Source organism: Rhineura floridana, chromosome 10 (assembly GCF_030035675.1).
Source record: "Rhineura floridana isolate rRhiFlo1 chromosome 10, rRhiFlo1.hap2, whole genome shotgun sequence".
Classification (NCBI taxonomy): Eukaryota; Metazoa; Chordata; class Lepidosauria; order Squamata; family Rhineuridae; genus Rhineura; species Rhineura floridana.
Genome location: NC_084489.1, coordinates 18,202,344 through 18,316,078, shown reverse-complemented (window position 1 = coordinate 18,316,078; position 113,735 = coordinate 18,202,344). Strand labels below are relative to the sequence as shown.

The 113,735-nt window shown below is 39.7% G+C and overlaps 3 protein-coding genes across 11 annotated transcripts; 2 read left to right on the top strand and 1 right to left on the bottom strand.

Moving 5' to 3' along the window:
- Positions 1 to 2,378: 2,378 nt before the first annotated feature.
- On the top strand, positions 2,379 to 9,047 carry CCR4 (C-C motif chemokine receptor 4). 2 transcript variants are annotated; one of them, XM_061586201.1, is made up of 2 exons: positions 2,379 to 2,425; positions 7,184 to 9,047. In XM_061586201.1, the coding sequence occupies exon 2, from the start codon at positions 7,198 to 7,200 to the stop codon at positions 8,254 to 8,256; it is 1,059 nt and encodes a 352-aa protein (XP_061442185.1). In that variant the 5' UTR covers positions 2,379 to 2,425; positions 7,184 to 7,197; the 3' UTR covers positions 8,257 to 9,047. The 2 variants fall into 2 exon arrangements, with proteins under 2 accessions (XP_061442185.1, XP_061442187.1); XM_061586203.1 differs by lacking the exon at positions 2,379 to 2,425 and adding an exon at positions 5,146 to 5,210.
- A 7,197-nt stretch (positions 9,048 to 16,244) lies between these two features.
- Positions 16,245 to 79,033, bottom strand: GLB1 (galactosidase beta 1). Of its 8 annotated transcripts, none has more exons than XM_061585950.1 (18): positions 78,428 to 78,496; positions 61,621 to 61,790; positions 58,062 to 58,212; positions 56,897 to 56,957; positions 55,297 to 55,391; positions 53,342 to 53,522; positions 50,575 to 50,633; positions 47,478 to 47,599; positions 47,355 to 47,395; positions 46,663 to 46,833; positions 46,217 to 46,329; positions 44,853 to 44,927; positions 43,794 to 43,883; positions 41,536 to 41,649; positions 34,443 to 34,574; positions 22,894 to 23,118; positions 22,108 to 22,271; positions 20,389 to 20,503 (listed from the first exon to the last, which is right to left on the bottom strand). In XM_061585950.1, the coding sequence occupies exons 1-18, from the start codon at positions 78,479 to 78,481 to the stop codon at positions 20,473 to 20,475; spliced, it is 2,049 nt and encodes a 682-aa protein (XP_061441934.1). In that variant the 5' UTR covers positions 78,482 to 78,496; the 3' UTR covers positions 20,389 to 20,472. The 8 variants fall into 8 exon arrangements, with proteins under 8 accessions (XP_061441937.1, XP_061441931.1, XP_061441933.1 ...); XM_061585951.1 differs by having other exon boundaries at positions 22,175 to 22,271; XM_061585953.1 differs by lacking the exons at positions 22,108 to 22,271; positions 78,428 to 78,496 and adding an exon at positions 78,887 to 79,033 and having other exon boundaries at positions 16,245 to 20,503.
- Positions 79,034 to 88,150: 9,117 nt separating this feature from the next.
- On the top strand, positions 88,151 to 102,221 carry CRTAP (cartilage associated protein). The gene is made up of 7 exons (XM_061586704.1): positions 88,151 to 88,991; positions 90,583 to 90,732; positions 92,557 to 92,728; positions 94,170 to 94,298; positions 95,161 to 95,306; positions 95,908 to 95,991; positions 101,565 to 102,221. Exons 1-7 carry the CDS (start codon positions 88,506 to 88,508, stop codon positions 101,616 to 101,618), a joined length of 1,221 nt encoding a protein of 406 aa, XP_061442688.1. The 5' UTR covers positions 88,151 to 88,505; the 3' UTR covers positions 101,619 to 102,221.
- Positions 102,222 to 113,735: the final 11,514 nt, after the last annotated feature.

Genomic DNA, 113,735 nt, shown 5'->3' with positions numbered 1-113,735 from the left:
GAAGGATAGATGAAATTGACTTAGAGGAGGGTCAGGGAGGGGTAGGGAGGAAGGGGAAGGGGGTAAGAAGGGGAGCGGATGAGATTGGGTAGATGGGCACTGGACAGAGGGAAAGCCCCTTTCCTTTGCAATTGTTTTTCATTGTTTTTCAGGGTTTCCCCCACCTTTTTATTCTACAGCAGGCACATGTAGTCTCCCATCCAAATTTAAAACACAGCTGTCACTGGCCACATCCACACCAGACTTTTATTTCACTTTAGACAGTCATGGCTTCCCCCAAAGAATCCTGGGAAGTGTAGTTTGTGAAGGGTACTGAGAGTTGCTAGGTGAGGTCCCTTTCCCGTCATAGAGCTAAAATCCCCAGAAGGGGGGATTCTGACTGTTAAACCACTCTGGCCACTGGAGCTCTGTCAGGGGAATAAGAGTCTACTACCAACTCTCAGCACGCCTGCACTAACTACACTTCCCAAGATTCTTTGGGGGAACCCATGCCTGTCTAAAGGTCTGTTGTGGGTGTGGCCACCTGATTAGCCAAGCCAAACACTGATGGTTCTTACTGAGCATGCCCAACACTACAATAGAATTCGATGTTAAATTTCTTAAATTAATTAAAAATCAGCCAGGCATTTTTTTTAACTTTGAAACTGCGGAAGATGAAGGACAGAGTATTGGGCAAGGTCAGTGATAGGATTACAGGTACTCTGTGAACATGGCTGATTTTTAATTAATATCAACAAATTATGAGACCACTAACAGAAAAACATCCAACAGGGATCTGGATTTTTTTCTCTTGTTTTACACTTCGAACTCTGGATTCTCTCTGACTGTTTTGTGTATCACCATGAAAATGTAGAGCGTTGTTAAGTAAGCTTTCTGAGTTCAGGACTATATGTTTTGTAAGATTTTGTTTTGAAATGAGCTTATGGGAAGCAGCAGAATGGCATGGAGGAGGTACATTCAATTTAACATTGCGGAATGAGAAAAATCCATGCTGGCTATAGTATACAGCCACCCTTGTGGCTGTATAATCCAGACTGCTTTTACATTAAATTCATATAATATCTGTCTCAGTTTCTACTGCTGTGAAATGTCATGTGGACGGGTTATATTTCATTTGCAGCTCTATTTCTCCTTTTCATCCTCTTCAGGTGAGGCTGTCAATGTGCTGAACCAGTGCCTGGCTGCGTCAATGGACTGGATGAGGGCTAATAAACTGAGGCTCAATCCAGACAAGACTGAGATGCTGCTAGTGGCTGGTTCTTCTGACCAGATGGTGGATGTCCAACCTGTCCTGGATGGGGTTGCACTCCCCCTGAAAGAGCAGGTTCATAGCTTGGGGGTTCTCCTAGAACCATCTCTGTCACTTGAGGCTCAGGTAGCTTCTACCAACTTTGGTTGGTGGCCCAGCTATGCCCCTATCTGGACAGAGATAACCTGGCTTCAGTTGTCCATGCTCTGGTAACCTCCAAGTTAGATTTCTGCAATGAGCTCTACATGGGGCTGCCTTTGAAGACGGTTTGGAAACTGCAGCTTGTGCAAAATGCAGCGGCCAGATTGGTAAAAGGGACCAGACGGTCCGAACATATAAAACTGATTCTGGCCCGCTTGCACTGGCTGCCTGTATGTTTCCGAGCTTGATTCAAGGTGCTGGTTTTGACCTATAAAGCCTTACACGGCTTGGGACCACAATACCTGATGGAACGTCTCTCCCGATACAAACCCACCTGTACACTACGTTCAAGATCAAAGGCCCTCCTCCAGGTGCCTACTCCAAGGGAAGCTCGGAAGATGGCAACAAGGGAGAGGGCCTTCTCAGTGGTGGCCCCCAAATTATGGAATGATGTCTGTGACAAGGTGCGCCTGGCGCCAACACTTATCTTTTCAGCACCAGGTCAAGACTTTCCTCTTCTCCCAGGCATTTTAGCATGTGTTTTATACTGTTTAAATTTTTAAATTGTGTTTTAAATTGTTTTTATAAGATCTGTTTTAAATTGTATTTGTTTTAATGTTTTTAGTTACTGTAAACCTCCCATAGAGCTTCGGCTATGGGGCCGTATACAAGTATAATAAAATAAAATAAATAATAAATAAATAAATTTGGATCTTTACTGTACATCTAATAACTATATGTGATGCATTACAGCATTGATAAAAAGTTTTGAAAACCAAAACAAGAAAAGAAAAGCAGCTCAAAAGTGGGTGATTTTGCTTACTAGTACAACTCATTTTAGAAGGTCAAATTATAAACTTAACTTTCATAAGAACCTGAAATTATTATGCGTATCATTCCATCAAAGGAAAATTTGGTACCTCACTTCCTCAGTGTACTTCTAGTTATTTCACTTAGTACACCACTTCCTTTGAGAATAGAAGATCCATCAGCCTCAGGCAAGACACTTCTGCTTATCATCATAAAGGCAAAAAGGTATGTTTAAAGGATACCTAATATATTATGTGTACTTTGAGCATTAATACATTTAAGCTGATTGTATGTTTTTTCAAAGAGACTGAAATTTAGATACATTATTGCATCTAAGCAGAGCTGTGAGCCAGTGTGGCGTAGTGGTTAAGGTGTTGGACTACGACCTGGGAGACCAGGGTTCGAATTCTCACACAGCTATGAAACTCACTGGGTGACCCTGGGCCAGTCACTGCTTCTCAGCCTCATGAGAACCCTATTCACAGGGTCGCCATAAGTCAGAATCGACTTGAAGGCAGTACAAGCAGAGCTGCAAAGTTAAAGTTGATGTAAATGGTATGATGGCTCAAAGGAAGCTTCTTCACAGAATCTTGCAAATGTACAAATAAGGGATATTTAAGCTATCATTGTATAAAAGATGTATGTAAATAGATCTTTATTTTCTGCTGCTTCAACATTTGCAGTCCTATCCATGTTCATTCGGAAACAAGTTCTGCAGAGCTCATTCGGGGTTTTGATGCAATCCTATGCATGTCAACTAAGTCTATTTTAAAAATATTGTATTTTAAATTGTTGTGATCTGCCCTGGGACCTTAAGGTGAAGACCAGGTAATAAATTTATTATTGTTGTTGCTGTTGATGGTGTTGATGTTGTTAATAATAATAATAATAATAATAATATAATGCAAGTTATTCTTAGGTAGGCATGTATAGGATTGCAGCAGTATTCCTATGTAAGTGTGCACAGGGTGGCAAATATATATGTACATACACACACACACACACATATGTACATGCATACACACACGCACACACATAGGACAGAAGAACAAAATCTAGAAATTACATACATTTCAGATATGCAGATCAACAAAGCAGAGCTTCTTTACACAGCTACTTCCACAAAATTAACAACTACTTAATTTTTATATGCTTTGGCTTGGGCCTCCTTTGGTCATATAATAAAAGAGTGCATGCAAGGAAAAGAGAGGTAATAATGAGCAAATGACACTGACTAATATTAGGGTCCCCTATCTATTTTAAGGCGCTCTCTCATATGCAGAGCACAGCCTGATCCTTTCCATCTTTACTCAAAAGTGAGCCCTGTTAATGCGCCTTCCAAGTAAGTGTGCATAAGATTGCAGCCTTACAGTTTTATGGAGAAGGTCATGCCTATCTAAGCCAGTTGCAATGGACACTCTCTCGGCATACATAACTCTGCATAGAATTGGGCTATTAATACCTTCCCCAACTCACCTTCACAGCAAGTAGTCACCTGACGATAACAATGAACAAAGCAGAGTAACTGGAATAACAGCATGGGTAAAACAAATGCAAGATGCAAATGCAGTTGATCTGGGATAACAATCACAACTCCACAACCTGTCCCCAGAACATCCATATTGTTGAATTACAGAAATAGCCTACATGGCTTACTGTGGTTTGGAAGGAGTGGGGTGCTATTAAAGTACAGCACTGAGTATTTATTTATTAATTAAAATGGAACTTTAAAAATGCTTTTATATCTAGTGTCCAGCTAACGCTCTGCTGGTTTACATTGCAATCCTATGCATGATTACTCAAAAGTAAGTCCCACTCTGCTGAGTGGAGCTTCTTACATAATGTGCATAAGATTGCAGCCTCAGTCCACTTGCCTTTTCAGAGGGAAACTATAATGTTCAAACCACCTCATATTTAAGTCGATTGGGAACATGATAACTGTGTGCTTTGTAAGTAACCACAAGAAAAGCACTTAGAAAAATCTGCACATAGTAACCCTAACCTCTGGCAAACCAGTTGCATGCACTTGGTCATGTGTCTCCACCACCATGCTTGGGAGTTGATGTTTAGCTTCTGAAAAATAGCATTTCCCAAACACCTGCCGAAAGCTAAATCTTTCACATGGTGATGGATGCACATGACCTCCCCTCCACAAACTGGGGATTATCACAAACAGGTTTTCTCCATGCAGTGGGGTTGCCAACTTTGCTTCTAGTTTCTGGCCTGCATCTTTAGTAGCAGGTTAATGTGCCCATATTATTAGCATATGATAATTTTGATCTCTGTACCATTAAAAGTTTTAATCTGTAGATGCCTGCATATTGACTTGTTACTATTATTTTACTATTATATTATTTTAAACTGACTTTGAATTATTTTAACTGTATGTATGAATGGTTTTAATACTGTAAATAGTTTAATTCGATTTTAATCTAGACTTTTGTATGTTTTTAATTATATGTGTGCTTTTATCTGGAAGCAGCTGTGAGTTCCAGTTTTGGAAAAAGGGCGGGGTAATAATAATAATAATAATAATAATAATAATAATAATAATAATAATAATAATAAAGAATCAGGACAGGAGAAATCCAGGCCAATTCTTTTTCTGGCCTAGTTGACAACGCTACCACAGCGCTTATAGCTCACTGCTGGGAATATGCCGTACCGGTTTTATGGGGTATTCTTATCTGTCATCAGCCTTGCAAAGCTAATAATCTGACAGTCACAAAGAAACTAGGTGATTTATTTTATGGGACTAGAGCAGCATCCCTAAGGACCAGACTATATGACAGAGATCGGTGATCTTCTGCCTCTTTAAATCATTTGGAAAGAACTGTAACTTTCCCTGAATGGGCCAAACAATAGCTTTGTATGGGTGAATTTTCATCTGTAAAACTGGGTGTGGCTGATTTGAATTCCTTCTCCTCCTCCCCACACCCTCCTGGGTCTACTTTGGCCCTTAGTAAACGTCAATATATGCATTTGAAGGGTTACGGCTGGTTCTGACAAGGTTTGTGTGGCATTAATCCTGCATGACAGGCAAAGAAAAAAATGAAAGGGGGAGGCTCCTCCCCCCCCCCCGGGTTAAGTCTCTCCTTTCTGCACAAATTGCATTTTGGGCAGGTGTGCATCTGTTAAAGGCATTAACAGCCTTCTGAGGTTCTAAAAGAATATTCCCATGAATAGTGTGTGAGAAAATCAGCCAAACAACAGTCTGTGAAAATTACATTAAAGGCTGAATGCATAAATGTGTGTAAAAGCAGTATATGTATTTTATTAAACTAACTAACTAATTAATTAATTAATATAGCACTTAATGCCAATATGGTGACCATTCATAAAGGAGTGTTGATGATGATGGAAACATCTTGGCATTGCCAAGCTAATTAATACCTGTATTAGGATATAAAAACTAGAGTCACCAGAGGATAAAGAAGACCAGACTCCTGCATCTTTAATAGTTGTGTAGGAGAGGGAATTTCAGTTTGCATAGATGAACTACACCTGCTGCTAGTCTCTCTCATGAGAACATAAAAAGAGCCTGCTGGATCAGGCCAGTGGCCCATCTGCTACAGTATCCTGTTCTCACAGTAGCCACCCAGATGTCCATGGGAGGCCTGCAAGCAGGACTTCTACACAATTGTTAAAAGGTGCAGAAGCCCTGTGCTCTTTTGCATCTACCCCTCTCCCACCCAATAAAAACACACTATGTCCTCTTGGTCAAATATGCTTGCTCTGCTAAAGCCACAATGATAGGGGAAGTGTGGGTGTGGGGGAAGGCCCCCAAAGATCCTAAAACAATTTCATTCAGAACAAGCAAGGGATCCAATCACAGCCACAAGAGAGAATGAGGCATGGTAGCACCAGCCAGTTGAGATTTGGGGATCAGTGCCCCATGTGGAGGAATATTTTGTAGCTCCTGGTGTTACAGGGCAGGATTTTTTGTTTCTTTTTCTGATCAGTCCCAATCTCACCACCCTAGAAAGCGGCACATAGCTGTGGAAACTGAGTATCTGAATTTTTAATATACAGCCTATGGTGCTAGCATCTATTGATTCAATTGCCTGCCAGCGTTTGAATTACACGGAACTCTTAATCAGAGTGGAAAGGTGCCCAGTTTTTAACTGTGAATCAGTGAATTAATTAATAATGAAGAGGAATTAATGACAGACATCAGAGTGTTTCTCTGTCCAATAGAAACCTCTAAAACAACATTCTATGCTGGATTCCTGGGCTCCCCTGGGGCACGTTGCTAGCTCCATGAAGCAGTTTGAAGCAGTCTGTGTGGGTTAGCCCTTTCATGTGCCCTACCTCTTAGCAAGGTTCAGCACTCATAATATTTATCCTACAGATATCTGTGCTACCAAAAGAGGTGAAACAGTATTTAAAATCACTACTAACCCTATAAAATAATGAGCATATTAATCACAAGATTAGGAAACACAGTCAGCCGAAACATTCTAAACTCCCTCCATTCAAAGACTAATCAAATACTCACCCTAGGACCTACTGGTGAAGGGCAGGTAGTACATTTAATAACAATAACAATAAAAGCACAAAAAGACATTTATCTATTGCCAGGTTATTTTATTGAACAAAAATATAAAATGCAAATCCTGTTTTTGAAATCCTTAAGAATTAATTGGCATCAGGTCTGTGCGGTCTCTCTGTGGAGCTGTAGACTTCTCGTCCCTGCACTCTCATTCCATTTTTTAAATCTTTGGTCACACAGTCATCATGAACAATGCAATCCTAAACAAGTTTATTCTGAAGTAAACCCCACTGAGTTCAATAGGATTACCTCTCAGGTAGGTATGTGTAGGACTGTAGCCTATGGCTATGCAATCCTAACCCCACTTATCTAGCAGTAAGCCCCATGGAATTCAATAGGACTTACTTCTGAACAGACGTGGTTAGGACTGTGCTGTAAATTACCCTGGGTAAAAAAATAATAATTTTCCATTTTGATCCACTTCTGTTTAGGTTTCACAAAGAAAATGACCTCTACTGAGGAACCATTGTGGAATTCCTCCTCATACGATAGCTATGACAATGAACCTGAGCCATGCAGCAAAGATGGAGTGAGGAATTTTGGGTCTTGGTTCCTTCCCACGTTTTTTTCCCTAGTGTTCCTGCTTGGCTTGGCAGGGAATACCCTTGTTGTCTTGGTACTGTTCAAGTACAAGAGGCTGCGAGGCATGATGGATATCTATCTGCTCAATCTTGCTATCTCTGACATGCTATTTGTCTTTGCTCTTCCTTTCTGGTCTTATTTTGTGGCTGACGAGTGGGTGTTTGGAGATGGCTGGTGTAAATTTATCTCTTGGGTCTACCAGATTGGATTCTTCAGCGGGATTTTTTTTATCATGCTCATGAGCGTAGATCGGTATCTTGCCATTGTTCACGTTGTGTTCGCATTGAAAGCAAGAACCGTCAGCTACGGCAGTCTTGCCAGTCTTGTTGTATGGCTAGTGGCTATCACAGCTTCTATTCCAGAGCTGGTATTTAGCAAATCAGTTAGCTACTATAATCATACCTCGTGCAAGCCAGCATATTCTAAGGACGACTTAACATGGAAACTTTTTACCTCTTTGGAAATCAATATTTTAGGACTTCTGATACCATTTGTTGTCATGTTCTTTTGCTACGGAAAGATAGTTAAGACCTTGCTGCACTGCAGAAATGAAAAGAAGAAAAAGGCTGTGAAGATGATATTTGCTGTTATGATTATGTTTTTTGTGTTCTGGACCCCTTATAACACTGTACTATTCCTACAATTTTTGGATGCAGTGGGCATTTTTGGAGGATGCCTGTCGAGCAACAACCTGGACTATGCATCTCAGGTGACTCAAACTCTAGCATTTTTTCATTGCTGCCTCAATCCAGTTATCTACTTCTTTATGGGACAAAAATTCAAGAAATACATCAAACTGTTCTTTAGGAACTGTGTTTTTTCAAAAATATTTTGCAAACCTTGTGGACTCTCTGACACTTTATCCTCTGAGTCATCAGGTTCACTCTACACTCAATCCACAAGTGATAAAGAGGCCCTTTGAAGAGGCTGCCATTGTCTCATGTGAGATCAGGCCAAAGTGTGATATCTTATACATCCAAACAATATGTCTGCGTTGTTGGAAACCGGAGGCTATATACTGACAAGCACATCCCATACTTAAAGCTTTAGACATGGAAAAGTAAAAGGGAACAACAGGAGCCAACTTTGGAAAAACATTAAAATATATTTTGCATTGAGTACTGCAGTTACGTAGAGTTCCAAGTTTACCATTTTACCCCATGTCAGCTCTGTGGCAGCTTAAAAACGTGCTAATATTTTTATCATTTTATAAGTTTCTATTCTGATCACCACATGAGATCTGCTTGTTGTCCTTTCTTGTGATTTTTCTTCCTCTTTCAGAGACAGGACACCTCTTCAGAGATATACTATACTATATGGTTTTTAGTTATATTACTATATTAGTTATGTTATTTCTAAATGTTATCTGAACTGGTCTGTATCTCAAGTCTGACTGCATAGTTTAAAGTTATTTCATTTTCCCAAGTTGTATCTGTAAACTGTTGGCTTATTCATACCTCTCAACTGCCCAAAATTTGGGCTGCATTCTTTTGCATGGGTATATGATTACATGGAAGCTTGGTTGAAATAAAAAAAAAGTTCTATACACACATACAATCAAGCAGGATTCCAACCTGGGACTTCATACAAATAGGGCCATAGTTCACAAGGTAGGGCTGCCATGTTTCCAGGTTAGGCTTCAAAGCGATTAATTTAGAATTGGCAGAAGACCCTTTCTCCATAGGCATAGTTTGACTCTGTACATGAGAACTGTCTTGCCAATATAGTTGATCTTTCTCTTACACACACAGAGATTATTTTGTGTTATTTTGTAAAAAAAATTAAAAATAAAATTGCTATTAATAAACAGTTAAAAATCATTTGTGATTTTCTCATAACAAACAGCAAGTTCTATGTTCTTTCACCAAGCACAAGTGTTTGTGTATTTTAGCATATGAACTGATAGCATAAGGAATATGTAAGTTGAATAAGAACATTTGCTAACTATTATGGTTTTATCTATGTCTAATTTACTTGTTTCTGAAACACCTCAAAATGGTTAGATTTATGGACAGGTTTGTGCAAGCTTTGTGCAAGAGTAATGGGGAATTATTTACAAATCTCAACTAAATGACTGGTATAAGTTTTGTTTCATAAGATTGAAGGGCATTGGATACAGTGACTGGACTGACTGAGAGCAACTGATGCTGCTGAAACTAAGGAGGTATGAATCTAGCCAGCCCATTGCAGGAAAATCCACTGGGAGCGCCATGTAAGAGGAAGATACAAATTAAAAAAATTAAAAAATAGAAACAGAGGGTGTGGTTTCAATTTACTTCTGCTAGAAATACAGATCTGTTTCTTTATGCACTGCAACTTGTCATACACACACACATACTTTATATTTAGTTCCTTTGCTTTCTCTAAACACTGATGATATCACTCATTGATGTGTATAACATTCAATGGTTATATTTATCTCATTGGAAAAAACAGAATGGTGTCAAACTAACTGCACACCATCTCCTAACCTTTAGCCTCCATTGATGAAGCATCACTGACCATTCTGGACTATTAATAAACATTCTGTTAACAAAGGAATGTTGGACCAATATCAGATGTTAGGAATCACAAGAGGAGAGAGTGCTTGTAACATGTGTGGGCTCCACTGGGCATCTGGTTGCACAGGATGTTGGACTAGGGGTAGAGACACCCTTACTGTTCTGCCAGTTCCAGTGCATCTCCATCTCACCTTTCGGAAAACGGGGGCACATGACACTAGTCAAACTCCACCCTTTTTACCTTAAAACCTGGTGGGATCAACTTGAATGCATTTTTTAAAAATTCACCTTCAATAGGATTTCACAACGGATTGGTAGATCAACCTGTTCCCCCTCCAGGTGTGGCCAATGGAGAGACTTTGCTGTAGGTGACTAGTGTGTTTACAGCCTAGATGTGACTAGTGTGTTCACAGCCTTTAACCTGATCCAGCTGGCTCTTCTTATGTTGTTATGACTTGCAGCCCTTACAGTATGGGTAGAAACACACTGTTCTGCTGGTTCCAGTGCATCTCCACCGCTCTTCTGAAAATGAGAGCACACGATGCTAGTCAAACCCTGTCCCTTTTTACTGTAAAACTTGGTGGGAGCAGTTGTGGCTAATGGAAACACTTTGTTCTGATGACTACTGTGTTTCCTAGCCTATGTTTGTGTGAGTGTTGGAAGGGCTGTGTGTGTGGTATTTTCATCCTTAAATAATCCCCCAAAATATCCCTTTTGTACCACTATGACCATATGACTGCAAGTCAATAGAATTACCTAGGTGGGGAGGAGCATCCTCTGCCTGCCTGCATGAATTGTTTTAATAAAATAGAAAAAAACTAGCTATAATGTTAGTGAGATACCATTGATGGTATTCATTCCTATTGGGAGTGTATAACTTATCAAGCTTTGGGCCATGTTTTGACTATAGTCATAGTCAACTAGTCATGCACAAGCAGCATACCTGGATGTACCCATTTGCATCAAAAGACCTATCCCACACACTTCATCAGGGCTCAGATATGCATCTGAGTCTCTCTTCCTGGATCAGGTTGATGGTTATTACTGGTAGCTATACGTACCGTGTGATGCAAAGGAAAATCCTATTAAGGCAATAAATAAGAAGGACTCTAGTAGTTGTACTTTACCATGTACTAAAATTTGTAAACAAGAGCATCCCCAACCAACACTGATAATCATTGCTGGTCATCTTACCATTATAAGAAAGGCAGTTAGTCAAGTAACCATGATCAGAGAAACACATCAGCCAAGTTTTACCAACCATGACAAACACTACCAGTGGCATTTATTAATGTTCTTCGAGAGCGTGCAGCACATTGCTGTGGTGAAAGATGTGTTTTGAGTCAGATAAACAGTAGTTGTCATTTACTGTAAAGCCTGGTTGTCTGACTAATTCAGGGTGATTAGAGAACAGTTTAGAAAGAAGGGGAGAGTGTCTGGTTTGTATCTAGCGGAAGGGAGCTGGAATGACTTCTGTGGGTAACATCACAGTAGCCTTTCCTTTTCGGATAGGCTTTCAAACTGCTGGAATTTTGGATTTATAATCAGAGTGCTTTATATGTTATGCATTCTGGAGTTTATTTTCATTATTTAAAATGTGAGCTATTTAGATATAGGTAGGATAGAAAATTAAATTAAAATAATGTCCTTTCAGGTGGCATGAATCAAGAAGTACTGATATTCAGCAGAACTAGATTGTAATGACGTATTTCTAATGAATCATACAGAGGATTGGGGAAAGCTAATGAACATAAACAATATTCAGAGCTCTCTGTGCTCTAGGTTAAATTACTGCAATGCATTACACACGGGGCTGCCTTTGAAGACGGTTTGGACCTTGCAACTGGTGCACAATTCAGTAGCCGGATTGCTGACCAAAGCAAGATAGTCTGAGCATATAACACCAATCTTGGCATGACTGCACTGGCTACCAATTAGTATCAGGACTCCATTCAAAGTGTTGGTTTTGACCTATAAAACCTTATGCGGCTCAGAACCCCAATACTGCAAGGCCCACCTCTCCACACATGAACCAAGCTAAACCCTGCCTTTGTTATCTGAGGCCCTTCTCCATGTGCCCCCCGAAGACAGGTGACATGAGAACAGGCATTCTTAGTGGTGGCTCTTTGTGGAATGCTGTTCCAGAGAGGCACACCTGCTGTCATCATCATCTGTTTTTAAACACCAGGCAAAACCATTTTTATCCATCCAGGCCTTTAGATCTTAATTTGGAGGGTACTTAAGTATGTTTGTGGCCTCCTTTTGTGCTCATGTTTTTAGTGGGTTAGGTTTATGGAGGAGCATTCTAGGTTCTTATGTCATTCTTATTTTTATACTTTGTGTTAATGTTTTGTTTTCACATTGTAAGTCACTTGAGACACTTGTGAAAAAGTAACAAAATAAATAATTGGGGGGAAAAGAAATAACCATCAAGCAGACAGATTTCTTAAAAGATTTGTCAAGATTCCTTGCTCTACTGTCTGTAGTACCACAGTGACTAAATTCCAGCCTCGGGTTGTGGAATGTGATATCCATGTTATGGATTTAATTATTTTATTTATTTAACAAAAATTATATACTGCTTGATTGTAAACAGAACCTTCACACAGTTTACAAAAATAAAAACAAACATTAAAATTGTCAAGACAATGTTAAAACAGGTATTCAAAAAAATTAAGCATATATTAAAAATACCAAGAGTTAAACTAAACACACATCAGCTTCTACATGTCTAGATAGGCTTGCTTGAACAAAAGTGTTTTTAACAGGCGCCAAACAGAATACGGCGAAGGTGCCGGCCTGATGTCAATAGCCAGGGAGTTCCAAATATAGGTGCTGCGACACTTATTTCTTACAAGTGCAGAATGACTATCATGTGGCACCTGTAACAAAGCCAGTTCCACAGACTGAATGGGCATACATGGGATAAAGCAGTGGTTCCCAAACTTTTTTCCCTACAGACCACTTGAAAATTGCTGAGGGTCTTGGCAGACCAGGGTCTGGAAACCCCTAGGATAAGGCAAACTGGTATCAAGCTGTTAATAGGCTTTATACACTAACACCTTGAACTTGACCTGGCAACAAACTGGCAACCAGTGCAAGATCTCTGAGCAGAGGTGTTACATGCTGACAGGCTCTCACTCCTGTCAGCAATTGTGCTACAGTATTCTGCACTAGCTGCAGTTTCTACAGTCTGTAAAAGGCAGCTCTTTTTTCAAAGTTCAACGAGAAGTAACAAGTACTGTGACAGCCAGCAGCCAACCACTCTGGGTTCCTGGCCACCTGGTGGAGATCCAGCCACAGCAGAGTGCATTCCTCTGCTCAGCCCCCCTTCCCCCCTTTAAGCTTGCTACCACCAAATATGTGGGGGTATTTGATTAAAAGGCTGCCCCTTCTATCATCATCATCATCAACAGCCTTCATTGGGTCTCCCTGAAGCTTCTCAACATAGTGCTTGATTTGGCTTCAGACATGGGTGACGAAAATAAGGAGACACCACACCAGGTTTATAAAACAAAGTTTACTAAAACAGAAAACAGATATGAGACTTGAGGAAAGCTATGCAATACAGAAAAAAAATACAGGAAATCAGTATATTTTCCTTTGGAGCAAATTAACAACAAAAATTGATTAATACACCATCCTCTATCCCTTGTCTATTAATACTCTCTCACTCACCAGACTCTCAGGAGTTTCCTACACTTAATCAGCAGTGCTTTGATTGCCTATTTCCCAGGCACCTCCTCTCCACACTGAAATATATACCTTGGTTTAAAGGCATTGTTATCTCAAGAGTTCTACCTTGCATTAAAAGACTCCAGGATGGCTACTCCTCGATACTCGACTTTCTCAACTTCCCTCATCAATCATATGCCCCACCCCCAGTAGGTCACAAGAAGTCATGAATGCCCCAGACTGAGATGCGACTTTCCACACATATGCAATGGTGGTTACACTGACTTCATAGTTGTGCCCCTAGGCCGGGCCATGTGATCAACCAGACCAAATCATTGAGCAAGTTAGCCCTATAATCCCTCATGAACAAACAAGTAAAGATATACATGGCCATGCAAGATGGAGCAAAACATACAAGTGAGATATACATTTCCATAATATACACAAACAGTCCTGGACAAGTTAAAAGTCCATTTCCTGCACAAGTATCTTGGAAGTGTGGGACAGAGAGATTACTCTCCTTAATATTTGCTCCTTAATTAGTTTAAGCAAAAGCACACAGGAAAAGGAATGAGCAATGTGACTTGTGTGAACAGACTAACAGAGATATGAATAATAAATTGCAGAGGGTTAGCTGTATTAATCTGTTGCAACAAGAATATCAGAGTCTTGTGACATCTTAAAGACTAACAATTTTATTGTCATAAGATTTCATGGATTAGAAACTATTTCATGAGATGCATGAAGTGATATCCTGTATTAAAGATACACATATATATTGAGTTATATACATGGTTGCGGAGGGGAGGGATTGTAAGCACTGAGGCAGAGGAAAATTAAATAAAGTGGCAATAATCATATTATTAACAGCGTGTGGATATTCACAAAACAGTTGCTGGAAATAAGAGACATCCTGTCATTGGTAAGCTAATGAACACATGCAGTGTGACAAAAAAACCCTTTGTTCAAGCCAAAAGTGATAGCACTGAACCTCTTGGTGAACTGTAATTCAGCAGCTTCACATTGCATTGCCCCTTGAAGTTCTTTTCCTCAAGGATGGCTACACTTACAAGAGCATCCTGAGAGGCTGAAATGTTCTCCCATTGGTTTCTGGATTGCCAGATCTGATGTCAGATATGAGTTTTTTGACAGAGACCAATTTATAATACTAAAGTTACTCATCTCCCTCTTTCAGACTGATCTCTTCTTTTTTTGCAGTTCTGTAACAGGTTAATGGTGCAACAGAGAACAGTTCTGCATGAAACCCCTTACAGACAGGCTCAAAAAACCACATGGATTAGCGACCTCCCTCTAGTCCACTGCTGAAGTCTAATTTAATGCTCACCAAGAGAACAAATTACTAGCTCTGTATAGCAAATGTGCCTTCAGACAGATAGGGTCATTGTGGATCCACCCAACTACAATGTAAACAAAACTTCCTGGGTATTCAAATAACAGGCGTAGGGATGTATGCATGAGTTGGCAGCATCACAAGCTGTCAACAGCTGCCAATCTCACTGAAGAAACCTGATGAGGGCCATTGCCAGAAAGCATAGAGATTGTGGAGCAGGCAGGGCTCCAGCAGAATGCCAGGCCCCTTACCTGAACATTCAACTTTTGATTAAAACAGTAACAGTATAACCCTGTGCATGTCTATGTGGAAATAAATCCAACCAAGCGGAATGGGGTTTACTCCTAGGGAAGTGGGGTCTGCAATCCTAACCCCACTTACCTAGGAACAAGCTCCACTGAATTCAGTAAGACTTGCTTCTGAGTAAATATGGTTAGGTTTACACTGTTAGTCCCTAATCTAGCACTTTTACCTATGGAGCAGGAATAATCTGCTCAGCTGCTCAGAAAGTGTTTCTGCCTGTTAGTACTGTGGATACAGAATGACAATAAAAGAAAGCAATGATTTTATTTATTTAAAACTATTTATATACAACTTAGTATTTCAAGAATCTCTAAGCAGTGGTCCAGTTTTCTTCCATTGTGTATTTCACATCATACATTTATTCCACTTTGAATAGTTATGGGTTCCCTCAAAGAATTCTGGTAAGTGTAGTTTGTGAAGGGTGCTGAGAGTTTAGGCGACCCCTATTCCCCACATGGAGCTACAGTTTCCAGAGTGGTTTAACAGTCAGTCCCTCTTCCCACAAACCTCTGGAAACTGTAGCTCTGTGAGGGGAATAGGGGTCACCTAACAACTCTCTGCAGGCTACACTTCCCAGGATTCTTTGGGGGAAGCCATGACTGTTTATAGTGGAAGAATATTAGAATAAATGAATGTGATGTCAGTGAAGGGGGAGGGAAAAAAGACTTCTGCACTTCCCTCCTTTGTCAATTATAGTAGACAACTATCGCTGGTAACATCTTCCTAGCTTGTGGAGAAATAGTGGACTTAAGGATGCACATAAATTTTTAGCTGATTAGGCAGCTGCTTTTGTGGGGCTTGGTAATTTCAATTTTGTTATTGGAAATAACCACAGCATAGTAGGGAATCACAGAAATAGCTTTTGGCATGTGAAAGACACATGAGGACATTCCCTGAGTCCTCACTTTATGCAGCCTGATTCTCGCTTATATATAGTTTTTGAAGAAAGTATTGGCATGTTCAATGCGCACAGGATTTCCCACCTCATAGCATTAATTGCTACTAAGGGGAAAGATCACTCTGTTAAAAGCCACAACATTTATTGTTGCTATTGTTTTGGATAAATTCAAGACCAGAAACTCCTATGAAAATATTTTAATACCACAGTGTTGAGCATTAATTCTTATTTTAAGACTTCTCTTACATGGTTTACTGGCTCTTTTGCAAAAGCTAACAGTTTGACAGCAGCTGTTAAAGTAAATAAATAATACAGTTTGCAAAAGAAAAGCAGCTTCAATGATTGGAAACAATAAAAATTCCTGTAGTAGTGATGGTCAGGCACTTTGATACTAACTGGACAGAAATAGAGGTTGCTTCCATCCACACTAGGGCCCTTTAGTACGTAAGGCACTGTTTCAGCAGAATTAAAATGCTGGTTCTGCAAAATGGATGTATTATCTGGCAAGCCTGTCTTCATGACCAAGATCCTTCTATAATGCTTAATGTGATTTGTACAGCAAAAGTCCCCAGCAACTTTACGTGGATGCTTCCATCTTGCAGCTTCTGCCTTTAATTGTTTGCTGTTCAAGCTACAGTACCAGAGGTTTAATGAGTAGTATGGGGCTGTTTGAAAGCCCTTTTGCAAGCAGCCCATTGCTCCTCGTTGAGCTTCCAGGGGATGCTTACAAGAGGGTTTTCAAACAGCCCCGCGTTGCACTTTGAAGTCCCAATTACTGAAGCCTCAAAGTGACATCAGGTGACTGACAGGTAAGCGGTCCCACCCATCAAATTTGGCTCAGCAGGGATGGGAAGATAATCACCTGGGCCACCAGTCATAAAAGGTTCCCCACCCCTGGTGTACAGGCTCACAATCTAATAGACATGTCTAAAAAATAAACGGGATGGGGAGGAATGAGGAAAGCAAGCAAATTCAGGCACCAATTCCTAAAGTTACATAAAGCTCAGTAGTATCATCTGACCCAAACAGGTGGGTCTCCCTGCTTGCTTAAGTATACATACATACATAGTATGACTAAAGAATGGCAATTTCTGACTAACAGCTAATGTGGAAGCAACTAATGAATGAATGAAAAAAGTAGAGGTAATAAAGGGTTCTGTTAAAAATCTCTAAAATCCATGGCAAGAAAGTTCTCAATAAATCTCTTCAGGTAGGAGAGTCTACCTCTTTACTTTATCTATGTTTAATGTCAAACTCTTCTTTACACTTTATCTCTGTTTAATGCTATTTCTGACCATTATTAAGTCAAATTGTTTAAAACTGTAAAAATAGAGGAAATGCTAATCTTCAAGTATATGATTTTAGAAATAGCGCATACAATAGAATCAATCCATCAGGCTATGTCTAGACTAGAGCAAAGGGTTTGCAAACTCTGTCATGATGACACACCTCCATCAGGCATACATGTATGCTTTTCACTTGACTGCAAGTGTTCACACGTGTGAAATAGCCATTACATATCAAATACCAAATACAGTACTTTCATACTAAAACACAATACTTCTAAGTTACACAGAGAATTCACAGATACCAAGTCAGACCATTGGTTCATCTAGCTGAAGTTCATCTATACTGATTGGCAGCAGCTCTCCAGGATTTCAGACAGGACTCTTTCTCAGCCCTAGCTGGAAATGGTAGGAGTTGAGACTTTTTGCATGCAAGACATGTTCTAGCACTGAGCTATGGCCCTTCCCTAATATAGCACGGTTGTCTGGCCATGAAACTTGAACCAGGATAGGAATCTGAGTTCACATCTGCACTTAGAGCCATCTCATACTTTATACAGCACTGCAGATATATTAGTAGACATGCAAAAAGAAGCTGTGGGCAACTGTATCTCCCTGTTGTGTCCCTCTCCATATTTGAGAATACATACAACCCTTCAGATTGTGTGTCAGCATGGCAAACACTGGTGGAACAGTGTGTCTGGACTGCTGTGCAAAGTGTGAAAAGATTCTAAGCCATGGCAGTCCCCAAGTTACTTTAGACAACTCTTCATCCCAAGATAACCTATATCACAGAGTTGTTGTGAAGCTAAAATGGGTTAATTCCACTTATGTTACCCTGAACTCCTTGAAAAAAGAGTAAGACACAAATGTGTGAGTCAAAGAGCAATAAATTCATCAAATAAGCAATAAAGTCATCAAACAATGTACATGTAGGTGTGAATCAGCCCTGGGGAAAGTTATATATGATGGAAGTCCAGCGAAGACTTAACTAAGACACAAAAGAGAGACAGAGGGGAAAGAGAGAGATTTCATAGAAGTAGTCATTCTTGTGCAACACATAAGAGTAAGCAGGAAGAAGAGGGTGACACAGTCACAGTGTACATAATATGCTTTAAGATTCCTTAAAACATTAGCAAAAATGGAGTTATCTCTACTGTCTATCAAGTAGCAGCGCATATGGTCTCCTGAAATATACAGATAGGAAAGAAAGGGAATTGTCCCCTGTCCCCTGAAATGAACTGGAAAAGGTGTCATGGAGGAATTTGCAGCTATCATAGCAACTGTTTCCCTAAGAATCAGACTGTGTAGTTATACAAACATTATTTTGGCCATGCAAGACTTGTTTGCTAAGGCCATGGTTCATGTTATAACTTTAAGAGAGTGTGCTATGACAAGACCTCTCATGATCAAAGAAAATGTGCAAAGGTGTTGTCTGAATTGTAAGAGGCACACAATCAGCTTCAAGACAACATCCAAGATCTGGAACCTACACTGGAGTTGGTTCCATCTGGTTATTTGGAGATCTATACCTGTTGGAAGGACACAGAGAAGCACCGCAGTGTGGAATAGTAACAATTTCCTTAACTTCAACATGTATTAGATCAGGGAAGAGGTACCTTTTTGGCTCCAGGGACCGTATCTTTTTCTGGCCCCACCCCAAAGCCAACCTTGACAGGTGACACATGGACCATCTATAAACGCCACTCCCAACTTCTTGAAAGATTCCACCAACGCTGCCTCCGGAAAATTCTGCAAATTACTTGGGAAGATAGGTGGACTAATGTTAGCGTATTGGAAGAAGCAAAGACCACCAGTGTTGAAACAATGATCCTCCAACATCAACTTCGCTGGACTGGCCATGTTGTTCGAATGCCTGATCACCGTCTTCCAAAGCAGCTACTTTACTCCCAACTTAAGGGTGGAAAATGGAATATCAGTGGACAGCAAAAGAGGTTTAAAGATGTTCTCAAAGCTAATCTAAAAAAATGTAACATGAGCATCGAGAACTGGGAAGCCTTGGCCCATGAGCGTCCCAATTGGAGGTTGGCCATTATCAAAGGTGCTATGGACTTTGAAGAAGCACGAGTACAGGGCAAAAGGGACAAACAAGCTAAGTGGAAGGCACGTCCACCAAATCCTCATCGTGACCATCTTCCATCTGGAAACCTATGTCCTCACTGTGGGAGGCTGTGTGGATCCAGAATTGGCCTCCACAGTCACTTATGGACCCACTGTTAAAGACCTTACCCTGGAAGACAATCTTACTCGGCCACGAGTGTCGCCAATGATGGATATATATACATACGGACATACATACATAGATGTATGCAGAAGGCAAAAAGAGATGCTGACATATGTGTGATAAAACCAGATTTTGCCCAAATGTTGAAGGCTCACCACCCACAGCACAATTGCTATTTAAATGTCAATGAGTTTTTTATGATGCATATTATATCAAAATGTGGAAAAAATTCTCAAAAAACCAAAATGATGTTTGTAAGAGCCCTTACATTTTGTAGTTCATTTTCATGTAGTAATCTACTCAGGCTTTAGCACCATCCATCAAGCTAAGAACCCAAACATTACAGGTCTGGCTACAATAAGTAAAAGGGCAACACCTGAAAATGCACAAGAAAAGAGATCCGATTCGGATATGTGTTCAATAGGTGATTAAATAAACTGATAGCCTGTTTATTTCTTTGTTTACCATTTGGCATCTATAGAATCAATTCTTTTCCTGCTGAAAACAAAGGCAAGATTTTCACTTTTAAAAGAACGAATATTTCCCACTGGATTTTTAAAACACTGATTTCCATCCCCTCACAACTGATCAAGTAGGAAATGGAGGGTCTGCTGAATAAACGAAGATGTAAAGAGGCATTCTAGCATAATCAGATATGATTCAACCATAAGTCTCTAGTGAACAGTTTCTCAGTATTGGTTTCATAGTGAAGAGTTGCATTGAGAATGGGTTTGTCTACAAACTCTACCAAACATTTCTGAATGCCACAAGGAGACTTCTCCAGCTCCAGAACTGTAATATTGTTTGGAGAGGATGAAACAAGGATGTTGCTTGGAACAAACAGTGTTAGTTGAGGTCCACGGGCTGGCCAGTAGCGTCCTAAGTTAAAGCCATTGATCCAGACTTGTCCCTACAAAGAAACAAACCATTAGAAGGAAATATACTTTTGGCCAGTGGCTGACTCTGGATGTTACTTGAAATCAACTGGCAAACATGACATTCTTATTGAGAATTTAGTAGCCTCTTTAAAAAGATCTTGCATTAGACTGATACAAGTGTGGCATTTAAAAAGCCTTTGTTATAAGAAATGTTAACAGAATAGCTCTGTCCATTCCATCTCCTGGCATCAGCACACAAGCCTATGTGCCACCATCCATCTCAGGCCAAAAAGAGAACTACAGGGAACAAGCTTTGTCAGACAAGGAAGTTTCCTTGTCCAATAGGCCAGAGCAGATTGGGGACATTTTCTGAGCCTTGTGACAGCATATTAAGTCAAGCTTGCTCGCTGGCCTATGCAACAAAGAGACCTATTGCTGTCTGCAGAATTGCCTTTACCTTACCTGCTCCCATAGTCTGCCTTAGCTTGCTCCGCTCTCTTCCACAAAGGAGCCAGATCGGACACTGTCTTTGTCAACTCCTCAGGAGTTCATTTTGTTTTGTTTTAAAAGAGGGACTTCAATACAAATAATGCAGCAACAGATAAGAACATGCGCCACACCCCACCTTCCCTTCAAAGTTGGGGGTGTGGGGAAACTACAGAATACAACTACTCTACCTCTCCCAATTCTCTGTCAAAGCATGAATTCTGTGAGCCAAATGCAAAGATCTGAAACTGGTTGAATAAGTGGCACAATCTAGAGAAAGTATGATACTCAAGTCCCATTAAATTACATAAATAAGCACATTATTTATTACAGTTATATCCTGTCCTTCCTCCCAGAAGGAGCCCAAAGCAACGTTCACATAAATGTGAATCTCAGATTGGATTACTGTCATGCACTCTATACGGAGCTGTCTTTGAAGACTATTCAGAAACTCCATCTGGTCCACAATCCAGCAGCCAGATTTTTGACAGGAACGGTATTAAAACTCCTAGAAATGTTCAGGTAAAATGGGGAGAAAATATGCAGGCATGCTTGACATGGCTTAAAAATGAAGTTCACTCATGAAATTAAGCTATACATCTACCTCTGCAAAACATACTTAATTTTTTCCAAAACTGCTGTCAAAACTTTGCATTTGCACATTTTAAGAGTCAGTTTAGTTGTTATGTGTGTAACTCTGGGCTGAGATAATTATCTCACTTTCCACAGGGTGTTAATACATTTCAGCCTCAGAAACATTGTTATCAAGATAATCTCCTGCTGTGGCTTACTCTGGCAAAACCTAAAAGTGAATTATTTTAGTACTCTCTCTTTTGCAGGAAGCCAAGGAAAACCTTTAGCAGCAACAGTTTTACTCTGGCTACTGTTATAGTTATTGCTGTATTGAAGGTTGAAATATACTGCATTCTTTGCCATAAATACAGCATACAAAACCACCAAAAAACAAAAATGAAGAGCATATACTTCACAATAAAATCACAACTACTCAAGTAATAAAAACAGCCGGGTTAAAAAAGAAAAGATTGTTTAGCAATGCAGCCATTTAAAAGCCAATCAGGCTACAGGAAAAACATGCTTAAAAAGTCAGGTTTTTACAAAATCAGCAGTGAGGGAACCTGATGCACCTTACCAGGCCTGCATTTTATAGTGTTGGTACAGAATTTTATACTGTGGTCCCAAACTCTTGCAGTCCTCACCATTGTAAAGGAACAGTTGCAATGCAGGCCTCTCCCACAGGTCTATGGGACCAGGGGAGGTACATTTAGGAGGAAGCTTTGCTGTGGAGGTGGTTTGCTGTAATGGCAACAAGATTGAGATATGATAGGTGCCCACCATCTGTACTTTCCATTAACAATTGAAGACATTTTTGTTTCAATAAGCCTTTTAAGCTGGATGAAAAGGTCTCTGCCTTAGTGTTCATTTTGTTTTTGAACATATCTTCAGTTTTTTTGGTACTGTTTTTAAAATTAAAATTAGTTATACCTGTTTTTATGATAATTGTAAATTTCTAAATTACCTTGACACATATGTAAAATGAGACTCATAAATTAATAAATGAAAACAACAATGATGCCTAAAGTTAGGGAGGTTACAGTAAACCCCTTGGCCCTTCTTAGGATGAAACAAGGAGACAGGAGGTAGACAGCCTCACTATAGGACTGATGGGCAGGAACACACTGCCAGCCATGAGAGGCAAGAGGAAGACCTGGAGGGATACCAATTCATTGGCCCCACACCCCTGCCTAAGGCAGTTGCTTCAGTTGGCCTAATGGAAGAGTTGGCCCTGGCCAACTCTGTCAATACACTGTAACTCAGCAGCTTCACGCTGTGACTTCAAAGAACCTTTAGTTAAGTAAAGGGGCCTTGAAGTTAGCAATTATATTTAGTGAACTTTTCATGAAAGAAAAAAATGTACCTTTGTCCATCCAGGAAACATGATGTATGTGTCCTGAGGTAAGTCGGGGATTCCACTAGGAATAGAAAAACTGCCAACATAAAAAGAAGGCTCTTCATAGCTTGAACTATTCCCACTAGACATCTCATTTTTAAGGCCCTGGCCCACAGCTCTGTCTATGTCCAATGGATATATCTCCCAGTCAGTGAGTATCTCGTTGGCAAGACTTAAATTTGAAATCAAGCCCTGTATCATAAACACAATCAGAGAGAGAAAAGCAAAAATTAACTTTTAAAAGGTTCTCATTGTTGTAGTGTTGGGTACAGCGGTGTGCTGGAGCCGGCTTGTACCGGCTTGCGAGAGCCAATTGTTAAATTTTTGGGAATTTTGCGAGCCGGTTGTTAACAGAGGGAGCAGGGGAAGTCTTCTGCTCCTCTGATTGGTGGACAAAAGACATGTGCCAGAAGCATGGGCTTCTGGGCAGCGTGGCTCTTCCTTCATGCTCTGTGTTAGGAGGCACGAGGAAGGGAGAGAGAGAAGGAAAAATGATACCAAGGTGGAGGGAGAAAGCCGGAGAAGGCAGCTGCAGAATGGAGGTGAAGAGCTGTGGAGGTGTGGGACAATGATGTGTGTGTTACCCTTTCTGGCTTGCAGGGGTGAACTTCACACTCGCCCTACTGCCCCCGCTCTTTCACCTCCCCGCCCGCTCCCCCCCCCTCATCCCGCTTGTCAAGCTGCCTCTCTCCCTCTGCTGTGTGTTTGCACAGCACCTCTGCTTGTTTGTCTGTTGGCAGCGGCGGCTGCTTCCTGAGCTCTGAAAGGAGACTGTATGCTTTTTGCAGCAAGTTGCAACTGTGAGCAAGGAAGAGTTGCCAGGGATTTGACTCTGCATCACACGCTCTGTGTGCAGCAGAAGCCAGAGCAACAGCCAGAGATTAAAGCGAGCATGCTTGGCTTCCAGCTTAGTGCTTTCAAAATATTGCAGCAACTGGCTGTATTTTTCCAAAGGGGAAAAGGGGGGGGGAGAGAGAAAGAAAAGGAGAGGAAAATAAACCACCCAAGCCCAAGTGCTGAAAGGCAGGTCAGATGAGCTTTACAGAAATCTCAGTGCTGATCCCTCAACTTGCTCAGTGGATCCACTCCAAACAGGACTGGCTGATAATTAAAGGGTTAATACCACAGATAATCTCTAGAATTAACCCTTTAGACATTCCTTTCCCCTCCATCCTCATTTGCGACCTTTCTCACACACATACACACATTTACACATGCACCCACTTAATTCGAATATGCATACACTTAATTTGAACTGGGGGGGAGCAGAAGTTAGCAGAAATAATACAAAGACAGAAGGAAGGTGCATTTCAATTTGATGGAATGTGAATGGATCGGGACTAGCAAGGGGACTCCAAGGATCCTGAGAGTTCTTAAAGAGTTCTCTTTGAATTCTTCCCTTTGAATTCTGGGTATTACGAAAGTAACTACCACACATATTGCAGCACCTCCAACATACATCTGATAAACCATGATATATTTATTTTAGTTTGACAGGAATACAATACCACCTATCTATGACTTTCAGCATGGTTTCTCATGGGAGCCTTAGTCGACATTAGCAGAGTCATCTTCCCATTTAGCCTTTAATCCCGTCAGAGCTGAGAGTGAATCTGCCAGTAGTATGTTATTTAAGAAGGAAATTATACCTTTTAATTTTTTGTCCAAATAAACAGAATAGTTTTCAAAGAAAGTCAGGCTTCTGTGTGAAGCAGGTAGACGATTAATAGGAGCACTGAAGTCCCGAACTTGAGCCAACTGAAACCAAGTAGATCTCTCACCTAGCTGTGCCCTAATTTGTTCATCAGAGAGGGAACATCCATCTTTAAGCAGTTCTTTTATCCTATATAAAAGTTTCTGTGCCTAATTTTTATATTGCTGGAATTTATCTGCAACTTACCTGGTTCAGAAAAGGAAGCATCGGAGAATAATGGGTGCTGACGAGCCCATCTTTTCCAAACTGTTGGAAAAGATTATGACTTATGGTGACCCTATGAATCAGTGACCTCCAAGAGCATCTGTCGTGAACCACCCTGTTCAGATCTTGTAAGTTCAGGTCTGTGGCTTCCTTTATGGAATCAACCCATTTCTTGTTTGGTCTTCCTCTTTTTCTACTCCCTTCTGTTTTTCCCAGCGTTATTGTCTTTTCTGGTGAGTCATGTCTTCTCATTATGTGTCCAAAGTATGACAACCTCAGTTTCATCATTTTAGCTTCTAGTAATAGTTCTGGTTTAATTTGTTCTAACACCCAATTATTTGTCTTTTTCACAGTCCATGGTATGCACAAAGCTCTCCTCCAACACCACATTTCCAATGAGTTGATTTTTCTCTTATCTTCTTTTTTCACTGTCCAATTTTCACATCCACACACAGAGATTGGGAATACCATGGTCTGAATGATACTGACTTTAGTGTTCAGTGATACATCTTTGCTTTTGAGGACCTTGTCTAGTTCTCTTATAGCTGTCCTCCTCAGTCCTAGCCTTCTTCTGATTTCTTGACTACTGTCTCCATTTTGGTTAATGACTGTGCCAAGGTATTGATAATCCTTGACAAGTTCAATGTCCTCATTATCAACTTTGAAGTTACATAAAACTTCTGTTATCATTACTTTAGTTCAGCTGCAGTCCTGCTTTTGTGCTTTCCTCTTTAACTTTCATCAGCATTTGTTTCAGATTATTACTGGTTTCTGCTAAGAGTATGGTATCATCTACATATCTTAAATTACTGATATTTCTCCCTCCATTTTCACACCTCCTTCATCTTGGGCCAATCCTGCTTTCCATATGATGTGTTCTGCATATAGATTAAACAAACAGGATGATAAAATACACCCCTGTCTCACACCCTTTCCGATGGGGAACTAATCGGTTTCTCCATATTCTGTCCTTACACTAGCCTCCTGTCCAGAGTATAGGTTGTGCATCAGAACAATCAGATACTGACTTCCCGGAAGGAGTGCTGGCTGGTGGTTGTCTCTGAGGGAGCTCTGCCTCAGAGGAAGCTTTTTTCAGGTTAAAAGCCAGCCAAGAGGAATCTTGGACTGGCTTAAATGTTCTCCAAGGTATAGGAGAACCGATCAGATTTCCCACAAGACTTCGTTGAGCTGTCGGCGGCTGGAATTGATCAGGAAATCCCTGAGATAAGAAGGCATGCCGATCGGCTGAAGACGGAGTCAGGATTTCCACGCAAGCTGTACTGGAAAAAAGCGAAGCGTTCTTTTTTTCTTCTTAAAAAAAAACGTTCTTAACCAGCGAGCCTACTTCTGTCTAAATCTTATCATTCGGCTTAAATTACTACAATAAAAGGGATTTGTTTACGAATCAGCAACTGAGAAACCTGGGTGAGTCATACTTTTTCTCTTTTAAATATAATTAAGGAAGAAAGAAAATCTAAACAACTTATATACTTTTTTTACGACAAAAAGCTGGCCTGAATTTGGAGTTTTAAAGTTTAAAAACGGATGAGAGGTAATTATTATATTTTGGACTATTTTTCTCTTTGGACTATTTCTTTTTGGATGAATCTGCTGCTCGTATATGTTACTAATTGTTTGGTGTTGGGAACCAGAATTGTTTTGCATTCTTGGATGTAGATAAGAACTGTGCTGTGCTGGCTGGACTTCAATAACAGGCCTGGAATATTAACTCTTTTGTTGGTGGAGGAAAAAAAAAAAAGAAATAGACTGCCTCTAGGTTTTGGAACAGTGATTAATATCAGAAATTAAAGGCTTCTCTTGAAAATGACAACTAAAAAAGCAACTAAGGCCCAGGAGCGAAGAGGTTCTACTGATCCACAGGTAGGGGCTATACCCCCAGATATATTTCAAAAAATAATGGAAGGGATTAATGATATAAAACAGGAAATGAAAACTGAATTGACAGATATAAAAGACTATATTAAAACACAAGTGGATGAGATTAAAGGGACAACTGGGCAAATAAAGGAGGATGCAAAAAACACTAAAGAAAAGGTACAAATCTTGGAGAATAGAACAGATATATTAAATCTGGAATTAGAAAAAAAATTGGACTACATGGCTGTGACTGAAATGAAAAATAAAGAACATTGTTTGAGATTCCGTGCAATTCCTGAGGAAACAGGTGAAGACATCAGAGATAAAATTGTTAATGCTCTAGTAAAATTTCTGGATTTGAATGAAGATCGGATGGAATTTGAAATAGACAAAGTGTATAGAATTAATTCCAGATATGCAACAATGAATAAAATTCCAAGAGATGTGCTTGTTCATTTTGTAAAGAAGACGACCAGAGATATGGTATTACAGCAACACTTTAAAAATACCTTTAAAATTGATGGTAAGGAAATACTGGTGATGAAAGAAATTCCTATTAGACTTTTACGTAAGAGAAAAGAATATGCTTTCCTTACAGAGAAACTTAAGCAACGCAAAATTCAATTTAGATGGGATGTTCCAGAAGGAGTGATCTTTACATTCAGACAACAGAAATATAGATTGAATACTGTTCAAAAAGCAAGGGACTTCTTGAGAAAAGCTTCAAAAGATATGGATGAAAATAAACTCAAAGATATGGATATAATTCCTGGGGAACAAAGTCAACAAAGATATGCAGAGGAAGGGAAGGAAGATGATGGATTAAAAGGAGCATCAGGCACATTTTAAAATACACGCTTAAAGATGGATTACAAATATCTAACTTGGAATATAAATGGAGCCAATACGGCGCAGAAGAGAAAGAAAGTGTTTCATTATTTGAAAAAATTAAAATTGGATATAATCTGTTTACAAGAAACTCATATTAAGAAGAAAGATTCCAAATATTTGATTTGTAAAAATTTGGGTGAAGAATTTATTTCGGCTGGACCAAAAAAAAAAAATGGAGTTGTTCTCTACATTAACCCACAATTGCTTCCTAAATTGGTATTACTGGATGATAGTGGTAGATTTGTGGGGGTTGAAATTACTCTACAGGGTACAAACATTTTGATAGTGGGTATCTATGCCCCCAATGAAGATAAAACAAGGTTTTACACAGGACTTATGGAAAAATTGTCAGAGTTTTCATATGACCATTGGTGCGTTATGGGTGATTGGAATGGGGTAATCTCACCAAAAATTGATAGGCTTTCTGAAAAAAATATCAAAGAGACACAGGGTAAATTACCGAAGATTTGCTTTGAACTGATGGAACATTTAGAATTGGTGGATACCTGGAGATATATAAATGATAATGCAAAGGAATTTACTTATTTTTCAGAAAGACACAAAACATTCTCGAGGATTGATATGATTTGGATGTCTAAAATTTTAGCGAAGGACACTTTTAAAATGGATATATTACCAAAAACTTTTTCGGATCATAACCCTGTAATATTAACTTTAAAAAAGAAAAATCTTGGATTTAGATGGAGACTAAATGAATCTTTATTACAGAATGACAAAGTAGTACAAGAATGTAAGAAGAAATTAAAAGAGTTTTTTGAACATAATTTACATAAAGGAACAAGTGAAAATATTGTTTGGGATACAAGTAAGGCATTTATGAGGGGATATCTTATTAAATGTAACTCTGAATTAAAAAAAAAGAAACAACAGAAAATGCAATTAATTTTGGAAGAAATAAAACAAAAAGAGGAAGAATTGAAAAAGAATCCAACTAAAGTTTCTATTGTAAATCAAATCAAAATGTTACAGAAGCAAGTATCAATGCTGACAGTTAGAGAAATTGAAAGAAAACTAAATTTTGCTAAACAAAGGACTTTTGAATTTGCAAATAAACCTGGGAAATGGTTAGCATATAAATTAAGAAAAGAACGTCAAAAAATATCATTTTAAAGATACAAGAAGGAGATGAGACGTTGACAGATAATGTAAAAATTAAAAAGATTTTTCATCAATATTATTCAACATTGTACAAATGTCAGGAAATTCCATCTGAAAAAATAGAAGAGTATATATCTAAACAGAATTTGCCTAAAATTACAGACTTTCAGAGACAAGCTATTAATAGCCCTATTACGTCAAGAGAGATATCTGAAGCTATAAACAAAATTAAATTAGGAAAGGCACCAGGACCAGATGGGTTATCTGCAATGTATTATAAATGTTTGGAGGAAGAACTCTTACTACCTTTACAGTCTACAATGAATCTTATTTTGCAAGAGGGAAAGATACCGGATAGTTGGAAAAATGCTAATATAACATTAATACCTAAAGAGGAGCAAGATTTAACTAAAACAAAAAATTATCGACCAATATCTCTATTGAATAATGACTATAAAATTTTTACAATGATCTTGGCAGAAAGATTGAAAATAATATTGCAACAATTTATTCAGGAAGATCAATCAGGGTTTTTACCTAAAAGACAATTACGTGACAACGTCAGGAATGTCTTGAATGTCTTGGAATATTTAGAACAACGAAATGATAAACAAGCAGCTTTGATTTTTTTAGATGCTGAAAAAGCATTTGATAATTTGAATTGGAAATTTATGTTTCAGGTTTTGGAGCAAATGGATTTTGGAGACAATTTTATAAAATGGATTAGATCGATTTATACATCTCAGAAGGCTCAGATAATTGTTAACGGAGATTTAACGGATTCATGTGAAATACAAAAGGGTACAAGACAGGGATGTCCTTTATCTCCCCTTTTATTTATTCTGGTCTTAGAAGTGCTGCTTAGAGATATAAGGCAAGATAAAAGAATTTCGGGATTAAAGATAAAAAAAGAAGAATATAAATTGAGAGCGTTTGCTGATGATTTGATAATTATACTAGAAAATCCTTTGGAAGGAATTAATGTATTGATGGACAAATTAAAAGAATTTGGACCGTTAGCAGGATTTAAGATCAACAATCAAAAAACAAAGATGTTGGTGAAAAATTTAACTTTAAGGGAACAGAAAGAGTTAATGGACAAGACAGATTTTACAATAGAGAAAAAGTTGAAATATTTAGGTATTATTATGACAAATAAAAATTCAAAGTTGTTTCATAATAATTATGAAAAATTATGGACAGAGATTAAGAAAGACTTGCTAAGATGGGATAAACTACAACTGTCATTAATGGGTAGAATATCTGTGATAAAAATGAATGTATTACCGAGAATGATGTTTTTGTTTCAAACAATACCTGTAATATCCTCTGATTTACCTTTTAAACAATGGCAAAAAGATATCTCTAAATTTGTATGGCAAGGAAAAAAACCAAGAGTTAAATTTAAACTACTACAAGATGCCAAAGAAAGAGGAGGACTGGGATTACCAAATCTGAGACTTTATTTTGCTGCCTGCTGTCTAGTCTGGATAAAGGAATGGATCTTATTGAGGAATAAAAGACTATTGGATTTGGAGGGCCATAATTTGAAGTGGGGATGGCATGGATATCTATGGTATGACAAAGTAAAAGTAAATGTAGACTTTAACAATCATTTTATAAGACGTCCTCTGTTGAAAATATGGAATAGATATAAACCAAGGTTTTATTCGAAAATACCATTATGTGTCTCAAGTCAAGAAGCGTTTTATAGAAGAGAAATGGCTGGAAAAGAGAAATGGTTAACTTATCAAGAACTATTAGAAAATGTACATGGAGAATATACAATGAAAGAGAGAGAACAACTGACAAAGGAAGGATATAGTTTTCAATGGTTTGCCTATTTACAATTGTTAGAAAGATATAAAATGGACAAGAAAATGTATGGGTTTGAAATAAGTAAATCTGATTTTGAAATAGGATTGTGTACAAATGATGAAAATATAATTGCGAAAATGTATAAACTCTTATTGAAAATGGATATGGAGGAAGAACAAGTAAAAGACTGTATGGTAAAGTGGGCAAAAAATTTTGGTTATAATATACAAATGGATCAATGGGAAAATATGTGGAAAAAAGGTTTGAAATTTACACTATGCTATAATCTTAAAGAAAATTTTTATAAAATGATGTACCGATGGTACATGACTCCAGAAAAGTTGTCAAAAATGTATAGTAATGTTTCTAATGTTTGTTGGAAATGTAAACAACAAGAAGGATCATTTTATCATATGTGGTGGTTATGTAAAAAGGCAAAATCATTTTGGGCACAGATAGGTAGGAAGATGCAAAAAATTCTAGAGATAAATATTCAGTCAAAACCAGAATTTTTTTTATTGGGTTTTATGGATAAACAAATAGAAAAGAAATATGGAAGAATAATATATATGATTACGGCAGCAAGATTATTATATGCACAAAAGTGGAAAATGGAATCAACACCAACAATGGAAGAATGGCTATTGAAATTAATGGACTTAGTAGAAATGGATAAATTGACGTGTTTACTTAGAGAAAAATCGACAGATACATTTCTTAAGGAATGGAAGCCTCTCTTAGACTTTTTGTTGAAAGATCAAAATAAAATGATGATACTGGGATTTGACGATTAATTAAGACAGCCTATGGAGAAAAGGGATTCTGTATGTATACATTAAGGGACAGGTTTGATGTATATTATATACTTATAGCTGATCTGCGACAAATCGGAAGTCAACTATTTTATTTTCATTTTTTGTTGTTGTATTGTTATCTTTTTTTTTACTTTGTTTTGTTTGTTTTTGGAAAAATTTGAATAAAAATTATTAAAAAAAAAAAAAAGAACAATCAGATACTGTGGTACCCCAATTTCTTTTAAAACCGTTCCATTTTTTTGTGATCTACACAATCAGACTTTACTGTAATCTATAAGACATGGGGTGATTTTCTTCTGAAATACCTTGGTCCATTCCATTATCCAGCGTATGCTTGCAATATGATCTCTGGTGCCTCTTCCCTTTCTAAATCCAGCTTTGATTTTTTTTTTCCGGAGAGCCGGTTGTTAAAAATATACCAGCACACCACTGGTTGGGTATATATATAAAGAAGAAAATTCAAGAGAAATCCTCAGGAAATCACTTCCACTTCCTTCAGTAAAAACTCTGCCTTACATTGCACTATTCCTCTTTTTACAAGAGGAAGTTTTAAACCAGGAACTCAGATTGTCCACTAAAAAGCAGAAATAATCATCCCAGGAATCCTTTGGAGCATCCTTTGGAGCAAACTGCAGTTGACTTCAATCTTGTAGAGTGCTTCCAAAACAAACAGTGAAGTCATTTTTTCCACAGCTGATTATTGCCTATTGTTCAACACTTTACCAGGCTGAATAAAAACCTAAAAGCACTGTACTACAAATGCAATACTATACATGTCTACTGAAAAGCAAGTCCCAATCAATTCCTGGGTTTACTCCTAGGAAACTACATATAGGATTAACAGGCCATGGGTTGAACACTTTCTGACATGACATGCTATTCAAGTACAGATTTGTCACAGAAGTAGATATTCCTCTTTTTTGCCATTCAACAAGAATTGCAACAAAACACCAGGGCTATATATTAGCAACCTTTCTCAATCTTGTGGTAACTACATTTCACTTTTAGGAGCGAATTAAAGTCTGTGACTAAAAATACAAACTTGAAAGCTGCTTTCTTTGCTTATCTGAATAGCAAATAGATGCATCAGGATCCACATTTGAAGGTGTCCTGGTTGATCTAAAGAGGAAGAACCAAGCGCTAAGGTTCTCAGCTCAGTACCTGAGCATATCCTTTTTGAACCTCCATTTTTAGAGATGCTCTACAAGATAAAATTAATCTAGGATTTTGATCTCACCTTTAAACATTATGATGCATTATTCTTCATATGCACAACTTTCCACATCCTGTGTGTGTGAGCTTTAAACACTAAACACCTTCTAGCTAAACTTCTTAAAGAAAACTATAATCAATTAAAAAGGCTTTTGCATTGCAACACTGCAGGGAGCCTTCTCAGATGAAGTGACAAGTGTCTAGGGTCTAACTCCCCTGTAACATGTCTTGTGGGAAAAGAAGTCAGGGTTCCTGTACCTTTAATGGTTGTGTACAAGAGGGAATTTCAGCAGGCATGGGAGACTTGTCTTTTTTTTTTTTTTTGCATCTGACAGCCCCACTCCCCTTATGTTCAACTAAGGACCAATTCACATATATTTATTTTTTCCATCACAGCCCTCTGGTGTACTGGGTCATAAACAGAACCCACAGGCTTTACACAAAGGATGTGGAATCTGTGGTGGCTACAGTTACCATCATCCCCAACCATTCACCATGCTGGCTGGGGCTGACAGAATCCAATATCAGTCTGGAGGGCCATAGGTTCCCATCCCTGCTTTACACAATTCAGACAGCGACAGCTAGTAGTTATTTCTGCTACTATAGCGGCTGAAAAAAGCTGCCACCACAATCACAAAAAGGATGATGGGCACTGTAGACTATATACAAGTATAGCCAGTCCACACAGAGCTTTTATGGTTTTACTTTATGATGTTAACGTAACCTGTGTTCTTAATTGTGATATTTCTGTAACCTGCCCTGGGACCATTTGATGAAGGGTGGGGTACAGGTGTTAACTAATAAATAAACAAACAATGGCTGCATTCACATACTTTCACTGCCCTCACATATCACAGCAAGACATAAACCATGACTTACTGTGAATGAGCAGCACTTGTACTGTGCACCTCACTGACTTAATGTGGCATGCAATTCAGTTTTTCTGGTTTGTTTCTTCCAAACAAGCCATGGTTGATAAAACAAGAACAAATCTTGACTCAAAGCAGGGGCGCACAAATCAGGAATGATTAAGTGACATGCACTAGCACATTCCTCACTCATAGTAAGCCATAGCTTATGGCTTACCATGACATGCAAACACAACCAATGCCATATATGACAAAGAACAGATGGAGAAAATAGCCACATGTGAACCAACACAAACATGAATAATCTGGACAGCTCACTCTTATGCCAAGCACACTGCCAAAAAATGAAGCAGCAGAGTCAACATGGACTCATATTGTTCCTACGAGAGTGACATTAAGTAGTTATAAAGTAAAAAAATATTCTATTGTAAATCAGTACCAACAGTGAAAAAGGGAAGAACACAGCCTCCCTTTATACAATCATAAGGATGGAAAGAAAGGGCAAAGGTCTCTACTGTGCCTCCTGGCTCATCTCAAGGTATAAATGTAGAAAGGCATCAGGAAGCCTTTTGCACTACCCCAAGCAAGCCCACAGGGAAGCCCACCCTATCCAAGCAATTCTCCCACCTCCCAAAGGGAGTCACACTTTAAAGAGAACCTCTCCTCTCAATACAGTGGGTGTGAAGTCTTTGTTTTCATTAGCACAAGATCAGTATTAGCTGCACATCAGGTTCATGTTGGTGTCCAACCAAATCATACAATGGATACAGGGCTAAGCATCCACTAATTTTCCTCATAGGCAGGTGTCAGGCCACATCATTTCTAAATTAAAGGGTACAATCTGTCTCAAAACCCTCTCCATTCCTCTCACACTGGGCATGTAAGAACAGACGCAACAAGCATACACCCTGCAGCATTACAAATGTTGTGATTTCAAGAAACTGTTAATAAGCACTGTTACATTTTGCTGGATAATTATGAAAGGTGAAGATGTACCTTGAAGTCCTTGTTGAATCTTCCAAAATTTACTCGACCCATATTCTCTACCAACAAATCCAAGTATGCTCCAGCATTCCCAGTTATATTTAGCTTTAACAGTTTGTTTCTTTCAAGGACTCCCTGAGGAATCTGTATGAATAACATCAATACTTAAAATCTAAACCTGAAACAGGGTACAGAACACAAATAACTTTAGTGCATGTTATGATGTCTCTATTTTTAGATTTTTCTGTACTTTCACGGGATGATTTAGTAAGAACTTCATTTTCCCCCCAACTTTGCTAACTCAAAATTTGAATAAGCTGGACTTTATTTTTGTCATTCAAAGTGATTCAAAGTATTTCAGTTTTTTTTCTAATGACAAAAGAACAAGTTCTGGGGAAGTTTAAAATTTCCCCTCTGTGGTCAGGAAGTTTAAATGGCTGAATAAAAGCTTCTATGCTCTGTAGATGGAGTAAAGTAGGTGTTAAAATAATTAATCATTTTCTTGGTGCTCTGCTCTTTTTTCTGTGCGTAAAAAAAGATTTAAAGACAGGCAAAATGTTGGAAGAAATTGAACCCGTCACATGGAGTCACCTCAAAATGAATCACAAGCTGGAGAATGGCTTTACCTAGCCCTGATTTTCTGGTAGAAACTACCCATAGCATATATCATATTTATGTTCCTTCATTTCCCCCCCAATACCTTCTCCCACCCACCCCTATGTGGCCTTCAAGGTCCAGTGCAGACATAACATTCTCAACTATTATTAGAAAATAAGAAATGGCTCACAAGCTCACATGTGCCTTCCTTCCTCCTCCCCCTCACCTTACTTTCCATTTTGAGAACCAAACATGGTACAGTATTATATCAGCATTGATGCAAATGATAACTATGGTTAGGCTCAACTAGCTTGCAAACTTATTTCTAGCCATGACTGCAAACTGCAGTTTATCTGCTTTGCCTGCCTTTGATATGCAAGGCTACAACTTTGGCATTGGCCGAATTCGCACATCATGGTAAACCGTAGTTAGTGGTTTACCATAAATGTACTGATCCAGGTTGCTTTGCTCCTCCCTGCTAGTACACAGAGAAAACAAACAACAATCCTTGTCTTAGTGTTACACCCAAACCAGGAATTCTGATTTGCTTCACTCAAAGTACAATTGGTAAGCAAAGAACAAACTTTGGCTTAGCATTGTGATTTGTCTGGAATGAAACAGACCATGAATCCTGGTTTGGATACAATGCTAAGCTAGAGATCATGGTTTGTTTCTCCTCAGCATTACAGAGGGAGGAACAAAGCAGGTATGATCAGCTCATGCATGGCAAGCTATTAAGAAATTGTACTGTGTGGAACTATACTGGATTGCCTTGTGTTATCTATCTATTTATTATATTTATATCCTGCCCTTCCTCTCAAAAGGAACCCAGAGCAGCAAGCAGTAAGACAATTAAAAAAATCTTTAGAACAAAACCTCTTAATAAATAATTCCAATACAGATGCTATATGAACATCTACATGAAATTGTAGAATCTTGCTTGCATGTTTGGGGATTATAGAGTTAACTTACTATACCTGCTCTGCCATGCAGCTCAAATGGGAAAGGGGAAATTCATTGAGAATGTGAAGATTGGCAGGTAGCCTGTCTGAAGCTGGGTATTAAAATCTCCAAAATTTCCTGGTGCCTGCGATTTGCAGGGCAAATAGGCAGACACTAGATCTGGTAAGTTTTTTGTTTTCAAGGCAGATTCAAGATGGACACATACAGCCAAGCTTGAGATCTTACAAATGGGTGAAGCTTGACGTAAGTTTGTATCTTTAGGGACTATGTATAGATAGGGGAAGGATAAAGTTTTCGTTTCATTTGTTTCTTTGCTCCATGGTGGAATATGCTGGATTTCTGTTAAAAATTCTTAGGAAATATTATTTTTCTAAGAACTACCCATCTTATCTTAAGTAAACTTCTATCCCTGTTGCATGAATAATATTGTGGCCTCCTATTCTTCACCATTCATGCTTATAGCTAAGTCCATGATACGTGAGCTGATCTTGGGGAGACACAAGAGGGAAGGTTTGGAGGCTATTTGGTGGAAGGCAGCCTGAGTAATTAACACTTCCACCTGGCAGCAGCAAGTAAAGACCCAGAAGGATAGGATGGATGAACAGAAGGGTATATTCTTGTTTTAGCCAGGAGCCCCTAACACTTTGGAAGGCAGGGGACCCAGGGTGTAGCTGGGCTGCTGTCACACAAGCTATGGATTTCTGTGACATGAGAATACAGGCACTGAAGAACACAGCTTTACCCCTGTGGTGGCCAACCTCTCAGAAAAGATGTATTTACCCCTGCACTGGCTAAGAACCAACCTCTCAGAAAAGATGTATTTAAATGCATCCCTCCCAACTTTTAGGAGCAGGTAAGATATCTGGCTACAACAGAAATGATACTGGGTTCTTCTGCATAAAATATTTTAAGCTCACTGTTACTGATTTGTATTTATTATAGCCTTTATTTCTTATAAACTGTCTTGAGTCTTTGGAGAGGTGCAGCAAAAATGATTTTGCTACTCTGATGCCAAGAGTTTGCAGTTAACTCATAGCAGGGATTTGCATGGTTGGGTCAAGAGCACAGGAATTATTTTTCACAACACAAGTCTTCCAAAGCTGAATTTGTGTTGGCCCAAAATGATAACTTTATTCCACATAGATGTCTACTATGAGATTATGGTGGGCAAGGCAAAGCAGACAGACTCAGGATGAGTCTTCGCACACCTTAATTTTACAGTGGTCATGGTAATGTGGAATAAAATGGGTTCCAGGACAGCAAGTTGCCTACATTAGTGTTTAACCATCAGACAGCTAAAGTATATTCACTAATCAGCAAAAAACCCTTGCAGTTTAAGAACATACCTATAGCCAAGAGATATTTCTATCAAACTAAAATGCAGCGAAATTAGGCAGCTATAGTGAGTGCACCAGGGGAGGAGGCCTGCCCTCCTCTCTGAGATATTGTACTGCCCTACACATTTGTAAAAATGCAAACACAATTTGGGTTGGTCTTTCACAGTCCAATCCACTTCCTGTATACCTTGGAAGAATTTGGTAACATGCAGGAGGAGGAGGGACAGAGGGGTGGGAGGGAAAGGTGAAGGAAGGAGGAGATAGGAGGGAGGAGGGAGGGAGTACAGATTTGATCCTTTGCATGCTTACTGAGTTCAGTGGCATTTACTCCAGTACAATCATGCTTGGGATAGGTGAAACTGACCTGGGGGAGGAGGAGGGAAGGGTAGGGGGAGGGAGGACAAAGGGTAGGGTGAGGGAGGAAGGGAGAGGGGAGTAGTAGGGGAAAAGGGGCGAGGAGATTGGGTGGGTGGGCACTGGGAAAGCCCCTTTCCTTTTCAAAAGGAAAACATTGCTAATAATTTCATTTTATTTCTGGGTTTCCCTCTGGGTTTCCCTTATTCTACAGCAGACACATGAAATTTCCCACTCAAATTTAAACCAAAGCTATCCCTATCCACATCCACATGAGACATTTATTCCACTTTAAACAACAGTCATGGCATCCCTCAAATAATCCTGGGAAGTGTAGTTTGTGAAGGGTGCTGAGTATTGTTAGGAGACCATTATTCTTCTCACAGAGGTACAATCCCCTGAATTCTCTGGGAAGAGGGGCTGACTGTTAAACCACTCTGGCCACTGGAGATCTGTGAGGGGAATCGGAGTCTCCTAACAACTCTCAGCACCCTTCACAGACTATACTTCCCAGGATTTTTTTGGGGGGAAGCCATGACTACTGAAAGTGGAATAAATGTCTGGCGTGGGTGTGGCCCCCTGATTAACCATGCCAAACAGCTTTAGTCTAGCTTTTAGAACACTGACAGGTGGTTCTTACTGAGCATGCTTGTCATCATAGACTCCAATGTTAAAATTCTTAAATTGTTTAAAAATCAGCCAGCATTTTTTTTAAACTGCAAAAGATGAAGGTCAGAGTATGGGTCAAGGTGAGTAATAGGATTACAGGTACTCTGTGTGAACATGGCTGATTTTTAATTAATTTCAACAAATTATGAGACCCCTGACAGAAAAAAGTCCAACAGGGCTCTGGTTTATTTTGCTCGTGTTTTAAACTTTGAACTCTGGATTCTCTCTGAGTGTTTTGTGCATTGCTATGAGAACTTAGAGCTGTTAAGCAAGCATTTCTGAGTTCAGGGTTGTATGTTTTGTAAGCTTCTGTTGTGAAATGAGCTTATGGGAAGCAGCAGAATGGCATGGGAGGTATTTTCAATTTAACATGGCGAAATGTGAAAAATCCATGTTGGCTCAGTATACAGCCACTCTCGCGGCTGCATAATTTGAATATATTCTGACAATGAGTTCATACATGCATGCTCATCACTCAGCTACTATATCATCAGATGATCTGCATGCATGAAACAGCCTTCACATCTCAAACACCAGAAATAAAACAACGGAAGACTGGCTATTGAAATTAATGGACTTAGTAGAGATGGATAAATTGACATGTTTACTTAGAGAAAAATCGACAGACACATTTCTTAAGGAATGGAAGCCTCTCTTAGACTTTTTGTTGAAAGATCAAAATAAAATGATGATATTGGGATTTGACGATTAACTAAGATAGCCTATGGAGAAAAGTGATCCTGTATGTATATATTAAGGGACAGGTTTGATATATATTATATACTTATAGCTGATCTGCGACAAATCGGAAGTCAACTATTTTTTTTTCTTTTGTTGTATTGTTATGTTTTTGTTGTTTGACTTTGTTTTGTTTGTCTTTTGAAAAATTTGAATAAAAATTATTTAAAAAAAACCCTCTCAAGTTATCTGAATTCACTTGCAATACAACACTTGTCAAGGGGGACAGTTTACAAATTCAGATTTAAGTTATCAACTGATCAGATATACAGAAGAGCAATGTACATGCATATGTGAGAGAGGCAGAGTTCTCATGAGTGCATTCACAATATATGCATGCAGTAGCAGTTGGCAGGGCAGGAGGCTCCCACCACCAGTATTGCTGTGGCTTACCAAGTGCGGGAGATGCAAGGAAATAGCAAGGTCGGTGCAATGCAAATACACTAGCAGGGCCAATACAGTGTTCCTGCTGGAGCTTTAGCACCACACCAAGCTCACCCTTCCCCTCCTAGTAAGCCGTAGCAATAATGATAGGAAGTCAGGAAAACACTGCTGCCCCAGCAACTGCTACTGTATGTATGCATCAGTGACAGATGCTCTCAGAGGTTGCTGGGCAGGCAAAAATTGTGATCAACAGGCCCCAGCTCCTCCATGGTGCACCTTCAAGTAAAGGTTTAGGGATAATCCCCTGCTCTCCTCCCCAACTCCAAGAATGGATCCAGGGAGGGGAGCAGGGGATCATTCATGCAGTAATACTGCATTTCCAAGGTGTACCAAGCAATCCAGAAACCCAATGTAAAAAGGACAAGCCCCAGTCCTTCTGTTGAGCTTGGAGCTGAAGATTGTCCCTGCAGTTGGCATGGTGCTTTGAAGGCTCTCCAACCACCTCCAAAGTACCACTCGTCTGTGGGGACAATCTCCCACCTCCTCTCCAGTTCCGAGCAGAGCTTGGAAAAGTTACTTTTTTGAACTACAACTCCCATCAGCCCAATCCAGTGGCCATGCTGGCTGGGGCTGATAGCAGTTGTAGTTTAAAAAAGTAACTTTTCCAAGCTCTGATTCCGAGCTTGTCATGTTTTGTTCCCCAAGTGTTCAGAGCCCCTCAGAAGCCCAGCACAACTACGGTGGCAATACCCTGCCGCCTCACCAGCTCTAACCTCAAGAGGGAGGTTATATTCACACCATACATTTAAAACCTTTTATGCCACTTAAACAGTCATGGATTCTCCCCAAAGAATCATGGGAACTGTAATTTGTTAAGCACAGAGCTACAATTCCCGGTACCCTTAAACTTCAGTTCCCAAAATTATTTGGGGGATGCCATGACTGTTAAAGTGGCATAAGAGAATGTGGAGAAATCACCTTTTAAAATATGTTCACTCATTAGATGGAAAAAGTGATCTAATGAGGGGAAAAATTCTATGCAACACAAATCTGACAAACTGAAAAGTAGTCTGGCTGGACATAGATAGGCTAGCTCTGCTACTGTTGTGGGGTCTGAGACTCATGACCAGGAGAAGCAGCAGCAGCTATAGCTGTGGAAGAAGTCCTCTGTACCATTGTTCTTCAACCTTGGGTCCCTAGATCTGATAGGACTACAACTCCCATCTACCCCAGCTAGCTTAGCCAATGACCAAAGATGATGGGCATAGTAGTTCAACAACATCTGGGGACCCAAGGTTGAAGAATAGTGCTCTGTACCCAGTGATAGTAAGTACTGACTGATTGGGGAAAGGGGACTAAGGGTAATTGGCAGGTAAGTTTCATAGGGAGAGAAACAGGCTTTACAAGCCAGTCCTGTGTAAGCATCTGTATTTACAAGCAACTCCCTTTTAAGGTTAACAGCAACCTTATTAGAGCAAGCATAAGTTTTAAAGAAATAGTAACCAATTTAAGTATAGTTTTTACCTTTATTTAATAATAAAGAACAATTTGTTAACTTTTATTAATTCATAGCGTATGGCTGGTTTTGTACCACATCTAAAGTACCACAGCTACTGAGTTTAGACTAGGTTTTAGTAAACAGCAACTTAGTAAAGATATATAGTGGCAGCAGAAAGGATTTAAAATATGTACAATGGTGGAAGTGGGAGTAAAATAGGACCATTTCCACATACTTGGTGAATCAACCAACAAGCTGGTTCTCCACATATTTATTGGTGCTGTGGAGGCAATTGGGAGGACAGGTAAAATGATCTCTTTCCCCCAGATCTACCCTAGGGTGTTTTAAATGTATGGTGTGGATGTGATCAGAGATATAGGCTTGTTCTTTTTGCATACTATGCTCACCAGGATGGGTGGGTGTGGGACACTCTCAATGGGGAACAAGCCCGATCAGACAAAAAAACCCAAAACATACCCAAGCAGAAGAAATAACTAGAAGTACCCAAAGTTGCTAAATAGCTAAACTAAACAAGAAAGCTAGAAGTTCTGGAGTCTTCCCTTACCCCATCCACAATGACATAAGCACGATCATGAATTCCATTAAATACTGAAGAGAGTGGAGTTTCTTCACTACAGTTTCTTGGTAGCTTAGTTCTGTATAATACATACCCAAAGTACTTGAAAAGGAAAATGGGAAGAAAGCCATTAGAGGAAAGTGTTATTCTGACAAGTCAAAATAATTACAAAATGGAGAGCATCTGCAGCTTAAACATCGGGAAAACACTAGAAATTCCATACACTGTGTAGTATCACAGTAAAACATGCAAGAGTTTCAAGAATTCAGGCTTAACATCAAAACAGAAGTACTAGATTATTTTGGTTAAGATGAGATTGGTCATACTCATTTTTAGCTTTTTAAGGGATTTTTTTTTCATCCAAAGTTCACATTAGTGCTTACCTAGCTGTAAAAGGTCTAAATCACAGTGAGTCATCCCATGAATTAAAGGCAACACCTACAGAGCCAAGAGTGCATTCTGTGGCCTGACATGGATGATCAAACCCTGGTTTAAAAAGCAGGATATGCATGAGCTTCATGCACCAGCACATAGCTCTTTTGCTCCTGCTTCACTCCTCTTTTAAAGCAAGGGAACAAGCCAGGAAGTCACAGTTACCCATAGCTTCCCGTTACAGCTGGACAGGGAATTATGGTTAATGGCTTCTAAACAAGCCATGGTTTAAATTTGTTTCCAAATCCTGCCTTGTTTGGAAGCCATTGCCCATAGTTTCCACTTCAGACATAATGGGAAGCCATAGTAAACTGTGGTGTCCTAGCTTATTTGCTCCTCTCTTCACACAATTGAATGGGGCTATGTGCAAGTACACAAAGCTTATCCATATCTTGACTTATTAAGCTATGGTTTGATAGTTCAGATGTGATCCATCTCCCTAGGCACATAAATCTCTTGCTGCTGACCCCTCTGTAAGTAAAGTTGATAAACACTTTCTTAGAGGCCCTCCTGTTTATTGAGCATTCATCCTGCTTCGCTTGCAAAAAGCTTATGCAGAGGTTAGATTGGCCTTTATTGAGAATTCATTCTGATTTTTTGGTGGGGATGTTCATAGAATCATAGAGTTGGAAGGGGCCTATAAGGCCATCAAGTCCAACCCCCTGCTCAACGCAGGAATCCAAATCAAAGCATTCCCGACAGATGGCTGTCCAGCTGCCTCTTGAATGTCTCCAATGTCAGACAGCCCACTACCTCTCTAGGTAATTGATTCCATTGTCGTATGATTCTAACGGTTAGGAAGTTTTTCCTGATGTCCAGTCGAAATCTGGCTTCCTGTAACTTGAGCCCATTATTCCGTGTCCTGCACTCTGGGACGATCAAGAAGAGATCCTGGCCCTTCTCTGTGTGGCAACCTTTCATGTACCACAGGTTATATGACAATAAACATTTGTCCTGCGTTCATCCCAATTTGCTTGTGGGGTGTTTACACATTTTTCCATTAGACATTCATGTATTCCTCATTTTTCAGTGCATTTCCCTATCACCACCCAAACAACAAAAAACTGTTTCTTTTTTAAAGTGGACTTGCGCTCAGCAAGAGCCCTTTAATCCACTTTAACTGTGCAAACCAAAAGCTCCAGTATGCACTCGAATCTCTCCTGGAAAACAGTGACCATCTAGAGGCACCCTTATACATCCTCTGTGACACTATCTCTGTGAAAATATCTTCCTCTGTGACACATTCTCTTGTTCCCTTCACTATGTTACTCTAGATTTGTCTTTTTGCCTCTCTTTCAAGCATACATTTACCTGATGAGATATTTATACTCTAACCTGCCAGTTCCTTACATCTAATTCCTCCCTCTCTCAGTGCACTTATCCTCTCAAGCCCAGGGCAAGCCCACTCATTCAACATCCACTTATATCCATCTAGTCCCTCACCCCTCACACATGTTCCCAGGGCACCCACCTTAATCACCAATGCCTTCTGAAGCAACACACAGTTCTACTCCCCAGCTAGAGCTGCTTGATTCAATCCACCTGAAAGCTACAATTCTCAGAAATTCTACATCATAGTTCAGAGTCAAGCTCACTGTGGAGAGCAGAGAGTATACAAACAGAACAGATCTTCCTAAAAAGCTTACAAGCATCACAGAAGGGGCTACAGCAGCACAGGATGAAACAGTGGGCCAAATTCACAATTTATGTAAGACAGTCATTTTCCCCCAAAATAAATTATGACACATAGTATATGTCATTTAATAAACTGCACAAAATGCCAACTCAAAAACTCTTTCAGGACCAACTTTTACCTGCTTCACTTGGACAAATGTTAAAGGGTAGATGCTTTTAATTGGTCCAGATGGTGAAAGGTCATTCAGAAGATCCTTTACTGTCCCCACCTACAATGCAGCAAAATGTGTAAAATTGTGGCTCTTTTAAATCACGGTCACAGCATTAATTGTCAAAAATAACCCCATTAACACTGGTATGTGTATTGCATGAGACAGGGAAAAAAAGTTAAGCTATCTGCTGCTTATTTCTGCTACTTTCACATGACCTCTTTTATTCTCAGCGTCAACATAAATTCACCAGCCAGTGCCATCCCATATTAATATGGTAACTGTGCATACAGAGGGAACACTTGTTCAACATAAAATTATCCCAAATTTTATGATTAACTGTATAGCCACCCTTGTACCATAGATGAACTCTCTTATGGTTCCATGATCTTGAAGACATGCTTCCTTCCAAAAACTAGATTTCCCAGATGCTGCTACACCTAATGCAACATTTGGCAATGTTCTTCAACTGTACATTGCACGTGTCACCATAGGAATAGCTTAAAAGAATTTTCTCACCTTCAGTAACAAAGTTACAAACCCCTTATCTCCAGCTCAAAATCAACCCCACAACTCAGAGGCCTGTTTTTCTGTTCCACCACATTTACAAAATTGCTGATAAAGCAAATGGGTATTATATCCTTTTGCAAAACTGTCCTTAACAAACACAGCAGAACCAGAATTGTCCCCCGTGTTACAGAGGCTTGATTGGCCTCAACCAGAAGTCAGGCATTTAGTGTTGCCAGTCCCATACTGTGGAACACTCTTCCTGCAGAGATTTGCTTTTGACTTTCAGGCGTCTCTTAAAGATGTTTTTATGCCGACAGGCCTATGCAGTTGTTTAAAGTTTTCTGGAGAAGCCAGTTATTTTAATGATTACTTTGTATTGCCTTTAAAGTTTTTTTATGTTGCTGTACATCGCCCTGATATTTTGTGAGAGGACAGTACATAAATACTTTTTTAAATAAATAAAACCATCCATCCTATTCACATTCAAATTAATCTACTATGCAATATATATTAATTTACCTTCTCCAGTGGAACTTCTCCATAGGCAAACTTGGGAGTTGTTGGAGGTATAGGGCCCTTTGGTATTTTCTTATACTAAAATAAGAACAGACAACCTAAAAAAAGCAGCCTTTGAGATTTAAAGAACCAACTGCCTCATCTAAACAGGCATACAGAGCCATGCCAATGAAGAGACTTGCCTCGAAGCCATTACACCAATACTTCAGGGACGTCTTTGGTTTGTGGTGAGAGCAGTTTGAATTTCTTACCAGTTTCTGTTTCTAGCATAATTAAATGGTTGGGGTGCGATCCACTGGGAAGTTGCCCTGCACAAGCTCCACTGAAATGAATAGGAGCTGTGCAAGAGAACTCTCCAGTAGACTGAGATACAAACAGCCAGCGAACATAGATAATGTTTACGGCGCTTAGGTTCCAGACAATGCCTAGTACTATTATGTCTGGCCGATTCCTTCAGATACCATGGGTCCAACGCCTATGTATTTGCCAAGTGGGAAAGGTGGAAGATTTACCCCATTATCTGCTTGATGGCCCTCTTTATGCCCACCCAAGAAATAAATTTCTTGACATCTTGATCAAGCACTTGGATCCTAGTCGGGAGGAGCAAATAGTACCCTATCTTTTAGCAGATAATGACTCTAGGGTCACCACCAGAGTGGCTCTTTTCGCCCTTGCAGCCCAAAAGTTGAGAGCAAAGTATTTAACAGATCTGGGGTCTATGGAACAATAGAGGCTGAAAGTGCCTCAACCCCTTGGTCTCATTTTAGGATTTTAGTAAGTCCAAACTCATAGGTTTTAGGATTTTTATATGTCAGAGTTTATGGTTATGTTTTAATGTATTGATTTTAAATTTTAAATGTTGCATGACTTTGTGATGGCCTATGGCCCGGCAAATAAACTTTGATGATGATGACATAGATAATGTCTCCTACTCTATGTGACATCATAACTGGAACAACAAGTGGTTTCTCAGTACTGCCTTTTGTACACTAAGCAACAAAACTACTAAAGTATTTTGATATAGTTTTGTCTCTTCTCAGTGATTTCAACTGTGCTAAGCCAGGAGTTGGTAAAGGAGTAGGTCAGTGGGCTGCATCCATTTTGCCAAAGTTTCCTCATCCCAGTCTACACAGAGCCCCATGTGAGGGAGGAGGGAAACTGTTGGCTACTAGAATACAATCTATGGGCTCTGTGGTACCAAACTCCGAACTGAGTAACCACAGCTGAGAAATCTTGCTCCAGTGAATCAAGATGCCACAGAGCTCCATACATCAAGCAACAGCAGCCGTTTTCAATTCATGTAACAAAATGGAAGCCAAGGCTAATGTAGGAAATGATACTCCAGAGATGCTCTAGAAGAAACTCACCATGCCGATGACTTCCCTAATAGCAAAGTACTTCTCAGTGAGGTCTCCTGCTTCAGTCAGTGGGGCATCATAATCATAACTAGTTGGCTGTGCTGCAAAAGGCATATTGGCTCCTACAACAAGGAAAAACAATACAAGTAGAACAATATATTTGCACTTCTCAAACTATCCTTCAGCAGGGTAGCTTTTAAATTAGCTTTGCTCAATCCCAAATATCTTTACTGACTGATAAAAAAAATGTAGATTTAAGGAACCTCAGCTGCACTCTTAAATTTAGAAGGTGGACCATTTGCTCTAGTAACAGCAGGCAATGTTGGTTCCTTCGCTATGGAAAAGCAAAATAATGATCCAAGGAACACTGCTTCACCTCAGTATTCAGAGATTGGATTTAAATCTGAAGCACCCTCCCCTCCCCAAGCCACTGTCATAATTTAAGCTCTGAGTACCTAGCAGTAAACACAGGTGTCTCACTCTTCTGACTATTCCTCTGCTTTGTCTGTCCCATATTTTCCTGAAAGCAGATCTCAACGCTATGATGACCCACCATGTGGTAAGACTTCCTTTTATCACTTTTGCATTTGATGCCACAAATTTCAACAGATGTTTTCTTGCCTTCTCTGTTTCAAGGAATGGAGAGAAGTAGATCCTGGTTTGCCTTCTGAGTTATTATTCTCAAATCTACTTTTTCTTTTATTTCAAACAGAAACAATCCTAGTACTGTGATCACAAAAAGCAGCGTAATTAAACAATAAACAGTTATTATTACCCAGTGGAATTCCCTACCCATAAATATTAGACAGGCGCCATCTCTGTTATCTTTTTGGCGCCTATTGAAGACCTTCCTCTTTCAGCAAGCCTTTTAAGTTGAGACTGTATCCCAGTCTGTGTTGGAATTGCTTTTTTAATATGATTTAAACCGTTTTTTAAACAATATGTCTTTAACCTTTTTTAAAAAAGATGTCTTGAAAGCTTTTTAAAAAATATTTTTAAAAGATGTTCTGTTTTAATTGTATTTTAAAGTCTGTTTTTATTATGTTTTAAAGTGTTTTTAGTACTTCTGTTTGCCGCCCTGGGCTCCCGCTAGGAGGAAGGGCAGAATATAAATTAAATAATAAATAAGCATGCATACACTTCTTACCATTCCAATAGCCAAAATTAGTTCCTCCTATGAACATGTACCTGAAAAGAGAAGCAAATAGGCAGTCAAAGATGATGCACCAAAACCTCAAGCTCTTATTTAAACAAATTTTGATGAACGTACATGTTAACATTAGCGCCACGCGCCAGAATTTCACTAAGGGTTTTAGTTATAATTGATGATGGTACGACAACATGACAATGACCCCAATGATCCAGCCAGCCCGTGTAGAACTCAGAATTGACCTAAAAGAAGAAATAGACAAAGGGAGAAAGTTTTGAATATAATGGAAATAAAAAGCTGATGCAATAAAAAGTAGCACAGGAGATCTATCCTGCCCATATTTAATTATATTAAAAAATTGCCTTGCTGGATTCATGGCAAGCATCATCCATTTGACCCAGCAATTCTACATACAAAAGTGGCTAGCTAACTGCTCCCAAGAAGCTCATAAGCAAGCCATCATAGTAAGAACTATCTCCAGTCTTTCCCTAGCAACTGGTATTCCTAGGCATGCTGCAGAACAACATGGAGGCTGCTGTCTAAAATGACTAATAATCAGAAGATCTAGTCTTGCTCAATTTAATTCTTTGTAAAAGGCCATCTTTGTAAAAGCCATCACAAAGAATTAGAAGTTAGAATTAAAAGTTTAATTCTTTGTAAAACCTGTTGCAACAGGCCACCTCAGACATATTGCTAAATGGCAGTATAGGATTATATGCATGTATTACAACTATTCTTGGGCTCACAAATTCCCCCTCTGGTATATGCCAGAGGTGTAGGTTGGAACCAGAGTTCCTTGTGATGTCTGAGCTCAGTGAATTCTGGTTAGTTCAAACAAGCCAGGATCAAACGATGGCCTATGATCATGGGAACTAGTGTTCTTGAGTATGGGAAACCTGAAGTTTTGTTCTACCTTTATCCACCCATCTCATTATATGCTCTTATGCTGCTCACTCTCTCTCAAACTCAGTTTCCCACCTGTAGAACAGGAAAAAGTTAAAAGAACCGTTTTAATCAAAATGACGCATTAGCAACAGCGTGGTGGTCACCACATGGAAGGAACTCAACTACACAAATTTCTTTTTCTATGTGTATTTGATCTATATTCTTCAGTGAATCTGCCTTGTGGCACATAGTGGATACTGCTAATGTAGGTATAGCTCATGGTGCTTAAAATGCTTTCAGGATGGTACTAAAATTAATAAGCTTCATTCATATTTCTTCCACAACAGCTGTGTCTTTTCTTACAATGTTAGCTGTCACGGATGTTGTGGTGCTCAGTACCAACACATGTCTTAGGTAACCATTTATGGAAATGAGTTAAGAAAACTTGCTAACATTAAAGATCTAACTGATGACCATATGAAGAGGGGGTTGTTCTTCCCCCATAGCCTGTGGTTTGGCTCACATTTATTATCACATTTTGTTTCCTGCCCCTTCTATAAGATCAGAGGTGAAAGGAAGGGTGGGCGGGCAGTCAGTCAATCAAGATCAACTGGTCTATCACAGGATGATTTGCAGAAGACTGGCATAGGTTTCTGATTCCCAATGTGTAAGAAAGCATCAGCAAAATAGTCCCTGCTGTTTAGAATCCCTGACTTGTAGTAATTCAGATGTATATTTCTACTTGCATATGCAGGTCACACTAGCTTATGTCTCATAGGGTGCAGTAAGTAAGCAATTACCTGTGTCCCACCCCTAGTCAAGCCACCATTTTGCATCTGGCTTCCCCCCGCCCCCGTTATTATTTTCAATTTGGCTCAAGATGATGGACCTTGGAATTACAGTAAACAACAAAGTAGGCCCCAGAAGTCTGAAGACTAACCCACACACATACCTGTTTTATCCGCATAACAGCCCTATGAGGAAGACTTGGCAGAGAATTGTGCCTGGCTTGGGATCACTTAGTGAGCTTTATGGCTCAGCAGGTATTTCAACTTGGGAATCAAACACTAAACTAAACTACATAGACTCTTCAGTTATCTGGATCAATCATCCCCATTGGCCTTCATCTCTGACAACTGCCCCTCTATTTCACTCTCCAGAGACAACACATATGTCTGTGGCACACAACTGGATCATGCAGATTGAAAGGCTAATATTAGGTGGCTCTTTCTTATGACATGGAGTTGGATTTTGATGTTGTAAGATGAAGGAACCCAACATCTGATCATCGTTTTCTCCTTTAGCTGTTTTCCATGGGTGATTTCCTCCGTTTGCACAGTGAGAGCATACTTCAAAATAACTTGAACTAATTACCCAATTCCCCAACATTTGGACAAAATGACCACTTCAACTTGAATATACAAAAACCCCACATGCATTAAGCCTAGTAGAAAATAGCTTTTTTTTTTTTTTTTTTACAAAGTGCAATTCTTCCTCACCCACCACAAACTTTATCTACATATGCTAAACTCCCACAGTTTATCATCCCTGCTGCTTTGTACCTTGTCTGCAACAAATCAAGCTCTTTTGAGGCACCCAAAAGAGCAGCGAAACACCTTAGTGTTCCTATGCATCCAATATACACGCTATACTCCAACCAACCCCTAACAATGACTTACTGCTAAGCTCGAAAGGCCATCTGTCAACGCATCAAGGATATTGATTTTCAACACCATCTGATGCTTGTAAGGAAGCACAAATATAATCCTAGATGTTTCTCTCCTATGCCCTATTTAACGGATCTAACACTACCTAAACACCGAAGAGCCTTTACTCTAGTAAGAATGAATGTTCTCCCTTCTGCCTTATTGGAGGGCAAGTTTAACAAAGTTCCGTATATTGAGAGAAATTGTCCTTGTGAAATGGGCGAAATTGAAACTAATGTATATGTTTTACTGAGATGTCCTTTTTACCATGATTTAAGACAACAATTATTTTTTCCTATTTTAAATCTTTTTCCTGGTAGATCCAAGCATTTTTATATTTATTATTTACTTGGGGATTACTCCCCTCGGGTTACGTTTAAGGTTGCCAAATATGTTGCTGCTACTATCTCCTGTAGAAAAATACAGGTTAAATATCTGTAAACATTATATATTTTTTTAAATTATGTAGTCATGGAAGCCGATATATTTTATTGGTTTTGTAACTTTATGTATCTGGTCTATGACTGAAATAAATGATCTATGTATGTATGACTTACTGCTACCACCTTTGTATTGTTATGTACTCACATCAGCAGTAATATGTGTACATAGGAGGAAAATCATACCAAGGGGCCTTTAGGCTCACTGTGTCTCTGAAATAAAAATGCTGCCGTGACATTACCACCTGCAAATCAATGAAAAAGAAACGAGTCAAAACTTATTTCTATGCTGCTGTTTCACTGCTATTACAGGTCTCAAGTACTTCTGTATAGTACACACTGCAATTGGCTCTGCTTAAATGGAAAAGACACATCTCCACAAAGCTGCACGTGATCTCAACAGGCATTTTACATTTCACATGCATCGGAAGCACTGCAAAGGGTAGAGTCAATCAAGTATATACGGACACTTTCTAAATAATCACGGACTAGTCCATGGTATGACTATAGAGGATCTAGATGAAGAATAAGAGAAATGATATAAGCAGAGAAAACAAATTAAAGAAGAGGAGAAGGGTGGGAAATGTGCTTACTTAAAAAAAACACATTGGAGAGCTGCTTGAGATCAATAATTGAACTGAACACTAAAAGCACACTTGTTAACAGGAACGTTCATTTGGGTATTGCTGTTGGTTGAACCAACATGGGATCTAAATGACCCTCACAAGCGCTTAACCTCAATGCAAATAAAAACAACATGAAATTAAAAAAACACCATCCCACAGTGATATAGCAAGATCTTTGAATAAAAAGACTAAGAGTATATTGGTAAAAGGTTTATTACAAGCATTTAACTCTGTAATACCACACTAATGGAAGACATTTTCCAAATCCTCCAGCGTAAGTATCTCCCTCTAGAGGAAACCAAAAATGGCACAACTAGCAAGTCTTGCCAAAGTTGAGAAACTGAACTGTAAAGATGGGAGGGAGAGATTCAAAATATTCAGGAAAGGCAATCCTAATGGGGGGGGGAGGGGTGAATTCAGCAATAGACAAACCACCAGTACCTAAATGCTGCTAGCTTGCACTGACCATGGCAGAAGGTGGGGCAAATTCTCTGCCCCCTACCTGTCCTGCCCGAAACCAATGAAGACAGACTCAGACACGGAAGTGGGTTTTTCTTTGGTTGCTTTAATGGATAAAGTAAGTTCGAGGCACTTCATGAATCAGCTTACAGGTTACACAGGCTTCTATCACATAACTAGAAGATGAAAGGCACGACTATACTGCATTAAGACGTTGTCGCAACAACTAGACAGGTCCCCTCATTGATCTGGCGGGCACCCTACTTCCGTGGCCTGCTAGTCACTATGGGGAATGCGTACGCAAATGAGCACTGTTCCTCAGAGGGATAGTGCGAGCCCACTGAGATTGCTGGTGAGGGTGGCTGGGCAGACTCAGAAGAGTCCTTCTCAACAGGAGGGGGAGGGCTACGCGGTGATGACAGAGGAGTGGGCAGAGGAAGAGGGGTGAGAGATGGGTGGAGAGTCCTCCTCTTGGCGGGGATGGGCTTCCTTGCTGGTAACAGGATTCATGGGGACAGAGCTGTCACTGTCCACAGCACGCCTGAAAACGCATCACTGGTGTCTTCTTCCCATTCAACGTCTGACTCCTCATTGCCGCCACCCCACACCCTTCCCATGGGACTCCTGACACTTACCCCACTCCCCACCCCCATCCTGGGTTTGGTCTTCAAAAAAAAGAATCCCTCCTTTTGGCACTAATGGAACGGAAAACAAGTATGCCAGCTCCAGGGCTGGTGTACTTTTTACCCTTTTCAGGAGTGTGTCAGGGAAATAAGGAGGGGCTTTGATTTTGGCAGATTTAAGGGCTTCCCACGAACCACACCCAGAATAACCCATTTCTGGCCCAAACATCCTTGGAACAATGGTGGTGAAGAGGGAAGTCTGCAAAATTCTATATCCTCTCAGTCACCCTGCTAGGAAATAGAACACATCTTCCATATGATCCTCTGATTGTATTTAATTGTATTTAATTAAAAATGTTGTGAAACAGAAAAACTAAGAATTGGTGATTAACTATGGCAAAGAATGAAATTGCCTCTGATCAGAAAAAGGGAAGCTATCTATTATTAAGAAACCTTACTGAACATAAACTAAACTGTTGTGCAAGGATTGGAGAAATAAATAGGTTTTGGCCAGTTACTTTTTTTTGTTTTTCCTGAACAACTGTCAAAAGTCAACATGCTTCCCACCACTACCTGATTTCAGGGGATGGGCAATTAGATTTATGGCAAGTAGCCCTAGTTAATCAAGGGCAAGCCTTGTTGCTGGGCTGAGAAGAGAGGCTTGCACCTTTAGATTGTGATTCAGCAGTATAGCATGGACTTTGCATACAAAAGGACCCAGGTTCAATCCCCAGAATTTCCATGCAGGGCAGGGAGACATCCCTCCCTGAAATCCTGGACAGTGGCTGACAGTCAGTATAGACAATACTAAACCAGATCAACCATTTGTCTGGCTCAGGGCGCTTCCCAACATCCTATGTATTGACCATTAATTCTGATTTGTTTGCCAGGAGACTAGATGATGCTGTATCAAAGCAAGTGTTATCCCACACTTTTCAGGGCATTTTCCCATTACTACTGTCCTTATAGCAAAAAGTCCAATCTTTTGTGGAAGTCTGTTTGTTGCAGAAGACCTCCCAATCAATTATAACTGCACAACCTGTATTTGCCAGTACGTGACAAAAATAATGACAGTCTGGAAGCGCCTTCCATTCAGGGCAGCTTCCTACATTCCTACAATAATAAAAAAATATAAATGCCCATATCTCTGCATGTTTACTTGAAAATAAGTCCCATTGTACTTAGGAGTAAATTTTCAACAAACTTACTCCCAAGTAAATTGTGCAGCCTAAGATTGCCACCAACCTGGTCCAAAATCCACAGTTGAATAAAGGCCTTGAAGAGCGCCACATCTCAAGAAATATGTGCTTGCACCATCTGTGGTAAATAGCACCACTTCATCCCCAAGGTGCTGACGAAAAAGATTCTGCAGGTAACGAAGGTAATCAAAATCGCAGGCAAAGTAACTTCCATATTCGTTTTCAACCTAAACAATTTAAGTACACATGCAAAATTTAACAAAATTAAATAAGAAAAAGCTGACAACCATCAACTAGTATGAAACTTAGCAGGCTGTAAGGAATGTGCAGAAAGACTATGGAAGGACAAATATTCATTCAAAAACTAAAAGAAGATGGTCTTTACACAATGTCACACTGGGCTCCTGCTGAGAGAAAGTGCAGGATATAAATCAAATAATAAATAAATAAATAAAATAAATGCAAACCCTTTCCTGCAGAATGTCCTGAGAACTCTGGGGCAACATTTTTCCAAATTAACACAGCCAGAGAACTGTCTATATCATGGTTTTCCCAAGACTTGCTAACTGCATTAAATACCCTCTTCTTATGGGGGGGGGAGAGATTTCTAGAGTTAAATCTCTTCAAGTCTACTATTCAGTAACTGCTTTTTAATACTAATTAATGTCTAATGATCTTATCAGACTGCTACCTTATAAACAATTTGTGCCACCCACATGGTACTAGACACAGGAAAATGTTTAGCAGTGCTGACTATTTTTAGAGTAATTTTCAGTATGAGGTATTTTTCTACAACCCTGTATTAAATTATCAGCACTGCTGCTATATATCACTCCTATACTTTTAGCTGTATTACTATGGCATTTTATAGTATTGTATTACCTTGCATTAACGTGAAGCTATTTTAGAAGTGTAGAAAGTTTATTAAATACTAATAAATGAAGCTAACATTTTACAAGAATGGATACATGTTCCAAGCTACTACTGGATGTCTCCTTCAGATCCTACAGTGCAAATGTATGCATGTCAATGGTACTTACTCCCAGGTAAATGTGTACAGGATGACAGCCCTAGTCTGACTGAAGTGTATAAAAATGCCATGGAATCTCATATCCTAGTATTCCACATTCTGCTAGGTTTGATCTGTGCTGGAATGATGGCCTCTGTTGCGAGGTAAACTTCATGTTCCAGGTTCAGACTATTAGATGAAAAAGCACTTTTAGACTTTCCTAGTAATTGGTGAATCTTAAGCTGCTGTCATAGCAAGATGCAACTTTCTAGGTGGCCTGGTAGCACCTTAACTACACTTAAAGGCCTCCATTTTGACGTTGAGGAGAGGTAGAAATTATCCCTCTTCAAACTTCTTTTAGTCACTAGAGTTACCCTAGACTAAATATATGCAGATTTAGGGCTCCAGCACATTAGGAAGTATCCTAAACATTTTGATACCACCATGAGCAAGTGAATCAGTAGTTTAATGAGATCTAAACATATATGAATAAAATAAATTATAGGAATGGAACAGTAAGCCCCACAACTTTTCCTGAGGAGTGTTGTAAATGTTCCAGCTCCAGGGTGGCTACCCTATGGCCTTCCAGATCTTTCTGGGCTCCAACTCCCATCAGCCCCAGATAGCACAGCCATGGAGAACCATAGGTTAGGCTCCCCTGATCTAGTTAGTCACAACAGATTTTGCAGATGCTGTACAACCACTGGACATATACTGCATCCCTGAGTTTTGCAGCATTTGTTTTCTTGGACATGAATAATTTCATAAGTCCTGTATGGTCTCTGAATAACAATCCCAGCACCACTTGAATTATTATTATATCCTAAAGTGGGAATATCATCAACAGCTTTTCGAGTGGGGAATTTTTTTTTTTAAAAAAAATGTTTCCAAAAAAGTGCATTAACAGCATTTAAGATTTTTTTAATTAAAAAAAAATACATTTTCAGGGATGTAGAACATTTCATGCGTACATTTCATTTTCATAATTTTACCTGCACCATAATAACAGGGCCCCCATTCTGATAAAGATGAACCTTCATCTTTGGTAATAAGACCCCCATCCACCTTCCTACAGCTGCCAAGTAGTCTGGAAAATATAAAACAGAGATTTATAAAGTTATTATTTTTCTAGGAGTTGTTTATTTATGTTTTGTTTATTTCTTAAACTTCTGTCTTATACCCTGAATTTCTATAAAATAATTATTATATGCAAACATAAATAATCATCAAAATCCCTGGTTCTGCTAATATAAAGTCTGCCATGTTTCTCTTTACTTTTGCTCTGTCTAACCAGAAACCTCTAATATTATATTGAAGGTGTGGGACACAACTGGGTTTCAGTCATGCTTTATATTCTCAAAAATAGGGAGCAGCCATTGCTTCTTTATCTCAGAATCACCTAGCACAGACTTATTCAGCCTGAAGGCTCCAACTTAGAACTGAGTTTACAAGCTGGCCTTATGGCTACAAATCCAGTCTAATTTCTGCGCTTTTTTCCATCTCGTCCCCAAACACCATGTGTGTGTAACGTCTTGCCTGACAAAGAGTTCTCAAGAACTCAAGCGTCCCATGATTTTATGACATTTTGATTGATCCCTAATAAAGGCACTGCTCAGATATGGATTTTGGAGTTTTTTCTTATGATTAATACAACTGCCTATGCTTTTATAAATCATATTAATTGGAAAAAGGACTTTGGAATTTCCTTACACAGAAAATGTTCCAACCTTTGGTAGCTAATGTTCACAGGGGAAAATGGTGCATAGGAGGGACAATAGTACAAAAGAAAATTTTGCACTGGAGGGCCAGACATTCAGCCCAGCAACCTGGCAGTTAAGCATAAATATCATCTTAACCAGGATTATATTCTCCTTCAGGGCCGCCATAAGTCAGAATTGTCTTGAAGGCAGTCCATTTCCATTTCCAATTGGCTGAAAGGCTGGGGGCAGGATTGAAAATATTTTAAATAAAAGCTGAATTGGAAATATAGTAGTTACTTAGAAATAAGAAAAGTTGGAAGAGGAGTTGGGGAGTCAAAGACTTAAGCACTGAAGTTGAAGAACTACAACAGTGAGGAAAAGGGATGAAACACTTGAGCTGGAACATAGGAAAGTTAGACAGCACAGTTGGGTACTGCAGCAGAAAGGAAGCCAGAAGTTGAACTGAGGGATACACAAATTGATAAATATTGGGTTGGCTAGAGAAACAGTTGAGGTATATAGCTACGTTTATGACTGGAATGAAGATTTTAACATGGGTCTCCCTGGTCTTAGACCAAAACTCTTCATCACTACACCCTACCTCCTCCTCAAAATACATTAAGAGAATTTTAAGGGCAGGTTCACATCCAAGATGTATTCTGTTTTTCCCCACCATGCAATCATTTCCAACTTTCTCTAGATAAAGTATGGAGAACTATAATGTTACATTTGTCTGCCTCATCTCATACCTGAGGTAAGTCACGAGATCACAAGCTGAGGGGAGGAAGGCATGCAGGTCACATGTATGGACTTATGCTGTTATCATTTTACTTCCAAACAATGCAGATATTGACTACTACACATTTTCTGCCAAGTCATTTGACCTCGTTACCTGAATCGGAAGATCTAAGGGCAATAGATTCTTTTTCCAATAACCAGGCAGGTAGACCTCCCTAAAAAAAAAGAATGATAAAATATAGTTGGAAAACAAACCATATAAATAACTTGTTTCAGCAAATATATGGATAACATTTTCCTGGAAATATCTACTATAATAGGTCAGTCAGCAGGAATAGTAGTCAAGGCCTTAAAAAAACATTGACTAACAGTACAATGAGCTGTTGACCTGACTTAGTGCTCACAACTGGGTAAAAGAATCCTAAAATCAATATGAAGCCATTTCACAAATGTGCTGGCTTGACTCTGTCCCCCAGTTCATGACCAGCAGAGCTGTGTTGCACAAATTTTCCCTTGCCTTTGTCAAAATGCACTGGAGCATGCAGCAGCCTCTTGCAAACGATCTTGAGGGGCATCCAAATGGCTCCACATCCCCAGAAATGGCATAGCCCTGTACTTTGGGGTTTTGGTACTAAGTTGGTCAAGGACTTATCAGTGGCAAGTGGGACAGAATTGCTAACGTCTGCCCCCTTTAACATGATCACGATAACCTTCATTAAAATCTGCCATATGTCATGATTGGTGCTAATACCAAATGCTGGAAAACTGAAAAATTCTAGCATCCAAACCCATATAAGCAACTAGCAGGAAACAACACTTTTTCCTATGTTAATTTAAAACCACCAAATATACAGAGGGGGTCCCTTAGATTTCTCTCTTTGTCACACTCCAACATGACAAAGAAACCAAGCCAAGATTACAGTTGAGGGGTAGGAGACAAGCTACATGTAGGACAACATACTATTAATTCTCTGTCTTGTAAAAGCAATGAAACTTGAAAACAAAGGGCACTTCCAGACTGTCACTATTTTGGGGTGGAATTCAATCATATACCAGCAAATTCAGATTGCACAATTATAACTGATTGGGAGATGCTGCGCAGCAAACCCACAACACACCTGCTTCTGCAAAAGATTGGACTTTTTGTAATAAGGAAAGCAATACAAAATACATTAAAAACTCTCGCTTTGATGCCACATCATCTAAACTCCCTGCAAACAAATGCTTAATAAATAGCAAACAAATTATGATGAATGCTCAATAAAGAGGTCATCTGGAAGCATCCCTAGAAAATCTTGAAAACTAGGAAAAATATTTACCATGTCCCATTCTGCACATATATAAGGTCCTGCTCTCAGTATGACTAACAAGCCAAGCTCTTCAGCAAGCTGTAGGAAATACTCCAGATCTCTGTCACCAGTGAAATTGTAAACTCCTGGCTCAGGTTCATGAAAGTTCCACGGCACATACCTGTAAATCCCACATACATTACTATTATCCTCTTATACTATACAAAAATCACTCCAACAGTAATATAATTTCATCAGGAAGAATTACAGCTAACAGCCAGTAGAATATGTGGTACAGACGCTCTTTTCTAAAAGTATGAATAGGCATCCACACCTGGGATTGTGGAGTGGAGTAATAATGTAAGCATTCCGTGCAAAGAAAACCAAATTTTATTCAGAATATTTCCCTGAAGTATGAAGCTGGATGTATGAACCTTCTTAAATGTACACAATGCTCGTACGTGGGCTTGTGTTTCTGTGTATAGAACTGCACACTGCAGCTTTTCTTCTGCTTGTAAATCTCTTGAGTCTAAGCTAAAGCCTTTATTTTTTCATAGATTTTAAGCACACTCCACTGGGAAGTTCTCTAATATGAGCAGAGCTCTTGCAGACTTGCCATGCACTTCCACAAGGCTTGCGCAGGAGATCTTTTCAGCAGACTGTGCTTTTTGCATGCTCAATGTAGAGATTATGTCATTGGCTCTTCTGAGATCTTGGCACACCACAGTGTATGCATCTAGCTCACTCTAGTGGCTCTGTCTTAGAATCACAATTCAGGAAGGTTATGTTGAAGAAGGATGCTGAACTTTTAAAGCAGCAAAACTGACAATGCTTCCACAAAAGCATGACACTAAAAGGTTTGTCATGATATTTGATCTACTGAAGGATGTTGTTACCGCAGAACAGATTATGGAAGGGGAATCAAAACACATTTTGTCACCAAGAAAGGGTACTGTATAATTCAGCATCGCAAGAACATCAACTTTGTTTCTTTTTTTGTAAAGCAAGTTTCTAACCATCAAGGCTGCAAAAATAGACTTCTGGGAAGGGTGACTTCGCCTGTGCCTGTCTTTGAGACGAGCTCTCGTCTCAGAGGAAGCTTTTTCAGTTTTAAAATCAGTCAGAACGTTTTTTTTGGACTGGTAAAGACTTCTCCCGGGTAGGGAGAAACGTAGAGATTAACCATAAAAGCCTGTGTTCGTAGGGGGGACTGGATTTCATTAGTTTATGAGAGAAGGTTCAGCCTGCAATGCCAGACGGACTTCTAAACAAGCTCTAACTGATTAAGCGATACGTTTATCTTTTCTTCAAAGGAAAACGGATTTTAACAGGCAAGTATCCTTCTTTCTATTTTTATCATCTGGTTTAAATTGTTGCAGCAAAAAGAGATTTGTCAATGAATCATCTATAAAGAATTCCTGGGTGAGTTATAACTCTTCTCTTTCATTCACGAAATTAAGGAGGAAAGAAATTGAAAAAGCTTATCTTTGTTATTATTGCAAAAAGCTGGCCTGGAATTTGTGCATTTTAAAGATACAAACGGATGAGGGATTTCTATTCCGAGGAGAAAAAAAAATAAATAAATCTGATTTATGAACTTTTGGAGTATTATATGTCTGGGACTATTTTTTTTTGGTCTATTTCATTTTGACGAATCTGCTGGTTCACGAGGCCACTAACTGTTTTGATGCTGTGAACTAAATTTGTTTTGCATTCCTGAACATATAAGAGATAAGGCAGGCTGAGCTGTCTACACTGTGATGTCATCAGGCTTGGAATATTAACCCAATTGTTGCTGGAATAAGAAGTGGTTTTTTTTTTTTTCCTTCGTGGTTTTAAGAATGGCAATCAAGAAAGTGGCTGAGATCCTGGAAGTAATTATGCTTCAGAAAATAATGGATGAGATTGAGATAACGAAACAAACCCTGAGACAGGAGATGAAAACTGAATTTGGCAAAATGAAACAGGAGCTTAAAGAAATAGGGGATCTTGTGAGAGAGGAGGTTGATGAGATCAGAGATACAATTGGACAAGCATTAGAAGATGAAAAAAGAAAAATTAAAGGGAAGATGCAAGCCCTGGAGATTGGAACAAATGTGGAACTGGAGAAAGACTTGGAGTTTATGGATATTAGAGATAAAATTTACTGTTTGGAATTCAACGTTGTCTCTGAAGAAATTAATGAAGATACTAGAGATAAAGCTATCAATGTCTTGGATAAATTTCTGGACTGGAATGATATGATGGAGCTTGACATAGAAAAAATCTATGGAATTAATTACAGATATGTGACAATGGAAAAATTCTCAAGAGATGTGCCAGTGCATTTCGTAAAAAAGAAGAACAGAGATATGACTTTACAACAATATTTCAGCAACACACTCAGAATTGATGGCAAGGAATTATTTGTGATAAAGGAAATCCCCATCAGACTCTTATTATATGACTATGGCTATGACAGCAAGATTATTATGGGATATTGATAATGGAAGAATGGCTACTGAAATTACTGGACTTAACAGGATTATTGAAGATGGAAGATGGAATTAACATTGATAATGGAAGAATGGCTATTGAAATTATTGGACCTAACAGATTTGATGAGATGGATTAATCGACATGTTTATTTGGAGAAAAATTGATAGATATATTTCTCAAGGAATTGAAACCTCTTTTTGACTTTTTGTGGAAAGAGTAAAGTAATGTTTATGAGATTTGATGATTAATTAAGATAACTACTGGAGGAAAGTGATTTTGTAATATAATTTAAGAGACAGGTTTGTTATATATTGTAGACCTATAACTGATCTGCGACAAATCGGAAGTCAACATTTTATTATATTGTTTAATTATTTTTGTTTTGTTTTGTTTTTGAAAATTTGAATAAAAATTAATGATAAAAAAAAGGCTGCAAAAATAGGATTCAGTACAAACAGACAATGCCTGGTGAAATCTTGAAAAGCCAAAATGGGAGTCGAGCATGATTTCCATTGATGTTAGAGCTTGAGTGTCTTTGCATGGCTTTTTTACTTTTCCTATGACTAGCAGAAGTAAAACGTTATGCAAAATGATCAAATATATGCATATTTTCTTAATTTGTACAGTTTATATACTTTGTAGAAATCAACTTTACTTAACACTGCAGAATCTCAATTACATTGGAGAAACATTTTTACATTCTTTAAAGCATAGTATATTGTTCTGCTTTTTTGTTAAGGCAGAATAAACAAGTGGGCAGAAACTTGTGCCTGCTTCTATACATCTTGGCCTATCACAGCACAAGGAAGATAGAAGCAATAAGCTGAATGCACGCATGCTCATTTTAAGTAGTAGTACTGGAATAAACTGAAATATGTCAAGAGTAAACATTTCTATTTCATGGCTTTCACAATGTGTTTCAAGCTACCCTTTGTATGGGAAAGAAACACCCCCATATGAACTGGACTCTAGCCAATTTTTTTCCTGCTGTTGTAATCAGTCCTAGGTTGCCACATATGCTGGCTCTTTGCCAATGACTTCAATGCAAAATTCAGGTGGCACCTTCAGAGGATGCCTCACTCTATGTAACTGTGGTTTGAGAACCACCTACGTCTGAATAGCATCAAGGCCTGCCATTTTCATCTTCAAGAGGCGGTCTTTCCAGTAGTACTGGGGAACACGGAAATAATGGATGCTGCCTGAGATGTAGTGGAATGGTTTCCCATCCTTGAGAAAGCAGTTGTGGTCATAATCAATCGCAAAGCTCCTCTGGGGTGCGATCTGTAAAGATAAGTTAAGTGGATAGGAGCATTAAATTTCAGGAAATGACAGGAGGTTTTTAAAAAAATTAAAGCACAGACACAGTCCTTGCTTGATGCATACTGGGACAGGCAGGCAAGCTTCCCCTGCCCCACCATCACTGGTTCATGTTTTCCCACTTCCAGCCTACCATAATTTGTTTAATGCAAAAATATAATACCATTGTAACAATTCAGAACTTATCACACATACAAGATACAAAACATAAAGCTTGTGTGTGCAGTTGTTTGTGGATGGCAGCTGTGGTTGTGGTGAGAGCACAAATGGAACTCGTGAATGTAAAAAGTGTAATTTATGCCTTTTTATTTTATATTTGAATTGATTTATTGTATTGTACTATTGAATTTACTGTAATTTTATTCTATTTTCTTTTGTATTAATCTGTTCACTGTTTTGGGGGGCTTGGCCAATAATGAACTGATAAATATATATTTACTAATGGCTTTACCTTACTTCTCTGTGTCAGATTGAAGTTACAAGTTCTTTCCTTTGCTCATGTACTAAAATAAGATTTTATTTCCACCAAAGTAGTTTCGTTTAAGGAAGTTCTTCTCTCTTCCTGCCTTTGGTGCACTGCTATTCCACTGTTTTCTCACTATTGTTTTGTGGTTGTATTTTATTATTTTATGGTAGTTTGTATTTGTTTTTAATTGGGATATTTCCGTAACCTGCCCTGGGATCATTTGGTGAAGGGTGGACTATTAGTACAACAAACAAACAAACCTGCTATTTTCCTTTCAGTAAACACATTTTATTTATTTGATTTCTGATGATTACAACAATAAATATACAATTATAACACAAATAAAACCATTACAATCATAAAACAAAATATCAGTATCATAAATAAAAAATTAGGCTATCCAAGGGCTTGCATTCACCCAGTGTGAAAATTGCACGCACGCACACACAAACACACATTTTTACAGCAGATCCCCTATGACATAGAACAAATTGTCTTGCTGTTCAAGAAAACAAGTCCAAAGCTCTACTGGGCACATATAACTTAAGGCGAGTGGTTCTTTGGAGGCTGGCCTAAACGTTTCTCCTGAGGAGGGAGCTTCACAACAACACAGCACAAGTGGAAAGGCCCCAGAATCAGCTCTATGAGTCACCTGGAAATTCTGTAAGACCTATAGTTTAGTCTGATTTTCAGAGTCAGCAGGGATCCCAAGCTACAAAAATGATATATTTAAGGGTAAAATAAGATCCAGGTTTTAAGACAAGCAATCAAATACAGATTCCTTCTTAAAAAACTAAAACAGAATACTGAATTGTTTAATACTTGCTAAATCTATGTTATGTTTTCCCTACTTGGGAAAGCTTGGAAGATTACTTTTTAAAAGTAATAAATTACAGTTGCATGGCCAAAAAAAGGTGTAATCGCTGTTACAATTGCAATTGCTCTTAAAGTAACTGATTACCTTACTTTTATTCAAAAGTAATCACTACAATTACATTTTAGTTACTTTTTAAAAAAGACGCCTACAAGGTGCTGGCCTTGGCTGCTGCACATCTAAGTAGCCTAAAACAACATTAAAAATAAGCACGCACAAACACACAGAGGGTAGTACAATAAAAAAAAAATCTGTAGATTAACAGAATGGCACAACAGAATCTCACATCCCCCACCCCCAGCAATGATGATACTCCAACACACATATAATTCACTTGAAATCAAATTTTACACTTGAAAATGCTGCTTTTACAATACATTCCTGTTATGTCTCGAAAGAACAGGATGCTCAAAGAGCATGTCAGACAAGGCATGTCTTTTACAGATTAGGTTGCCACCAGTACTGAACAAGACATTCTACTGCGTTGCTTGAAGGCATGCCTGTGTTGTGCTGCAAAAAAAAACACAGCATCCCTTTCAACTAAAACACATTTTAATCAATGTGGAAATCCCCTATTATCAAAGAAAAACACAACCTTTAGTTCTTTACTAGTTGCCTTTGCAATTTTTTTTGTCAACAGTATAACTTAGAGGTAACTTAATCCTGTACATATTTACCAGAAAGTAAGTCCCATTGAACTCATTGGGTAGACATGTAGGCACAACTGAACTGTCAGAAGCAGAACTTAAGAGACATAATGTAGGTAAACAGAAAATGCACATATCAAAAGTAATCCACCGGCATAAATGTTATCCCTTCTCCTGCAATTAAAAATGTGGTTTTGCCCAGCATATAATGAAACTATGGAATTTACTACTACAAGAAGCAGTGATGGGCACCAACTTGGATGGCTTTAAAAGAGGATTAGACAAATTCATGGAGGATAAATCTATCAGCGGCACCTAGCAATGATGGCGATGTTCTACTTCCACTGTCAGAGACAGGAGCTTCTGAATACCAGCTGGAAATACAAGTGAGGAGAGTGCTGCTTGTGCACTCAGGTCCTGCTCATGGGCTTCCCTTTAGGGCATCTGATTGGCCACTGTGAGAACAAGGTGCTAGGCTAGATGGGCCACTGGTTGGATCCAGCAGGTTCTTCTTATGTTCTTGTAAGTATTGCAACAAACAACAAAGTTACTTGTGAGGCCTTACAGATCAGGGATAGCCAACATTGTGCCCTCCAGATGTTGTAGGACTACAATTTCCATCATCCCTGATAATTGGTTATGTTGTCACGACGCTGAAGTTGGTTCCTAATTCCCAGTTCCTCATTTGCTTGAAAGTTAAAAACATTAAAAAACAAGAAAAGTTCACAGCTACAGCAACTCCATAGGAACGTCAACATGTCTCTGAAGCCCAAAATATATGTTGGGGTACCCCATATCATATATCGCTGTGATCTGGGGACTCCCCCCTCAAGAAGAACAAATTTATTCAGTCAAAATTATCAGGCTTCTGAAATGCTTATAAATGAATAATGATGTCATAAAATCATTTTTTTAAAAAAGTAACTGAGGGTGCCCACCCCAAAATCTGCTCTGGGCCAAGGCAAATCATATGCCCCAGGAAAGAAGAGGATGGGCTCTCCCTTCCCCCTCCTCCATGGTCAGTTTTACCTGTCCCAGCCATGATTGCACAGAAGTAAATCCCATCAAACTCAATAAGCATGCAAATGATCAGACCTGCCTTTCCCCTCCTTCCCCTCTCCTCTCCTTTTCCTCCCCTCTTCCTCCTCCCCTGCCCACTCCAGGCTTCCCTCTCCATGGGCAGTTTTACCTATCCTAAGCATGACTGCACGGGAGTAAATCCCAGTGAACTCAATAAACATGCAAATGATCAAGCCTACCCTCCTCCTCCCCCTCCTGCCTGCTCCCCTTCCCATCCCGTGGTCAGTTTCACCTATCCTAAGCATGATTGCAGGGGAGTAAATCCAGTTAAATCAATAAGCATGCAAATGATCATTCCATTCTTAGCAAACTTGCACAGGATCCCATTTCTTACCTCCTGGACTAAAAAGCAGGGAAATTCACTAACAGGCAAAAAAACCTTGCGGTTTAAGAATCTACTATAGCCAACAGATATTTCTATCAAACTATAAAAAGCAGGGAAATTGGGCAGCTATAGTGAATGCACCAGGGGACCAAGGGACTCCTCTCTGAGATATTGTACTGCTCCACACATTTGTAAAAATGCAAACATAATTTGAGTTGGTCTTTCACAATCCAATCCACTTCCTGTGTAGCTTGGCAGAATTTGGTAACATGTGCCTCTGAGCATATGGTGACTGGTGGCAACACCTGCAGTCAGCCCAAATAACAGAAACAAGATGTGCTGTGCTGATCTTGTTTCAGCAGCGATGAAGCAACTATATTAAAACAGTTGATATCGTTCAGATAGTCAGTTTAAATATGTATTTACTTTGCAATTTTAGTGAAATTTCCTATAGTAAATCATTTTCTTTTGCTTCTCTTTCTGCGAATATGTGAAGTACAGCAACACTTTCCCACACTAAAAAAAAGTCCCTAAAACAATTGTGGAATAATGGCACTGACAGTTCTGCAGAATAGTTTCCAATGGACATGACGAGCGTCTCTATTTGTACAAGATGAAACAGTGGGAGGTGAAATATATTCTAGCAAAATTCTAGGTGTGCTTTATGTTTTTAATTGACCATGCTCACCTTTCCTTAAGTGGAGTTGTTTAAGCATAGCAGACTGAAAACATGCATCTTGGACAGGCCAAGTTTGTTATTTCCGACAGCTAGACTCATTGCTTAAGTAGCAACATATTGTAATCAGTCTGATTTTACATCAGACTGCAGTTTCTGATTCAATTGTTAATGTGCCCAAAATAGAAAGAGCATAACCTCCAGTTTGAAACAAAAAAGGCTATATTCACCATCATATGACAGCGACCGATAAAAAGGCTTTGAAATTAGTAAAAATAAATTTGACACAGATTTCTAGGATGAATAATTTTCTAGGTTATATTCTCTGTAGAAACAGTAGTAACACAGAAAAGAAGCAAAGTAAGAACACCAACAAACATACAAAAATATAATTCTCCATCTTTGGATATGGCAGGTATTGCCACCACTCCCTATATTCTTAAGAGACACATGTTACCAAATTATTCCAAGCTACACAGCAAGTGGATTGGACTGTGAAAGACCAACCCAAATTGTATTTGCATTTTGACAAATTTGTAGGGCAGTACAATATCTCAGAGAGGAGGTCAGGTCTCCTGGTGCATTCACTACAGCTGCCCAATTTCCCTGCTTCTTAAAGTTTGATAGAAATATCTGTTGGCTATAGGTATGTTCTTAAACCGCAAGGTTTTTTGCCTATTGGTGAATATATTATCCAGTTCATGCAATATTTATAAGCAAATCCAATTGCATTACTAATTAGTAATAGAAAAAAATCCTAATAGTGGCCAATAAAGTACTTTATATGCTGACTACATTGCCCTATAGAAGAGACACTTGAAAAATGATTGTTAACAATCCTAACCAACAATGCTGCAATAATTTCAAGTAGCAGCCAGGTGATAGAAATATACTTTGTGGCTCATATATTGTACAATTAAAACAATGGAGGATATCCAACATTAGCCACAACCGGAGAAGATCCACTGAAATTAATGGTTTTAAGTAATTTAAGCCCACTGATTAATCATACTCTAAGTATGACTAAGGCTGCAATCCAATACACACTTACCTGGGAGTAAGTCCTATTGAACCTGTATTGGTTTGCAGCCTTAGTTAGATATCAGCCAATGTTTATAATCCATTATGATTCCAGCCAAACATGTTGAGGTTGAGGCAAATAAAGTCAGATAATGCTGATAAAAGTACCTCATGCTCTATCTAATGCACAGCTGAAGCAGAACTTACAATTTCAGTAACAGTCCATCAGTAAGATGTTTTTAGAGCAGCAGCACTGTACAGCTAAATATTAAAAAGTGTCTTTCTGCCTTCCACTTTGCATAGCTAGAACAAAGCCCATAAAGAGTTCCAACAGAGATTCTAAGCAGTCTAAACTCAGCTCTGAAGGAAGTAAATGCTGAAGTGACTTCAAAGAACAGTCTAAAAAGCTTCACAGGCTCTGTTTTACAGGTCTGAGAGAGCAGTTATAAACCGATTCAAACAAAAGAAGCAGCTTTAATACTTTCAGATAGCAGCCATAAAATGCCTTATCTTCACTGCAAAGTTTAATAAAAGCATCTCCACAGACCTCACATAATCCTCAGCAACAATTAAGAGGACAATTCTATGCCTATTTAACTCAGAAGGAAGTCCAGCTGTGTTCAGCAGGGCTGTGGAGTCGGTACGCCAAACCTTCGACTCCGACTCCTCTAGTTTTCTACTGTCCGACTCCGACTCCACCCAAAATTGCTTCCAACTCCACGACTCCAACTCCACAGCCCTGGAAAGGGCTGTAAATGTCTTTTTAAATTGGAAGCTCTCATAGGAGCATTTTTATCGCTGCCTGAATATGCGCTGATCTTGGCATCACAGCATTTGTCTTCATCTGGGTCCTGTGTCATACACTGACACACAAAATGTTTTCCATCTTGAGTTATGGTGAAATGCTCAACTACAGCTGACCTCATGGGAAGCTTCTTTGACATTTTGAATTTGTATTTTAAAAAATTTGTCAATCAAAATTTATTTTGAAGCCGGAGTCAGAACATTTCTACCAACTCTGACTCCACCCAAAAATGTTTCCGACTCCACGACTCCGACTCCACAGCCCTGGTGTTCAGTGGGGCTTATTCCCTAGTGTATATGTAACATTGCAGCCTCAGTCTAGTTGGCAGTTAACTTGAGGCGTAGGATAAAAATCCTTCAATTACTCCAGCACGTATTATCTTATGGTCCATGTTCTCCAAAGAATGCTCTGATATGGCCCCTGGCAGCACAATCACTTCAAAGCAGGAAGCTGGAAGCATCCCTATGTCTGAGCAGGCCTCCTTTGTTCTCAGCTGCCCTCTGTGAAGGCAAAGGTCCAAACTAGTGCTGCGCAGATTTGTCCTCTAATTTCTCAAGAGATTTCTTCCTCTGCTAAAGAGGCTTCTATTTTTCTGCCTCATTTTCAGAGCACTTTAGAATTTGGGTGGATGCAAGGTTTTGAGCTTACCTTATTGTTGTATGGTGACCAGTGGTAGTGGTGTTTTTTCCCCCAGGAAACATTTCTCTAGCACTCTGCAGCCTCCCTGGCAGCTTGCATTTCCTGATCTGGAAAAGCCCCAGGGGAGGATTTACCTCATGATGTCTTCCCCGAGGCTTTTACTGAAGCATGGGCACCTGGGAAGGCTGCAGAGTGCAGACCACTGGTTAGATGATTTGTAGAATAAAAGGGTGCTGGTGAACACCGCTTAGCCACTTCAAGAGTAAAGCATGACAAAAAAAACCCTATGAGATTGCCACTGATTTTCTCTCTCCCCCTGTGATAATTTTCTAATGCAATTTCTTTTCTTGTTAACTGACAGCAAATGGATGAAGAATAGGGAGAATTTTTGGCACAGCACTAATTCAAGCCTCACCTATACAGCAACACCACACTCTGTCAAAAGCCAAAGCAAACATCCAGCAACTAGGTGCTGTAGAGAATATAGAGGAGACATAGTTCCTGTCAAAAGGGTTTATAACTCATGGGACATACAAGAAAATCGGCACACAACTGCTAGTATTTCATTTTGTGGCTTTGCCACTACAAGCTGATACAGTGTGTTGGCTAAAATATTGAACATAGAAGATGGTTTCCATTGGTTTTAGAGGAAGTCAAATCAATTCTAATGTCTTCCCCATTGACGGAGCTAAGTCATAAGGCTACCTTGCCAACTAATGACATAAATGTGATCTTTGAACAGATTGCTTCCCATCTCCTCCCAGCTGTTACATCAAAGGCCATCCCAGATATAATTCAGCATGGGAACAAACCGTGGTTTGATAAAGCCTGTTTGGCCAAAAAGAAACAGGTTTGTTATCAAACCCATTTTACTAGATTACATTATTCGGAATCAGCCATAACCAAACTTTATTCTCTCAAAAAAGAATATAATAACCTACTAAAATATAAAAGATCATCCTATATCACTTCATTTCGGCAACGGCTTGGGGCCGCGGCTCTCAGTTCCAATCAGGAGATCTTCTGGAGATTGGTTCGTAATTCTCAGTCCGATAACTCTCAGATCTCAATTCCTCCAATCCTTCCTGAGTCTTGGATTTCCCATTTTCAGGCAATTTTTGATGACCCATTTCTCTTGGATCAATCCCCTCTTGCCATCCCCATAGACTGCCCACAATGGCCCCCAGTAAATGGAACTGATATAGATAACTTGATTATGCAATTGCGCTCCGGAAAAGCCCCAGGCCAAGATTTCTTACCAGCTGAACTGTATCAATCTTTCCCTATATGGTGGCGCCCTATTCTTGCCACCTTATTTACTAAAATCAACGAAACAGGTAATATCCCTCATAGTTGGAAAACGAGCATCGTAGTACCAATATTTAAAAAAGGCGATCCTACTAAACCATCAAACTTTAGACCCATAAGTCTTCTGGATGTTGCGGCAAAACTGTATGGGCGTTTTCTTTTAAATAAACTCCTCAACTGGGACAAGGAGCAAGCTATTATATCAGACGCCCAAGCAGGGTTTAGGGAAGGGGCTTCAACAGTACACCAACTGTTTATTCTTCAACATCTTATCACGCAAGTAAAGATGAACTCACAGCGCTCTTTATATCTAGCGCTTATTGATTTCTCGGCCGCCTTTGATTCTGTTAATCGTCGTATACTTTGGAGTAAACTTGAAAAGGCTGGCATTAATAAAAGATTGCTCTGGCTTCTCCAATCCTTACATCAAGACACTGTCTTAAGAATTCGCTTAGGGCACAACGGTCTCCTATCGCAAAACATTCCAATGAGGAGAGGAGTTAAGCAGGGCTGCATATTGGCCCCCTTCTTGTTTAACTTCTTTATTAATGATATTGTTCCGGCAATGTCCTCCTCGACTTTTTTTCCACCTTCAATCAAAGATAGAAAAATTCTGGTCCTTTTATATGCGGATGACTTACTCCTACTCTCCCCAAATAGGCTAGGCTTCAAACGAATGCTCTCACATTTCCAGACATACTGTGCTGCTCAATGTCTTCAAGTTAACTATACAAAAACTAAAATAATATGTGGAAAGTATAACAAAGTCAAATCCATCTGGCGCCTAAATGGACATATAATAGAACAGGTTCAAACTTTCAAATATTTAGGAATTTACATTAACAACAAAATGTCATGGGCTCAACAGTTGGTACACATCAAACTGTTAGCTCTTAAGGCCCTTGGTCTGTTGAAGAATTTTTTTTATTCCAAGGGTGGGCAACTATTGAGGCCCATGTCCAAACTTTACATGTCAAAAATTCTTCCAAAAATCATGTACGGGTGTGAGATCTGGGGCCCTTCCCTTCGGACAGCCCTAGAACCAATTCAAAACACCTTTTTTAAACAAATCCTAGGCTTACCCAAAGGCACCCCGGCGGCTTTTATGAGAATAGAACTTAACTCCCCCTCCCTAATGGCCAGAGCCGACCTAGCGTTTTTACGCTTATGGAAGAAATTCTCGGAGGCCAATTCACCTTCACTGGTCAAACTTTGTTGGGAGGTACAGCTAGAAAAAGGGGGTTGGGCTAAAAATTTTTATGCCCTGGGTATTCAGTATCTTTTGACCCCTTCTCTGCTTGCCAGTCTCAACCCAAAGGCCCTGTCTAACCAAATTTATGATAGTGACGTACAACAAGACATTGCAGTGATCACCACCTCCCATTTTTCCAAATGGTTTATTCACATCAATCCTAATTATATATGGCCTCCCTATTTAGATGTTCTAACAAGTGCGCCCCTCAGAAGGGCCTATACTGAATTACGTTTCCAGGTGATGCCTTCGAATTATCTGTATGGCCGTTACCTAGGTATCCCACATGCTGAAAGGTTATGCATAGCAGGATGCAGAGTGCCAGAAGATCTAATCCACTATATGCTCGATTGTCCTCTATTTTCTTCCCCACGAACAAAATTTTTAGCACCGTTGATCTCAATGAATAATAATGATAATAAGTCCCAGACTTTGATTTTCTTATTATCTGCTATTCAGCCACATATGATAATTTCTATTGCAAATTTTGCTCTAGCGGCAAAGAAACTGAGCGCTTCTTATTCTGGGAATAGTTGTTAAAATCAATTTATTTGAAATTTTAAATTAACTTAATTTAGGATGATTATTTTATATTGTATGAATGTATATAGTTCTCTTGTTGTAACAGCCTATGGCTATAAACAATTTATCAATAAAAATAACCCATCAGTGTGTTGGCTAAAATATTGAACTCTCCAGTTCAAATATTAGCTATAAGCTCACTAGGTGGCTTCATAAAAGTTACTATTACTCAGATAAACCCAGATCCCCCACAGTTTCAGTAATACAGGGATTTGCCCCCCTCTCTCCAGGTACCTATTTAAACCCGTGCTGGACACGGAGTCCTGGAGAATGGGGCTGGTAGTGTGTGTGTTAGTGAAAGGAGGTGCAGCTGAGAACCTGATCGAAAGCTGTGTTTCCCCCACCCCCTCCAGGTACCTATTTAAACTCGTGTCTGGAAAGGGCATGAGCCGAAGGGCGAGAGCAGAAGGGCTCTCGTCCTGTGCTTCTCAGACAGGGGCGAGCAGCCTGAGCACAAGATTCTGACCTATAAGGCATTAATGGAGCGTGCCAGCTTACTGGTGGGGAAGAAATGTATAGCTGCTGGATGGTTTCAACACGATACATCTTCCAATCCCCATCCATGGACATACAACTTGTGCTACTGCAAATCACTTTGTGCATCTTCAGGATGATGGTGTTGCCTCCCGTTTTTATGGGTGTTGTGTGGGAGTAGAATGACTGTGTGTGCTTCCTGGTGAAAGGAAGGAGCTCCGGGGGTGGGGAGTATGCAGTGTTGCCCCACCTTTGGTGAGAGTGTATGTTTGGGTGGTAGCAGCGGAAGTGGGAGTGATGCTGCTACCTGTACACACACACTCATGTCTTCCTGGTATATTTGTATTTTAATCTGTTAGTAGTGATTATGATTTAGTACGTTAGTTATTTGAGGTAATATTAATGTTTAAGATATTTTAAAAATGTTTTGTATTGTCTTAGATGTATAATTTGGTTTTTATGATGTTTATTGTTGATGTTAATGTTTAAGATGGTTTCTTTTAAATGTTTTGTATTGTTTTAAACGTGCAATTTTGTTTGATTTTTTCATTACTGTAAAGCACTTAGAGGCTTCATTTCAAGTATGAAGAGGTATACTAATTAGTTAATTAATTAATAAAAATAAAATAAACAGGGTGGTTATAAGGATCACTGAAATTGGTTGCTCTGAGAACTGAAATTGTGTATAAATGGTGCTTCCATCATGTTAAAGCTTAATAAAAGGGTGCTGCAGCTCAAAATTCTGAGGCCGAGAACTGAGTACCAGAAAGAGAACCCACTGCAGCTGACCAGAACTATTTATGCTGTCAGTCTACACTGCCTCCATAAGTCAGCCTTCCTCATCCTGGTGCCCTCCAAATGTTTTGGACTGGAGCTGCCATTGTCCCTGATGATTGGCAATGCTGGCAGAGACTGATGGGATATATACCACCTGGAAGGCACCAGTTTGAGGAAGTAGTAACATTATTGCAATGAATGCACTTCAACAGGCAATGCATCTCAAATTGCTAATACACTCCTTGTTAGCAGCGGCTCCAATATGGTCCATTGCAACTAGATGCAGAGAGAAAGGAAAAGGATGATTGCTGAATAGGGAGAGTCAGTTCCATTTCTGCAGGACTGACTATATTCCTCTGTTGTCCAACAGCAGTGTCAGTGTCAGCAATCACAATCCCATTAAAGCAGCCTTGGAAAATTAAAAGTTTCTCAAGCCAAGTACATAAACTCATCAGTCACACTTACAAAAATTCTATTTTATTCACCCTGGCCAGAATAACCTTGCTGAAATCTTTTAATCATCAGCTTTTTCGTAATCTCTCTCATGCATGCCATAATATTGCCATTACAGAAGACCGCAACTTACATTTAGCTAATGTAGGAGACAGAGAACGCATGTAATTCACAAGTTCAGATTTTTAAAACAGTTGTGTCCATTGTGATTCCTTTCATCTCCGAAAGAATGTTTTAATGTTTGTTTCTCAAGTGTAGAACTTTGGGATGCTTAATGTTGTTTGTTATTTAGTGTTTTGTCCAAACATGATGATATGTTACTGGCAACATTAGAATCAGCCAAAATGATACTTCCCATAGTAGCAAAGTTCATAAAAGCAAGATAATAAAACATTCACCCCTACTAATAAAGCTACAATATGACTTGTTCCATTCCTGTTCATAAAACTGATATAGAATGGCACATTCTATCATTATTCTCACTAGACCAGAAAAATTATGCTGCAGTTGTGACCATGCATGTTACCTGCTAGAGACAGGAGTACCTGGCATAAAATACTATGAATAGTAAAACTACAGTAGGGTCTGGCCATGTGTTTGTTCTAATCACCGACTGCAACATCTAATAGCCTCTAGCAAAACAGTTACACAATACAAGATTCTTTTACATTAAATTGTATGTAAAGAACCATCTGCATAGATTACAACTTTCCTTTTATGCTGCCTCTAATGTAACTGTATTACTTAATAATTTCAACACAGTATACAGATATACAGTTACTTAGTCAAAGAATCCGGCAGGCCTAAACAAGTGAAGAAAAATAAAATTCAATAATAAAAAAGGGAGCTACAGATTTTAACAAACAATATATCACAAATAAGCATAACAGGATTCATTGCAGATACCCAGTTCCGAAAAGAGAAGGCCATCTGATGATTTAGGAATATATTTTCAAGGTTTCCTAATTTATTAATTAATTAATTAATTAATTAATTAATTAATTAATTAATTAATTAATTAGTATCCCGCCCTTCCTCCCAGCAGGAGCCCAGGGTGGCAAGCAAAGCACTAAAACACTTTAAGACATCATAAACAGATCTTAAAATACATTAAAACAAAACAGCATTAAAAACATTTTTAAAAAAATTAGCCTAAATAAAAACCATTATTAGTATTACAATAAATTAACCATAGAATTGCTAATATATGAAGGACTCTAAAGTCTTTACAATATTTCTTCTCACATATGGTCATTCTACTGCCCATTTTACAGATGATGAACGGAAAATGAAGGCTAGCTTCTCCAGCAACCATAGTGCCAATATAGGAAGCTGGCAAAAAACACCTTAAAGCAGAGGTACTTCTTACCAAGGGTTTTGGAACTATGGTGGTCAGCTTGCTACTACTAACCTCCTAGACCGTGTACTCCTCTTTTATGTACACCGCCCAGAGAGCCTTCTTGGCTTAGGGTGGTATATAAATTAAATTAAATAAATAAATAAATAAATAGACCGTTTGGATTATCAATACACATGGAGAATTGACAGCACCTGTGTGGTTTTGCTGATCCAGTACTCTTGTCACAAAACCATTTATTGGGAAAAATAGCCATCTGTAAGTGCCTATGACACTATGGCCACATTCACACCATACATTTATTCCGCTGTGATTCCACTTTAAACAGTCATGCTTCTCCCAAAAAATCCTGGGAAGTGTAGCTTGTGAAAGGTGCTGAGAGTTGTTAGGCAATCCCTATTCCCTTCACAGAGCTACAGTTGCTGGAGTGGTTTAACAGTCAGTCCCTCTTCCCAGTGAACTCTGGGAAATGTAGCTCTGTGAGGCAACAAGGGATCACCTAACAACTCTCAACACACTTCATGAGCTACACTTCACAGAATTCTTTGGAAGAAGTCATGACTGTTTAAAGTGGAATAAATGTATGGCGTGAATGTGGCCTATAACTCAAGGATTCCAGAGCTTCTCTCCCAGTTTTTAAGATTATACTCCCTAGTATCAATCTCTCTCCTGGAACCACAATAGGAAGGCTTTCTACTATCACAACGTTCTTCAATCTGTCAATCAATCGATTTTATTGCTTTTAGCCAATGGCCATCGCAAATACAAATACAGATGAGGTACACAAAGTGATAGAAAAAACGTTAAAAATCCGGGTTAATGACCAACAAATTAGGTATGACAATTATCATTTAAATATTGAAAATGGGCAGCATGTAATTTCTTCGGTGCCAGGGCATACTTGGCAACTAAAGTAGTCACATGATTGCAATTATCGATTAAAAGCTCCACCACTAGCTCCTGGGGACATTTGGGAGAGGTGGAATTAATAAATTGTGCCAGAAATTTCTGCCTGGGACCGTTGTATAGTGGGCAGTGTAACAAGTAGTGGGTAATATCTTTGACAGTGTTACACCCTGCAATGCATTTCCACTCTTCAGTAGGAATACCTTGATACCTCCCTGCTAAATAGGCAGAGAGCATCAGTTGGAATCTCAGTTCGGAAAATGCTCTGCGAAGAGAGGGATGTGTAAGAAGGTCCAAGTACCCTGATCTAGCATGATTTAGTCTAATTTGAGGGTACCAGATGGAAAAGGTGGCTAGTACAATAGATATCCGATCTTGGTCTATTGCGCGGTCGAAGACCGAACTCCTGAGGGCTTGTGGGCTAAAGTTTGAAAGCTCGCCCAATGAGATGTTGTATTGGGCCAACAATTCCTGGCTAGTACGGACCCATCCACTCTTGGGCGACTGCTCAAGCCAACAGAGTTTGGCGAGAGAGTTGTCAGGCATACGAATTATTCTGCGCCAGTATCTAAAAAAGGCTAAATCTATTCTAGCCGCAAGGGGAGGTAGACCAAGTTCTGCTCTAAGATGAGCTGCAGGGGTTCCCGAGGGAAGCCCTAAAACCTGTCTCATGAACTTGTTTTGTATGGGTTCTAACTCTTGCTTAGCAGATGCTCCCCAGAGTTCAGTCCATAGAGTATGGAAGCCACTGCCTTGGCAACAAAAACCTTAAGCAATGGGGGAACCAATTGTCCGCCCTGCCATAAAAGAACCTTTTAAGTAGAACTAGTGTTCTGGTGGCGGTAAGTTTAATAGCCCTAGCGTGAGGTTTCCACGAGAGATTTTCACTAAGGCAAATACCCAAGTACTTGAATGAACGAACCTGCTCCAGCGAATGACCGGCAATTGACCAGCTAGATGGTTTTCTTTTGTTACCAAAAATCATGATCTTGGTTTTGCAGTAATTAATAGTCAAGTGGTGCTCCTTACAATAGATGTTCAAGTGAGTGAGCATCCTTTTTAGGCCAATCTTATTTAATGAGAGCAAAGCCAAGTCATCGGCGTAAAGCAGAAGGGGAATTTTGCGGCGTCCGATTGAGGGGGGAAAAAAAGACGGGGGGGCCATTGAGGGAATGATATCGTTTATAAAAAAATTAAATAAAAAGGGTGCCAAAATGCAACCCTGGTTCACCCCTTTTTCTAGGGACCCAAGTGCACTCGTAGTGTATTCGCCTGATGAAGAGCACGGATAAGATGCAACAATCTTTTATCAATATTAGTCTGATCTAATTTTCACCAAAGTAAGTCCCTGTCTATGAGGTTGAAAGCAGCGGTAAAATCTACAAAGGCCACATACAAAAATTTGTTTGGGCCTTTCGTAGTCTTTTCTATAAGATGTTGGAGTACGTATACCTGGTCGATGGTACTCCCGCCTTTTCTGAACCCTGCTTGCTCCTCATGAAGGATGGTACATCTAGACTCCCAAGTAAGGAGTTTATTTAAAAGGTACCTTCCATATAATTTAGAGGTAATGTCTAAAAGGCTGATTGGCCTATAGTTTCGCGGGTCCGTCGGATCACCCTTCTTGAAGATGGGAACCACTATGCTGGATCGCCAACCTGAAGGAATTTCTCCAGTGGCACTGATGTATGAGAAAAGGGAAGCCAGCACTGGGGCCCACCAGTTTGAGTTAGAAATATCTCGGGGGGAATCATGTCCTCTCCCCGGGCTTTCCCATTATTAAGTTGGGAAATTAAATCCAAAATTTCCGATGTGGACACCAGAGGCCACGATGGGAAGGTGGAAATGTCCCCCCATGACTTTGGGGGGGAGCTTTCAATCTGTCATGTTCTTCCTAAACCCACCGAGGGCTCCCTTGCTTTACTGGAGAAAGGAGTATAAAGTAGCTTATACAGGAAGGCCATGTTGCAAATTAAGCAACAGCGGAAATGTAGTAAGGGCAATAAAAGTAATGCTATGTTTCTGTTCAGCCACACATTACTCTCTTGCAAATGATCTCAACCTTCTTACAAGAGAGCTTGACTAAAGGAACTAGTCAAACTAAAGCAGCGACGCACCCTTACTTTTCTGCAGCCCTTGCTCTTTTCTATACGCTTCCTCAAATCAAAGCTCCGCTCAAAACTTTCTGCAGTCCTCGTTCCACAGAGGCATCTGCTAAGCCTCGGTTTGCCCCACTTCTCACACCCTACCCAGTCATCATCCTACAGGCGTCCCGCTTTCACTTAGAGAAAGCTGTGCATTACGTTCAACTCAACTGAACGTGATACGGCAGACTAATAGCCTCTCACTCCGTTGGGCAAGCCAGTGCGGAAACGCAAGCAGCAAAAAGGCTGCTCCTCCACAAGAAACGACCAAGGCAACAATCGGGAAAGGGGGGAAGAAATGCACTTACGGATGATCCAAATCCTGCATACAGGAGATGCAACAACAGCACGGCGAACATAACACAAAATTGAACGCAGCAAGATTGGAAGGCGGGAATACAGAAGAAAGACACTGTTTCGCGTCAACCCCCAACTTTAGCCGTCCACAGTCTCATGACTCCCAAGTCAGCTGACTTGACTGGAGCTTCCGCCCCAAGTTCCCCAACCAACCAATTACAATGCGAGGATAAATTAAATAAATACGAGAAGCAGCAGTTTCTCCGTACGATGTCAAGAGGAAAAATAGGTGTTCAGATAATTTTAGATGATGAGTTAAAGACAAACACTTAAAAAATGGTTTTCAAACTATATGCATATAAACTTTCCCACTTTTATTATTTTTATTTATTTTATTTAACCAATTTCTCTACTCTGCTTTAAGGGAATAGGTCCTTCCAAACAAGCCGGAATAAGAGTTCAAAGCAATACAATAAAAAAATGATTATAGAATTGAAATAAATACACTTTTTAACTCACTAAGTAAAAGACAAAGCGGCAAATAGTAAAATCACATAAAAACACTACAGCCATACATTCCTGGTACAGGATATTAGACGCGAACTTATTTTACCAAACAGAAGAACGAAAAAGAAAACATGTAAACGTTCATCAAAAAGAAATCAAAGGGGGAGCAGAAAATGGAGTTCCATAAATGGGGTGGGGGGAACAAGAAATCAGCACAAGAAAACTCAAGGAAAAAAGAAGCTGAGATTCAAACAGTAACTTTCACCCTTCAGGGATTATAGCCTCCCAGTGGAAGAAAGGTTGTGCTGCAGGGCCTGGCTGAGATTCAAAGGGCAAAAAAACCCTACGGCACCCGGTATTCCCAGGCGGTCTCCCATTCTCCCGACCCTGTTTAGCTTCCGAGATGAGACGGCATCGGGCGCGTTCAAGGTGGTGTGGCTGTAGGCGCTAGTTGGGTTCGCTCTAACTTACTTCAAGATGATAAAATGGGCGAGGGGCACCTAGGCTATACAAATATGCTTCCTTCTCTTCGCCTCAGCCGCCCTCGCCGAACTCCGCAAGCATGCAGACATACAAGGCTCCCTCCATTCCGTTGTGCACGTCTCCTCCAACAACTGCTGGAACTGCCCCCTTATTTCACCCACCCGGTCATCTAGGGACAAGTGCCACAAGAGCATCTTCGGGCGCCCCCTACTGGACTCCTAGAGATAGGCTCATGGCTTAGTCAAGGCTCCCACCAACAGATTCAGACTTGGGACTGTCTCTATTATTGCCAATGGCTTTAGTGCACAGTTTAGCACACAATTGGAACTGAGATCAAGTTACAGATCACACAGCATTCAGATCACAGCAAGGTACTACTAGGCATGGCCACATAAGCAAAGACATTGCTGCAACACCTGCCAGTCCTCATGGGGGGCCCCTTATAAAGGGATGGGCCTGGTACAACTACTTGCGCAGGATTTGTCTCCTGGTTAGTGGGCTGAGTCTGTTCAGGCCTGCAGTTTCCTACACATCCATGGGGATGGGGATGACTCGGGCACTTCATTTGCTAGCTCTGCCTCCAACTTCCCCTATGGCTCTGACAGCACATCAGCCACAAGAGGCATTCTGAGGGATGGAGCAGCCGTCGATGGGAGAGTCTGGGTCGGACAGGCAGTTCCCTATCATCCATTGATCAATGCCTCGGGGGGGGAACTGTCAGTTGTCAGATCACTAGGCCTCTTCTTGTCATCTTCCAACACTCTAAGACCACTGGGCCTCTCCCCGGAGCCAAAACCACCACCTCCTCTGACCAGTCCTGCCAAAAGTTCTCTATGGGGCTCATGAGTCATGACACCATCTTCAACGTTGTTGAATGCTGTGTTGAAAAATGCCAGGCAATTTCCTGGCCTCTTACCTAGCGTTGTTCAGATGCCACTGTAGTCCCAGCAGTACTCAGTTAGATATATGGGAACGTTACAGTTCTGTGAATATGATGAAAAAGATAAACAGCAGCTGATACCTGCCAGAACTACCCAGAGCCTATGAAGATGCTTCAGAGTAATGCAAGCTCTATTGTCTCTGAAGGCTGAGCAGAAGCTGGCACTCATGTTTGTTCTGATAATGTCAATGATATGTACTTGCAGCATTCTGTGCCATATAGAACTGTCTATTTAAACTGTTTACAAGTGTCTGCTACTTGTGCTTGTGTCTCAATCAAGGTGGTCATTTTAAGCATATTTTGGCTGAGACAATGAAAGATGTTTTCAGTGTCCAGGGAGGAGAAAGTGTACTTTCACCCCCTCTATTTTACACTTTTTAAATTGAGGTTTTGTGAATCTTATGTAATACCTGAATGTAGTAAAACAATTTTTATTCACTGGCTTGAATTATCAAGGCTGCTGACATGGGAAATTGAATTAAGAAATAATTCACTGAACAAACTGAGGCCTTTGATTTAACTCACCTGTTTGGCTTGTATTTGCAGAATGAAATTTGATATGAAGACAAACTCAATCCCTACATCCATTTTTAGATCAGGAAGGAATTACTAATAACATAATTTGATATTTGCTGATTTTCCACAAGCAAATTATGCTTAAGTGGCTCACAAATGCTAATAGTAACAATACCATAACAATTGCAACATAAAGTTATGTGCTCCCCAATCTCGAAGTAGTAGAAGACTGCAGGGGTTCCAATACATACCTTGGATTTAATATCGATAAACAGTATCTATACTGATTACAGTGTTGTTGTTTTTAATCTGTAAGCTGTCTTGCATGTACATGCACATGCACAATAGGATGAAATATAAACTATAAGACTAAATAAATATCAATATAAAAGTATCAAGCACCTCACAACTTATCAATAAACAACCAATGAAAATATAAAAACAGTTAAAACAAAAACAGTAATTAAAAAACAATTCATCACAAAAGCAATAAACAATTCCAATTGAATCAATAAGCTTAAAAACAGTAATTCAGCAGCATGTTATCGCTAATAAATATTAGTTAAGAAAAAAATCATCCTTTGAGATCTCAGAATGAGAGTTGGTGTCCATGCTCAGGCCACAATTCTACATTTCAACACCAGAATGACCCCCTTACCTATTTTAAAAGAGGGAGAGAGATATCACATTACATTGAAATGTGGTAACATAGCAGGGGTCGTTACTGTGATATCATCGTGAAATATAGTACTTCAGGAGCCATGTGAACCAAGGTTTGTTCTTGGCTTACAGTTCATGGTTTGTTATGAGGAAACAACCAGGTTCAAATATGCATGGCAGCAGGAGCAGGGGACAGCCCTGCAGGAATGTTTTGAGCAGCATGCGCATTCACATTAAACCACAATTTGTTTTAAACTATGGTTTAATGTGACATGTGAACTGGGCTACAATCTATCACTCAACAGACTTTATCAGATTATTAGAGAATTGTTCACAGAATACAGATATGCTATTTATGTAATCTAGTCTATTTTGAGTTTCTGAAGGCTGCTTTTTTCAGTTTGTTCAGACAACAACTTTCCCTATGGTTTGGCGCTCTATCCATTACACCACAAAGAGCACCAGATGTTTTTGACTACACCGCCCACATTGATCCTCCTGCTGTGTACTAACACAGATGGGAAGCAAGACAATCCATGACATTAACCCTCCCCCTGTAGAAAGCCATGTTACACTGTTACACTGTCCTCAACCACATCTCTATGCATGTGTACTCCATAGTAGTATGTTTTAGTATTCATGAATCATTCTCATGAGAAACATAGAAGCTGAATAAAAGCAGTAATTTTTAAGTTGAGAAGCTTTTACTTATTTGTAGTGAATAAGTAGCAAAAGTTTTTTCATTAAAAAAAATCCCAAAACCTAGGGTTGTATCTAATGACAGTCTTGCTCAGAGCAGACCCACTAAAAATAAGTTAGTCATGTTAATTAATTTCAGTGAATCTGTTCTAAGTAGGATTAACATTAGTGTACAAAGGACAGATTTACAGGAGAGTTTATGAAAGGTAAAAGTAAAGGAAAACAAGTAACAAACCATTTGACTGGCCTATTTTGGTTCTATAAGAATATAAGAATTAATGATGGGAATAAAAGGCTGTCGCTCTTGATGATCACTATTATCCTTGAATGAACTTGGGGAGTGGGATGTTTTCTTTCACAAACATTGTGAATTAGCTTCAGCCAACTGGTGACCTATGTATTTGTACCCATCTACTGTCCTAGTTTTCTGTGGTTCCAAACCCAGCGCACCTGAGGGGTGACAGCCAGCTGGGAAGGGAGCTTGAGACCTGCCTTTTGCCTTGCCAGGACAGGTCTTGGGATTGCTCTTACAGCCTTCCTGCAGCACAGTATGAGGAATCTCCTAATTCTACTCAGGGCACCTGGGAGGGAAGTCTAAGAGCAGCAAAATATCAAATCTCTCAGGAGATAATTTCTTCAAAGCTTCTGAAAAAAAAATAATTCTTTAAAGTTCTGATATAAAGGGAGGGATAAATTGTCCTGATGCCTGTTAATGTTGATTATATGAAATAATCCCATGTTCAGTTATAAAGGACTTTAAAACATCTAACCTTGCCTTTTCCCATAAAGTAAAATTCCTAATTTCTATCTCTTATAATTGATGCAGTAGAAAATACCGAGGGGGGGGGTTCATGTTCATTCCATGGTATTAAGATTTGCAGGGATATAACTTTCCTATTTAACAGTTGCTGCTCTTTATAAGCAATCTTAATAGCTGCTCTTTATAAGCAATCTTAATAATACTCAACATGATTACCAACAGTTCTTTTTCTAGAGTTCCATACTCTGACTTCCTGATGATTAAACCAGGGAACAAGCCAACTTAGAAGCAATCCTGTGCTCATTTACCTGGGAGTAAGCCCCATTGAATTCAATAGGAATTCAATGTAAATTGAGCAGCCTCATTAATATACCTTTAAACGGTGAACTCCCAAACCACCATTAGCACATATTACAGCTTACTGGAATTTTTTTTAACACATGTGTTAATAAAACATGGTACCATAATATGGTAATAAAAGGAATGTTTAAAACACAGAAATGGATTTTCAGGCAGGATTGTCATCTTTATTGCTCCTAGCTGGCTAGAATACATAAGGTTTCAACTATTTTATTTGGTATTTATATATGTACACACACACACACACACACACACACACATATTACAAGTTGAGAAAAGCCTGTGATCTTTCCTTTGGTGTGAGGTGTCGTCTTCAGCCTGAGAAGCTAGACTTGTCCTGGTCTAGTATGCATGTGTGTGAAGTACTGATCTTGAACAGCTTGACTAGGGAGGATTTGGACCCCAGCCTGAGGAAGTTTTCAGTTCTTGCTAAACTGTTCTTTAATCACTTAAACATGTTGGCATGCTCCCAGCCACAGTCAATGAAGCATCTGATTCTTTTTTTCAGGTACACCAAATGTGACATTAAATGCAGAAAATTCATTGAACTTGTCTGAGAAAATCATAATGTCATTATACAAATATATGGTGCGACCATGTTTGGAATATTGTGCACAGTTCTGGTCACATCTCAAAAAGGATTATTACAGAGCTAGAAAAGTTCAGAAAAGGACAAATGATCAAGGGCTAGAACAAGCCCTCTAAGAGAAAAGGTTACACTTGGGGCTTTTGAGTTTAGAAAAAAGGCAAGTAAGGATATGATGGAGGTGTATAAAATTATGCATGGTGTGGAGAAAGTGGATAGATAAAAGTTTTTCTCCGTCACTCATAATACTAAAACCCAGAGCAATCTAATAAAGCTGAATGGTGGAAGGTTCAGGACAGACAAAAGGAAGTACTTTTTCATACAGCATTGTTAAACTACAGAATTTGCTATGACAAAGTACAGTAATTGCCACAAACGTGAATGGTTTCAAAAGAGGGTTAGACAAATTCATGGAGAACATGGTTATCAATGGCTACTAGGCATGATGGCTGTGTTCAGTCTCCAGTAGCAGAGGCAATATACCTCTGTATACCAGTTGCTGGGAATTACAAAAGGGGAGTGCTGTTCCTCTCATGTCCTGCTTGCGGGCTTCCCATAGACACCCGGTTGGCCACTGTGAAAACAGGATGCTGGGGAGATGCGGCTTTGGTCTGATCCAGCAGGTCTCCTCCTACATTTTTGAGCTTTTTTACAACCAGTAAGGGTGTGGGCAGCAAAATAAAGTCTGCAGTGGCCTGGGATGCTGGCAGCCCTTTCTTCCCTCCTTTCTTCAAGTCAATCCCGACTTATGGCGACCCTATGAATAGGGTTTTCATGGTAAGCAGTATTCAGAGGTAGCTTACCATTGCCTTCCTCTGAGGCTGAGAGGCAGTGACTGTCAGCTCTTCACTGAGACAGCAGTGTCGGTGGGGGTGCAGGCAGGGCTGGAGATTCCTTGGTAATTGCCAGGCCGTAAGTCCTCAGCCGGCAGCTTGGCTATAAATCTGCCAGGCTAGCAAGGAGGAAGCAAGATAAGGGCAGAGGCCGTTCAAAGCTTACGTGCCAAGCCAGAAATCCAGAAGAGACATCTGTGAAGGTCCGGGTCTAGTTTGCTGAGAGATCAGTCCAAGTCAAGGTTCAGGGGTAGGAAGACACACAGTGGTTACACCTGATGTTGTAGTCAGCAACAAGCTGAAGCCAAGGTTTGACTTTTAAGGAGCAGGTTTGTCAGCAGGTGTGAGCCATCAGCGTTTTGGCCTTAAGTGGACAGGCCTGCCCCTCTTCTGCCTGACCTTCTGTTGTCTACGTTCTGCAGGTGAGGGGGGAGTACCCTGTTCACTGTCTGCGTCTGGCTGAAGGGCTTCAGCTGTGTCTGGAGTGCTCTGCAGCTGAGGGGGAGAAGGAGCTGGGTTCTCAGGAGTTTCCTCCATTTCTCCTTCTGGGTCTGCTGCTTCTGGGTCTGCTGTTGTTACTCCCGAGTCATCCTCGTCTGATGAGTCCTCTGACGGGGCCATGACAGTGACTGGCCCAATGTCACCCAGTGAGCTTCATGGCTGTGTGGGGATTCAAACCCTGGTCTCCCAGGTCGTAGTCCAGCACCTTAACCACTACACCACACTGGCTCTCTCTTCCCTCCATAGGCCTGATTAAAATCAACCCTCTCCTCAAAACTGCTATTAGCCCGGAGGGAAAAGTTTCCAGTCATGCAAATGGAAGCTTCTCTTCCAGGGTTAATAACAGCTTGTGCAAGGGCAGTTTTCATCAGGACCAAAATGTATGTATTAAATGCATTTACACATTTAATGTCATATCTGTTTTGGCCCTGAGAATGAAGTATGGTTAGAATCATTGTCCTCTTGAAAACTCCACACTGAGCCAAGACGAATTGTGGGCAGTCAGTTTTGAAGCACTAGCATTTAAAGGGGGCACTATCCACCACTTAAAAACAAATAGTTTTCTGTTCTAAAACAAATTCTCAAAGCCCAGTCCTTATGCATATTTGGAAGCATGTTTCACTGTGTTCAATGCAGCTTACTCTCAAGTAAGCATACATAGGATTGCGGCATTAGGCTTTAAATGGAAACTGTCATATTACAAATTCAAACCCTACTTTAAAAAAATATATCTATTAGGTGGAGCAGTCAACCACCGGCCCTTTGGCCTTGACTAAGGAACTATATTCAGAATTACTAAAGAGATCAATAAATGCCAAAGGGGTAGCCCTCTTGGTATGTGCTGGCAAAAACATTTTTTGTGGCATCCGAAAATCTATCCAATTTATTATAGCATGAGCTTTTGAGCAGAACCCACCTCTTAAGCGGTCATGAGAAATAATAAAATTGTTCTATTTGTGTGTGGATCTTTCAATAGCGAGGTAGCGCCAATCAACTAGGGTTGCCATATTGCCCGGATAGCCGGGTTTTACCTGGATTCTATGCATGCCACCCGGCGCCTGGCTAGCCCCTTACGTGGCCCGGATTCCCAGCTTTAACTTAAAAAAAAATTAAGTTTCTAGGTGGTCCGGTTCTCGAGATATACATAAAAACGTCAGCCACCCCCCTCAACTGTTAAATCTTTCTTTAAACAGTACTGTACTATAGCACTTTGTAGCTTTAACCCCGCCCGTTCAGCATTGCAGCCAATCAGGGATTGTGTTTCAGTTTCATTGACCTCAGGCAGTGTCTAGAAAACAAAATGGTGGTTTCACCCCCCCCCCCCCAGTTTATCTGAAAATCTCATAAATTGGGTAAGTATATACATTTCAGTCAGAGCTTGGGCAGTGTTTTGAAAACCTTCCCAATACTTGCTTTTTGTAAAAGCAATGCTAATCCCATATGCCCAAAGTAAATCCCATTTAATTCAATAGGACTTACTTTGAGTAGACATGGTTATGAATGTGCTGAAAATCAATGGGACTTTGGAGTGAATGTAAAAAAGAATAGTTTGTGTTCTAACTCTTTCTGTCTCCAGTCCTATTTTAAAGCAAGTAGGCAGGGCTTACTTAGGTATTACAGTTTTTATTCTGTAGGAAAGTAATACTGATTTTTTAAAAACTAATACTGATTTTTCTGCAATGACCAGCTGGTTTGACAATAAACTATTATATGGGCCGTATGTATTTATACATCTGCAGTGTGTGCATGTGCGTGTATGGAGTCTTTCCAACACCCCTGTGAAGTAGGGTTGGAAACCAAGGCAGCTCACAACAAGAAATAAAGCCATTTAAAATCCAATAACCATAAAACAAGTATAAACAGTTGCAAAACAGCGTAAAGTGGCATGATTCGGAATTTTGGGTTGTGTGAATGAAGTTGCTTATCACTTGAGGTTGCAGTTCTGTCCCTGTTTGAGTAAGCCCCACTGAATACGCTGGGACTTGCTTCTGAATAAATAAACTTAGGATTGCACTATAAATATCTTTACAGTTTGTGTAAATAATAAATATATTTGATAGTCATGCTTATATACATATTTCTTCATTCATCATCTTTTTGGTTTTTGGTTAGGAATCCTGACTGGTTGTGAGATGCTTAGTTTTTTGCCTTACTCATAAGAATCTTGTTGTGGCTGGTATGGTATTACATTTAGGAAAATGTTACTGCCTTCTGTTTTTTTTTCCTATTTGCATTTCACTTATTTTTAACCTCACTCCGTTACAGCCATAGAAGCAACAGCAGCATATGCAAGATAATTAACTCCCATTAGTGATAAGAACAAGAATTTATAATTATTATTTCAATTAAAACAAGAGGCTTATCAATACTTTGAAGAGGACCAGATATTTATTTTCTTTCTGAGCCCAGGACTGGGTCTTTCATGATGCCCAGGGAGCAGGAGAGTAGTCGATAAGACAGACATCCTGGCATTGGTAATCTAATTAGCAAGGTATGTGTGGGGTTGTTGCACACTTCCAGGCCCAGTTTCATTTTGAGTATGGAGGTGGAACCTGTGTAGATGTGGTTGATCAAAGCGAGAAGAAATTTTGAGTTAAGCAAAGCTCTGCTTTTATAAAACCTAAGAAACATACAGATACTTTGAATGTCTGAGTGCCCGCACCAGTGGAATACTGGAGGAACTTGTAAAACTTGCTGCAACAGTATTTAGAACGGAGCATGTGGTGTGAAAGACTCCTTTTCCTAACAGTTTGGCTTGTTTTTCTTCACCCACCACATCTCTGAAATATATCGTATCTGTAATGGTTAACCATGCTAAAAAATGTAAATAAGTTTATTTCGGTCAATGACCAGCAAAGGTAACCATACTGCTGCCCTGACTTACTTTATGTTTGTTGCTATTTTGTGTTTTTATTATGTTTTTATACTGATTGTGTATTTTTATTGTTTTTATTATATTTGTAAGCTGTGCTGAGCTCTGTTTTTAACAGCAAAAGGGCAGGATATAAATTCTCTTAATCAATAAATACTCCATAGTGTTGGAAACTAGAGTCTAGGCATTTAGGGCTGAAAATGTTGCTTTTAAAAAAAAGATTTCTCACATCTTTCCCCAGTTTTTGGTGGTAATTCCTAGGCACAAAAACAAAACAACTGGACAATCCAAATATTAATATGCAAATATTTGCATTATGCAAATATTTGCATAATATACAAATTAACCTGCCCGGATTTGTGGAACTGGAATATGGCAACCCTACAATCAACCCACTCTTCCTCCGAAGCAAAAGGGTGCAATTCTTATTGAGAAAAAATAAGATGGAGAAAGCGTGCATAAAAAGGCCACTCCAGCTTGGAACGGTGTTATCTGTTGGCTTTCTTTCTCTCCAAAAATATCGCCTCCACAGATATTCCACAGATAGGAATGCCAACACAGGGAGACGCCGAGCGTCTGAGGAAGAAAGAGTTGTAGAGAGACTGCTGCTGGAACCAGCTCTTTCTCAAGCCTAACTTCGTATAACTCTGCTTCTCCTCTTTGTCTCTCCCCGTCGCTTATTCTCTCGGCTTCGTTGGAAAACGGGCCGCCTGCCAGTCAGCCCGCCGGCCCACACGCCGCACCAGGAGGAGGGCTCTTCTCACACGTCAATCCTCTATTATCCCCGCCTGGTCCCTCAGAGTTGGTTGGAGAGACTCTGAACTTTTTCCCCGTCTCCCTTTTGCTACGTGGTGTCCGGTGGTTTTACAAGTAAGGAAGGATGTGGAGCCGCCGGCTGCTCCTGGCGGCGTTCTGCCTCGTCTTGCCCGGGGTGCAGGCTCAGTACGAGCGCTATAGCTTCAGGAGCTTCCCGCGCGATGAGCTGATGCCCTTGGAGTCCGCCTACCGCTATGGCCTGGACCAGTATAGCAATGAGAACTGGCCGGAGAGCGTCAGCTACCTGGAGGTGAGCCTGAGGCTTTACCGCCTCCTGCGGGACAGCGAGGCCTTCTGTCACCTCAACTGCAGCTCCGTCCGTATGGAGAACACAGAGGCCGGCGCGGACGGCCAGGGGCTTCTGCCGCCTGACCGCTTCGACGGCTTCCCGGAGTTGCGCTACTTTGGGGACATGCTGCGCAGGGCACAGTGCCTCAAACGCTGCAAGCAAGGACTCCCGGCCTTCCGCCAATCCCAGGCCAGCCGGGAAGTACTTGAGGAATTCCAGCGCCGCGACCCGTACAGGTTCCTACAGTTTGCCTACTTCAAGGTATGATGCCTTCCTTTTCTCGGGCCCGCCCCTCCCCCTCCAAGCTCCGCCCCTCCCCCTCCAAGCTCCGCCCCTCCCCCTCCAAGCTCCGCCCCCTCCTGCATCTCTAGGCTTTCCAGTTTGTTTGCAACTCTGTACCTTCATCTACTGCACCGAACAATTGATACTGGTTTTAGAACATATGAAAAGCCCTGCTGGATCAGGCCAGAGGCCCATCTAAATCCAGCATCCTGTTCTCACAGTGGCCCACCAGATGCCTGGAAGGCTGCAAGCAGAACCTGAGTTCAGCAGCATTCTTGCGTTCCCAGCAACTGGTGTTCGGAGGCATGAAGCCTCTGCCAATGGAGGGAAAACATAGCCGTTGTGATTAGTAGCTTGCTGTTTGTTCACTTGTGTCCTGCCACTGGGTTGCCACTTCTTTTGAAAAGTGGACATTGCCTGTGGGCGTTTTAACAGGTTAAAAAGCAAGCAGAAAACAGGTGAAGTTTTCCCTAACGCTCTCTCTCTGGAAGAAAAGGTTTCTGTGTTTGTTTTTGTCTGTTATGCAGATGTTAGAAGCACAATATACAAATAGTTGGCAATGCCAGTCCATAACCCATGCTCAGTTATACATTCCACATCTTGACCCATCATCCATCTTCACACATGGGTGCTATGCTTCCCTTCCTGCATGTTATACTACAGGCTTGTGCATAGTATTGCCATGCCCAGCACATATTCTTTCCACAGACCCATCGTCATTTCCTCAGATCCATCATCCGCTTTTCCTAAGCCTGGGGTCAGTTGCTATATCTCAGCTTAACCTACCTCGTAAGGTGTTGTGACAGTAAATGAGCTGATCATCATATATGTCATCCTGAGCTCCTTGGAAGAAGGGCAGGATACAAATGTGATAAATAAATACATGATGTTCTACATATACACCTCGTACCACTTTCCCATACATCCAGGATTTTGTTTATTAGTTTATTTTGCTTTTTAGCTAATTGGTCATTAATTGTAACCTGCTCACTCATGCCACAATCCAAGAGATTCTGTTTGTTTCAACACTGCTTCCTATACCACTTCACACCTCATGCGGCCCACAGCTATGCTCCTGCATGTACCTGTGGATTCAACAGTCAGCCTCACAGCATACCGCTTCTTGATTCCCAGTTGCACCCATCATTCAATCAGTGTTTGTCTCTTTCCATTCATACAGATGCTACTAGACATCTTCACCATGCTCCACATGCCAGTCCAGCTATTACACACTCCCACCACTTGCCTCAAGATAATGCTCAACTCATTGTTATTTCACGTCTTGCCACTTTATAGTGCACCAAAGTGCACATTGCCTGCCCCATACTTCCATTACTTGACTGTTGGATTGTTTTTTCTGTAACATCTATCATACACTGTTTTTGCATTTTTCTGGATCCCTTATCTGGATCTTGTTATTTGCATAATTTTACTGTATTTGACGTTCTTTTCTGATAAGAGTGAACATTCCAGCTATGCCTATATTGGAGCTCTAGGAGAAAGTTTATAAAATGTAAGCAATTTTTTCAAAAATAAGTTTCTAACCTATTTCTTAATCCTTTTTGGCTAGGCAAATAACCTTCCAAAAGCCATTGCAGCAGCACACACATTTCTTCTGAAACATCCTGACGATGAGATGATGAAAAGGAATATGGCATACTATAAAAGCATGCCCGATGCTGAAGACTATATTAAAGATTTAGAAACCAAATCATACGAGGTATTTTCCCCATCCTATTTATGTCTCTGAACATCTCTATAAAGAAATCTAGAAACTAAGGCCCTTCTGTTCTCTTAATTTTATTTTGCCTACAGTTTCCCATCCAACTTGCTATGCCTCTTGCAACCCAGTTTTAACCACGTTTACCTGGAAATGTCCTGTTTAATTCAGTGCTCAGCACTGTGTTGGTGCAACAAGTGGGCTTCATCCTGACATTGTGAATTGGATCCTGATGATACTGGCCACTTCGCTGTTCCTTATGCACAATGTCTCTCTTCCCAATTTTATAGCAGAACATCACTTCTGATCTGCTCTGCCAATGTGCCTTTTTTCTAGCTATATCACAAGGTCAAAATGCTTTCGATGGTATATCAGCACATGTAACTCTTTGCATTCAGTGTGCATAACTATGAGCGGACAAGATTGCAGAAGTGCGAGACTGAGGAAGCTCAAATTTTTAATTTGTTGAATATTTTAATATAATAGGTTGAATATTTAATACTGTATTGGTCAGGGCTATAAGCTGATATTTTATTAGTGGGAAAATAACTTAGAATCTTGTACCTGACTGCAATCAAGTATGGAAAGTACTTTTAAAATCTTGGGAGGAGAAGCAAGAGAGTCTGTCAGAAAGTGACAGTTGAAAAGAGTTATGGCAAAGAATAGGAAGATTGAAGACAGGGAGTTTTTTAATATAGAAAAAGGTATTTATGGTAAAAAAAAGTTGCAATGACTGCAATGGTTATCAAAACCATTATAGAAACAGAGTAACAAGCTTTCTACTGTTAGACAGTTGAACAGTAGTTTAGCTGCTTTATCCTAACTAAGCCTTGTAATCAGCATTGCTTGGGAATTCGAAGAAACCAAAAAAATCAGTGCAGTTTTGAAATCAGTGGTTCAAATCAGTGCAGTTTTGAAAGGTCCAGTCCACTGACTTTCAAAATGGCATTCACTTGTATCCAGATATAGATGAAAACTTGCTTCTTTATGTCAGGAACTACCATGCAGACTTTGGTTATAATATCCTGAGGTGTACAGATGCATAGGAAACAGACAACTTTCCAAAATACATAGTAGCTCATGTTGTTGAGAAAACATGTCACATCTCATAACTGCTTACCAAGGGGATAGAAAGTGAGTTCTTTAACACAGGACATTCCTAGAAGAGAGGCCAGTTTGCATGTAATGCTAAGCCAAACCATGGCTTAATGCAAACAAGCAAACGTGCAGAGCTCCTGAGAGATTGTGGCCACTTCACTCCTCCCCTGGTCCTGCTAGTGCTGTGCTACTCAGGGCTAAGCCTTGGATTGGTTTAGCGTTATTCCATATGCAGGCCCATTGCTGGTCTCCCCCAAACAAACCATGAGTGGTAAACTAAGAACAAACCTTGGCTGCAGCTCTTAAGTTGTCTAGAGTGGACATAACGTTATACCATGCCTTAGCCCTGTGTAGCATGACAGCACCAGGCTCAAGGGAGGAGCCCAATGGCCGCAATCTTCTCTCTGGAAACCTACACATTTGCCCATTAATACAAAGACATGGTTTGGCATAACATTATGTGTGAACAAGGTCACAATGAATTTCAGAATGTATATTTGAGGTGCAGCTAAAAGAAGACTGAATGGCTGGTGACAATGAAACAATGAAGAGGTTGTTGGTAGGGAGGGAGTCAATGAATGCCCCCATTGGAGCTGCTACCAGGGCAAGATAAGTAGTAGGAGACTGAAGTGCTGCTGTCTATTCTGCTGCAGTTATACAGCCTTTAATCAAACCATTCAAATCAAATCTATGGTGCTTCCTTACAATTTCTTCTGGTCTCCTCAGAATCTCTTTGTCAGGGCAGTAAGGGCATACAATGGCGAAAACTGGAGGACTTCCATCACAGATATGGAGCTGGCTCTTCCTGATTTCTACAAAGCCTATGATGATTGCATAGCTGCCTGTGAAGGGTCCCGGGAGATCACAGATTTTAAAGAATTCTATCTTTCTATAGCAGGTGGGTGGTCAGCTGTGTCCTACAATAGGAAAGGGATTTTTGAAGGATTTCTTCGTCTCCTCAAATAACCTTACTTGATGTGCGCTATTTATGGATTTCCTTTTGGATAACACTAGCTGTCGGTGTGGGTTTAAACATCAGGAGACAGCTGGGAAAGAGGAGAGAAAGAAAGAATTGATAACATAGTAGGTGGTGTCAGATCTAGGTACTAGTTGTCCAGGCAGTCATATAAATGGGTAACTAGTTTCTTCAAATAATAAATTGTGAGGAAAATGGATACAGCACATGTTTCAGAGCTAGAATTATATTAAAGCTGAGTACTATTATAGAATTATATTAAATCAGAGTACTAAACAAAGTAGGCTGGGGATGGGAAAATAGGGACATTCATTACATCCTCATACTTTATGTTCTAGGTGTTCCCCTAATCAACCCAACTCTTCTTGCACTCTCTGTTTTGCTTCATCCTTCCTGTTCTGTACATAAATTAATTCTGTCCTGTCATGCAATACTACCAGGGAAAAATCTGGGAAATTAGGCCTTGATTGAAGTCAGTAGCAAAACTTCAATTGTTTTCTGACCAATATCATTGAAATTATACATCATGATATATAATTCTGCTTCAAATTGAGGAAAACAGTGATATTAAAGTAACAAGCCATAGTTACATAGCTGCTAGGGGGCTAATTACATGGTATGTGCAAATGCGGGTCAGGCTATAGCCAGCCCAAAAGTTCAGGGGGGCATCAAAAAAAGTAGGGAGGGCAGAATATTTTCCTGTAATATAATTATTTTAGTGAAAAAATTAGGAGGGTATAAAAATTTTAGGGGGGCAGGCCCACCTAGTCCCCCCCCCCCGGCTGTGGGCCTGACACAGAAAATAGTTTTTTTTTTTTTTTTTAAAGGCAGCTGCAGAGGAGGAAGGACTGAAGAGAAAGAGACTGAGCCCTTAACTTTCCCCCCAGTGTTTTCTACTCTTAAGTATCCCCCCACTCACACACACACTGTGTTTTTCCTTATAGGTCAGTACACATTTAAGTGCTGCCATTTCATGCAACAATCCCACTCTGTCTTTGCAGATTTTCCCTTTTAAAAAAACAGCAGCAGCCACGGCCCTGCATTGATGCTTCATGTAACATGTAGTTGTTCCTTAGAAAATTCTCCATGGCTAAACAGTATTATAGCTCTCTCTTTCTCTCTCCCCCTCCCCATTATTACTAAATAAAGCCATGAAATGCCAAGAACATGAATTATGTTAATATCAGCATTCAGCAATAAATTCACCATAATTAATAATGGTTAGTTCTCCTCTTCCTTTTCTAGGCATCTGTCAGTTAGAACCTGTAGGTGGCACTAGGATCGAATGTAAACTTTGTTGAGAATCGTGTACTGCTGTTTATTATAAACAACTATGTAATGTTCAGAACGTGTTCTTCTTCAGATTACTACATTGAAGTTCTTGAGTGCAAACTGAAGTGTGAAATTGATCTCACACCTGTCATAGGAGGCTATGTTGTGGAAAAATTCGTAGCAACCATGTACCACTACTTGCAGTTTGCCTATTATAAATGTAAGTAAGTGCTCGAAACTGAAATTCGAATTGGTTCTATCATTTTTAAAAAAATACCTTATTCACTTGTTTAATATGATTAAAATGCTTCTGTTTACTACAGAAGAAAATCTCTACAAGACCTCTGCTAGCAAAGCTGGACTTCAGCATCAAGATTATATATTTAAAATAGATCTCCATCTTCTGCAGGGCCTTAAAAGTCCCGGCTCTAGTAGAACCTCCTTACCCAGTATTGACTATACTATTATTTGTAGGTTTGCAAAATTGAAAGCAGAAAGCTCCAGTCATTTTACTGTGTAATAAATTCACATTGTTTTCATTTCTTGAGCACATTAGGAAAACAATGGTAATCAATGCTGTCTGAGAAAATAGCACTAGCTCTATCTACATATCGAAGTGATGCCATCACCATTATAATGAAAGGACATATACCTGCATTCTGATTTTGAGGCTTGTCTGTGAAATTCTGTTTTGCCATGTTGTAAGCATATAGATTTTACAATTAGACTGAGGAATATGCATGTGCGCACATGCATGTATACACCACCATGCATATGTGCACATCCCAAATATGTGGGTTAAAATTGCAGAAGTATCAACTACAGTAGGGCCCCACTTATACGGCGGGTTAGGGACCAGGCCTCCGCCGTAAAGCGGAAATCTCTGTAAAGTGGAACCCATAGACTATAATGGGGCTATGGCGTGAAAATGTTGCAAAATACCGCAAAATCGGCTTTAAAAGGGGGAATTTCCTGCCGCCGCATTAGCGGAATGCCACAATGCGAAGCGCCAGTAAGCGGGGCCCTACTGTACTTAACAGTGTCTTTTGAGAAGCTGACTTTTTTGTTTCATATTAATTCAGTGAATGATCTGAAGAACGCAGCATCATGTGTCGTTAGTTATATGCTGTTTGACCAGAAAGATGAAGTGATGAAACAGAATCTAGTCTACTATCAATATCATAAAGACAAATGGGGACTCACAGATGAAGACTTCCAGCCTAGACCTGTAAGTGAAATGTCGGGCCTATCACAGTCTGTATTCGATCCTGCAGCCTTATGGATAGACAAGCCTCAACATTTTCAGTCTATACACTCGCCCTGGCATCCCTGCCACTGCTATTTGGCAAGAATGAGGATCATCCAGCCATCTCCCCAACTTGAAAGCTACATAGGTAGGCAGGGTGCATCCAATCATGTGGCAATCCTTGCCCCCTCCCAGCTTCAAGGTTGGGAAGACGGCTTCCTCAGCTGCTCAAGAGACACAGTGCCCAGCAAGGTCCCTGCCGGCTTTCCCACAGAAGAGCCTGGTAGGGAGCTTTCTTGGCTGCTTGAAGGTGAAGCACCCGGCACGTCTCGCCTTGGAGCACCCATGCTAGCAAGGTCCCTGCTGGCTTTTCCTGCAGGAGGCCTGCAAGAGGCCTCTTTCCTGCTGGGGAACATAGCTAGTGCAAAACTGTAGAGCCTTGTGGTATAGCAGTCAAGGGTAGTAGATATACTAGAACAAGCAACATTTCCACCATGCATGCATAAGGCTGTGTTAACAGTGAGGTTTTTTAGACGATATACTGCTATTAAGGTGACATGGAACTTTGCTGTTCTCTTTCTAGGAAGCTGTTCGCTATTACAATATAACAACACTTCAGAAAGAAATGTATGAATTTGCTAAAGAGAATGTGATGGATGATGATGAAGTAAGTCAAATAGACTAATACCATTATTTACATAAAAATCCATGGTGGTTTACAGAAATGAAGGGCTAGTTGTAATGTGTTAGTATGGTTGTCACCTTTTTACCCACCCTCGGCTCTGCTGTTTTTCATTTTCTTTTAAAAGCAGCCTGAGGTGGGGTGAGGTTTTTGTCACATACAGAGCTTGGAAAAGTTACTTTTTTTGAACTACAACTCCCATCAGCTCCAGCCAGCATGGCCACTGGATTGGGCTGATGGGACTTGTAGTTCAAAAAAGTAACTTTTCCAAGCTCTGGTATATCCAAGTAAAGAAACATTTCATGTGTTTAATGAGTGACTGTTATTTAAGGGCACAAGAGCAGAGCCAGGAAAAAAGGTGGCAACCTATAAGAATGTAAGACAAGCCTGCTGGATCAGGCCAAATGGCCCATCGTCCAGCATCCTGTTCTCACAGTGACCAACCAGATGCCTGTGGGAAGCTCACCAGCAGGACCTAAGCACGTGAGCCCTCTCCCCTCCTTCAGTTTCCAGCAGCTGGTATTTGGTAGTATGCATGTTGTGGTAACACATAACTCATCATAAGTAATTTCCAATTTATCAAAAGTGAAAACCTCTGATAAATGGAAACTTGCAAAGGAGCTAAAACCTTGCTATAGTTTTATACAGTACTGATCTGATGTGTATGACTTTGCAGTAACTGGGGAGCAGGCAGGTAAACTATCTTCCTCCTTGGCTCCCTCCCATTCCTCCCGTTTCCTAACAGAGAACGAAGTGTCTCTGTTGCCATTGTAATGGAACCAGCCTGCCTTTCATCGTGTTCTCTCTCTGTGGCTGTTCTGCTGAAGCGATGAGGACAGTGTTGAGGCATGTGGTCACACGCGCAACTTCTCATGGCATCCCGGAGGATCCTACTCTTAACTGGTGTATATAAGGCCTATTGGGGATCCCTTTGAGACTTGCACTTTCACTTGTTTTCTTTTGGCAGCACTTCCTTCACTAAAAAGCTAGCACAGTTTTTGTTTTGTTAAACTTTCATGTTTGTACTGATTTGTATAGTTTTTGGTGTTTTGGGAGGTAGGTTGCAGCAGTCAGTTTCAGTTTTGTTGTGGTATGGAAAGCATTTTCCCATGTGCTCAAATTAACAATTGAGTGTGTGGTTTTCACCTGCTTTGTAACAATACCTGAGAGAGTAGGAACAACTAAGGCATAGTCCAGGCTAATACATACCCACTCAACTGGTTGTGTTTGAGAGAGGAGCAGAACAATCATAGACTGTCCCAGAAACAATTAGAATGGCAGAGCCCCTGCCGCATCCAGATCCCTGCTAGCCAGGGTAGAATGTGGGTGATGGTTTGGGGGGAATCAATGACTGGCTTCCAGAATGTCCCATTTCAGGGTCTGTACACCAGCTACCACCAGCAAGAGAATAATTGGCAGTAGCCTCCAGGGCTGTGGAGTCGGAGTTGTGGAGTCGGAGTCGGTAGAAAATAAAATTAATAATTTAAATTTTTTGTTATAATGTATTTTAAGGTCTTTTTATGATGTTTTAAAGTGTTTTTAGTGTTTCTGTTTGCCGCCCTGGGCTCCTGTTGGGAGGAAAGGCGGGATATAAATCAAATAATAAATAAATAAATAAATAAATAATATACATTTGACATTTATGGAGTCAGAGTCGGACAGTAGAAAAATAGAGGAGTCGGAGTCGAAGGTTTGATGTACCGACTCCACAGCCCTGGTAGCCTCCCATTATTTGGGTGGAGTTCAGGACTTTGCTACAGTGGAGCCCCCCCCCCCAGACATGAGCAGCACTCTTGACCACCTGCAGAGAGGGGCCTGCACGTTACCCCGACCCACCCATACCACCATCAACAGCCATCAACATTAGGGCAGGTTAGGATTGGTGCCCAAGGCTGCATATAGATATACCTGGAAACAGAAGCAGGGTCAGAGTCTTTTGCTGCAGGGTAAGTTCCACCTTCATTGGCTTTTGCTCCTGTAATGACACACACACAGCCTTTGGATCCAGCACTGTCCCCCATCCCATGGGGATTAGATGACCACTTTACTTTTAGTTTCTGGGTTTTCCCCCCTTCAGTTAACCTGTACTGTTCTCAGCTTAAATATAGCATCGTGACTGATACAGGTGCCAGCCAATCAGCACATGGCATAATCCTGTTCTAATAGGGGGGTGGAGTGGCTTTATGATTGATATAAACAGCTGGCCAATCAGTGCTGAGCAAATTTGGCTTTTACTCAATAAGTTCCCCCCAAGCTTGATATGGGGAATAAGGTGGCATGATGTATGTCACAACTGCAGCGAGTTTACTTCCACAGCAGGATCATGACTGAAATTATGTTTGACTGGACACACCCTCAGAATGACCTCTTTTGTTAATAAAAGAAAAAGTTATTTCATTTTTTTAGGCTGTTAACATACTACAAAGACCAATAGGAAAAATATTTGTGCAGTTGCCACTTTGTGGGATTATTTGAAAGGCTGGCATAGTTAAAAAGAGCATGTTAGTGCTCATGAGGGAGAACCAACTTTTGTAGTTGTGGGGATGATACAGGAGGGGATGATACAGGCATTCAAAGAAACCAAACTCAGTTATCAACATGGCTGGCTACTAGTGTTATAGTTTTATAGCCATCCTATTCAAAACATTTTTATTCCATCTTTCAGTTACAATATTTTTAAGGGTGGCTTAGGAAAAGAAATGATATTTGATGACAGTACACAAATATAAAACTACAAAATAGTATGAAATAAATTAGCAGATAACAAGAAAAAAAGTTATGAGAAACAAAACAACATTGCCAGCAAGCAGCTAGACACGTTTAAAAGCCTATGTCAATATATACAAGACATTGACTTTGGCACTTGGGGGAGAATATTCCATAACTGAGGCACCACAATTAAAAGGTCCCTTCCTCAGCTGCTGCCTGCTTTATCTGAAATGTTGGGGGCACTAAGAGAAGGGCTGCAGATTATGAATGTAATAATCAGACAGGTTTGTACGGAACTTGGTGGTCTTTATATACCTTCTCTTCCCTGCTGAATGCCATGTATTTTATTTTTATGAGATTTGTTCTGTTGCCTTCCAATATATATTTCCATGCTGGGTGTTGCAGGATATTAATTGGAGCTCCCTCTAGTCTGAGTGAAGTTATAAGGGAAGCTGAATGCACCCAGCCTCTTGCTGGACATTCTAAGCACACACGAGACTGTCAATGTTCAGACCAGCAGGAAAACTAGTAAGCATATGTTAAAAAGAGAGCCTTTCCATGGAGTTGATACTTGTGAAGTATTTGCTTGGCTGGTTGCAAATTACTTACTCTATTCCAGTTATGCATTCCTGAGAAAGGGGTGATGTTCCTTTGTCATGAAAGTGCTGATGAGAAAATGATGGCAATCTATCATCTTTTAATGAAACAGTAGAATTGACTCCCTCTCTCCATAACATTTAGGTAGACTAACCTGTGTTTTGACATTGTCACAATATGCATTTTCCTGCTTTCTTATTGTATTAATGGCTGCTGCAGAAATAAAACATGGAGAAATGACACAGGTAAGTGCACCTAAATGTTACAGGAAAAAGCTGGAGACCTTGACATAGGGATGCCATTTTCAGTGGAGCCCAATTCCAAGGATTGTGCCAAGCCCTAATATTTTGCCATTAGTGCTTGCATTGGCAAGGATGTAGTCAACTGGCTGTTAGTTCAGTTAGAGCAATTATTATCCTGGTCAATCACATCAGGAAAAACAGCATTACAGATACAACATTGCAAAAGCATTTTATGAGGAATAGCTTCACACCCATTTCAGTAAAATTCCTGAAGGCATGCAGAAAGACAAGTGATTATTTTTACCTTTGCACATGTCTCCATGTTGGGGGGATAATGAATCAAGGTTACTGGATGAGAATGTGAGTACTTATTTTCACTAGTTTGAATTTTTTTGTGTGTTATTTTCATGGTAATTGCACCTTCCACAAATATTTATGCATGCCTGCAGTATTTTGAAGGCCATTTTTGTTATGACAAACTGCTCACTTACTAGGAAGGTAAATCATAATTGACAAGAGCCTATTTATTGACCTGACTATGTAAAGGTTTCAAGTGAGCTAAAAGCAAAACAAACAGTTGTCCTTCAGAAAATTGAAACCACTTCACAATTTTACAAAAGGTCCAACAAGCTTGTGGGGAAAAAGAACAGCAGCTTGTCCAATCAGCTATCATCCAATTAGTCTTCTCTAACTGGAAGTAGCAGAGATGCCAAGAAGACTAGAATTTAGAGGAAAAGTAGGCTCAGAATATATACCAGCATATTTTCACCAATGCTATACCAGCTACTAGACCCTGCTGGTTATGCCATGGCTGGTGGATTGCGAGCTGGTGACAACATGGAAGCTTTTTCCACAGTGGCACCAGCTAACTGGAATACCCTCCCCGCTACAAACTGAGAGGCATCATCTGTGACATGTTTTTAGATGCCTAATTAAAAAAAATTGTTCAGGCATTTCCTCACACTTTTTGGGTTGTACTGCTCACAACTTTCAGTAATTTGTCTCCAGATTTTATTGTGATATTGATAGTATGTATTTCATTTATTTGTATTTTAGATTTGCGATTTTTATGGTTTACTTCGTAACCCACGTTGGGATTTTTTATAACAAGCAGTCTATAAATTGAATGAATGAATAAATAATTTATTATTGATTTCTTACCCACCCAGGGTGGGTTACAACAATAAAATACACAATTATAAACAAATAAAACTCTTACAACAATAAAAAATGTAAGAAGTTAAAAATAATTCCATATATAAATTGATTTTTTAAAATTCCATATATAAAAGCAATTAAATACATTTTATGGTTCCAAAATAGATGTATATATTGCCCTCTTCACCCTCCATGGTATGCTAAGGCCATTGTGGGTCTGAAAGGGATATTATAGCAATGATGATCTGGGATTCCAAGGTGAAACCAGGACAATCCTGTATTTGTGTCTGCCCCTTGCCAATAATTAGTTGCAATTTTGTTTTCAGCAGTACATAGCATTCTGCATCCTCATTTTTTATACTGCAGGATGTGGAAAGATCCAACATTCAAATAAATACAGAATCTCATAGTTTGGAAATTACTTTCTATGGAAAGGAAACAAATAGGGTTGCCAACCAACCAGGAAAAAAACCCAGCCTTGCCTGCTAACAGCAGCTTGAGTTACAGAAATCAGCAGTTGAAGCTTTTCATGATATGGAAATAAGGATTATTACCTGCTCATAACTTCATACCAAGATGTTGTTAGAGCACAGGAGTGGGAAGAGGTAAAAAGTGGTAACCCTAGAAGCATGCACCCAGTTCAGAAACCCACTCTCAGTCATACCATCTTTAAAGTTAAGAAATGTATTAACCATTCAGGTCCCTCATCAGGAGAAACCTTTATCCTGTTTGACTATACTTGGCTATATTTTCATCTCTACCAGATAGAATTTTTTCTTCATTTAAAATGTATTGTCCCTAAATGTGTACACTGCACAGAACTCACCTATTCTCTGTTGTAATCTATTCTAGGGTGAAGTAGTGGAATACCTTGATGAACTCCTGGAAGTAGATGGAACACAGTGACTCTTAACAACTTTTTAAAAATGAGTTTTAAGAAGTGAATGCCCACCATTGCTCCTTCACATCTCCATGTGTCACCTTTACTCAGGAGTTAGAAATACCTCAGATCTGTATCAAGCTTGCTCAGATGTCACTTGCATCATCCTGTGAGTTTTCCACCATGCCACTCACTTGGTTTTCCTTTTTTGAAAAGTGGTTTTTTAAAAATATCATTAGGTATTTTTGAGCAATCACCAAGCTTCTTTTTGTTCATTCAGCTCAGCAAATTCATCACAACTTGGGAGAAGCACAAACATTAGTAGAATGTAATCAAATAAAATAAGAATTAAGTATTTTTTAATCTGATAAAATTGACGCAGTGGCCCACATCATACACTCATTCAAACCATGGCTGTTTATAAACTAAGCACCCCTCCATCGTCCCTCCCTTCCTCCCATCACATGCTGGCTTATTATCCCTTGTTTGTTAATTGACATTAAGCCAGAGTTACCTCAACATAATAGAACATAATAGGGAATTTTGGTTTAATACAAGCCAGGTCTTTGCACCAAAGGAGTAGAGGAGCTAGGGAGGGAGGAGTAGAGGAGCTAGGGAGGGAGGGAGGGAGGAGTAGAGGAGCTAGGGAGGGAGGGAGGAGTAGAGGAGCTCGGGAGGGAGGAGCAGTTTGCCTGATGCATGTCCCAGCTTTACAAACCATGATTTATAAAGTCTTGAATCAGTCTTAATTACTCTGAAGTAATTAAATTGGCTTTAGTGAGACCCCTGGAGGAAACAGATTGTGACCCTACTGAATCTAAAGCAGGGGTGCCCAACCTTTTTTGGTCTGAGGGCCAAAACATTTTCTATAAGGTAAGTACTTTTAATTTTAACGCATTTAGCTGAGGCTTTGGTTATATGCCCCTGGTAAGATAGTGGGACTTAGGATATTTTAGGGTTTGAGTTTTAAAAATAAAAGCTGTAATTCATTTTCTGCTTCTGCTAATGAAAACTACAATGGAGTTAAATTCCAGAAAAGTGGCTGTGTCCGCTGGTTTGTAAGTTTGCGAGAAGCAAGCCCTAGAGAAGCTACTTTCTGGTTCCTTCTTTCTTACATAATGTCCAAAATCCAGACTTATGCATGTTGCCCATGGCAAATACTGTGATATGCTTCAAAAATTACATTAGGTTAGGAATCAAGTTACTTTTTCCTACTGGGATATAATCCCCAGCCCTGCAGCCAACCTTGGGAAACTAGTAAACAGATCCCATATTGGTCCTTCTTAGCTATATTGACCTGTTGGAAATTAGCATAGGTAAAATCACCCTGTCTTAAATGGATCAGATGTACAGAAACACTGCATCTGTCCCCATGAACAAGAGTTGCTTGGATATACTGGTTTATTGTGGCATGAGCAATTTCCTTTCAGATTTAGTCCTGCCAATGATTCTTTACTTGCATGACTAGCTCACCTCAATTATACATGTCCAGTTATTTGAATGGTAAGTCTTGTTGAATCAGTAACGGAAATCAATTATAGTTAAGGGACCAAATTCTGTACTCAGGTACACCAGAGCAAACAATAATTTGTTTGGGAGGAATTATCCTGGTAGGTTGCCCTATAGCAGCCTTTCCCAACTAGTGGGCCACCAGATGTTGTTGGGCCACAATTCCCATCTTTCCTGACCATTGGCAATGCTGGCTGAGGCTGATGGGTGTTGTGGTCCAACAACATCTGGCGGCCCCCTAGTTGGGAAAGGCTGCCCTATAGAGACAATACTGCCTTGATGCTTCAATATGGAACATATGTTACAGATTTATGCTTCTAATTGTTATGGTACAAACACTTATTTATTGTAATTTTGTGTGTGAATTTACTTTGTTTCTTTAAGTACGCATGGAATTTGTTACAACATTAGCTTCCATTTCACACCAACGTTGGCAACTTTTTTACTGGCCTTTATTGCTGTGCTTTTAAGGGCAAGTTGATCTGTAGCCATTATTAGGTGATAATATTTATCTCCATGCTGTGAAAGGCTTCACCTACTGATTTCTGCAGATCAAGCTGCTGTAAAGGCACAGGAGCAGGCCAACCCTCTTTTCTGGTTAATTGGCAATTCTACCAGCTCTTCCTAGTGAAAGCCTAGGTACAAATAGAAAGAACCTTTGCTCTTTTTCTTTTTTGGTCCATTCCCATCTCCCCTCAGTTTTACATTGTTAGTTCAGCAGCCATTACACCCGCTTAACTATTTACACTTTTGTCAGAGTTTTTAATGCTTAAGCAGTTTTTTTATGTTTGTGCTTTGATATTTGAAATGGATGTAGGGTAGCCAGATACAATAGAGAACGCTTTAATAGTTGTGTAGAAGAATTTCAGCAGGTATAGCTTATCATGCGAGTTACACCTGCTGAAATTCTCTCTTCTACATAACTATTAAAGGTGCAGGAGCCCTGTTCTCTATTGCATCTGGCCACCCTAGATGAACATGCTAAAGAAGAAATGAAGGAGAAAAAAAGTGCCTTCATTGAAGTTGCAATAGAGTACATTAATTTATGACTTTTTGAATTGCAGTTGTTGAAATTGTCACTTCGCTGTACTTTATGGAATGCCCTGGTTAAAGTAACACCAGCTGTCTTTATTATTTATTAAAGTCATTTATATACTGCCTTTAAAACAAAGGTTGTCAAGGTGGTGTAAGACATAATAACTTAATCCACTAAAACACATTAAACACAAATATAGTATAAAATGTCATATGTAAGGAGCAATAAAAACTAGTATATCAAAGGAAGTCCTGAGTGAAGATGTAAGTTTTTACTAGCCAACAAAATATCTGTACCGTTGGCACCTGCTAGATATCCATTCCACAAGATGTGTACACCACAGCTGGAGACTGAGGGAGATATCCAACTAAGTCATACCCGGAGTAGACCCCTTGAAATGTACAGATCCACTTAGTCTATTAATTTTAGCGAAACTACACTGAGTATAGCTAACACTGGATATTGCCCTGAATGCAGACTATCTGACATGCTAAATAGCAGTTCTCATTTCTATGTGTGTTCCTATAGCATTAAGGGCTCAGCCCCCACTCCAGTAAAACTCCCATATCTAGTTACTGTTGTAAGACATATTGCATCAGAAAGTTAGTAAATTTTCATCATCTGTTGGTGGCTCCTGCTAGAGTTTCCAACAGTTTTTCTGACACGGGTCCTGTACCAGTAGTCACTGCAAAATTCAGCAGGCGAAATTTTTCCTGGCATTTAAATGCAGTGAGGAAATAAGCTTCACCTGTTGAATATTTGCTCATGGGGAGGGTACTGGCTACCTGAACTGCTCCACTAGTGCACCATAACAACACTGTTGTGAAACTTACAATTCTTGCAGTGAGATATAAGGGAGGGCCATGTTGTCTGTTTAAAGCTCTTTTGAGGAAAGGCGTGATATAAATGTACTTAATAAATAAATAACTGTTTAGGATCTTGGTACCCTTTGGTCTTTAGGGGAAGAGTCACTGAGATTCCTAAAGATTTGCAGACTTCTCTTAATTCGGTTCACCTTTCAAAACATTGATGTTTATGGTAGGTGGCTTTTCAGGAGAGAGGGTACCATGCCTGTCATTTAATTTTTATTAACTGGCTTTCTCTTGTTCTGCGGTTTGGTTTCATCTGTAATCTAGAGACTGTGAGTTGTCTATAGTAGGAATACTGTTTTATTATTTTTTATCACTGTTCATTTGGAGGTTGGTGCTATATTTTCCTGATTCTGATATGGGCAATCAAAGTGCCACTGTCTGAAACAATAAAGTGCCTTAAATAATTCTTTAGCAGTTATTTTTTTACAATATACAAGTGTTGATGACTAGCTGTGATTTATCTGTTCAGTTTGTATTTAGTGTGACTGTAGTCTTGGTGAAAAATCTTAAAGCACAAGCTGGTAGAATTAGCTTCAACCCAAGGGTTCTGATCCAACAGAACACAAACAAAGCAGGCAAGTCACCCTTTTAGAAGGGCCGTAGCTTTGGTGGGGTGAACATATGATTTGCATGCAGAAAGTTCCAGGTTCAATCCCTGGCATCTCTGGTTTAAAAGATTTCAGGTAGCAGTATTTGGAAAGATCCCTGTTGAATAGGGCCTATATCAGTTGTCAGATCTGAGAAAAGAACTGCACAAACAGTTCTCATTTCCAAGCAGTTCTCTATCCCACTAGTGATCTATGCACAGAAAAACTACAACTAGATTAGCTTTTTAATAAGACCTAGGGCAATAACTGCATGATAGGTAAAGCAGACTGGATAGCCTCATGATTGCTGAAGAACCTTAAAAACATAATGTTAATCCACAGGATAGCTGAGAACTTAAACCCATTGCCACCCTAATCCTGCATGCTTACACTAGTGTCTGCTTGGGATGCAGTAGCTGATTTACTTATTATTAAATTTATATCCTGCCCTTTCTCCCAAAAGGAGCCCTGGGCAGCAAATAACAAGTGATTAAACATTAAAAACATGTTTAAAAACATCTGAAAAACAGTTCCAATACAGATGCAGAGTAGGGTAAAGGTATCTTCTTAAAAGGTTTGTTGACAGAGGAAGGTCTTCAGTAGGCACCAAAAAAACAACATTGACTGTGCCTGCCCAATATTTAAAGGGAGTGAATTCCAAAGGGTAGGTGCAATAACACTAAAGGTCCAATTCCTGTGTTGTGCAGAACATACTTCTTGCTGAGATGATATTTGCAGGAGGCCCTCACCTGCAGAGCAGAGTGATCAACTGGGTATATAACAGGTGAGGCAATCTTTCAGGTATCCTGGTCCTGAGCTGTCCAAGGCTTTATACACCAAATCCAGCACCTTGAACTTAGTCTTTAGCTAATTGGCAGCTGATGACAATTTCCTTTATAAGCTGGACTTAGAGTGTCCAACTGCTCCATCAGAGATTGGGGATACTGCTGGAGGCATCCATTTTGTGTAAGTTATAGCTGAGAGGGATGAAAATAAGGGACTATGTGATCAGCAGTACCTCTGTAATATTTATTGTGGCTAAATTGAGCCTAAACAGTTAAAGTGTTGTTTATGATGGAAATGTGTTTTAAGTTTTAATGTATGCTGTAAGAGAGAGAGAGAGAGAGAGAGTGTACGCGTGCATAAATTGTAGAGAGAAACAGATGGTGCCAGAGAAACATTCTCATTTAATAACGTTTGAACATAGAGCTGTGATGCAGTTTGTAGCAGGGCAGTGAGAAAAACCCACAACTAATCCTTCATAGCAACTGTCTGAACTCTTGGTTTTCTGCCATCCTTTAAACAGCAACTTCATTTTTCTGGTGGCTTGAGGGCTGAATGACCTAGTGTGGGGAATTTTAAGCTACATGCTAAAGAAAAGCCAAGGAATCATCTAAGGAGTTTTGTAAATCACAGCTCACATCTCAGCAAGCCAGCATTCTGTATCTCAACTGTCTTCAGTGCCCAGAGTCAAAGTATTAAAACAAACAGAGAGCTTTTAAATAAGGAGGTGGTTTTTCATTGCCTCAGCCCATCCCACCTGGTGTTTAACACCTTTCACCTCTCTTCTCCCTTTGGAATCGGTTAAGTTTCAGGAACCAAATGTGTACTTTCTGAACTTTAAGTAAAAATCCAATTGTTAGATTAGGATGTATATACAATTATGCTTAAGCCTTAATTTGTTTCCCTTCCCCCTCAGATGTATTCTGCTATTCACTTTGATGCAGCATTTGAGTACATCTACACAACAAATGGTTAATGTGGCATATTTACCAGTTAACTTCAAAGAAGTTATAGTTTATATTAAAATATATACATGTTTGAATGCAGTATTTAATTTGCCTTTTAATGTTAGCTAATATCTTTCCTTTGTGGCTTCCCATGGGAGAAACACACATACTGATCGTGACATTCCACAGTGCAATAAATATAATCATATACCATTATTTGTAAGTGCTCAAGAAAACCACAAATGGTGAAAGATTCCTTGCCAGAAAATCTGGAGTAGCAGACCATAGATGTTATGATGTACTGTAGCAGAATACTTTAAAAGTGAAACTAATATTGTGAAACATGTAATGACAGTCACCATTGAACATGTGGTATGAGTGTGATTGGTATGAATCAATCGATCAACAAAACAATAACAAAAATGATCATCCAGAAAAATTATCAAGAAGCAAGAGCAATATTTTGTATCTGGGAATATTCTACATTTTTCTCAAATAGCATTTTAATTGCCATTGTAGAATGTGAGTGTGAGAGGTATCATAAGTACATATGTTTCTGAAGATGTAACTCATGAGAAACAACACATTTCCCCCTACATGTGAATTGCTGTGGTTATGCAGCCCAAAGGTCCTTGGTCTGGTTCACACATCTACACTTATAATTTGATGATTTGCATGTGTGAATGGGCCATTACAGATAGTACTTTAATATCACCTTGTACACAATCTTTTTCAGTGGAGTCGGTTCACACATTTAGCTGCTCTTCATCAAACATACAGTAATAAATATAAAAATACAAAGCAACATGCATGCCAGTGTGAATTAGACTTGTGAAAAGAAACATTTTGCCTCCAGGTGACTCTGCATCTGATGAAGCAGGTGCACAAATGAGATTTCTGCCTGTGTTGATACATTTTTCATACACCAGAGAACAATTTCCACATTGATTTCTCTACCAATGAACCCTGGTACATTGTAGATTGTACAGTTGGGGGAGGGGGGAGTTGTGTGTCTATCTGCATTTGGATGATTGTGTGTGTGTGAGACAGACAAGACAAGCAGGTGGGGGGAGCCTGTGTGAGAGACAAAGCACACAGCTTTCTACTCCTGTAGCTGTGCATTGTAACATGATCTTTTAGGGCAGTCTGTCCACCATAACTGGTATAGTTAGCACATACTGTAAGCCATGGTTTATTAACCACAGATTGTTTGATCATCCAAGCCCTGCTCAGCAGATTAGCAATGGTGTGTTTACTGCAAGCAAACCACAATATGAACCAATCTTTTGTTGTTTGAACCTCAGTTTATTTTAACTATGGCTTGGTGTTACGTGTAAATCCATCACTCTTCCTTAACCAGGGTTTGTTTGGTCACCTTACCCCTCACCAAGCTATAACGCAATTTGAAAACCACTCGACTAAGTAACTTCTCCTTTCCTTTTTTCCTTTCCTAACCTCAAAGATATGCATTCATTCTCTTATGGTCTTACCCATCACTGCAGCTTGGTAAAATCAGTTGAACATCAGGGTTGGGGGAGCTGATGGGGCAAATGCAATCGTCTTACTAAAATCATTTTCAGTCACATTTTACATGAGTATATTTTTATCAATAGCTTTTATTATGTAAACACATATAGAAGCAGCATCCTGGGTACAGGATTCTAAATAGAACTAGCTGACCATCTAATCATAACGCTGCTTGATTTCTTTTTGAACACAGATTCCAAAGAAAGACTGGTATTTCCTCCACAAACATTTTGTTTTGGTTTTGTTGAAAACACACAACATACGCAAACACAGCAATTTCCCCTTCTTGATAATTTATTTACATTTTCTTCAAAAGCTACCTCTTTGTGTATATCTTTGGCCTTTTTATGAGTAATAAAGATAATGAATTTCATCCAAGAATACTGTACAATTTGTGCAAAATAACATTCTATTTACTTTTGATGTTCTCATTGCTGGAACATAATATTAGAGTTTTAGTTAGAATCATTTCATTCAAGGAAACTGCAGAATTGCTGTTCTGATTTGGTATCTTAATTTAAAGCTCAAAGAATTTCCTGTTTAATAGCAGAACAAATTTGAATTAATTTACCAAGTATGATTTCATACCAGCTTTGTATGTTGGCCACAATCCAGAGCCATATCCAGGCATATGGCTTCCATTGTGTCGTATGGAGTTCCCCAAATACAGTAAATCAGATGTAGGTTACCATGTACACGTTTTCCTGGGAGTAAGTCTAATTTAATTCAGTGGGGCTTACTTCTCAGTGGACATGTTTAGGACTGCAGTTTTATGCCCGTTCTATAACCAACAACTGGGAAATCAACCAATATTGAAAATATTGTCATTGCATGGTATTATTTAAAAACACTACACTAATATTAAAGTTGAATTGGGGTATATCATAAAACACTTTCAATGCATAAAGCCATGCATTTCATCAGCAAACATATGGGCCATGATCCAGTGCAGAGTAAAGAATTCTTACAGCACTATCGTATGCACATGTACTCCAAAATTAGCCCCACTGAGTTCAATGGGACTTACTCCCAGGTAAGTGTGCTTCAACTTGCAGCCTATGTCTCTCTTGGATTTCTGGCCACTATTTATACAACTTGTGTAGCTGGTTGTTTAGTCAAGGCCACAGTTAGGAACTATCACTCTGTTTCCGTCAGCAACACATAATGAAACACAAAACAATCATCCATCATTTTTCTTTTGGTAATTTGATTTATTACAGAGACATTTAAAATCTTACATCCTGTAAAAATAGAAAATCCTGTAAGGATTATCATTCTTATTTTCTATGGAATTACTGAAAATGTATTCCAACGTGACTGACATTTAAACTGGTGTACTCTGAAAAAAGTGTGGATGACACAATTAATCCTCCTTGTCCACAGGTAATACTGGAACTTATTTTCATTGTGGTGCACAATTCCACAAAAGCATGGATGGAAATTGGATGTGGGGGCAGCCAGAATGATTTTACTCATTCATTCATTGCACATTGTGTTCAACTCCCACTCTTCCTTGAAGAAGCTCTGAAGTACATGAGTTATCCCATTTTATGCAACCCATAATTCTGTGAGAGGGACAGAACAAGTGATTGCAGCTTACCAAAGATTGAGATATATATCTCATTATTCTCTCTGCCCAGGCAATCAGGAACTGTTGAAAGCTCAAAAAAAAATGATCCCCAGTCTTTTGTTGTCTCCCTCCTTCATCTCAAAACAACAACAAAACAAGTTTATATTGACTTTAAGAAGTTAAGAAGGATGAGGGAGCAGGATGAGAACTAAAATTAGAGGCTCTCCCCAGTGCCCCCTAACTTAAGAACACTGAAGAAGATTCATCAGTCACATTATTTCAGCTAACTAAGTAAAAAATTGCAACAGATTCCAGGTTCTGGGACACTTGCAACATTCCTTCATAGTCAGTTGGTTCTAGCCATTATATTTCTGTTCTGACCCTTCCATTCCCTGCATTTGAATGAACAGAACTTCTAAGCATGCTTGTCAAGCTTTATTTGATTCACATATTTCTCTACATCTTGCTGCACTGCACATCCTATATAATACAATTGTCGACTGTTTGCTTTTACTTTATTCATAGCTTTTGGGTTGGATCCAGTCTAAGCTTGTAATCCTATACACTCTTACCTGAATGAGTGAATACCCTGAAACTTACTTCTGAAAAGACAAGCATAGGATTGTGCAGCAAGTTAGTTGCACTTAAGTCCAACTAGTTTCATTTTTATTTCACTTAAGTGCAACTAATTTACATAGCAATTCTGAGCCATAGAAGCAGGCGTAACATCTGCAGGGTTGTCAGGTCACATAACTGAGCTGGAGTTAGGATCCAACGTAAGTCCCCACCTCCAGTCCTGCTTCTGCCACTTCCCTTGTTATATGCCTTCAAGTCGATTACGACAGATAGTGACCCTATGAATCAGCAACCTCCAATAGCATCTGTTATAAGTCTCCCTGTTCAGATCTTCTAAATTCAGGTCTGTGGCTTCCTTAATGGGATCAATCCATCTCTTGTTTGGTCTTCCTCTTTTTCTACTCCCTTCTGTTTTCCCCAGCATTAATTGTCTTTTCTAGTGAATCAAATCTTCTCATTGCGTGTCTGAAGTATGATAACCTCAGTTTCATCATTTTAGCTTCTAGTGATAGTTCTGGTTTAATCTGCTCCCTTATGCTAGTGTAAATTATGCCAGCCTAAGCTGCAGTATCTCCAGCTGAGATGAGATGAGCCGGGACCCAGCTGGCTACACTGGGGATCCGCCATGTCCTAACTTGTTCATATGGTTCTCATGCTGTTTTGTCACATCCCTCTTCCAGTGTCATTCATTCCTAGCAGATGGTTGGGAGGGCAAAAATGTAGAGGCCACAACTTTATCGTACCTTCTGTCGTTTTCTTGAATTGTCAGGAAGGTGTGTATGCCCCAGAACTACAACATACTTCATGCTCATGCGCTTATCAACATAAATGGTACAGGGACAATTGCTTCTTACATAAGCATTCTTAGACCACCTGAATTTCTTAACTGACAGGCATCCAACATTCAGCTTATGTTGCTTGTAGTACCCTAACACAGTGATTTCTTATGAATACAGAAACTCAAATGTACACATGAAGCTCTGCACCAGCATTAATTGCTCTCATCATATAGGTGGAGGAAGCAAAGACATATGCCCATGCTGTTCTTAAGCACATGGTTTATCTCCGTGCATGCACGCACACACATTGAAATTAATTACTGTGAACACAACAGCTCAATGTGTGCATTGGAGCATATGTGGACTTCCTGAGTGGAATACAAGTGTTAGATCAGTTACAAACAAAAAGGCCAGTGCAGTACAGCAGAATAGTTTACAATGACAGATATCTGAGAAACATTCTAGATTGTATTCTTAATTTTATTTGAATATCATGCTGGAAAAGAGCCCATTCTAGTAGTAGAAATGCATCAAAAAAGCCAAAGTATCTTCCATATAATGACTAGATTTGACCATGCATTTGTCTTACCTAAAGCACATTTGTTCCTTATGCGCATTCACTCATGCACAACACCATACAAGCATTGCTGCATTTGCAGCTGTGGGGAACTGCATAGTATTTATTTGCTTTGTCGCTTACTACAAATCTTTTGGCTCAGAGTGACTTACAATTTTTAAAAAAGCATATCATACCAAAAGATAAAAGAACATTGTTAACTAAAAGTGCTCATGCTATAATAACATAAAAAAGACACATCTTACTCCACCCAACTAAAATATGAACACCAATTAAGAGTAAAACGCCTGAATGAATAAAAATGTCTTCACCTTGTGCCTAAAGACTGATAGCGATGGCGCTAAGTGTATATCTCTGGGGAGAGCATTCCACAGTTGGGGAGCCACTACATAGAAGGGGCAATCTCATGTTGCCGCTCTCTGCACCTTCCTTGGAGGGGGAACACAAAGATGGGCCTCAGATAATGAATGCAGGGTACTAGGAATTGAGATTGGGAACTAATTGGCAGCCAATGCAGTTGGGCCAGGATTGGTGTTTTATGATCAAACCTCCTACTTCTAGTCAACAATTAGGCCACTGAATTCTGCAGTATCTGAAGTTTCTGAATGGTCTTCAAAGGCAGCCCCACATAGAACTCATAGCAGTAATCCATATATTAGTGGGCACTAATAATATGCTTCCGGATGGCACCTTCATCTGTGTTTTCCTGTGCATTTCATTGGTTCTTTATAAAATGCACTGATAAATGGGGACACAAATGTAAAGTAATATGAGCCAGAATACAGAGGGGAAAAGAATACAGCACAATCCTAATCATGTCTACTCAGAAGTAAGTCCTATTGAATTCAGTGGAACTTATTCCCGTGTAAGTGGTGTTAGGATTTTAGCCTTAACCATGGCATGAATTTCAAACTCATTCATAGTCTGTCATGGTGTGCCATCTTTATCAACAGTTATGTTGTCTACATCAGATCTTTGTCCACTCTAAACCAACCATAATTTAACTTAAGAATGAAAGCTTTCACTTCAGTTAAAATAAAACGGCAGATTAACTCCTGAAGGCCATATGTTATTGGCTACATAACTGATTAATTAGACATCTAATTCAATTGCAAAGAGGGCATTGCACTAGAAAAAAATTAAATAATCTTCGATAGTTCACAGGCAAAGTGGTGTGAGATCTTCTGTCTCGTTCTTAAGACAGTACTCCTATATGACCTGAGGGGATTGAGGGGAATATTGAGAATGTTGGTTTATTTGTTAAGATTAATGTTTAGTAATATATCATTAATTCAAGTCCATACAAACACGATACCCTCCGTGTGTACACTCTCATACAAACAGAAAAAAGAGTTCTTTCTAGATATTAAAACAACTAAT

What these genes read in the sequence shown, in the direction of transcription:
- CCR4 (XM_061586201.1), top strand. Translation starts at nt 7,198, where the DNA reads ATGACCTCTACTGAGGAACCATTGTGGAATTCCTCCTCATACGATAGC.
- GLB1 (XM_061585947.1), bottom strand. Translation starts at nt 78,481, where the DNA reads ATGGCTGTAGTGTTTTTATGTGATTTTACTATTTGCCGCTTTGTCTTT. An exon ending in GGCCTTGATGCTATTCAGAC is followed by an intron (nt 58,213 to 61,620) that starts GTAGGTGGTTCT and finishes TGGGATTTACAG; the next exon opens with GTATGTGCCGTGGAACTTTC. An exon ending in TTAGGGAAGTCATCGGCATG is followed by an intron (nt 44,928 to 46,216) that starts GTGAGTTTCTTC and finishes TTCTTATTTTAG; the next exon opens with TATAAGAAAATACCAAAGGG.
- CRTAP (XM_061586704.1), top strand. Translation starts at nt 88,506, where the DNA reads ATGTGGAGCCGCCGGCTGCTCCTGGCGGCGTTCTGCCTCGTCTTGCCC. An exon ending in TAGAAACCAAATCATACGAG is followed by an intron (nt 90,733 to 92,556) that starts GTATTTTCCCCA and finishes TGGTCTCCTCAG; the next exon opens with AATCTCTTTGTCAGGGCAGT. An exon ending in ATGTGATGGATGATGATGAA is followed by an intron (nt 95,992 to 101,564) that starts GTAAGTCAAATA and finishes AATCTATTCTAG; the next exon opens with GGTGAAGTAGTGGAATACCT.